The sequence below is a fragment of the Barbus barbus genome, assembly GCF_936440315.1.
Source record: "Barbus barbus genome assembly, chromosome: 4".
Classification (NCBI taxonomy): domain Eukaryota; kingdom Metazoa; phylum Chordata; class Actinopteri; order Cypriniformes; family Cyprinidae; genus Barbus; species Barbus barbus.
Window position 1 is genome coordinate 33,589,466 of NC_136732.1, and position 123,843 is coordinate 33,713,308.

The following is a 123,843-nucleotide window of genomic DNA, read 5'->3' on the forward strand; positions in this document are numbered from 1 at the left end:
ATATTCTGAAACAGAGCAGTTCTGGGGCACCATTGACTTGTATAGTATTATTTTTCCTACTATGGAAGTCAATGGTGCCCCAAAACAGCCTGGTTACAAACTTTCTTCAAAATATCTTCCTTTGTGTTCGGCAGAACAAAGAAATTCATACAGGTTTGGAACTACTTGAGGTGACAGAACTTTCATTTTTGGGTGAGCGATCCCTTTAATAGTGAAATGCATAAAGGCTATGTCTATCTCTGTATTACATTATATGAAGGTAAAATAATTTTACTGATGCCAAAGTGTGGTTACAGCAGTCTGGGTTTAGTAAAAACAAATCCTAACAGAAACTATTAAAATGAACTAAATACAATATTGTAAGTAGCAAGATAAACAGACCCAGCTTATATTTTTATTTATCTTAAAGGGACAGTTTACCCAAAAAATAATAAATCTGTAATCATTTACTAAACCTCATGTCATTTCAAAACTGTATGAGTTTCATTTTGTGGAACATAACCATATACAATATTTGTTTTTGGAAGTCACAAAAGTGTTTGGTTACCAACATTCTTTGAAATATAGATTTGTAATGAAATAAGGGTTGCGTAAATGAACAGAAATGAACTATCCCTTTAAGAGTTTATTGGGAGATTATATGCAGTAGTTAGATAAATTACAAAGGCAGGATTGCAAACAAACTTTTCATTAAAACAAACAAAAATTTAATTGAGAAAAAGACATCCCTATATCTATATATCTTTAGCATAAAAGTAATCTCTCATAAAGGAAAGATACTTCTAAAAGTAATGTATTACGATACTGTGTTACTCCCTAAAAAGTGACGAATTGGATTACTTAGTTACTTTTTATGGAAAGTAATAAGTTAAATGACTTTTGTGTTACTTTTTCTCACATAGGCTGGGCTTGCTTGTTTATTTCTATTATTAAAAATATCTGTTATATCTGTTTTAAGCTATTGTAAAAGCCTTTTCACACGCCTCAAACACACCTTTCAGCTGTGCTGTCATTCTGGATTGCGTGAAAAATAGCACGCAGGAGAAGAAAGTTCAACACTCTTCAGCAATAAAAACTAATTAAACATACGTTTATCTAATGTAATTTTGCTTAATCCTATCTATCAATCTCAAAGATTTGAAGGATCATTTTTCAGGTTTGCATAAACCAACCAAGACCAGAAAAATATAAACTGTTATTATTTTCCTCAGGGTAGAAGTTCAGGAAGAAAGATATTACTAAGGAAACAGAAGAATCCTCTCTACTGTTTAATTAATGACAGAAAAGACAGATAGTGCCATGGATTTTAATAGAGAGGACAGATTATTAATAGAATTCATATATATACACTACTGCAGTGGTTCTCAAACCTCTCCATGAAGTACCCTCAGCACTGCACAATTTGCATGTCTCCCTATATCTGACACACCCACTTCAGGTCTTGCAGTCTCCACTAATGAGCTGATGAGTTGAATGAGGTGTGACAGATGAGACTGCAAGACCTGAATTGGGTGCGTCTGACAAGGGAGACATACAAAATGTGCAGGGCAGGGGTGATTGCAGGACAGAAAGTATATCTGAAGGTTAAATAAGGATACAGTGGGAAATTGGGAGTTAAAGGGAATTGGTGGGGAAACTGGAGGAGCTGAACACGCAGAGCCAGTGGGTTTTTCCCAAGCTACCTGATGATGGCAGTAATGCACTATTAAGTGTGCTTGCCAATAAAAGAAAAAAGAAGATTGCAGGACAGGTTTGAAAACCAATGCTCTAGGCCAGTGGTTCCCAACCACGTTCTGAGGCTCCCCAACACTGCACATTTTGCATCTCTCCTTTATCTGACACACCCATTTCAGGTCTTGGAGTCTCTACTAATGAGCTGATGATCTGAATCAGGTGTGTTTGATTAAGGAGACATGGGAAACATGCAGTGTTGGGGGGGGGCCTCCAGGATTGTGGTTGGGAACCACTGCTCGAGGCCAGGGGTGTCAAACTCAGTTCCTGGAGGGCCGGAGCCCTTCAGAGTTTAGGTGCAACCCTAATTAAACACACCTGGGGTGCTTAATATCCCTCCTCGCTTCCTCACTCCTCCGTCCTCCATCCTATGACCCGGAAACCGATCGAGCTTAGCCATCTTGAAGGACATCTCAATTCTCTAATTGCACCGTGAGGAGGCGAGGAACGAGGAGTGAGGAGCCTTCCAAAGGAGCTATGAGCGAGGATACACAGGTGTATCCTATGCGGAAGTCTTTTTCATCGAAAAACCTGACGCACGTGTAAATTCTCCTCCCCCTTCTCATCTGTTGTAATAATTTTTAATTTATATTTTACCTTTGCAATTTAAATAAACCATACATGTCATATATTTCAACAGGGCATCTTGCTTTATTAATGTTTATTTTGAAAGTCTTAAAAAACAAACTTTTAACAACATAAGGGCAGATCCATTTTGTGCAGCTGATGACGCTCTAAAGTGATGCTAAAGGGAGCGAGGATATATCATTTCACTTGATTCAATTCCTCCATCCTCGTGTCTTTTATGTGCATCCTTCCCTCGTATCCTGAAGGGGTGGAGCTAAGATGCGAGGAAAGGACGCAAGGAAAGGAAACGAGGATGCACAAATAAGAATTGAGAAGCACCCCTGATCCAGCTAATCACATCCTTCAGGCTTATTTGAAAACTACATGGCTTGTGTGTTGGAACAAATCTCTGCAGGGCTGTGGTCCTCCAGGAACTAAGTATGACATCCCTGCTCTAGGCCAGGGGTAGGCAATGTTGGTCCTGGAGTGCTGCTGTCCTGCAGAGTTTAGCTCCAATCCTAATCAAACACACCTGAACCAGCTAATCAAGGTCTTCAGAATTATTAGGGCTACAAGCAGGTGAGTTGTTTTTTTTTTTTTGTTTTTTTTTTCTTCTTCTTCAGGGTTGGCGCTAAATTCTGCATGACATCGGCACTCCAGGACCGATGTTGCCTATCCCTCCTCTAGGCAGTTCCCAAACCTGTCCTGGAGGCCTCCTGCACCTTTTGTATGTATGTATTTGTAAAATTGGGTGTGTCTAATTAGGGAGAAATACAATATGTGCAGGGCAGGGGGGTCCTCCAGGACTAGTTTGGGAACCACTGCTCTAGGCTATTCCAGATTTTAGGGGCCAATCTGAATGAGCTGAACACGCAGCGCCAGGTGGGACTTTGGGAGATGGGATGGAGCATCATATATGTGTATATGGATGGATGGATGGATCTGTGAGAGAGGCAAGAGGAAAAACTGATTATAAACACATCATGACTGCATAACCACGAAAGTAGGTGGCGATATGCACAAAGAATGCAACATAAGATAGTGTCATGACTATCCCACGAAATTCCCTTCCCATCATGGTCTCCCTGCTCAGACCCCAGCGTGTCCTCCTCACGCCCCTCTCCGCTGCTGACGCGCGGGGCTCACTTCCGGCGACCGCAGTCTGTTGTTGAGTGTACCGTTCTGTCCAGAGTCGGGATGGTACTCATCAAGCAATAGTGAGTGGCTTTTACTGTTTACATTAACTGGCTTCAGTTGCGCTATGTTTACAGTCCGGACTGCCGTATTTCAAGCAATTTTCCATATGGCATAATGTATAGATAATTTAAGCCCGTGATTTGGACGGGCGCTAGCCGCTTAGCCTGCCTGATACAGCATTATAGTGTGTTTAATGGACCGCGTCTCCACCAACGCCGCTATTCATCAACGCATGATAGGATGAGTGTTTAATACGAGTAGCTAATATATTGAGTTCAGACTCCGCTGAGTGTTAAAGTGCCGGTTTATTACAAAATAAAGCGGGGCCAGCTAACGACACGCCCGTTATACAGGCGCGGCGTGATGCAGTGTCCATGATCTGAGAGAAATAATGCTTCAGAGCTGCTTTTAACCTCTGTTTACTTCTCTCTTCAGCCAGGTGCTGTTGCCATGTTCGGTAGAAGAGGTAAGGGTCACTGCTTCTACAGTAACCGGCTGCTGTGTCTTCAGTGCTCAATGGGGGATCTGTGTTCCTGCTTAAGCAAATATTTAGACGGCTATAATGGAGTCAGCAGCACCTCTTCTGCATTACGTTGTTTGTTTCTATTGTGCTGTGGACAGTTGCCATTATTTATGTAACGCTCCCTTGCCCCTCTCTCAGTACCAGGTTGGCCAACTGTACTCGGTTGCAGAGGCCAGTAAGAACAACACAGGGGGAGGAGAAGGCATCGAGGTCCTCCGAAATGAACCTTACGAGAAAGATGGAGAGAAGGGCCAGTACACCCACAAGATCTACCACATACACAGGTGAGAGCATGTGTAAGTAAGACTGTGATGGCAGAACTGTTGTAGGAATGTCTGGCAGTGACCTCTACGGTTTAAGTTACACTTACTATTCTATTGAAAAATACACTACTGTTAAAGGGGTAGTTCACCCAAAAATGAAAATTGTTTATCAACTTACCCCAAGGACATGCAAGATGTAGGTGACTGTTTCTTCAGTAGAACACAAAGATTTTTAACTCCAACCGTTGCAGTCTGTCAGTCAATGGGACTCACAGCTTTGAGAGAAAAAAAAACCTACACCGATAAAACCAAATTAAACCCTGCGGCTCGTGACGATACATTGAGGTCTGAAGACACAAAACAATCGGTCTGTGCAAGAAACTGAACAGTATTTATATCGCTTTTTTACCTCTGATCCGCCTCACGGTCTAACTATCCTGAGCGCGTTCACACAACAGCTGGTGTGTGACAACAACTTTCTTTACGGCGGATCACAGACTTGTGTACATTACCTCAACCTATCTCTCAAATGGACCAATGAGACGATCTACAATCTCAATTAGGAGTGTCAATGGTCCATTTGAGGGATAGGTGGTGGAACAACGATATAAATGTTCAGTTTCTTGCATAGACCGATTGTTTCGTGTCTTTAGACCTCAATGTATCGTCACGAGCCGCAGGGTTTAATTTGGTTGTGGTTTTTTTTTTTCTCTCAAAGCCGTGAGTCCCACTGACTGTTTGACAGCAACTGTTTGATTTTTTTTTTTTAAAGCCGCGAGTCCCACTGACTGCCATTTTATATGACAGACACACAGCAACTGTTTGAGTTAAATCTTCGTTTGTGTTTTACTGGAGAAAGTCACCTACATCTTGCATGCCCTTGGGGTAAGTTGATAAACACAATTTTCATTTTTGGGTGAACTATCCCTTTAACTTGGTTATTTATTAGTTTTTTTTTTTTAAAGAGAAAGTTTAGGTTTTCATTGAATAGTTCAGATGTATCAGTAAAGACTTCTACATTGTTACAAAATGATCCATTTCAAATAAATGCAAGGCTTAAATGCAGGGCTCCGGCACCGTGCTGTATCTCTGGTGTGCAGCGTTTAGCGGAATTTTTGAAAAGGTGCTGATCTCTTAACGGTGACGTTAACTTACCGGTAATTTACCAGTAAAGACTGTATGTGTGCAAGGCGCTAAACTCTTCCCCTGCATATGCTGTGAATTTGAATTGCTCAACGTTCATCTGGAAAAACGGTGTGCATTCTCACTAGATTTGTAACGTAAACAATTTATAAACCTTTGCCAACACCGAATACATCAACCTATCCTATTTCTAAATATGCCATTTATTGTACATCGCGATTTAAAAATAAACGCTTCTGAGTTTGCATGTGGCCAAATATTACAGTAATGGATTTAAACATCGTTTATTCACGCTGTAAAGTGAAACGTCACCAGGCCGTTGGCGCCCTCTGCATGTATTTGTTATAATACATAATGTACTTTAGTTATGGTCATAATGTATAGGCATATTACATTATGTATTTTAAGTGTTCGATTTAAAACCATGCTTTTGACATTTTCATTTGATATTATTATTTCATCAGTTTATATACAAATAATCATATTAAAGCTTGGTTTTCCCTTGGGCCTGTTTGTTACTAAAAAAAAAAATCTGATTACTCCGTTGTCAAAATAATCAGCAGATTACTCGATTACCAAAATAATTAGTTACAGCCCTAGATTAAAATATTTCAAAATGCAGCTGCGTTGTTTTACTTTTTGTAATTGAAAGACCAATATTTTGTCATTGAAAATTTCTTAAAAATAGTATTAAATTGTCTCGTTCTAGTGAAACAAGTATCTGTATTTAGTCATCTCGTGAGCTTAAGTGTATTGTCACACCCCTAGTGTTGATAAGTGGTGATACAGCTCATAATTTTTCAAGTGTATAATATAGCTTTCATTCTTGAGGTCAACCATGTATTCATGAAAAAAATCAGTTTGAGTAAGCAAAGCAATAACTTTGCTATAGTATCCTTTCAAACGTTAAAGTTTCCACATGCAGTCAGGTTTAGGATTTTTTTATTTATTTTGGCTTTAACCCCTGTAATGCTGTTTTTTTTTTTTTTTTTTTTTTTTTTTTTATAATATATATATATATATATAAAAAATACAATGATTGCGCGACAATTCATCTTTGCCATAACAGGAATAAATTGTTTTAAAATATATTCTAATAGAGAATTTATCATTAGTATTATAATACTTATTTCACAATATTCCAGTTTTTGAAAAAATAAATGCAGCCTTGGTGCACGAGACTACTTTCAAAAATATAGAATAATCTTTTGAGCAGTCGTGTATAGGTAAGACTGGAGCAAGTTCCACACTTTACACTGGCTTGGCTTAAAACATAGTTGAACATTGCCTGGCTAAAAAAAATAAAACAATTTGACAAACATGGGACATGTCACATTACATGGGTTAAGTTCTGTGAAATATAAGCAACAAAACCGTTATGAAACGGCAAAGAAATGGTAACATACAAAATTATTAGTACATAAATTGTAATAAAACCATAATTATAACAAAAATGTGTCCCTACCCATATGTATAAAATACTCTCATCCTAAGAACCTTTTTTTTTTTTTCTTTTTTCATTATGTAGTTGACCCCAATTTTTTATTTTCCAAACAAATTATGTTTGAAGTTCAAGTATTCTCATTAATGGCATTGTTTAAGCTAATATACAAAACCACTGTTAGAGAAGACAAGCATTTGTGTAATTGTTCTGAGTCTTATAATTAATGACATGCAGCCCTTGTGTTGACTTCTGTTTTACAACTCTTCACCAGTAATGTTATGAATATTAATTGTCTTTTACAGCAAGGTTCCTGGTTTTATTCAGATGTTTGCTCCTGAAGGAGCCCTGGTTTTTCATGAGAAGGCCTGGAACGCCTACCCATATTGTCGCACTAGTTAGTAAATACTAATTATTATGTGCATGTGTGAGTAAATGATTATATGAATGAATGTATAATTCTACCCTTTTCTTTTGCATTTAATGCGTTGTTTAATTGCTGATCTATACAAAAATCCCTTTTCTCATCGTCAATATCGTTGTTCTCTTCATTCCCACAACTGAATCGATCATGGAACACCGCAGTTGTTACAGTAAGTGTGTTTTTGAAGACTACTCACAGGTTGTATTTGCTGAATCAGTTTAGTCCGCATGTCTCACTGTTTTGATCTAAACGCTGTATTAAAAATGTATTCAGTTTGTAAAGCTCTCCTTGTGCTTTTTGCTTTTCAGAATGAATACATGAAGGATGATTTTTTCATTAAGATTGAAACTTGGCATAAACCAGACACGGGGACAACTGAGAATGTGAGTGTTAATACAGTTCATCAGCACCTTTTACATGATGCCAAATAACTTTCAACCGGAGTGTCTTCCTATTTATTTATTTTTTTAGTCTGCGTGTAGCATAAATGCAATAGTTAATAAAAGGCATTAGAATCTGCTGTTTTTAATTAAGATGGATGGTTGATGAATGAACTTGTGCCTTAGATTTGAAGTAACATTGTAATTTTGATAAGACTTTCCTGTATTATGGACTTCACGATCTTTAATTACCAAGTTTACCCATTGTCCCTATGATTACTGGCTTTATTCACAGTTGATGCTAGAAAAGAGTCTGACTTGCCTTGTTTGTTCATACAAACGTTATTTGATCCTGTTGTATGAAAACGGCGATTTGAGCGTAAATCCCACTGAAACGGTCTTTATTTTAATGCTCTATTTTTCCTCTCATGCAGCCTCATTGTCTTCCCCCTGAGGAGTGGGAGGATATGGAGATTGTGCCGATCGATATAGCTGATCGCTCTCAGGTGGATGATGTGGTGAGTTGAATTAGAAAAGTTCATTTCTGTGAAACTGTAGATCCAGAATTTGTTTTAGTGCTGAAGACGCTCTTCAGTCTTAATCTTATTCTACTTCATGTTGAGTTCATTAAAATCCTGCAGATTTAAATTAAATCACAAACGCAGATTCGTCTATTGACCTACTGTTTTGCTTTATTTCTTCTCTTCCTTCCTCATCCACTCCCATTCATCCCTCCATCTGTTTCATTCGTCTGTCAGGACTATAAACCAGAAGAGGACCCTGCTATCTACCACTCGGAGAAAACTGGCAGAGGACCTCTAGGACCTGAATGGAAGGTACACATATTCACATGTATGCATTTTAAAACCCAACAGGTCTTTTGTTAGACCTTAGCGAGCTGCCTTGATGAATGCTACTTATATAGGAAACGCGGTTCCATAGGTTTGGTCACATTTTGGTGAATTTTTGCAAGGAGTAAGCTCCTTTGCCCATCGTCAATAGTGTAGTGAGTGACCTATGATGCACAGCACACACAGAATTCACTTTCACACCAAATCCACGTGGGGAAATCTCTTGCCTCATGCAAAATTCCAGATCGTGTGGATTTCTATTGAAATATCTGGATTTTTGTCTGTGAAAAATTCAATGAACAACCGTAAACTGTGACTGCTGCACCTTAAGGCAGCATCCTACAAATTTGTTAATGGGTGAAGATCCTTTATGCCTGATTTGGTTAGATTTTTGTTCATCAAAGGTAATTTTATTTTTTTTCTGTCTTATTTTTTTTTTTTTTACTTAATTCTCGACTTAAATATATCTGTGGTGGCTAACATGGTAGTATTACAGTAAACTTTTTATTGATAGTTTTAAAGACTGAAAGATTATTTGAATCAACATTTCTCTTGCCTGGCATGGCTAATGTTGTCATTCAGTCTTTTATGCACAGTTTCTGTTCACATTGATTTGTATTGAACTATCCAAATGAGTGATCATCTACAAAATCTTTTCCTCTGTCTCTTCCAGAAAGAGCTTCATAATGGTAACTGTCCCTACATGACAGCGTACAAGCTGGTGACGGTTCATTTTCGCTGGTGGGGTCTGCAGGGACGTGTGGAGAACTTCATTCATAAGGTGATCCATCAGCACCGAAGATTTCAATATGGCACCAGCACAGAAAGGCTCCTCTTTCTCTTTTATACTGTACTAGTTGACTTTCACCAACAGCTCATCGGAGTCAGAGAAATGTTTCTATCACGCGTCCCTGTAGATACTGACGGATTAAAAAAAAAGAGGACCAAGTATTATCGGCATAAACCACTAAAAAAGGGGAATATCCATCCCTGAACTGCTAAATTTTTACATCAGAAACAAATGCTATCATATTGGCATTGGATTACATAAAGACTATGCAACAGAGACATGTTCTTATTACAGATTCAAAGTCCTGTCTTCAAGCAGTGTCATCAAAAATGATCATCTAGTACTTTTTACAAACTGCTGGAACTACAGGGTCATAAATATAATATCTGGTTTTGTTGGATGCCTGGGCACTGTTGAATGACAGCAAATGAGGAAACGGACACTGCCACAAAAGAGGGCTTTATCAGCAGACCTCAATTTGCTCAATACCTCCTATGGAACTAAAGCCAATAATTCATTTCTATATTAATAACAAACAAAATGGAATGTGTATACTGTGAAGTATGAACAAACTACATGAAACCAGAAACCCTGTGAGAAACCTTTTTACTCCGTTAACACTTATGAAGAAATGTGAAACCAAATATAATTTATAGTTTTTAGCAAAAATAGATTAATCGTTAGCAAGGTAGTTTTAGATGTGGGGGAGGATTAAGGGGTATAAAATAGTCATGCAGGCATTAATGTCCTTTTTATATGTACTAATAAACAAGCAATAAGCTGGTAACTAACAAGCAACTGATTAATATTGCGAATTGGTCCCTAAACTAAAGTTTACCCAAATTGTCTCATCATGAAAATAGCCCCAGAAGCTGGTGTAGTGTTAGAAATCAAACAAGCAATGCTGTACTATTTTGAGAACTTTTGATTTGACCGCTCTCGTCAGGTCTTTATTCATGCTGTTGTACTAATGTCAACCCCCATCTCTCTCTCTCTCTCTGTGTTTGAGTAGCAGGAGAAAAGGCTTTTCACTAATTTCCATCGGCAGCTCTTTTGTTGGCTGGACCGCTGGGTGGACCTCACTATGGATGACATTCGTAGGATGGAGGAAGAAACACAGAGGGAGCTGGACCAGGTGTGTGTTTCTGCAGAAACCATGCAATGCAGTTCTTCCCACATCAGCAGAATGACTGCAGGAAATTCTAAACGGAGAAGATTAATGGAGATTATTTGTACCTGCAATTACAGTCTTACCTGTTTTGTGACGACAGCTAGATTTGGGTAGTTTTGATGTTTTTGAAAAGTCACCTGTGTGCTCACCAAGGCTGCATTTATTCGATCAAAAATACAGTAATTTCTTCTTTTCTCTATTTATACTGAATGTAGTTTTTATTTAAATTTTTTTTCCTAGCTTGCTTTATAACACTTTACGATGTTTCCTCATTTAACTTTAGGTAACTACATTAGAAGTACTTCTAATTGTTAGTTCATGTTATCTAAGCTACTTAATATCAACGTTTACTAATAAATTCAAATTAAAAGTTAAAATGAACTGACGAGGTTATTTTTATTAGCTAATGTTAATCAAAGATTAATAAATACTTTAACAAATTTACTGCTCCTTGTTAATTTTAGTTAATGCATTAACGAACACTGACTAATGAAATCTTACTGTAAAGTGTTACTGAAACTTGTTAAAAACAGATGTGCTGATATTTTTGTGGAAAATCACGATACATTTTTTCTTTGAATAGAAAAGAACGTTAAAATAGAAATTTGTGACAGTAAATGTCTTTACTGTCAATTTTGATTCAATGTGTCCTCATTGAATAAGTGTTTAAAAAAAAAAAAAAAAATCTTTGCACAAACGTAATGGTAGTTGCATGCGACTGATTATTAAATCTGTTTTCATTTTCAGATGCGTAGCCAAGGGTCTGTGCGAGGGATGAAGGCAGGCGAGGACTAGGGAGAGCCAAAAAAGAAACACCATAGGGGCTACTTTTTTTATTTTACCACCTCCAGTCCTCATGGCCAATCACAATGTGCCACATCAAGCCTTTCTTCCAAACAGGAAACTGTCATCCCTTACCCAGGACATGTCCATTACCATGAGTGTGAATGTGTTTAAGCGAATGTGCACAGTATGCATGTGTATCCGTGGTTTGTGCAGTCTGACTTTAAACCTCATCATTTGCTGCCAAATTCGTTTGGATTCACTTAAGCGATGTTAAGTGATACCGGCATTTCTTTTTATATAATTATTATAACTGTTTAATGGTTTTTGGTTCATTTTGCAACCATCAGCTTTTTACTGAGTACGCCAGTGAAGTAACGAATCCCAAGCCCGTTCCACAAAGTCTGAGGAAACATTTCACTACATGTATTTTGACCATAAATAAATGACTAAGTAATTTACTTCTTAATTCTGTTAAATTTGTCATGTTCAGGAAGTATCGGTGGAACTTGTATATGCCTCAAGAGGTAGGATCACTGATGTCAGAATAAAGAGTAATTGAGATTAAAGGGAAACGGAAGGCTTGTTAAACTCATGCGGTTTGAAGCATAACGGTTTTCTGGTTTTAGTTACGTGGTCTTTTGGTTTTGGTTCTGCACTGATTGCAGTGTGATGTCATTGAGAGCAGTGGATGGATATGGTTTCATTTTTAAACTGAGTGTAAGAGCCTTGAAACCCCTCCCACTTTTGACTGACATGCCACAGGCCACGCCCCTCTGTTCAGTTGAGGATGGTCTGAATTTTTGGAGAATGAAGTACAATTTACAATACTGTAACAAATAAAAGAAAACATCATTGACTACCATGACCTGTTTGCATCGGTTTCTTCTGCACCGTTTGTGGTTTATATTGAGCTTTTGGTCTTTTTAAATTGCAAGCTATGTTTCTATAGAGTAATAAGCATGATTTAACTATAAATAATGAATCATTACTTGATTGAAATTATTTTTATTCATCTCTTTTGCCTGTAACGAAACTGAAAATAAAGCATGTTGCCATTTATGCGAGTTTAGATAAATCCTCAATCTGGTTATGGCACCTTTTATAGAGGTCTGGGTAGAGAACGAGTTGAGGAATCAAAACGGAAGCGGTCCGATATTTAGCGTTAATGTTATTAATGGATGGGACGTTGATGCAATTCAGGCTAGGGAAAAATTGGTAATAAGTAGTGAGAGAATTTGTCATTTTATGTATTTTATATTCAGTAAGAGTGGAGAGATGCCCCCCACTTTTTTTGAAACAAAGAAACAAAACTATATCAAATTGTGACACTAAAGTCTTCCCTCACGCACAAGAAAAGGGGTTCTTCAGTGGTTCTTTAGGCTGGTTGAGGTGCTATATACAGGTGCATATAAAAAAATTTGAATATCATAAACTGCTTTTTTTTTTCTAACTTATTTCAAAAAGTGAAACTTTCATATATATTTTAGATTCTTTACATGTAAAGACATTTCAAAAGTTTTTGTTTTAATTTTGGTGATTAGTTTACAGCTCATGAAAGTCAAAAATAAGTATCTCAAAATATTAGAATATTTACTAAGATCAATCAAAAAAAGGATTTGCAAAACAGAAAAGTTCAAGTTCTTTACAGTAGGTTCATTTATGCACTCAATACTTGGTCAGGGCTCCTTTAGCACAAACTCCAGCATCAGTGAGGAATGGCATGGAAGCGATCAGCCTGTGGCTCTGCTGAGGCACTATTGAGCCTTTAGATCGTCTGGATTGTTAGATCGACTGGTTCTCATCTTTCTCTTGAAAATATCCCATAGATTACATATGGGGTTCAGGTCAGGCATGTTGGCTGGCCAATCAAGCACAGTAATATCATGGTCAGTAAAGCACTTAGAAGTGGTTTTGGCAGTGTGGACAGGTGCTAAAGTCCTGCTGGAAAAGCAAATCAGCTTCTCCATAAAGCTTGACAGCAGATGCAAGGATAAAGTGCTCCAAAATCTCCTGGTAGACGGCTGCATTGACTCTGGACTTGATAAAACACAATGGACCAATAGCAGCAGACGTCACAGCAGCCCAAATCATCACTGACTGTGGAAACTTCACACTGGACTTCAAGCAGCTTGGATTCTGTGCCTCTCCACTCTTCCTCCAGACTCCAGACATTGATTTCCAAATTAAATACAAAATTTTAATTTATCTGAAAAGAGGACTTTGGACCACTGAGCAACAGTCCAGTTCTTTTTCTCTTTAGCCCAGGTAAGACGCTTCTGACGTTGTCTCTGTTTCAGAAGTGGCTTGGTAGCCCTTTTCCTGAAGACGTCTGAGCTGGTGACTCTTGATGCACTGACTCCAGCTTCAGTCCACTCCTTGTGAAGCTCTAAGTGTTTGAATCAGCTTTGCTTGACATTATTCTCAAGCTTGCGGTCATTCCTGTTGCTTGTGCACCTTTTCCAACCCAATTTCTTCCTTCCAGTCAACTTTGCATTTAATATGCTTTGATACAGCACTCCTTGAACAGCCACACCTTTCAGTAATGACCCTCTGTGACTTGCCCTCTCTGTGGAGGGTGTCAATGATTGGCTTCTGGACCATTGCCAAGTCAGCAGTGTTCCCCATTATTGTGGTTTCAAAGAACAAGACATACCCAGAATTTATACTGAAGGGATGGTCATTTAATGAAACTCAAATATAAATATTCTAATATATTGAGATATTGGATTTTGACTTTCTTGAGCTGTAAGCTCTAATCATCAAAATTAAAACAAAAAAAAACTTTTGAAATGTCTTACTTTACATGCTATGAATGTAAAATATATATGAAAGTTTCACTTTTTGAAATAAGTTACAAAAAATGCAGTTTTTCACGATATTCAAATTTTTGGAGATGCAGCTGCCATACAAAGAAACCGTGAAGCCGCTGTATCCACCTTTTTCTTGCTGTTAGAGTGGGAGTGGCCATTTGTAAATTCTATGGGTCTAGTCTCCGGTCTGATCTACGTCCAGCTATTTTTAGATGTACAAAACAGTTTGTTTTGCTGCTTGATATTGATAATTGGTGTGTCTTTCTTACCATATTATTTTAATGTATTATACTATTTATGAACACACTGGTTTGTAACGTTAGTGCAAACAGCTTTACCATTTACTGCATGTTGTTATTCTTCTCGTTATTTACCCCGGAAGTCTCACCCATAGGCTTACTTCCACGTTGAAGAAAAAGGTGGATAGTTCTTTAAAGGTTCTCTAACTCTCTCTTAGTTTAATTGGATATAGAATTAAAAATGACTTTAAAATACAGGGTATTTTCTGAAGATAGGATGGTTCTCAACCTTTTTGCCCCTAAGGTCCCCGTATAAGGAAATATTCCAGCGCCCCAGCCCATGCAAGATTTTTTGACCTCAGAAAAGTATAAGTGATTCAAAACAGCTTTTGCCATAAACCTTTTTCACATTTTCGTGTTTCTCAGCAGCGGAAGTCGTCATTTGGGTAAACTTAGACAACAGTGAGTAGGAGAGTACCACAAAAATATTTTTTGCATTTCCATTTCCTTAAATAGCAAAATCTCCACGATAGTGTTTTCAGGACTTTCAATCAAAGGAAAATAATTGAGAGAGACTGATAACGGCAGTCAAAAGAGAGAATGCCAAATTGACCATTTTTACGTAGAGAGGGCATAAAACTGCACACTCACTTGCAAATAAGCTTCTTTATTTTACCAAGGTTTTTGCAGAATCGTTGGTAAAATAAAGAAGCTTATTTGTAAGTGAGTGTGTGGTTGTATTGTATGTCCTCTCTACTCAATTTTGGTGTCTAGTGTTAACTAGTTTTATTTTAATTTTTTTGTAATTTGATGCAATGGTGATACACAAAGTATAGTGTTATAAATGTACATAAAAAAAAAAAAAAAAACTTTCGAGGATTTACAATGCTGATGACCATTGAAACACGTCATCACAGTTTTGTGGAAAGGGTCCATTGTCGTAAATTCCCATTCACAGCAAACATATGAGAGTGGAGTTATATATCTGAAATCTAAGAAGAAGAATGAGGTTCCTCTTATGGTTCTGCATAACACCTTCAAAGATATGTGCTATATAGCATAGCACTTAAAATTCCCCATGCAGTGTACCACTTTTAGTGCTATTTTGCACCATTTTTGTTTAGAGGTGAACAGGTGAAGAGACTGAGCAGAACAAAAAACCTGTTATATCATAATTTTAAGCAGTTTAAGAACAGAAAACACCCTGCTTTAAATACTGGATTAAATGCACACAATGAGTGGAAGACAGAAGGAGAGTGGGATGGATAAATGTGAGATTATGTAGCGTCAGAGGAAAAAATGCCTATATAGTGGGATTAAATAATAAAAATAAATAAATAAGAAAACCGGTCAGCATTATGTAATGTCTTTATGGATTCCCCAGACATGCTCTGACTCCATGTCTGCTCCAGCCAGGGCGACCTAATGTTTATCATCTGTTATCATAGGACCCACTTTTCATAGGACCCACAATTTTTAGACATATTTGAAATGGCTTACATGTAGCGATTTACTCTGAAATCATACATGCTATTGTTTTAAGTCCTGGTGTTTCCTAAGTATTTTGGACTATGCAATGATAAAAATATTTGGGGTTTGGCTTCCTTTATTTTACTTGATTTGATAGGAAATACTAATAAGGATGAAATGTTATATTTGTATGAATAATCCTTTAATATGGTCTAAAAAAGGTTGACAATAGTTTAGATTTAATGACGGCAAATGCCAAGTTTATCAAGAATAAGAATGACTTGCCTGAATAAACACCTAATTTGCTGTATCTTAATAGTTAGTATAAGTTTAGGTGGGGCAGGATTTAAGAATCTAAAATATGGTCATGCAGAATAAGGCATTAATATGTGGTTTATAATTACTACTAAATAACCAATATAATTTGCATACTAGTTAATAGTGAGAATTGGTCCTTAAAATAAAGTGTTACCTTTTTTTAAACAACTGACCTGAGACACAATTTTCTCTGTAGACCACACACACACACACACACACACACACAAAATATATTAAATATAAAACAAAGTTAAAACTAAAAAGTAGAATGAGTTCCAAAAGTCTACTAGTTAAAATTTTATTTGCAATTTTTTAATTGTATGCATTATTTTGCAATTTAATAGATTTATTTACTACATAGACAGATGTATTATGCTTATGCTTATGCTTATGCTTATGCTTATTTGATTAGTGACCTAGAAATAGTGCAGAATATTTCTAATTTATTTTATTTCAGATGATAACATCAAGGCTATAATCTTTATGCCTCCATGGATACCACACCCATACATAATCCTAAATACCTTATTCATAAACATTTAAATAATCACATCAGAGCAAATAAGCCTTCTAAGCTATATGATTTACTAGGAACCCTGGAACAAATGCACTGGTTATGATGTAATGTTGTCTAAGTCTGTGCATGTGTTTGCATTTCTCCCAGTTGCACTTCAAGAGAAACAGATCGGTGACAGACCGGATATTATTAATGGTTTAGCAAGGTCTTTCAGCACATCTGGCACAGAGGTTTATCTGCCAGCCTAAATCAGGAACAATAGATGATTTTAATTACAGGTCAGAAGATATTTGTTGTTTGCTGTATTTAAAGATGTTGCAAGGTTTTGGATATAGACAAGGTATACTAAGCATGCTGACTGCACAGAGGTTCATCACGGAGCAGATGTTTTAACAGCAGCACAGGCTTAGCAGATCAGCTAGAGAAGCGTGAGCTGAGCAGATTTGTCGTGGAGTTCGTGGAAATACGTGATCAGCTGACGAGGTTAAAGGGATTAGTGGACTGCAGGATTTGATTATATTTATTATTGTATTTTGTTTGCCAGTGGTCTCTACTTCAATGCATATTTTCAGGCCATAGTGCAATGCACAAACCCCAATGATCTGTGTCAGTGTTGAGATTATTGGTCTAATGCAGAATGTTCTTTTGTGTAGCTGTTCACTTAAACAGATATTTCACTTTTTATTTTGAACTTTACACTTTGTATCAAAATGATGGATCATCTCTCACAGGTCATTATTCTCATAAGATATTTTGTGTCTGTGTTCCACATAAGAAAAAAACTAAGTTTTGGGGTAAATTATCTTTAAATAATAAAAAAGTATATTCAAATAAAATTATTTATTCTACTCGTTTATTTGTATAGCACTTTATTATATATTGTGACGAGTGTCCCGAGCACTCATCAGCGTTGCCCTGGAGAAGGAAACGAAACACCTGCACTCGCTCATCACGGCTGGATCGGCCACACCTGTGAGCTCTCCTTGTCGCGTGATTCTTCCACCCTGTCACTATATATATATATATATATATATATATATATATATATATACACACACACACACACATACATACATACACACACTCACTCACTGGCCACTTTATTAAGTACACCTTGCTTAGTATCGGGTTGGACCCCCTTTTGCCTTCAGAACTGCCTTAATTCTTCATGGCATAGATTCAACAAGGTGTTGGAAACATTCCTCAGAGATTTTGGTCCATATTGACATGATAGCATCACGCAGTTGCTGCAGATTTGTCGTCTGCACATCCATGATGCGAATCTCCCGTTCCACCACATCCCAAAGGTGCTCTGTTGGATTGAGATCTGGTGACTGTGGAGGCCATTTGAGTAAAGTGAACTCATTGTCATGTTCAAGAAACCAGTCTGAGATGATTTGAACTTTGTGACATGGTGCATTATCCTGCTGGAAGTAGCCATCAGAAGATGGGTACACTGTAATCATAAAGGGATGGACATGGTCAGCAACAATACTCAGGTAGGCTGTGGCGTTTAAACGATGCTCAATTGGTACTAAGGGGCCCAAAGTGTGCCAAGAAAATATCTCCCACACCATTACACCACCACCACCAGCCTGAACTGTTGAGACAAGGCAGGATGGATCCATGCTTTCATGTTCTTTATGCCAAATTCTGACTCTACCATCTGAACGTTGCAGCAGAAATCGAGACTCATCAGACCAGGCAACGTTTTTACAATCTTCTATTGTCCAATTTTGGTGAGCCTGTGCGAATTGTAGCCTCCATTTCCTGTTCTTAGCTGACAGGAGCGGCACCCGGTGTGGTCTTCTGCTGCTGTAGCCCATCTGCTTGTGCGTTCAGAGATGGTATTCTGCATACCTTGGTTGTAACGAGTGGTTATTTGAGTTACTGTTGCCTTTCTATCATCTCAAACCAGTCTGCCCATTCTCCTCTGACCTCTGACATCAACAAGGCATTTTCGCCCACACAACTGGATATTTTCTCTTTTTTGGACCATTCTCTGTAAACCCTAGAGATGGTTGTGTGTGAAAATCCCAGTAGATCAGCAGTTTTTGAAATACTCAGACCAGCCCGTCTGGCACCAACAACCATTCCACGTTCAAAGTCACTTAAATCCCCTTTCTTCCCCTTTCTGATGCTCGGTTTGAACTTCAGCAAGTCGTCTTCACCACATCTAGATGCCTAAATACATTGAGTTGCTGCCATGTGATTGGCTGATTAGCAATTTGTGTTGCCAAGCAATTGAACAGGTGTACCTAATAAAGTGGCCGGTGAGTGTATATATATATATATGTATACACACATACACACACTATATTACAATTCTTGACAACCACCCTGTAATTAAATATTTCTGAAAATAGTTCATAGTAGAATTACTGATACTATTTTTTCTTTGTTTTATTTTTGGTTTTCGTTTATTTTAAGGTCCAGTTCTGCTATTAACAAACCATTAACTATACTTTTGCCTCAAAAAAACAATTTGCTGCTTATGAAAAGTTAATCAGGTAGTTGTTAAGTTTATGTGTTGGGTAGGAATAGGGATGTAGAATATGGTCATGCAGAATATGTGCTTTAAAAGTACTAATAAACAGCCAATATGTTAATAATAGGCATGATAATAAGCAACTAGTTAATAAGAATTGGTGCCTAAACTAAAGTGTTTCCTTTTTTTTTTGTATTACTCTTATTTGTAAGTAGCTTTGGTAAAAAGTTGCCACTAAATGAATTCATGTAAATGTTGATTGAACTTGCATGGGGAAATGACAGGCAGATTATTGCAGACTATTTCTTTCATAATATGTACTCATGTAATGCGCTTTCTATTTAAAATGTTTATATGTGAGTATGTACAGACACACACTAATGCGCTATAGCAATTAGAGAGAGGATAGACTGTGGCCCCGTCCCCTGATGACATTTGTCATTTTCACTGATGAGCTTAACTAAAGCATAGATGATCAAATTACAGCAATATCAGGTCATACACACACTAATGCAAAATTAATGACAGTCCGAGAGAGTTTTTAACTTGGTTTTATGCCAAAAGTTCAAGAATGCATGTTCAATTCTGAACATATATATCAGACATACACTGAAATATTGTTACATAATACTGACATATGACAAAATGATCATTTACAGAGTTTAAGGAGGATTCAGCATTTGAGGTCATGTAACAGTAAAGCAAAACAAAGTGGCACTCAAAGAGCAAGATAAAAAAACACAAACAAAATGGTATAAAATAATGTTCCCATATGCATAGTACTGTCACCGGTGATTGTGTTGGCTGTCTTCTTTGGAGTGATTTTCAGGCCTTCTTCAATATCTCGGGTGTTTCCTCAATTTTTAGACATCATTCTGACAAACTCTAAAAGAGAGAGATAAAAAAAAAAAGACCAAAGTTGATATACGGTGATATTATGTCTAAATATCCAGTCTATTAGATGTTAGCAACAGTGACTGCCTAAAATGCATTATTGATATCTTTTCATTCTCCAACGGCAAGCATCATGTTTACATTTTAGATGAATTATTATTAATGTTATTTTATGTGGCCTTTATTCATTTGGGCAATCCAATGAGATTAAAATCTCTTTTCCAAGAGAGACCCTGCCAAAATATTAATCTAAAAAATGGTTTCTGATATGTGGAAATGTGTGCATTTTGGTAAAACATTTCATATGAAAAAAAATCACTTGTTTTCAGAGAATATATCTTGAATTGAGTAAATTATTGTTATGCCATTAGCAAATATGTTATTTCTTTTTTTAAGAATTATTCTGTCAAAAATAAACAATACTAATATGGTTTAAAAAAATACACTTCATTAAAAATGCTTAATATCTTATGTAATTTTGCATATATTAAAATGTATTTAAATTCTAAACAATTAAAAAAAAATAAAAAATACTGAGTGGCAAATTTAAAACACATGTACTTTTTCTAGTGTCAGGGTTCAGAATGAGCACGTTCTCGACCTCTCAGTGTGATTCCTGTGAGACACACGAGAGCATGTGCTCATGACACGTTTGAGCTAAACTGGTCTCTATACACAGCCATGACCCGCTGTTTCATCTGCCCCAACTCTGAATGAAGCAGCGCAGGTGTAGGATCCCTTACAGTCTTGTTTGTTTAATTACTAAAACACCTCCGCTGCTCCAACATTAATATGTTGAACGTTCAGTTTCGGTAATTACTGAATGAGGTCAGTCTAGCAGGATGATGTCTAAAGGTCCCTGTGCATTTCCACATTTGGAAAGACACTTTAGATCTGTTTTTATTACAGATGTGTGGCAGTGCTGTACTAGAACAGATTGGGAACCAAACAGTTGCCAGTAGCCATTGACTTCCACAGTAGAGAGAAAAATGTGAAGTCAATGACTTCCTGTCGTCTTCTGTGTTCAGCAAAAGAGAGACACTCATACAGGTTTGGAACAAAATGAGGGTGAGTAAATGATGACGACAAAAGTATGCCGTCTACATTATTTGATTAAATATGAATATATTTTACCTTCAAAATCAACGGTCCCGTCTCCATTGTTGTCTGCTTCTCGGACCACGGATTCTATTTCCTTCCTGTTCGTATTTTCACCAAGCAGTTTTAGCATTGCATGCTTCAGTTCTTCGATGGTGATAGTGCCGTCACCATCCATATCAAACTACAGAAAATTACATTCAAAGATTACACAAAGCTATGCTTTTATTTGAAAAATGTTTTTGAAATGGAAAGAAAATGGCATATTTTCTTACCTCTCTAAATGCATCTTTTAACTCTTTTAGTCCGATCATTCCAGCTGTTTCTGCCAGAAGCTTCGGGGCCATGAGGTCAACAAAATCCTGGAAATCTACACTTCCTCCAACTGAAAAAGAGGCAGATAGAGAATAAAGATTTGGGAAAAAGATCCACGTGATCAACAGATGACAAATAAATAAATGAAACCTCCATGGATTAAGCCATTTCAGCCAGACTGATGAACAGACATTAGCACAAAGTACATTGACCGGAGCAACAAATCACAAAATAGCTGCTAGCGCATATGTGAGAGAGACATAAGATGTCTTACGGTTCATGTTGATGTTCTGGCTAAGTTCAAGCAGTTCCATCTCAGTGGGCATGTAGCCCATGGTCCTCATCAGGTTGCCCAGATCTTTACAGCTGATCAGACCATCCTTATCCTTATCAAACTCAGCGAACGCTTCTCGCAGCTCTGCAACACGCACAAGAACATTCAATTACTAGGTCTCTAAATGACAAACTGTTCAAATACATTGAAAATCTGGGATTTAAAAAACAAAATTGATCCTAAAATTGATCCTAATTTTCATTAAAAAAAAATTCAAGCTAAGAAAAGTGATGCCATACACTGATAATCTTTTAGATTCTTCACTATATCTAGATCACTAATCAAATAAGTAAGTCTGGGACTTTGGATCATTCTCAAATCAAGCTGGTGGAGTTCATGCAGCTCGAGTTGATTTGTTTTTAATTAGCTTTTCACTTTATGTAATTTTTGTCAACAAATGTTATATTAAATGTAAAAAGATGATAAAATAGAAACAGTTTCAGTGGGACTCTCAGATCCTGATGGTTGATTTCAGTGAATTGCATTGGCAGCTGGCATCTTATTCTGTAAGGTTAATCTGGTTATATAAATGAACCAAAAAAGTGTAGGTGAATATTTGCATAATAAATAATCATTTCATTTACAATAAATGATCAGTTACTCAGTTAAAACTAAATATCATATATATTTTACTTGTTGATTTTAAATACAGTACTGTAATTTAATTTGTACATTTATTTCAGACACAGTAAAACAAACAGCTTACCTTCTATCTCCTCATCAGCGAGCGAACGCTCCTGTAAAACAGCAACAGGTAGGGTTCCTTTGTATATGTGCATCGGTTTTACATCCCCCCCCCCCCCCCCCTCGTATTTAGTAGAACTGAGCATAACCTTTATTTAATGTCTATGTAAGCAACAATCTGTGGTCGATATCTTTTCAAATCATTCTCTCAGATAAATATAATTTTATTTTCTGCAGTTGCTCATTAATCCCTTATATCCACTAGCATAAAGAGAGATCATTATTTATCAGGTATTTATAACTCTAGATGAGTATGAGCTGATTGTTTTTGGATGAGTTCAGCAATAGTTTAGTATATAAAAAACCCAATGCTTAGATTAGTGAGGAACTTAAAAATGTAAATTGTGTTATTTTGTAATGTAGCGGTGTTATCGGTATCAGCCAATACCAGACAGGACAAAAATCAATAAAAGACTAGATAAAATCCAACAGACTTACAGTTTTTTTAGCTCCTCTCAGGAAAATGCACGCCGGCCCCAGACTCATATCTGACAGCTTTTTCTCTGTGTCTTCTGTGTTTCTCTAAAAATGTCCAAATATTTAATATGTGACAAAAATGAACATTACTTCAACTAAACTCTGCAACTACTGAATATAGCAGCAAATTTTCTCAACATGCCATCAAAGACATTTCAGTTGTTTTTGATTTATTATGAATATGGTTTATAATCCAGTATATTCTTCTGAGACCTAATAAATATAAAAAATGACACTTGAAAAAGAATACATTCAAAATAATATTTAAAAATATTTTAATATTAGTTAAACATATTTTAATAAAAAAGCTGGTAACACTTTACAAAAAGGTCAAATTTGTTAACATTAATGTATAACAAATACAACTTTTGATTTTAAAAATGTATTAGTTAATGGTGAAATTAAGACGTTAACATAATAAATCTTGTAGAATTACTGTTCATTTTTAATTTATGTTAACAAATGTCACTAACCGAATTAATTAAACTCTATAGTAAGATAATACTACAGTAAGCCTGTGCCTAAATATTTATACTATAAACTTATACAGTTGTGTAAGAAGAAACCCAATTCTTATTTTGCAGTTCAGAGCACTGTAACTGAAATCTCTAAGACAAATATTCCCTCACCTGCTCTCAGATCCTCTGTCCACAGGCAGGAGTGGAGGAAGGGCACTTTTATTCTGCTTTATGGTGCTTATGTCAGCCAACACTTCTTTCCTCCTGATCTTCGATTCAGAGCAAGAACTATCCTTTCTCACTGTCAGTCACCAGCTCCTGAATGATTAAACGATACAGAGGGAGGGAGCGAGTCAGAGAATAAACGCATGAGTGTGTAAGAGACAGTGGGAGAGCAAGAGTGAGAGAGACATACAGTCAGAGAGATCAAATCCAGCTTCTTAAACAGAACCAGACAAAACAAGTTTCTGTGGCTGCAAATGACTGACCTGCTTTTTATTATTCTATTTAGATGTTTCCCCTTAATCTGCATGTTACAGATGTATGATAAAAAAACAAACAAACATCTGCACTAATTTATAATTCATTATAATGCACATATATCAAGATGTAGTGCATCAAAATTCTTCAAAAATAATAATAAATAATCATTTATTTTTGCCAAAAACACCAAACAAGGTTATCTTAAATGTGACCCTGGTCCACAAAACCAGTCTTAAGTCGCTGGGCAACTTGTAGCAATAGCCAAAAATACATTGTATGGCTCAAAATGATTGATTTTTCTTTTATGCCAAAAATCATTAGGACATTAAGTAAAGATCATGTGCCATGAAGATAATTTGTAAATATTCTACTGTAAACATATCAAAACATTTTGATTAGTAATATGCACTGCTAAGAACTTCATTTGGACAACTTTAAAGGTGATTTGCTCAATATTTAGATTTTTGTGCACCCTCAGATTCCAGATTTTCAAACAGTTGTATCTCGGCCAAATATTATCCTATCACAACAAACCATACATCAATTGGAAAGCTTATTCATTCAGCTTTCATGTGATGTAGAAATCTCCATTTAGAAAAATTGACCCCTATGACTGGTTTTGTGGTCCAGGGTCACAAATGCTCTTCAATGCTGCCGTGTCTGTCTTTACTGCAGATGTAAATGTATCATAAGCCACATGTGTATGTGTTTTATATAAGGACTGAATATAATGACGTATTACACCGTCATCATGTCATACATGCATACATAACTTGTTTGTTACGTAAACTCCCAATGCACAACATTTTCTTGAATCCTGAAATGTGTTTGCATAAGAGTAGCCCAGTAATCCCAGAGCTCTCTGCGCTCACCACCATTCTGTTAAGATTACTGCTCAACAGAGATAGTGGGGGTAAACTGGTTTGATCAGAAAAGAGGATTAGAATAGAGGAATAGAAAAAAAGTCAAATGATCATATGACAGAATGAGGCATAATGAAAACAAGGAGCAAAAGGAATGAGGTTTGGAGAGGATGTGGAAGAATGATGTCATTCTAGGTGCCTCTGAAACAGCTTGAAGACAGATGTGAAATGCAATAGAAAAACCGAAATATCAAGTTACCAAGGAGACTGATGGGGAAAGTGTGATCACAATGTTTTGACATCTTCAAAATTATTTGTTACAGTCTGTTTTCTGTTGAATCAAACTCATTAAGCAGGACAAAAATAATAAAAATAGATTATGGATTGGCGTAAGAGAGGACTGTGTGTGTGTGTGTGTGTGTTTGTATACACACGGTGAAGATCAAAATTAGACAACATTTCAAGGTCATTGCTTAGTCCTATTTGAAGATATTTAAACAGGAGCAGAAGGGCATTTTTTTAAGCACATTTCATAAATGAATTGCATTCTGAAGCACAGAATAAAAAAATTAAATGAGATAATTGAAAAATAACTTTCCTTAATTATATGACAAACTCTATTTAACTGGCATAATTTCTCTACTTGCTCTAAGGTGACTGAAACCCTGCGACAGGAGGCGGTCCAGATGAAGGCCAAAGGGATGAAGCTTTCATTCATCGCAAGAGAAGTTGGTCGTTCAAAATCTGGGATTTCTAGAATATTGTAGCATTACAATGACACCAGTTGAAGTCCCCCAAAAGACTGGTCGTCCACGTATAGTATAACAAATGCATGAGAGGACAGGTTAATGCGGAGACCCTCACTGGGGAATGGGTTCAACACTGCAGCTGGAATTGCTTGCCAGTTCAGTGCTGAAAGATGTATAGATTTGTCTCAGGACATTTAAGACAATTTGGATTGAACGTAATGACCAAGCCTCTCATCAGCAGAAATAATCAAAAGGCTTGGCTCACCTTTGATGAGGAGCATGTTGTGTAGAGAGAGGAGAACTGCTCCAAAGTTCACTTTAGTGATGAGAGCAAGTTTTATTTATTTAGGTCTGATGGGAAACATTATATTCATCATTATTACTGAGGAAAGACTGAACCCCGAGAGCGTAAAGAAGCCAGTGAAAGGTAGAGGAGGAAGTGTCATGGTTTGGGAGATGTTTTCTGCAACAGGAGTTGGGCGTCTTATACTGATACAAGGCAGAGTGAATGCCGATGTCTATCAGAATCTCCTTCAGAACATGCAATTCCTTCCCTGCAAGCGTCTCCCAATCAGCCTGCTATTTTCATGCAGGACAATGATCCCATCATGCTGCAAAACAGGTAAAAGTAGTTCCTTGAATGGCCGGGCCAGAGTCCTGATCTAAACCCAACTGAAAATCTCTGGAAAATCCTTGGTGACAAAGTTACGACTAAGACTACAGTTACTGAATTATGGAAGAGAGAGGAAGAAGAGTGGATCAAGATCACACCAGAGCAGTGTGAGAAACTAATGATATCCTGTGGCCGTGGATGTGCTGAAGTCATTCAAAATGAGGGCCTCTACACTGCCTACTAATTTCTGACAACTGCAACCTTCCAAAAATGTAATTGTAATCCTCTTTCACATGGAAGAGCGTGGTTACTGTTCAGTTCTCTAATTTTGATCACTGCGTTTTCCACAAAATGAAGGTTTTTATTGAAATGCCTCGTTTAACAGTGGCATACCTACAGTTAATATTCCTTCAAATTTTGAGTGATGAAGATTAACAATATTTATAGATAGTTTTCTCCACTGTATATTTTACCTCAGATATTAGAGGCTGAGGCTCAGTCAGAGCTGCATTTTTGATACTGCTTTTATGCAGAATGTGTGTGTGTTTGACAGCTATAATCGCTGTTTAATCTTGTTGTGTGTGTGTCCAGTGCGTTGAAGCACATTGCCATATTACCTGGTGGGATTATAATCTGTCAAAACATATTTACCACTTTTTAATATGGAAAAAAGCTTTCCCTAGTAAAAAAAAAATCTATTTACTGACATATTGATTGAGACTTCCTGTTATAAAAATTATAATTAAACTTTATTTGGAGTACTACTTGTGCACAATGCACATTTGCTAATATTGTCTTAATATTCTTAATATATCTTCAGCACCACTACCTCACAATTAAAGTGCATTAAGCACAAAATTAGTTGTTCCAATTTAGCAGGCTTTTAATTATACCAGTTTAATATATTAAAAGTAAGCAGGGTATTTTTTATTAAGTACATAAATATGTAAATGTTTTTGTAGTATACTTAACATGAAAAAAATGTATTTCAAATGCATTTCAGTTTATTTATTTTTCACTAGGGTTATCTAAAACTATATGTACACTCACCTAAAGGATTATTAGGAACACCTGTTCAATTTCTCATTAATGCAATTATCTAATCAACCAATCACATGGCAGTTGCTTCAATGCATTTAGGGGTGTGGTCCTGGTCAAGACAATTTCCTGAACTCCAAACTGAGTGTCAGAATGGGAAAGAAAGGCAATTTTGGCAACCAAAAGGCAACCATTTCTAGGGTTTACAAAGAATGGTGTGAAAAGGGAAAAACATCCAGTATGCGGCAGTCCTGTGGGCGAAAATGCCTTGTTGATGCTAGAGGTCAGAGGAGAATGGGCCGACTGATTCAAGCTGATAGAAGAGCAACTTTGACTGAAATAACCACTCGTTACAACCGAGGTATGCAGCAAAGCATTTGTGAAGCCACAACACGCACAACCTTGAGGCGGATGGGCTACAACAGCAGAAGACCCCACCGGGTACCACTCATCTCCACTACAAATAGGAAAAAGAGGCTACAATTTGCACGAGCTCACCAAAATTGGACGGTTGAAGACTGGAAAAATGTTGCCTGGTCTGATGAGTCTCGATTTCTGTTGAGACATTCAGATGGTAGAGTCAGAATTTGGCGTAAACAGAATGAGAACATGGATCCATCATGCCTTGTTACCACTGTGCAGGCTGGTGGTGGTGGTGTAATGGTGTGGGGGATGTTTTCTTGGCACACTTTAGGCCCCTTAGTGCCAATTGGGCATCGTTTAAATGCCACGGCCTACCTGAGCATTGTTTCTGACCATGTCCATCCCTTTATGACCACCATGTACCCATCCTCTGATGGCTACTTCCAGCAGGATAATGCACCATGTCACAAAGCTCGAATCATTTCAAATTGGTTTCTTGAACATGACAATGAGTTCACTGTACTAAAATGGCCCCCACAGTCACCAGATTGCAACCCAATAGAGCATCTTTGGGATGTGGTGGAACGGGAGCTTCGTGCCCTGGATGTGCATCCCACAAATCTCCATCAACTGCAAGATGCTATCCTATCAATATGGGCCAACATTTCTAAAGAATGCTTTCAGCACCTTGTTGAATCAATGCCACGTAGAATTAAGGCAGTTCTGAAGGCGAAAGGGGGTCAAACACAGTATTAGTATGGTGTTCCTAATAATCCTTTAGGCGAGTGTATATAATGTGTGTGTGTGTGTATGAAAATATATATATATATATATATATATATATATATATATATATATATATATATAAACATTGCTCTACATTCAGAATTATGCCAGTATCATGTAATTCTGCTGTATTAAGTGAAGTGAAGTGAAGTGACATTCAGCCAAGTATGGTGACCCATACTCGGAATTCGTGCTCTGCATTTAACCCATCCAACGTACACACACAGCAGTGAACACACACACACCGTGAACATACACCCGGAGCAGTGGGCAGCCATTTTATGCTGCAGCGCCCGGGGAGCAGTTGGGGGTTCGGTGCCTTGCTCAAGGGCACCTCAGTCATGGTATTGAGGGTGGAGAGAGCGCTGGACATTCACTCCCCCCACCTACAATTCCTGCCGGCCCGAGACTCGAACCCGCAACCTTCGGATTACAAGTCCGACTCTCTAACCATTAGGCCACGACTTCCCCAGTAATAAACACATATAATACAATAAGCCAGTAATAAACACATTTTTTCTAAGAACATTATTCTAGCTGTGTCTCTTTCTGTCTGTCTCTTTATCTTATACTGTCTCTCATGCATTTTTGATTGTACACAGGCCCCTGAACCCTTTTGTGATATTCTATCCTTTTTATTTTCTGTTCTGCTCTCACAGGGTTCAATGCAGTAAGATAAAGTTGCTGTCAAAGGAGCCCTCCAACACCCCAGGTGTCTGTTTGGGTGCTGAGTGAGTGTATCGGTCCCGCTGTAAGTGTGTGATGGTGAGTGGAATCTGATACTTCCTCCCCCTTCAATGCCATCAGGAACTAGAGAGATTAAATTTAACAAAACCTTTTATTTTTTAATTTAACTCCGCTGAATACATACTTGATTTGCAGGACAGTCATCAAGTGCATTGGTGGCAACACAATCAAAATTCACAACGCATGCAAGTAATCTGGTCACATACAGTATGCTGTCTTCAGTGTGTGCTTCACAGGTTTGAAAATAAATCACCATCTGATGAAATAAAATATATCGCATAATCACGTGTACAGTATTTACGGAGAACCATGTATCACAGTATACATCAGAGAGGTAAGGAGGAGAAATCAGGCACAAAAACGATAGAACAGGAGCGCGGGATTATCAAGACAGGCACAAGTCAAATGTAGATATGAAGTTCAAAAATTGTTCGCGTGTTGTCACAGTATCTGTGTGCTCAGGGCTCAACATAGTCGATATGTCGTCTGATCTGTATGATAAATTTGCAGAACTGCAGTTCTGACTGAAATAATTTGTTTGAAACATTTAGAAATGTTTCGGTCAAACAGAGTCAGACATAAAATTATGTAGTAATTAAATGATAAATATCCTCAGTATGAACTTTTAACTAAACCAAAAGATGTTTTGCAAACTTTAAAACAACATTTTCTGCATTTTAATATGACATGAAGTGGGTCTGACGAGTGCATCCTGGGAAATACAGCTAGAATCACTGCTCAGGGGCAAAGATGTAGTCTAGAGCCTGTCTCTCTGCTGCAGCCACGTTAGGATGCCACAGGTCCGCACTGAAGATAACTCTGGGACCCTCTTCTGCTCCCCCTAGAGGACAAATATAAAGATGTTGGTTACATTGAAGACCTCTGTAGTATCTCAATTGTTTCTCCTAGACTTTAAATATAGGAAAAAATTGAGATCTCTGCCCATATTTCTTTGTCTCAATTTCTACTGGAGTAATCTCAATTTTGTGTCCTACAGAGTATCAGAAGAGTCTACACTCTTTAAAAAAATAAAATAAATAAAGGTTCCAAGAGGTTTTATAGTGATTCCATAAAGAATCATTTGGGTTTCCAAAGAACATTTCAGTTCTTAAAAGAACGTTTTGTTGAATGGAAAGTTTTCATGGATGTTAAAGGTTCTTCATGGAACCATGCCAATAATGAACCTTTAATTTTTTACTAAGATTATACCGTCACAGTCTCAACAATGTCTCAAAATCCAATGGAAATATAAAGCTCTTGATATGAATGCAGACATTTCCCATGTAATTCTAAAATATATATATTACAAATATATTATAGAATCAATAACAATTTGTGTTGATTTTATTTAAAGGGATTTACATAATATATATTATATAAAACCGGATTAGTTGAGTGTTTCATGAAATATCTGATTTTAAAAGAAACATCTCTGACCTAGTTGACACAAATATGAAACACAGCTACAGAAGCATCATACTTCTTCAAAATGATCCATGTTCTCCATCAGATTTTCATGTAACACTCAACTAATCCGGTTTTACACTTACATAGGCCAGGGCTGCCAGTGGTGCCCCCTCAGAAACAAATGTGTGGCACACTTGCTTAACTGAGAACTCCATTTAGCAAGTAAGAATATCATCTTTTTTCATCTTCAGATTGCCTGTCATATTTACTGTTGTAGTTTAGTGAGCTGATATCGATCTGTAAGTGATCTTGTTAGCTTCAGTCATTCAGCATATTATGATTAATGAGGTTTGTACAATGTAGTTCTCTGACCATTATGTGAGATGGTATGCAGGAAGGAGTCATCCACAAGGAGGCAGTGTCCCTCTGACCAACACTGAGGCTCTCCACCCACCACCAGCTCACACTGAGCAGGCGTCTGAAGACCTGACACACAGAAACAGAGTCATTTCACACTCACATAAAAATGGCATTATGTTGGTATCTTATCCCCCCCCCCCCAATGTTGGTGAACACAACATTGCAGCATTTGTAACATTAATACAGATTTTCTGGCCTTATTTCTTTTACATTGAAATTACATTGGGAAGTCGTGGCCTAATGGTTAGAGAATCAGACTTTATTTTCAGATATTCAGATCAATTATATATTCCCAAAAATCCTTCAATGCAGGACAATTCCAAAGCATATGAAGTAAATTGCCTTCAGATGTTTTACACCTTTGACATTTGGAAGGTGTTTAACATGTGGAGTTTTTGAGGAGTGTAATATGTGACCCTGGACCACAAAACCAGTCTTAAGTGTCATGTTTTCAAAATGTAATAAGCTTTCCATTGATGTATGGTTTGTTAGGGTAGGACAATAATTGGCCGAGATACTATTTGAAAATCTGGAATCTGAGGGTGCAAAAAAATCTATATATTGAGAAAATCGCCTTTAAAGTTATCCAAATGAAGTTCTTAGCGATGCATATTACTAATCGAAAATGAAGTTTTTATACATTTACAGTAAGAAATTTACAAAATATCTTCATGTAACATGATCTTTACTTAATGTCCCAATGATTTTTGGCATAAAAGAAAAATGACCCATACAATGTATTTTTGGCTATTGCTAAAAATATACCCCAGCGACTTAAGACTGGTTTTGTGGTCCAGGGTCACATATGTCTGATGCAGAATATTAAATTGGATTTGTCTATGTTTGGTGGATATTAAAGTAGTCTGCATTCTTTCCATGATACACTCCCACTCTACCGGATCATATGTGTTGTCAAGATCTCCCTCCCATCTCTGCTTCAAGACTACATTGTAAAATGGCTTAAAATAGTTTGATAATGTACTATAGAAGCAATACAGCTTGGAGAGGACACAATCTTGTTAAATATAACATTTTGAAATGGCGATAATGTTAGAATTTTAGGAAATGTCTTAGGGGTGATCTCTTTGACCCAATGTATGACTTGCATTTTAAAATAAATAAAAAAAAAAATTCCTGACCCTAACAGTAGTTCTGTGTAGAAGAGTTTTCTGTGTTTCAGTGATGTGACTTACCCAGATGGCAGCGCAGACGTGTGTTTGTAGGGCCATAGGCCCCTCCCAGTGTGGCCCCAGGACCCAGGAGCCAGAAGCCAGCAGATCCCAGAGAGTTACTGCTGATGAAGGTTCTGAGAGAGAGGAGGGTTCGGTATGTACACGGACACGCACGGCAGTTGCTGGCCACACACACTCCAGCATTATAGAGCGGGAACACTGTCTGGCCCTGAGAGATCAACACATGAGCTCATCATCATACATGCATAACACACAGCACATTTTCTCTCGATTCTCAAGCTTAGCGCTGAGGTTGTGTGTCTATGTCCTGCATTTTTGTAGCCTGATTATTATGAGAGAATGATGAATTGAATCCAAACAGATCCCTAACAGCAGTGCAGTACAGATATTGATTGGAAGATATTAAGAGAGGGCAAGAAGGACAGCCAGAGAATGAAAGAGTCTTGGTGAATCTGTGTGCTGGATGAAGTAAAGTGATGCAGAACACAAGTGATTTAGTACAGTTTAACTGAAAATAAAATCATATTAAATCATTATTTACTCTCTCGTGTTTTTAACCCAAATGCTGTTATTTTTTCTATGAAACACATTTTCACTGCAGCTGTAGAGAATATTTTCAAGGAATTACAACCCTGTCTATCTATCGGTCCGTCCGTCTGTCTATCTATCTATCTAATCTGTCAACTGTGATTGCATAGTTTGTGAATATTGATACAAATCAAATAAATAGACTTTACTTTGATTTTTACAGTTGTCTCTTTGAGCCATTGAAATTCCTGAAATAGCTTAGTATGTTTAGTCACCTTAGGTCCTTGGTAGCTCCACCCTAACTTTGTATCCATCCCCCTCTGGTAGACAGCTTGGAACTCAGCAAGGATTATGGGATAGCTGGCCTCCAGAACCTCAATGTCATGACGATGAGCATCCCTGGGAAAGAAAGGTATGCTGGGAACATCTGGGAGGTGGAAGAGATGAGGCTTTTGAATAGATGGCCGATCGTTGATCCTGGTCTAGACAGAAGCAAGGAAGATGTTGAGGGACAAACAGTGACATAAATGTTGAGATACAACACAAATATTAAGGAAAGTGCCTGAGGTTATCCTACTTTTCCCATCTCTGACCTGATTGCGCAGGCCCTTGTGAATTCGCCCCATGCCAGCCCAACTGTAGCGCTTGGCATACTCTTGTAGTGCCCTATACAACTTCCTGCTTTCCGCTGCAGCCTCGGTGGGGAACGGGGCATGGCTCAACACCGGTGTCAAGTAGCTCTCTGTGCCCTCCTCTTCCTCCACTGTCTCCATGGTGATAGCGGCAGATGCTTTAGGTGCAGAGTGTCTGGGGTCAACTGGGGAACGGCTGGATGACCGAGAGAATGAGGATCGGCCGGAGCCACTTTTCAGCATGCCAGAATGGGATGGTGGGTCAGAACCCATGCGGTAGCAGTACCAGAGGAAGAGGAGGAGGACGGTCCAGAGCAGCCCACTGAGGGGAGGACCACCCAGCAATGCACATGGGGGAAGCGGCACCAAGTCCAGAGACCAGGGCATAATGCTGAGAGAGTGAGCTTACAGAGAAAGAAAGAAAGAAAGATTCAATAATCATGGCCTTAATGAACTTCTTAAGTGCATGTTACAAGAGACTTTCTTCAGTGTGTAAAATCAATACACTTTGACTTATTTCTCTTCCTTCATGTTTAATAGCTGAATAATTAATATGCAGCTGACCACAGATAATGAATATTAATCAATCCGAGGATACCAAGAGCTTCACTCGATGAAATATCTCTCGCTTCATTGCATAATGATTCCTGCTGCAGTCAGTTTGTGTGGTCGGTTTCATTCTCAGACAGCACTCAATGTTGCTGAAACATTGCACACGGATGTCGGAGAGAGCGTGACGACGGAAAGAACCGATTTTTACCGAACGTTGCAAGTTACCATTCGGACACTTCCAGCGCGATTTTCTTAAATTTTAGGGTGTTCTGTATATGTGTGTTCTCTTACCACTTCTCCACGTCTTACTCAGTCTCTCTTTCCCCAGTCGTTCTCACCACGTCCCTTCCTCTGTTTATCTGCAGCCCTGAAAATACAGTAGATTCCGCATTCATTGCTTCCGTAAGGCTGGAAGAACGACTCCTCCTTCTTTACGGAACAGAACGAAGATGTTTTTTATTACCTTTGTCCATGTACTGACGCATCTGAATCAACCAGGCCCTTGTTGCTGGGTTGTTAAGCCCTATTTGAGAATTGTATCACCCCGTCTTATTGTTAGCCGAGAGCCGAAGGGGCAAGTTTCAGCACCGAGACGCTGGACAGCTCCTATGCAGAGCGCCGTCTACGTCTCGCGCTACTGCAGTTCAACCAATGTGTGGCGCACGTGAGGTGGACAGAAAAAAGAAACACTCAAACACCAGCCTTTAGTGGAGGGAAGTCTGACCCATTTGATGAATCAGTTCTTTCGAACAGTTGGTTTTGATGAACTAGTTCTAAGAACGATTCAGTGATTCTTTCATCTCATCACGTGGTCACGACATCACGGCGTGAAATGTTTATGAAATGTTATATCATGTATAATGTTTGTTATATACATGTAACTTGTTCTTGTTAATAAAAAAAACAAACAAAAAAAAATAATTGCCTATGATGGATAAAAAAAAAAAAAATTAAAAATAAAACGTTACAGTAGACAAAATTCCTGTTGAGTTGGTCGGTTTTCACAGACAAGCCCTGCTAGCATGGAAATTGGTGTATAAACACACTTTTTTACCCCACAACTACTTCATATGGAATAACAAGGACATATTATTTAAAAACAAATCTTTATTCTATTATACTTGGTTAAATTAAGGTATTCTTTTAATAAGAGACAGTAAGTTGATTCCCATGGGTAGCTATTTGTTGTCATATACTGAATTTCTCCAAAAATTCTAATTACCAATTAAACCAAGAGAATTTGCTATTGTTCTTGACACAATTCTGAAGACTATACTTTTAAAAATCTGTATTTGAGAAGAAACCAGCATGGATAATCCTTGTGGAAATATTTTCATTTAAAATGTTGATGTTTTAAACAACAGTGAAGCAATGAGATTATAAGGAATGCTCTTAGTTCTGTGTCCTTACCTGCAGCAAGATTTTTTATTACCAAATAAGATTCTTCTTTATTTGGTAATACCTCTTGGGTTAAAGCATGGAAACTGCCAAATAAGTTTTGTATCAATAACAAAATCAAGGAAGTGTCTTACAAAATCTACTTCATAGAATTTATGCTGCTAAGCAAGTTTTGGAAAGATTTAAATTTAATATTTCATATACCTGTGAATTTTGCAGTCAAGAAAAATAAACAATTTTGCATCTTTTTTATTGTATTTACTCAAGATTATTTTGCAAGGATTTGGAATTCTATTTTAATAGAAAAATAGAGTTTATGATAGATTTTTGATCATTTGATATGCTTTTTCATACAGAAAACAAAAAATTTATTGTAAAGAACAGCATATTTGTTTATTTTAGGAAAATACCATATACATAAGAAGAAGTGGGCTCAATGTAAACCACATTTTTCACATTTAAATGACTTTAAACTATATGTAAATATCTTGGAACAAACCATGTAATGGTTTGAAAGTTTGAAACATACTCTGAAAGTATTGAAATTTATGTATTTTGTCCTTTATTTTTTCTCTTTTCTTTTTTTCTCTGGCAGTTAATGTTAATATGCATGTCCATGTCATGTGAATATGTAATAGGCCTGCCTCTTGTTCTTGTGGCATTGATTTAATAAAGCATTAAAATAAATAAAACGTTACAGTCAAGTCGTGCCCATATTGTTGTATATTATGTGTTTTCTTTTTTAGTTTGCGGCCACGGGTTAACTCATAAAATCATAATTTATAATCCAAATGTAACTTAAAAGTACATAATAGTCTACACAAAAAAATCTGTTAGCCTCAAAAGACTTTGTAAAAACGAAGATAACAAATGTGTTACTCACCTGTTTTGTGAATCGATTCACTAAAAGATCCGATTCAATCTCCTGTTAGCCTGCGGACGGCCAAAAACAAACGAATAGAATAAAAAGAAGAAGAGATGCTAAATGATTGTTTCTGTGGATCTAAATGGTTATTTTCTAATCAGGATGTGAGAATGAGATACACATACTTAGCCAAAGTCGATCAAATGATTACTTAAAATCTGTTTGTTGTGGTATTTGTTAGTGAGTCTGTTGACTCGAGAAGTGCTCGGACAGGCTGAGTCGGTTCATTAAAAAGATTCGGCTAACAAAAAAGATTCGGACATCGCTCATTGACAGTCAACACGCCAACCGTATGGAAGGAACTGTCATCTATGCCTGCTAAACGCTCACCTGCTACCTTCCACAGGCCTAAACGGACACAAATAAACGAATGAAAAAATACAACAAAGAACGGACGCAAACTGATTTTTTCCTTGGAACGAAAACGTCATTGTCTTCTCCGTGGGTTCGAATGGAACACTGGTATTTGACAAGAACTGGGCCCGGAGCGTTCCAATGATTATTTAGAATCCGTTTGACGCGCAGCGCCAGTTGTGGTATTTTGGAGGGGGTGGAGGAGCGAGAGACGCAGCAGCGAGAGCGGTGCTAGAGAAACACACACACACGAAATACTCAAAGAATCACCAGGTCAAGGAAAAAAACCTAGAGGATTCAATTTGACGAATAGAAAAGAGAAACTGCGTATTGCGGGTGCGTATATGTCCTGTTTCCCTCTGATAGACAGTGGTGTTTTGGCGAGCTTGTTACCTTGCGCGACATCCACCTGCGTAAAGATGCAACGGATGCGTTCATGAAATCAGTGTAAACCATTCATGTTAATCCAATATTGCTTTACTTCAGAAAGAAATGCAGGTTTATTCAGGCTAGACGCCTTGCTAATGCGTTTTAGGGGGGAAATGGGCGTCTTGCGTCATAGGCAGGGATAAGAGGAGATGTTTTTGAAGCAGATGAGGAGAAGAGCGTCTGAATAAATTATCTGCCCGCAGTGTCAGCAACATCGTCTGCCCGCATGTCCTGTCGTGGTTACCATTAGTGTGTGCATTATAAATTAATGTCGAGCCTCAATATGTTTTCATCTTCCTCTTATTCATTTGTATTATCAACCCTGTTTTTTTATTTTTTTTATTATTTTTTTTTTAATCAGCATCGGCGTGTGCGGTAAATACTAAATGAGTCTTGTGGTGGTGATTGGGCCACTAGCATCCCGGACCTGCTCTCTTCTACCTGTCTCTCCTGTTAGCGGTGACATCATTGATCACTGAACGTGGGCACGCCAGGGGCCCATATGTCTCGTGCGCTGTCAGGCCTCGAGGGCCACGGCAGGTCCATAAGATCTGATATACAACAAAAGACCCAATGACTTTAGAGAATATTTTACGAGATGACGCATTTCTGTTTATTTTCCTTTTACACTTCTGAATTACGAAACTGCAATATTTTTAGCCGCTTATCATCAGTAGTAATTGTTTTAAATTGCAGTGATAAAAACCTAATTCACCAAACTAACTCATATGTGACCCTGGACCACAAAATAGCATGGGTATATTTGTAGCAATAGCCAACCATTGTATGGGTCAAAAGTATCAAATCTTCTCTTATTCCAAAAATCACTAGGATATTAAATAAAGATCATGTTCCATGAAGAAATGTTGGAAATGTCCTACTGTAAATATATCAAAACTTCATTTTTGATTTGTAACATGCATTGCAGACAAACCATACATCAATGGAAAGCTTATTTATTCAGTTTTCAGATGATATATGAATCTCAGTTTAAAAAAATGGACCCTTATCACTGGTTTTGTGGTCTAGGGTAATTTTTAACTAACACTTTAGCTTTAAAGACTTGTATTTTACTATTTGTTGAAATATAAGTTTAGGTGGGTTATAAACAAAGTGCTCCATGCTTTAAAACAATAGCTAATAAGCTGCGTAAACCATGATTTTTGTACTTAACAGTGTGTTTTAGGTATCGGAGAGGGACGTTCTCATTCTAGAGAGCTTTCGATTGGACAGAATTTGCCAGTATCTGATGACTTACACTGATATTGAAAAGTTGAAATGTTTTTGAAAGTCTCTTACGCTTATCAAAGCTGCATTATTACTGTAAAACCTGTGATAATGTGACACATTACTACAATAAAAAACAAATACTGTTATATAGTTGAATACATTGTAAAATGGAATTTATTCCTGTGATGCCAAAGCTGAATTTTCATTACTCCAGTCTTCAATGTCACATGATCCTTTAATCACTCAATATGCTGATTTGATGACATTTTAAGTGTTATTTGATGAATAGAAAGTTCAAAAACACAGACCTTGATTGAAATAGAAATCTTTTGTAAAATGATAAGTTATCAATATTTTTGATACATTTTCACAATACATCAAAGACTAGTTTTATAATGTATATTATGGATCTATATCAATAGTTTGGAGTATACATTTGTCACAAAAACCATCGTTTTTATTTCATGGATTCTTTAAGATCATAAGCTTTGACTTACTATCTCCCTTAACATTAATCTTTCTCTTATTATCCTTCTTTCCATCTTACTACTTCTTTTTTCTCTCTTGTTTGCATGCACCCAGGCAGTCCTCTCATATTTAAAAATGGTGTCCACAGTTTTTGCTGTGACACTGTCTGTCACACTGCTGCACCTGGCTTCAGGTAACGTGCACAAACTTGTGTGAGTGTGCTTTTGTATGTTTAACTATTGACGCGAGGTGAATGCACATAATATATGTAGATCATTTTACACCTAACCTATTTAGCTGAAAGAAATTAAGTTTGACTGTTCCATGGTCTTTTTAGGTGCATCTTTAGGGACGTCAGATCCTGAGGCTCTTCCCACCGTGACCTCCAGTCCCCGGCCCTTGGGAGAAATCATCCATGCTGCGCTTCTGAGTAAGGAGTACCTGGGCCACACCCCTGGTAGCAAAGGTCAGTCCTTTATAACGAGAACACTTCAAACTGCATACTTTTAATACTAAACCAGTTCTATGTCACCACTATTTACCATGATCTAAATCTGTGATTTAACTCACAGGTACAACTACTAACCCGACCCAGGCCATACCGTCCATCAGAGAATCAGATCCCGCCTCCACCGTGATGTCACCAGGAATCCTCACCACCGCAGTGACCTCATCGGCTGCACCTCAAGCAGGCCAATCAGGTTTTGGGAGTGCCGTGACATCACCACCAGCTGAGGAAGAGACCACAACCACTCTAATCACTACAACAACAATAACAACAGTGCACACACCAGGTATCATAGCCAACAAAAACACATAACAGTTGGAGACGGTTGAATAATTTCCAACATGAAGCTCTAAACGCAACAGATGTCCCTCAGTGGGTCTCCGACCAGTAAAATAATTTCTAAATAATATTTTATGGTCGCCAGGACACATTTCCTAATACTAAGGCCACTTTTTCTGAACTCTTCACACTCCTAACCAACTGTCAGCTTGGTCAGCTTGGTATAGCAGTAAATTTTACATTCAAAATGCACCAAAACCATCAAAACTCTTCACACTGTACATGTTCATACTGTACTATTCATACTGTACAAGTGTCACTAATAAAACAATAACCTAAAAACTCCAATAACCGGAATTTTCTTATGTAAATGTTTTTACAAAACAAGAATGACAGCTCTGTTTTTAGAATTCACTGCAGTATGTTACATGGCCATGTTTACAATACAGTACAAACATTTTCCTGTTGTCTCCTTTTGTACTCTATAGATGGTAATGCAACTGAAAGACTAACACTTGCTAGGCGTTCAGCTATATATAAAATAGTTTTATAGTACTTAATCTTAAAGATATATAGAGTATAAAGTATTATGTTGAAAAGTTTTGAAAACATGCTAATTGTAAACAAACAAATTGGCCTGTAGGTTCATATAATTTTGCTTATGTCTGTGTGATAAAATAATTCATGTAATTTGAAAGGTGTAGTAATTGAATGTATTATGCAATGGAAAATGGATTGGCTCACAGTTTGGACCTATCTCTCTCTCTCTCTCTCTCTATATATATATATAATTTTTAAGTTGTCTTTAACACTTTTAAATTGTCTTTCCAGTTCAGTGCAATGCTAGTCTGGCAGGAATAGAGGGAATAGTCGAGTCCCCTGATCCACTCTCCTCCTCATCTCCCTTTTCCCCACTGGAGTGCACCTACAGCATCACCGTTTATCTTGGATATGGTGTTGAAATACAGGTGTGATGACATCACCGTTACCATGATTTCCATTATAACCTCAAATAGCCTCTCTCTACGTCACCATGGTTACTGGCTATTAACATAGCTAATGCATCTTGTTGGCATTTGCATGGGCGATGTCACTCTAATGAGCTTTGAAATTTTTGCCCTTGATACAATCTCGGACAATAACTACTGTTATGGTAACACCTGTCTGTTTTAAAGGTGAAGAAACTAAACTTGTCCAAGGAGGAGTCACTTACCATTCTGGAGCTGGGTGGGACAGCGCCTGAGCTTTTGGCCAATGAGACACTTATGAGCGAAGGTCAGGTGATTCGAAGCTCAACCAACCAAGTGCAGATCCACTATAAAAGCCTGAAGCAAGCCAATCATGGTGTTTTCAGCTTTCACTATCAAGGTATTTTGCTTGTAACAATGATTGAGACTACTGGTCAAAACATATGGGGTTGTACGAATTTTTTATTTATTTAAAAAAAATCTCTTATGCTCACCAAATGGCTGCATTTATTTATTATTATTTACTTGATAAAAAATACATCAAAGCAGTAACGTTGTGAAATATTATTGCAATTTACAATAACTGTGTTCTGTTTTAATATAATTTAAATTAAATTTATTCCTGTGATGGCAAAGCTGAATATTCAGTAGTCTTCAGTGTGACATGATCCTTCTGAACTTCTAATTTGCTGAATTTGTTGCTCAATACATGTTTCTTATTATTATGTCGATGTCGAAAACTATTGCTTAAAGGTATCAGCTGTTTATCTTCACAGACATTGTGTGTTTTAACATGAACTTTGTTTACAGTTTAAGCGTAATAAGACATGAAAGTATTGTTTAGTACTCACATGCCATGTGACAGCCACTTTCTGTGCGTGTACTCCTGATGTGTGCGCTCAGAAAACCGTATATCAGAAACTTAAACTGATATGGCTTTAAAACACATGATTTCAGCCCAATAGACATGATAATCAAAAACAAACAGATGTTTTTTAGCAGAGTATCTGAGGTACGAGCTGTGAAGGCACAGTCTCATTCTGGAAAAGGGGGCAGGGAGCAGCAGCTCATTTGCATTTAAAGAGACATGCACGAAAACAATGCGTTTCTGCTTCCACTCAAAATAGGCATTTTGAAAATGATGTAATACATGATCTGGGTATTTTGAGCTGAAACTTCACAGACATATTCTGGGGACACCTGAGACTTACATTACATCTTGTAAAAAGAGGCATAATAGGTGCCCTTTAATATTGTTTTTACTTTTTTTCCCCCAGGATTCTTTGATGAATAGAAAATTTGAAAGAACAGTATTTATTTGGATTAGAAATCTTTTAACATTATAACACTTTTGATCAAGTGAATGCACCTTTTCTGAATAAAAGTATTAATTTGTTGATTTAATAATTTACTGACCTTAAAACATTTGATCTGCACTGTAAGCGAAATGTAATTTGTGTGTTTTCTTGTTCTTTTAAAAACCCATCCCAGCATTCCTCCTGTCCTGCTCGTTTCCTCTCTCCCCTGAGAGTGGTGGAGTGACTGTCACTGATATTCATCCTGGAGGACAGGCTCACTTTCATTGTGATCCTGGATTTGAGGTCAGAGGTCATGAGGTTGCAACCTGTTTGAATTCCACCCGACCCAAATGGAGCACCCCAGAACCCCAGTGTGTTGGTGGGTTACATTTTTCGTTCAGTTATTTTGTTGTTTTTCAGTATGTACAGTTGCTTGAAGACATTTCTGTTTATTGCCATGTGAATAAGCATTCTCATGTGTTTTTTGTATATTAAAGCTGTATCTTGTGGAGGGTGGATTAGAAATGCTACTGTTGGACGCATCCTGTCCCCAACCCTCTCCTCTGCAAGTAACCATAGCAGCGGTAGCAACCTGAGCTGCCATTGGCTGCTGGAAGCCAAGGAAGGCCACAGGCTCCACCTCCATTTTGAGAGGGTGGCTCTTGATGAAGACAATGACAAGTGAGAGTTCATGTTTTCATTGATCCTGTGTGTTAAGTTACTTAATTTCTATCTTAGTTCTGATTATTCATTTTTGTACTTATTTTTAATTTTTGTCTCTACTCATGTAGTTGCAATACAATATATATTTAGAAAATGTACAAGCTATATAGAAGGTTTTTGTTGATGAATGAACACCAAATGAGATCTTCTTCTTCTTCCAGTACAACCTACCATGATCCCAGTCCTTCCTGGCTTATTCCTTTCTTTTATTGTCACACTTTTCTTAATGTTCTTTTTTGTTCCCTCATCCCTGTCCTAGGCTGATTGTGCGCAGTGGTAATAGCTCTACAGCGCCGCTCCTCTTCGACTCGGATCTGGATGACATTCCAGAACGAGGCTTTGTGAGCGAGGGAATGTCTCTGTATGTGGAGCTCACGGCTGATTCCTCCTCCATCCCACTGCTGCTGGCTCTCCGCTATGAAGGTAAGACAACATGTTTCACACATTCAACAAAATATATTTTGTTACTCTAAACCAGGGATCCTCAAATCTGGCCCACGAGATCCACTTTCTTGCGGAGTTTAGCTCTAACCCTAATCAAACACACCTGAGCATGCCAATCAATGTCTTCAGGATCATTAGAAAATCACAGGTAGGTGAGTTTGATCAGGGTTGGAGCTAAACTCTGCAGCGCATTGGCTCTCCAGGGCAAGATTTGAGGAACCCTGCTCTAAACCATATACCACTATAAATATTGTAATTATTTTTATATTTTATAACACAAACACTAATATGTTAAATGAATTCAGAATACTTTTACTTAATATCTAATATATAAACATCCTTCCTCTTCCTCTTTCAGCCTTTGATGGGGAACACTGTTACGAACCTTACCTGCCTCATGGGAATTTCAGCAGCAGCGACATCACCTTCCCACTGGGTACTGTAGTAACCCTCTCATGCTCTCCTGGTTTCGTCATGGAGCAAGGCTCAGGAGTTATGGAGTGTGTTGACCCCAATGACCCTCACTGGAATGAGAGTGAACCTGTCTGCAGAGGTATGACATCACATATTTACAGTATTTTGTACACTACCATTCATGAATTTGGGGTTAGTAAGATTTTATATATTTTTATTTAAGAAATGAATACTTCTATCCATCAAGGACACATTAAATTAATTAAACTGTAAAGACTTTTACATTTACAAAAATATTTCAAATGAATGCTGTACATCATCGAAGAATGCTGAAAAATGTATCAGTTTCCATAAAACATTATACAGCACGACTGTTTTCAACATTGGTAGTAATAAGAAATATTTGTTCAGTCTCAAATCATCATATTAGACTGATTTCTTAAGGATCACGTGACACTGAAGACTGAAGTAATGATGCTGAAAATACTTTGCCATCACAGGACAAAATTACATTTTAAAAATATATTAAAATAGAAAGCAATTGTTTAAAACGTAATGTTATCTCACAATATTACTGTTTTAACTGAATTAGTAATTAAATAAATGCAGCCTTGGAGGACAAAACATTGAAAAATCTTACCGACTTCAAATGTCTGAATGGTGGTGTTATGTTATTCATTCACAAACTGCACAACTGTCTACTGATCTTTATTAGAACTGTCATTTTACTCCATTAATTTAGTGCAAATTATAAAGAAAATAATGTGGTTCAAAGTTGATTAAAAAAATCTTTCATTAAGTAAATTTCACTCACAACAGTTTTAAATTGTACCTAATAGGGTTTCAAGGAACTTACTCCTAGAATCATTCTGGCCTAATAATGTAAAAGCTGCTTTAATATGATTCCTCCTCTCAGCTTTGTGTGGAGGGGAGCTCACGGACCCGGTGGGAACTGTGTTGTCACCTGACTGGCCACAGAGCTACTCGAAGGGGCAGGACTGTGTGTGGCAAATACATGTCAGCGAGGACAAGCGCATCGAACTGGATGTACAAATGTAAGTATATCTATTTGATTGTAACAGTTTGTGTCCAATTCTGGTTTTGGTTTAATTCCATTTTTGAAATCTATTTTCCTATCTTTTGTTTGCAGTTTGAACATCCGTCATAACGACATCCTCACAATATTTGATGGCCATGATCTGACGTCAAACGTGATTGGACAGTACCTGGGCTCAAGAGAAAGGTTCAGGGTTGTATCAGGAGGTTCAGAGGTCACCATTCAGTTTCAGAGCGATGCTGATGACTCCTCATTTATACTGAGCCAAGGCTTCCTCATACACTACAGAGGTACATGCCAAAGGGGTTGTCCTTTTTCTGTATCTTTTGTGCTGTAGCTAACAGTGATGCCACTTCCTTTCATTCCTTGCAGAGGTGGAACCAAATGACACATGTCCTGCCCTTCCGCAAATTGAATTTGGCTGGAGTAGCTCCTCCCACCCGTCTCTGGTGAGAGGCAGTGTGTTAACCTATCAATGTCAGCCTGGCTATGACATTGTTGGCTCTGACATTATCACCTGCCAGTGGGATCTGTCCTGGAGCAACAACCCACCCACCTGTGTGAAAAGTGAGCCGAGTTATGTTTATCTTTGGAGCACATTGATGTATTTAACGATTCACTTTGATTAGTAGACTCATCGTTTACCGGTTTGAGTATTTGATTAATACTGTACACACTCTCTTTTTCCTCCTGGCTTTGATGTCCCTCTAGTCCAGCAGTGCCCTGATCCAGGAGAAGTGGTCAATGGAGCACGCTCAGTACATCCGGAGTCCGGTTTTGCTGTGGGAACGGTGGTACGCTTCACATGTAACCAGGGTTATCAGCTGGAAGGCCCAAACCAGATCTCCTGCCATGGCAGAGACACCGGCATGCCCAAATGGAGCGACCGTAGCCCAAAGTGTGTCTGTGAGTACATGTTATTTTTGTGCACATGTTGAGGTATGTGAAGGAATTGTGTCTGGTGGGAGAAAAGTAAAAAAAAAATGTATTCTGTATGGATTTAATTCAGAATTAATATTAATAATTAGGGCTGTCAAAATTAATGCATTCATGCATATTTTTAAATACAACTACAATAATTGAAATTAAAAAATGATTAATGATTTTAATCAACTGACAATCTTAATGAGTTCTTAAATAGTGTTAAATTACTAATTCAAGATTTTTTAAATTAATACTTTTATTAAGCAGGTATGCATTAAACTGATCAAAAGTGTCAGTAAAGACATTTACAATGTACAACAAAAAAAATTTGATTTAGATAAATGCTGTAAAAATTCACAAAAATATTAATCAGCACAACTGTTTTCAACACTGATAATAATAAGAAATGTTTCTTGAGCAGTTTCTTGAGCATGTGACACTGAAGACTGGAGTAATGATGCTGAAAATTCAGCTTTGCCTCACAGAAATAAATTGTAACTGTAAAATGTATTAACAAGCTATTTTAAATTGTAATATTTCATAAAATAACTATATTGTAGATCAAAAAATGCAGGCTTGGTAAACTAGAGAGACTTCAAAAACTTAAACTGTTACTAACACCAAACTTGTGAATGCTAGGGATAAAACATTACAGATACAGCTAAATATTTTGTCCCAAGTACCAGATTTCAGTCTAATGTACTAACCTATATACCACCAATCAACCATATTGCCCTCTATTTTTCTGCTAAACAGTAAAATATGATCCATGCCCAAACCCTGGCGTGCCTGATAATGGCTATCAGACTCTGTACAAGCACAGTTACCAGGCAGGTGAGACGCTGCGCTTCTTCTGCTATGAGGGCTATGAGCTCATTGGGGAAGTCATCATCAACTGCGTCCCAGGACACCCCTCTCAGTGGAACAGCCCACCACCCTTCTGTAAAGGTATGTGATTGTAAACTAGTCTAATACATAGAGTTGGCATTTCTATCTGAAGAGTTTGAAAACGTCATGTTTCATTTATTTGCAGTGGCCTATGAAGGGCTACTGGATGATCATAAATTGGAGGGTAAAGTTGGTTATCATTGCTAAGTACTATTCATATTGGTTTGATAATTTGGCCCACTATGTCACATAATGATGTCCGTGTTATTAACTTCCACTCGTTGCAGTTTCTCAAGCATTAGAGGCCTCTCATCAAATGCTGAGTGAGAACATTGCATTGGCCATTATCCTGCCAATCATTCTGGTCATCCTTCTGATTGGTGGAATCTACATGTACTATACCAAGTAAGTTTGGCATGCTTGTGTTTTTAATGCTTTTGTTTTGTGTTAAAGTTAACATGAAATCAAAATTGGCCCTGTTATTATAAAATATGTACTTTACAATGTGAATGTTCCTGATCTTATTTTGTATAATTTACTATTGTACATTATTTGTACATTGTTGGTGGCGCTTGGGCTGGAAATTTGAAATGAAATAAATAAATAAATAACATTCTACCATTTCCTAACCCATTTATTTCCCTATGGATAAAATCAAACCTTTCTTGCATTTGACACTGGAATTTACTAAAGCAGAATGGCTTTCGAGCGCTATTTCTTGTTGACTTTAAAATCTAGCTATTTTCCCTGATTATTGTCAACTTTCTTCACAGCTGTTCCTTATTTAGCTCTTCTGCACTTACACCTCTCTCATCGTCTCTTCCTGTCTTTCTCAGTGTGTGTAGGTGGCAGTGGAAACCGTTGTTCTGGAAGTCTCTTTCTCACACACACTCCTACAGTCCAATTACGGTGGAGTCTGACTTTAACAACCCTCTCTATGAGGCAGGGGTAAGATGCTTACAACCTAGTGGAATTTGTACTTATAAACTGTTAGGATGTGTAACAGAACACCAAGAAATCAAAGGCATTGATTTTCTCTTTAGGGAATCATAGTCTGTTTGCTATCTTCGATCTTGCAGATCTTCCAGCACAGCATTCCCTCTTATTTTATGTATAGAAATATATAGATGCACTACCATTCAAATGCTTGGGTTTAATGTTTTTGAAAGAAGTCTCTTCTGCTCACAAAGGCTGCAGTTATTTGATCAAAAATACAGTAAAATCAGAAATATTGCAAAACTTTTATTACAATTTTAAACATTTATTTTTCATTGTAATATATTTTCCAAAGCATCATTACTCCAGTCTTCAGTGTCCCATGAACCTTCAGAAATCATTCTGATATGCTGATTTGTTGCTCAAGAAACATTTATTATTATTATCAGTGTTGAAAACAGTTGTGCAGCTTCATTTTTTGTCAAAATCCTGCTTTTTTCAGGATTATTTGATGAATAGAAAGCTTAGTCATAAATGTTTTTACTGTCGCTTTTAATCAGTTGAATGCATCTTTGCTAAAAGTATAAATTTCTGTTTTTTGAAGCAATAAAATCATATACTGACCCCTGACTTCTAAACGGTAGTGCAGATGCTTCTGCATCATCATATATATATATATATATAAAAAAGGTGTTTTCTAACTTTTTTTGTTGTATTTAATTTCAATTTATCTGTATCATATTATATTAATTATAATTTTCAAAAAACTAGACAATACTGCTTAGCTTTAGATGATGATTTTCTATTGTATTTTCTAGTGAAGTTTGTTTCCCTCTCTCATTGTAGGACACACGAGAGTATGAGGTGTCCATCTGAGACAGGAGTCTTCAGATGAATCCAAATTTTGGGTGACTGAAAAGGAGAAGAAAAGGAAGGATACTGTTATTTCTCTCTCTCTCCCTCTCTCTCTCTCTCTCTCTCTCTCTCTGTCTGTCTCTCTGCAAGACATTCATTCGTTTTATTCAATTAATTACAACACATTAATCCCACTGTACACAGTCTCTCTCTCCTCCCTCTCGGTCGATTAACTGATGTGTGCATGTGAGTTTATGCAGGTGCCTGTGTAGTTTGTTAGCGTGTGTTTACATGTGTGTGTATGTTATTGGCTGTATATGTAGATCAGAGTAATGAAATACTGAAAGTAACAACAAAATAGCTGTAAGTATATGTGGTGAGTATGATTTCCACAGTCAGGCATGTTTTATAACAGAAGGTTTGGTGCCTTAAGGACTGTAAAGTGAAGGAGTGAAAGAAAGAACAAGAAATTGAACGGGGGAGAGAGAAAGAGAGAGACTTTGACAAAGAGAAGTACACATACTTCTATAATCTGAAAAATGAAAACTATACTCTCATATTCCCATGTTTGTATACAGACACATGGCCACACATTCACACATACATATACATGATGACAAGAACATATTGAATGTAAATATTTTGATTGAATATTGAGTATACAAGCGGATTCAGTGCCAAAATACATCCCATAATGTGACGTCACTTCATGTTTCACTGGTTGCCATAGTATTTCTCACATTATTATGTAATAATGAGGACAATGCCAGCATTTCATATTGTTCTTTGCTGTTTCTTAAGAATCTATTTCTGCTTGATGTTGAATGACCATGTTTCAGAGGAGCAGAATGTCCTCTCGCTTACGGCTCGCAACGATTGTATATTTTACTGCTTCAGCTTAGGATTCATGATCAATTATACTTACTGTCATTGTTATCAGAGTTGATGTTGTTGCATATGCACTATGTTGAGGAAAATATATACAGAAAAAAAAACTGCTTGCTGTGATGCAGTAATCGAACTGAAATGCTTTTTATAAATTTGATTTTTTTATTTTTATTTCTCTCATGGTTTCTTGTTAATATGCAGTGAGTTTCGTCTTTTCCACTGTGCCATAACCAGAATGTTGTGGAGGGCTTTGTTGCATTATAGTATTACTTGATTGTTATTTATTTATCAACATTATATACTTGTCATGAAGACATTTATTTGCTGAGATTTAAGATTAAATAAAAGTCTCTGTTGGATGGTGAATGTGTCTTTTATAAATTACATTTTTATGGATAATACATACTGGTATTTCTTGCTATTAGCAAAATAGCAGATAGATAGATAGATAGATAGATATACACAAGCTATAAACATACACGTGCTTGTGTGTATATAACAAAGACAGAAAAAAAAAAGTTTTAAAATTTAAAATAAATTTTGTGTTCCAGAAGAAAACACTGACCTAATAAAACTGACCTTTACTATTGGCTGAATTCAGGCGGTGGGCGGGACTAACTCTCTTGACTGACGTTGAAGTGGGCCAATCAGTCAACGAAAGACACTCCTCGCGAGGGGAAGCAGCCATTGTCAACCCACAACAAGCAAGAAAGAGGAAGAAGACAGTCGTGCTGCAAGACAACAGAGGAAATTATGATTTGGTGAAAAATCATGGCAGGCTTAGTGTTATAGATGTAACTGTCCGTCGCGAATACTTTATATTTTGTGCACCTTATCGCGGGGACCCAGCTCGGTGAGTGTTTGCTCGTTGACAGCCATATAACGTTACTAATGTTATCAAGAGCTAGCGCATGGGCTAATAAGCTTATCAGTATAAGACACAGACATCACATTCACTACACGCGTTATGTGGATGTGTTTCCCTTTAACCGTCAGTTGTCAAGTTATTAAATGGCCAGTGAATGATGGGAAATAATGTTTGGTGTGGTCTAGACGAGGATTAGCATCAGCTGGAGTTAAGATCTTACTGAATGTGTTGACCTAATTCTGTCCATTTCCTCTGATATCAGTACAGAAACACATCTGTGGCTTCCCCAGTGGAGTGGACAGATATCCACAAGCCTCTAAAGTGGAGTTATATTTCCCATATGTTTGTTTTTAGGGATACCCCAGTGAGATCTTTGGATTATCTAGTATGGCGGATGATAAAAGCATTGCTCTGTGTGTCATATATTATGTTTCTGACTTGCTGAATGTTGTCTTTGTGTTTTCGGATATCGTTGCAGTGCTTGTCACAATTTGATGGTTGGTGTGCATAAATAATGGCGTACTGCCACCTCGTTCGCACATATCTCTGAAGATGCCACAACATTTATTGGTTTATTGTGCTCTCATAAAATGTTATGTCTTCTGTACATATGTGAAATCCTGTGAGTAATCACTAGACATCGCTCTGATGTCCTGCTGGCTAAATGTCCTTATAAAGGAATAGTTCAGAGTCAGACAGAAAAGAATGTTTTGATATCATTTACATAATTTACTATTTTTCAAACATGTTAGTAAGTAGAACACAAAAGACGAGTTTTTGCAAATATTTTAAGACTGTCTTTTTCATATGAGGACTGGGGGTGTCAGACTACCAAAATGATAAAAAAACATTGTTAAAAGTATCCATGTGACTTGTGTGCTGTCTTTTGAAAACATGATCATTTTAAAATCATATAAACAGATGCTCTTCACTGGAAATGTTGCCCTTCAGTAGGAAGCTGTTTTAGTTGAACTTAAAAACTGGATTAGTTCAATTAAATTAATATATGAAGCATTTAGACCAGTTTTATTAACAGGATCAACTGATTTACTTAAAAGATCCGACTCGAGGCCTGAAGGAACAATTTTGTTCACAAATTGGGCATCGCTGCTACTGTCATGATCTCTCATGAACACACAAGAGAGAGCTTTTTTATTTGTATTTATTTGATCTCACACAAAGCTACTGTTTGACTATATATGAATATATAGGAATATAATGCTGTGGATCATTTTTTGGGATCCTTTTTTGCGTTTTTTTGTAATTTAGGTGCTTGACAGCTCCAGTCCATTTAAATTGCATGAATGAAAACAAGTAGAAACTCCCTTTTTGTGTTCCACGGAAGAAAGAAAATGATGCAGATTTGGAACGACATGAGAGTGAGGAAACATTTACGATGTGTTCAAGTTTGGATGAGCTATTCCTTAACCACCGCATTTCAGAATAACTCAGTACTGCTCATAACATCTCATAAAAATCAGACTGTAATTCTGTCTGCTCTGTATTTGTGTGCTTTATATCTTTAGGCAGCAAATAAGCAGTATTTGGTTTCTACTCCCCTGATGTCTGCCGAGGCATCTGGCTCATCTGGCGGGAATGTGGTGACTGTGTCCGGTTCTGCTGCATCATCCTCCAGCTATGCTGGGGAAGAAAAGGCTGGCAGGAGCCTGGCGGGGAGTAAGTATGTGAAGCTCAACGTGGGGGGAACTCTTCACTACACCACAGTCCAGACACTCACCAAGGAGGACAGTCTGCTCAGGAGTATTTGTGACGGGAGCACAGAGGTCACCATAGACTCCGAGGGTAAGAAAAAGCAGGAGAATGTGTTGTTATAGACTACAAAAGTTTGGGGTTGGTAAGATCTGATCTCACCATTATCGAGTAATTGCATGAAGAAACTGAAAAAAACTGTGAATAATGTCTCCAAGACACTTGACTTGAAGAAATCTTCCTACAAAGTTACCTGAAAAACTATGCACCCGTGTCCCTACATAAGACAAAAGCTGTTTGTTGCCCCTGTTGCCAAGCATTATTCTACAATAACAGATGTAGAAACTAGATCAGAGATGTATATTTAAATGTGTGTTCACTTGCTTTTTAAGGCTGGGTGGTACTGGACAGATGTGGGAGACACTTTTCCCTGGTGCTGAACTTCCTGCGGGACGGGACAGTTCCTTTGCCAGAGAACACGCGGGAGCTAGAGGAGGTGTTGAAGGAAGCGCAGTACTACAGGCTGCAGGGTCTTGTGCAGCACTGCCTCACCGCATTACAGGTTAGAGGATGCACTGGAGCGTGTTTCTGGACCGTCAATGTTGGTCCAAAGTAGCACGTGTCTATAGAAAAGCGGAATGCTTCTTTGAGCTAAGGAAGGTGTTTGACAGCTGTTTGAATGTTGGTCTGTCACTTACTAATGGCTTGCTTGATGTCGATGCAGAAACGCAGGGATGTCTGCAGGGGATGTCACATACCTATGATCACTTCAGCCAAAGAGGAACAGAGGATGATAGTATTGTATATTTTTGTTTACTCACTATAACATTATCTTATTCAAAATGATAAAACATGCTTAAAAATGTAATTCATGCACTGTTCTATGCAAACATGTACTAGTCTATGCAAAAGTGTGATATCCTACTGTACTGGATGTCTGAATACTGATAAATGGTCTTAGAGTGCCATCTATTGGTCATACTGAGTATAGATGTTTTATAGGCCGTATACACCGGTCAAGGAGTACAGTAAACTTAGGATAACCTGGGGAACTTTGGGTGATTTCCAGAATATGAGGAATATGACAAATACATGTAACCAACTGTGATGTATGTTGTCTGGGATCACTGCCAACCAATGGGAGGAGAAGAAGAACTTTTACTTTTTAAAAATGACGAATACAGACGAATGCCACCATTAAAAAATAGACAAGGTGAACAAGTAATTAAATGTGGTAAATCAAACAGACATAGACAATGAGAATAACAGGAACTACCAAATATGGGCAATAAGAAACATATATATACTCTGTACCAACACTCACAGAATCAGAATCAGTCAATGGGACAGCTGCTTCTCGACTTTATTGTCTTGTTATAATAAAGTCTTTTCTTTCACATTTGAAACTCTGCTGTTTTTGAGCCTTTCTAATTGCATGACTGAGATCCAGACCATCGACGAGAGCACGATTTTCCACAACATAAAAGTGGCACCCCAGATGGGACTGGATTGAGGCTCCGGCGTCTTGAAGGGCCGTTGCAGGCGAGGGACCTGGGTTAACACGCAAACAATCCGAAATTACGAGGCCTCAAGGTAAGCAAGTTTTGCTTATATATTTGGATATAAGGAGATTGTTTGCTGGTTGACTAAGGGTTGAGCCTGTGGCGGTGTTTTGGGACAGGGCCTCACCAGCTAACGGACGTAAAATTATTTAAATGTAAAAATGCATATGGATTGATGAGTTTCAAGTGTTAAAGGATATGCCCATTAGTTAAAAGAGCACAGATGGTGCCAAAATAAAGTAGTAGTGAAAAAGCCTAGTGAAGAAGGGCTAGAAGTGTGAGCGTCTAGTTAAGAGGGACGCTGAATGCCGGCAAACGCCTAAGTGAGAGGCGTGGATCTGCGGTTACCGGCCCTGGGACAGAGGGTGACTGCTCGGGCAGATCGTTTCGAAACGAAACCGTTAGTCTTTGTTCGTTATATGTTATATGTTATATGTAAGTGTTGGTACACTTGAGTAATATATGTTTGTCTAAAAGTAAAAGTGCACGGTTATTTGATAAAACTGCAGAAGAAAATCACGTTAAGATTTGAAAAAGATCATATTGTATTGAATGGAATATTTTAACGGATTATTGAAAATTGAAAGAACTAGAAACACCCCAAAAAATTGGTTGTGTCGTTTGTTTGGGCATTCTCCACAGTGTCGACGCTGTGATCCAAATTGTGAAACTAAATTGTTGATAAAAAGAAAAGAATTGAAAAAGGCAATCTGAGCGCCTGTTTTCCCATTGTTGCGCCAGGGAGAGAAGAGGGGACCCGCGAGGGTGGGGGCTGAGGCTTTCTGTGTGTGTGTGTGAAGTGCTCGAGCAGTGTGTGTGTGTGTGTGTGCGAAAAGGAAGGAGAGGGAGAGAGAGATTCTGTTATTCTGAGTTTGCCCATACGGAGACATGAAGCGGACAGAAAAAATAAAACACATCGATTTGAATGACCCTGACACTGAACAAGAAAATCAGTTTCAGGCAGTATTGGTACAGACACAAGGTATTCGCAATCATTTTTGGTTGGAATCCAGCTTTATTGATCTCTATGGGCATGAACAGAAATTGACAGAATACAAGAAAAATATCTTTTTCAGAAAATTGATTAAGATTACAAATTTGGGAGAAAAATCAGCTGAATGGCCAGGAATAAATTGGCAAGATGTGGTAATGAAACATATAACGATTCGGCGATTGAAATACAATTTGTTTAGACTTTGGGATGCAGCTCTTCCTTGGATGGGAGCTGAGTCAAATGCAATTGACATCCCAGTTGAACCAGTTGTAGCACCGTATATTAAAAATAATTGGGCACCCTGGCCAGTGCTCGAAAAAGGAGCTACAATTCTAGATAACATCCATCTCAGAGTGGAAGCTGAGACGAGAGAAGTGATTTGGACGTCCAGAGTGTTGTTTGAGTCACCAGAGATAGGAAGTGCGCAGCCTCTCTTTGTGACTGGCAGAACTCTGAGGCGCCTACTAGTGACGATTGAGCAGAAGTTACAGCCTCAGTTCATACGTCACGTGAGGGTGGAGATTCACGGAGATCAGGAAAGATCGGATTCATCTCAGTGCAAATTGCTAAAAACAATACTCAATTAAATTAGAAAAAGATAAGAAAAAGGAAGGATGGCAGAGGGGGAAATAAAGGGAAAAAAGAAAAGGGGAAAAAGAGGTAGAAAAATTTTAACAATGCCGGAAAGAAGCTTATTGATTGACTATATGGAACCTCTGTATCCGATGTGGTGCACAAGAAATGAATTGAATATCAATATAATTAGGATAAAAGAATTTTGTATAGAATTAATGCCATCTCTTAATTACTCAATTTGGACAGGAGGATTGACAGCAACAGGTCGCAAATTTCATGAGAGGAGACTGTGGAGTTTTGAAGCTTTCAGCTTGGGGGAACACATCATTTGGACAAAAGCTAATCTTCGGATAAAAGAAACAAAGGGCTTTGGGTTACCTTTTAAGTTATTAACCAGAAAACACATTGTGATTATTCTAAAATATTTGAGATACACTAACCAGATTTCTTAAAAAAGGTGATAAAGTCCTCAGCCCAGTACAAGTCCAGGTGTAATCAGGGGTCGGATACTTTTAGTGATCCTCGTCTGATGAGCTTGGTGAAGAATTAGCTATTAAGTTTTAAACCACTGGGATTATAGAGGTAAAATCACCTAATAAACAGAGAAATAATTAGATAAAAACTATTTGCTAAATAAATTGATAGGGAAAAATTTTATAATGTCTAGTCCAGTAGAATTATTGGCCTCTGAAAATCCAGCATGTAAAGAAAATATAGGGGGACTCTCGAAAAAATGGGCAAAAAGAACAAAGAAATTGGCCACCAAGTGGCCGGTAGAGGGAACATTTAATGTGGCTATGTGTAGAGAGATGGAAGTACTGATTAAAAATCACAAGACCAATGACAAATCTAGAAAACGAAATGACAAGAGGGAACAAGAATTAGGGGTGTTGAATTTATTCAAGCAATATGGGATTAAATTATGGAAATTGGAAAGGGGAAACAAAACGGGTGAAGTAAAAGAAGAAAGACCACCTCCATATGCTCCTTGCTGTGACCAGGCCGTCAATCAGATGCCAATCATACAGGGAAAAATAGATATAAAAGGACCCATAGAATTTGAGGGGTATGTACATGAAACAAGCTCAGACGAAGAGATAGAAGCGCAGAGCTGCCCAGAATCATTGTCATTAGAAAGTAGGGAGAAAGAATATGCTTGCAGGGTCGTGAAGGAGGGGCTGGAGCCACAGGAGGAAAGGCTGGAGCTACAGGAGGAGGGGCAGTGGACATCTACACCAGCACCACAGCCGAGAGAGAGAGAGAAAGCAGCAATCTACAAAGAAGAGCCAAGAATTGAAGGAAGGGGGGCTGGAGCCCACAAGAAGAAAAATAAATCAGGAGCACCTCCCACACGTCATGAGCTTGAATCAATGTTAAAGGAGATGGAAGAGCGTTATAAGCGCGAAACAGCAGCAGGTGGCGGCAGTGAGAGAAGTGAGGGGAGTGAGTCAGAAAGATCATCTGAGGAAGGAGCGCCCTCTGCTGACTCAATACAGGAAGAACTGGCTGAGATGGAGGAAAGATGCAACAGGACAAGAGAGAAAATCAAGCAAGCTATTAACATGACAAGAGAAGAATATGAGCAGGTAGAGAGATCATTACAACAAGAAGCAAATGAATTATTGCATCTTCAGTCAAAGCAGCCTCATTCAAGTCTGCGTTACCCAGTTCAGCGAAAACAGTACAAACAAGTTGAAGGGATACTGACCTTACAGGACATAGAGCCACTGAAAGATCAGCATCAAGTGCAAAGGCAAAGAAATGAAGACAGATCAGCACGGACGATGAGATCTCCAACAAGAACAACAGAAGAAGCCAAGGATGGTGAATCAAGACATCAGTGCCCAATTCTCATCAAGCAAGGGCATGCTCAATATATACCTTGGGCAAGTCAAGATTTGGACTCACTAGTATCCCGTCTCCCAGATATTCATGAAGGAGCTGGAAAATGGATCAAAACAGTGGAAGAAGAAACAACTGGAAAGCTGTTGGCACTTGGTGACATCAAAGCATTGCTTGTAAAGTGCCTAGGAGCCTCCAAGATGAATGACATCCTAAAGCAGTCTGGCCTTCTGCATGCAGTGGACAGACCTGAAGCAGATGGAACCTCCTTTGACAAACATCGACGTGATATTTGGAGGGTGCTGAGAGCTGAGTACCCAATGCAAACTGACCCAAGCTGCCTGAAGGGAGAGCCAATGGGAGAAATAGAAAATCCTACCACCTACATACAGAAACAACTGAGACGATGGAAAGAAGAACTGGAAAGAGATCCTGAACAAGACAGAGTACTGACAGCACTCTTCAGGACTGCAATTGTGGAAGCCATGCCTGCATCAGTAAAACTGAAGCTGGAAGATGTGGTAGGTCTGAATTCAAAGTCACACAAAGAATTCAGAGACCATGTGGTTCATGCTGTGGAACAATACAGAAAGCAAGAACTGAAGATGAAAAATCAAGAAAAAGAACTACAAAGAAAGCTGACCCAAATGCAACTTGAAGAGCTCCTGAACAAAAAGAAAAGGATCCTCGCAGTGCAAAAGGAAGACTCCTCAGCTGTTATGGCACCTGTCAACACTTCAGTGCCAGTTAATCCACCAGCACCAATGAATGTGGCTGCACCAGCAAATCAGATTGTGACAACACAGGCGCCATCTGCTGGACCAAGCAATGTACCACAAGGACAGCAACCAGTGGTAATATATCTCAAGCCAGAGCAAGCGAACAACAGGAATTGGAACAGACCACAACAAGGAGGGCGTGGTAGAGGCAGATTCAACAACAATCAACAGAGACCAGGAATATGCTGGGGATGCAATCAGCCTGGACATCTTAAGAGAGACTGTCCCTCCAATCCTTGGATGCAAGACCAACTGATGACAACAGGGGTTGGTTATGAACAACAACCAATACAGACCCGAGCTCAAGGACCTGTCAACCCGTGGCGTGGTCCTAATCAAGGTTACTAGGGCTGCCCAGAGAATCCTGAGGGGAGGAACCAACTTCCAATGATATCTTCGGATGCCGATCAAGAACCAATGTTGCGAGTTAATATTGAAGGAAAACCAATAACTCTTATGCTTGATACAGGGGCATCGTACTCGTGCTTGAATCCAAGATATGCCTCGCACCTCCCCATGTCTGGAAAATATATAAAGACAGTAGGATTCTCGGGAGTGACTCAGCTACTTCCTATGACGACCCCTGTAAGCATAAGCTTAGAAGACACAGAAATAAGATTACCAATTTTAGTTTCAGAACATACACCTGTCAACCTGTTAGGGAGGGATGCTATATGTAAATTGAAAATGCAAATATGGTGTACTCCAGATGGAATTTATATAAATGATAGAGCAGTGAGACAAATGAATTTGACAGACGTACAACAAACACAAGAGCCATGTGCTAATATGTATTGGTTAGGGGATTTGTATGAAGACGTAGAAAAAACACTTAGCAAATGGGGAAGATACATAAGAGAACAACTTTGTGAACCAAGTCTACCAAAAACTGAATTTCATTGTACTATGAAGTATGATGAAAGCAAAAACCCAGAATTTGAAAAAAGGTGGCTAAAAGACACAAAGGAACTAACTATCCCCATGATGTCACAATATATAGTGATAGGACCAAAAGGTGCAGCTCTGCAGGTAGATAGAGAAGAATTCATTGATGAGTGGTTTGATGTGCCTAACTCAGTTCCCCATGTTACTCTGTATGTAAATAAAGACTGTGTTTCCAAAGACTTAGGCCCCATGATGAAAAAAGCAGAAAAAAGTAAGTGGGAAGTTACAGAAAATCCTCTAATATTTCAATCAACAGATGACCAGTATCTTAAGATTTTATGTGCAACTCCAATGATGGGAGTTCCTAGAATGATTGTAAATACAAAAAGCAAACCAAAAGTTGAGGAACATCAAACAAAACAGACTGAATTAATAAGAGAAATGGAGAGGCAAGTGCCATCAGAATTATGGTCACAACATGAAACTGATGTAGGGCTAGTAAAGTCAGCTAACCCGGTTAGAATAATACTTAGACCTGGAGCTACAGTACCTAGGAAAAAACAATACCCCTTGAAACCAGAAGCTGTAGAAGGAATAAAAAAGACAATTGAGGGGTTAATGACAGCAGGAGTGCTAATTGAAATCAATAGTCCTAGCAACACTCCAATATTGCCAGTAGCTAAAGCAGATAAATCCAAATGGCGTCTGGTGCATGACCTGAGAGCAGTAAATGAGATTGTGGAGGACTGGCCTGCGGAGGTTCCAAATCCGCATACGCTGCTAACCAATGTTCCATCTACTGCTAATTATTACACTGTGATTGATCTGTGTTCTGCCTTTTTCAGTGTTCCCCTGTCAGAGGAAAGCAGACCATTGTTTGCGTTCACCTATCAAGGTAAAAAATTAAGTTATACTCGAATGCCCCAGGGCTTCAAGCACTCGCCCCACATTTTTAATCAGGTATTAAAAACAGATCTAGAGGACCTCAGGTTAGATAGTACCCTAATACAGTATGTAGATGATTTGCTTCTTGCTTCTGCAACTCTGGAACAGTGTCATCAGGACTCAATTAAAGTGCTTACTAAATTAGCAGAGGGGGGACATAAGGTTTCCAAAGACAAGCTCCAATATTGCCTGCCACAGGTTGAGTACTTAGGACGAACAATATCACATGGGATGAAAGCAATATCACCCAGTCAATTAGAGGGCATTAGCAAAGCACCCCAACCTCAAACAGTAGGGCAGATGATGACTTTTCTAGGAATGACAGGTTTTAGTTCAGATTGGATTGAAGACTATGCCATTAAAACAGCCCCGTTAAGAGCCTTAATGAAACAAGTGGGTCATCAAAATCTTAGGGCACCACTGACATGGACAACAGATGCATTAATAGCATTTGAATCATTAAAAAGAGAATTGCAGTCTGCACCTGCATTAGCAACACCAGCATATGACCAAGTATTTCATTTGTATGTTGCAAATAGAAAAGATGGCTATGCATCTGCAGTACTTATGCAAGAGACTTGTAGTGGAAGGAAAAAACAACCAATCGCCTACTACAGCACAAAATTAGACAGTGTGGCTGAAGGATACCCGCCATGCTATCAACAAGGATTAGCAGCAGTGTACTTTGCATATGAAAAAGCCTCTACAATAACTATGGGTTATCCAGTCATAATATATGCACATCATAAGATAGTGGAGTTGTGGGAACAGGGTAAATTCGTTCTTACCCCTTCTAGGTGTCTGGCATATTCAACATTATTGACCTTTCCAGATATAACGATAAGGAGATGCACAATAGTCAATCCAGCCAATCACATACCTTTGCAAGATGAGGGAATACCTCACGAATGTGTAGCTGACTCCTTAGCATTCACCAGATTAAGACCAGATTTAGAATCAACACCCATCTCTGAGGCACAGGTTGATTACTTTGTAGATGGATCATGCTTCAGAGACCATTTGGGTAATCACGCAGGATTTGCAATTGTTAGATGTGACAGTGATGACTTTATTCCAGTGGTGGTGCAGCATTGTGAACAGCCATGCTCAGCACAACTGGCAGAGTTGAAAGCTCTTACTGAAGCCTGTAAATTAGCTAAAGGCATATCAGCAAATATTTATACTGATTCTGCGTATGCTCATGGTGTATGTCATCTTTTTGGAGCAGTTTGGAAGCAAAGGGGATTTAAGAAAAGTGATGGTACACCAGTACAACATGGTGATCAGATAATTGATCTAATAACAGCTATGATGCATCCAAAGAGATTGGCCATCGTTAAATGCCAAGCACACAAGAAGGGTAATGACTTTGTGATTAGGGGCAATAATGAAGCAGATAAATATGCTAGACAAGCATCTGGCTGCACTACAGCAATAATGGCTCCGTCCATTCTAATTCAACCTCAGCCTCAATTAGCAGATGTAGCACGGATGCAGCAACAAGCTACCCCATATGAACTCAGTGTATGGCAACAGAGAGGAGCGACAAGAGACGCAAATGGGCTTTGGCGGTCACATGAAGGACAAATGATAGCTCCCACACCATTGCTTACAATCCTGATCTCTGACGCGCATGGTTTCGACCATTGCGCGAGGGGGGAAGTGATTAGAAAGGTAAAACGCCAAGGATTTTGGTCACCTTATTTACAAGCAATGGTGGACGAGTATCTGTCTGAGTGTGACGTCTGTGCCCAAAATAATGTAAGAAAGGGAACAACCGCACCCGTAGGTCATATTCCTGTCCCAGAAGGGCCATTCAAACATTTGGTAATGGACTATGCAGATATGATAAGAACTGTCAGAGGTAAAAGATATTTACTGGTTATAATTGACAGATTTAGTAGATGGGTGGAAGCTGTTCCATCAGCAGACCAAGGGGCTCAAACAGTGATTAAATTTTTGACCAGAGAAGTAATTCCCAGATTTGGAATACCATCCCAAATTAGTTCAGACAATGGGTCAGCATTCATTCAAAGAACAGTAAAGGCAGTAATACAACAGTTAAGGGTAAAGCAACGTCTAGGTTGTGTCTATAGACCTCAGTCCCAAGGGATCGTGGAGAGAGTTAACGGGACTCTCAAGGCGAAATTGAACAAAATTTGCGCCGATACAAAATTAAATTGGGTAGATGCACTGCCCCTGGCGTTGATGAGTTATCGTATGCAAACAAATAGGATAACAAACTTGACCCCACATGAAATGCTGACAGGTAGACCAATGCCAGTCCCATATTTGAGAGGTCCATATGAAGGACCGCCCCTTGAACAGTTGCAAATGGAGTTAAAAGCATATATGAAACAGCTGACGAAAATTCATGAAGCCATCCATACACAAGAACAGAATAGAGGTCCAAGAGAGGAAGAGGAAACACCTAGTGTTATACAACCTGGAGATCAGGTATATTTGAGGGTCTTTAGAAGGAAATGGAATGAGCCAAGAAGGGAAGGGCCATACACTGTAGAAAGAGCCACCCCAACAGCAGTACAGGTGCAAGGTAGCACAACTTGGTACCATTTAAATCATTGTACCAGAGTACCCAGATTGAGACCCAGAAGACGAGAAGAACAGATAGTAGAGCTCCCTTCAAGGGAGCACAGTCCAGAGAGAGGTGGGGAAGAAAATGAGCAAGTAGGGCCCCCTCCAAGAGAGCAGAGTCCTGAAAGTGACGGGGAGGGGGAAGAAAGTAATACTGATGAACCTCATTTCAGGGAAACAGAGCGCGCAGAAGCCGCAGCACTGACTGAAGATGGGGTGCAGCCTCCGGAAGTGGAACATGAAAGTCAGGGTGAAACTGATCGTGATCTTGGTGATGATATATCTGCTGCAGAGATTGCCCAAGACGCGGGGCAATCCACAAGACCATTCGAACCACAGCCATCAACTAGTGTTCAACCCAGATATCAACCTGATGAATTCCTCACGCTTGATCCAAACACCATTGCTGAATTATTCTCTTAAAATGACTGATCAGAAACCAGGTATTTATGCAAACGGACATGTTAGAAAGGGGTCAGTAAGTAGGGCTAACGATAATGAAAACAATGCTAAAACATCAGTTTTAAAGAAAGAAGGACTGCTAGGTGCAGCCCATGACAATGAGTGGTTCAAATGGGCAGAATACACTGCAAAAGTAGCAGGAATGGATAGTTGTGTGTTTTGTTCTCCATCCCCTCTCGAAAAATTAACAGTAGTGCCCAGTCCCTATGATTTCATCCAATGTGGTAAACATTATGCTCAATATTGTAAAGACACTAAAGCTAAAGGGATACGTTTTATAAATGCCACATATTGTCCAGCAGAATGCTTACTTATGCTAGGAAACAAGGGCTACTATAGAGATTTTGGCAAAATAAGAATAGGAAAAGAGTGTAATCAGATGAATATTAGAGTTGCTCGAAATAAAAGAGAGATCCCATCAGCCTATGATGTTGACTACACATTAGATTATGAATGCTTCAACAGAACCAACGGAAAACAAGATGTGGGTGAATTTGGGGGCAACTGTGCGGTAATTTGGCATATGGATGTATTCATGTTTCGAAATCCACATGTAGCTAAGTTTCATAGTCTAATGTATGCTACCGCAACTATAAAAACAAATATGACAATTGTGAGATTAATAGACAAATGTGCAGAAGCTACAATTCACTTTCCTTTTATTTATTATCTAATGGATCAAACAGAAGCAGTGGCAGATTATTATTGGATGTGTGGAGGAAAAAGAGTGCGAACCACACTCCCAAAAGATTGGAAAGGTATTTGCACCAGAGTAAGATTGATGCAAGGAATAACAATAATAGAGGGAAACATAGATAGTGTAAAGAACCCCAAATCACAAGTAAGCAGAGCAAAGAGAGCGTATGCTCCAGACCCGAAGGTGTACTTAGATGCAATTGGCCAACCTAGAGGAATACCAGATAAATTTAAAGCAAGAAATGAGGTAAAGTCTGGCTTTGAGTCTCTACTTGTATGGATAGCCACCAACAAAAACACTGAATGGATTAATTACATTTACTATAATCAGCAGAGGTTCATTAATTACACCAATGATGCCTTAAGTGCTCTTGGAGAACAATTAGATGCAACAAGCAAAATGACATGGCAAAATAGACAAGCTTTGAATTGGCTGTTGGCGGAGAAAGGAGGAGTTTGTGTAATGTTTGGTTCTGACTGTTGTACCTATATCCCAAATAATACAGCGCCAGATGGATCGTTCACCCAAGCGATGGATAAACTGAAAAATCTGAGGGAAGAAGTGACCTTGAATGCTGGAACAGATCTGCAGATTGGAGACTGGTTAAATTCAATTTTTGGGTCTTGGAAAGGGTGGTTGATTAAGGTGGGAATTGTAATAGCTATTGCTATTGTTGTGTTTTTTGCACTGTTTTGTTGTGTTATACCTTTCATCAGATCCATGTTAGCCAGTGCTGCAGCCAAACAGATGCTAAGCATATCAGTAAGACCAACCGGAGTTGACATTGGATATGCTCACGGATACACTGTGGGCCCTGGACTGGACGAACTAGACGACTTTGACCTAGAAGAGACTATTCTGTGAAACCTTTCCTGAAAGAACAACGGAGTGGTAGGGAAGGGGTGCCTTTTAATTTTTTATACTTCTTTATTTTCACTTTTGTAGATATATTAGAGGTGTGGGATAGTGTAGGGAGAGAGATAGGGGTACTATGTATTTTCCTTTGGCATATGCCCCTTCCTGAAGTCATTTACTCCTTATATCATTTATATTTACTCCTTATATCATTTATATTGAAATTATTTACTAATCATGTATAATGTGAATACTGAAAGAAAAAGGGAACGATAAGGGTCTGAAGCAGGTCATTGTCCATGTTATGAGGCATTGCAACCAGAAAAAGGGAATGAAACAGAAGGATTAATTGAGATCTGAAAGGTGATTGAGGGTCTGACCCAAGTCAGGAGTGCAATAACAGTGTTTATTCATTTAGCCCAGCCTTCAGAGATCAATATGTATTTTTTCTATACTTATTTTTTATGCTATTACACTAACATTCCATTAGTTACTATAACAATGATTGCTGTATACACTGGAACATGCTGTCAGAAAGGAAGAAGGAAGGATCGACGAGCACCTCAGTGCTTGGCAACATGAGTAGATTCAACTGGGGTTTAAAAACCCACCATCTACTCCAACACCAGATAGGGCTAGAGGAAGCTCCTCTGGCAACGAAGGATAACAAAACCAGATAGCGCTCTAGGCTACCGGAAATGCCTAGAGTTCCTCTGGCTGCGTGGGACAAACCAGTGTTTTAAATCTATTTTCTAGAAGTGTTTATTAATCACTCATATATTCTACATAACCATGACAACCATGGGCAAGGCTTGAACATTTTGTGCACATGCTTACACACACATTAATGATTGAATTATTAATCCCGAAAAGTATGGTTGGATAGGAAGACAGATTCTTTTACTCTCCTCTAGTCAAAGGAGAGGAGAGATGTTTGGGTCTGGCTTCCTCTGGAGTGCGGTATCATGAAGAAACAATCTGACAAGAGGTTATGAGAGGCCGCACGCTGGCTGAAAGAGGGTATAAACTGAGGGGTGGACTCATGGAACTGCACTCTAGGTAATGAACATGATTGTGAGACTTAGTAAAGTCTCAAAGAGAGGAATATATTGTATATTTTTGTTTACTCACTATAACATTATCTTATTCAAAATGATAAAACATGCTTAAAAATGTAATTCATGCACTGTTCTATGCAAACATGTACTAGTCTATGCAAAAGTGTGATATCCTACTGTACTGGATGTCTGAATACTGATAAATGGTCTTAGAGTGCCATCTATTGGTCATACTGAGTATAGATGTTTTATAGGCCGTATACACCGGTCAAGGAGTACAGTAAACTTAGGATAACCTGGGGAACTTTGGGTGATTTCCAGAATATGAGGAATATGACAAATACATGTAACCAACTGTGATGTATGTTGTCTGGGATCACTGCCAACCAATGGGAGGAGAAGAAGAACTTTTACTTTTTAAAAATGACGAATACAGACGAATGCCACCATTAAAAAATAGACAAGGTGAACAAGTAATTAAATGTGGTAAATCAAACAGACATAGACAATGAGAATAACAGGAACTACCAAATATGGGCAATAAGAAACATATATATACTCTGTACCAACACTCACAGAATCAGAATCAGTCAATGGGACAGCTGCTTCTCGACTTTATTGTCTTGTTATAATAAAGTCTTTTCTTTCACATTTGAAACTCTGCTGTTTTTGAGCCTTTCTAATTGCATGACTGAGATCCAGACCATCGACGAGAGCACGATTTTCCACAACAATAGCCACCTGTAGGAAGGTGAGATAACACAGCAGAATATTTACTTCCCAGTTCCCACTTAGACCAAAACAACACAAGAAAAATTATATCTGTTTAGACTGCAATACACCAATTTTGCCCAGATTCAAAGTCTGGTGGAGTTAGCACTTGTTGCCAGAGCCAGTCTTTATTCCATCCAGTCAGAGGATATCAAACATGCTTTCTATTTGGGCTGATTTTAGAATGCATGTTGTTGTAATTTTTTCATGCATCTCCTAGCAATGTGGCACAAGTTTCTGTTTGACTTTGTGTCAGAACAACATGAAAATGTGGTAGTGTGTGATTCTAAGTCATTTTAAAGGGATACTCCTCCCCAAAATGAACATTTTGTCATTAATCACTTACCCCCATGTCGTTCCAAACCCGTAAAAGCTTTTTTCGTCATCGGAACACAATTTAAGATATTTTGGATGAAAGGCTTGTGACTGTCCCATTGACTGCATAGTAAATTGCACTGTCAAGGTCCATAAAAGTATGTAAAGCATCGTCAGAATAGTCCATCTGCTATCAGTGGTTCTATCTGAATTTTATGAAGCGACGAGAACGCTTTTTCTGCGCAAAGAAAACAAAAAAAACATTTTATTCAACAATTCATCTCCTCTGTGTCATTTTCATCCAAAATATCTTACATTTTGTTCAGAGGCAACATGGGGGTAAGTGATTAATGACACAATTTTAATTTTGGGGTGGAGTTTCCCTTTAAGTCATTTAGTATATAATGTCTAGTTTTTCTCTGTAACCATTTACAGAGTTGCCAAGTATATGATGCCTATTGTTTTTTTAAAGTCTGTTTAGATTTTAAAACAAGACACTACAGGCAAAACTAGTGCTAGTTTTTTAATTTTGTGATTTTTGGGCTTTTTCGCTATATGTTCTCTTTCAGAATATCAAAATTACACATTCAGTTTATTTTGTTAGACTTTATCTATTTGCATCTGTAGATTTTATATGTGTATATATACTGCTTTATATGGGCATACAGTATGGAGCTCTGAGAAAAATGACATTGATATTAATAATGGTAATGAGATTTTTGTTCTGTTAGGTTCATAAATACTGTTTTCCTCATTACAGCCAGTGGTGAAACTGCAGAATAACAGAGGGAACAATAAATACTCCTATACCAGGTACATTCAGCCTCGCTTCTTCAGCTTTTTTTTTTTATATAAAGTTTACCACCTTTTCTAAGTTTACCACCTTCGCATTTCAGAAAGCATATTAATCATAATGTGACTTATTCAAATACTTATTCATTCTGAATCCAAATTAATAATTGCAGTCATACACACACAAGATATGTGTCTCAATGACCCCTTGTAATTATGCCTGGTTATTATAGGAAGCAGTAAGAAAATGATTTTGAGACATTTAAATGTTCCTATATGTCAAACAGTAGAGCTTAGCACTAACAACACCAAGGTCATGGGTTCAATTTTCTGGGAATGCATGAATAAAAAATAAAAAAAAGTATGTCAAATATGTAAATGTAAATGGGAGGTGCTGTTTTTCAATAAAAATGTACCCTGTTTCCTCAGCAACTCTGATGATAACCTTCTGAAGAACATTGAGCTGTTCGATAAGCTGGGGCTGCGCTTTAATGGCAGAGTGCTGTTCATTAAAGACGTGTTGGGAGATGAGATATGCTGCTGGTCTTTTTACGGCGAGGGACGCAAGATTGCCGAAGTCTGCTGCACTTCTATTGTTTATGCCACTGAGAAGAAACAGACCAAAGTGAGCAAAATGGACTTGAACTCTCTCGTCTGTGTGTATAAATGTTTGTTTTCTAAATTCATTTTTTTCATCTTTTCACATAGGTTGAGTTCCCAGAAGCTCGTATCTTTGAGGAGACACTCAACATTTTGATCTATGAAAATGGGCGAGGCTCGGGTTCGGGAGGCATGGCCTTGCTGGAGTCAGGGGGCGTCTCGTCGACAGGTGTGGGCCAGTTAGAGGAGGAAGGGGCAAGTGCGGGAGGCGGGGATAGGCGGGTGAGGCGTATCCATGTGCGGAGGCATATTATGCATGATGAGAGGGGTCACGGACAGCAGACTGTCTACAAAGACTGAATCAGAACGATACAAAGACATTATACTACCAATATGCATGTGAACAATGGAAAAGTTGGTTGAGGAAAGAAAGACAACTTTGGTATGTTTAATACTGCACTGAAATGGGAGGGGTGAGGGGGTAATCATGGACTAGTTTAGAAATAATACTGAAGTTGCCACAGTGTGGTACACTTATTTTTTTCTGTAAGATACATTTACATGACCTTTTTTTCATTTTTTGTTCAATTTAATTTATTATTCAGTTAATTTATTGTCCAGAATTTTCACTTTTTCAAGATTCAATGTGAAATAAGTTGTATTTTGTTTTGATTTGTTTGTATGGGCCGTGTGAAAGTTTATCTCGTGGTGATTAATGGTAAACTGTGTATGTATGCTGACTTGAGAGGTACATGGTGGAGGTGTCATGTTGTCTAGGACTGTCAGATCTTCTGGGAAACTGACCAAATGTGCAAAGCTTGTTGTTGCAGCCATAGATAGCAGGGGGTCCAGTTTTAAACATCCTTTTTGTAACATAAAAGGAAACATAAGTAAATAATTTTACACAACTGTGCCTCATGATTAGTGTTTAACATTTTCAATGAGCGTGTTAATATTCATAAAGCTAATATTGTTTTGGTTTAAAAAGAAAAAGATTGCCATAGTTTCTAGCATGATGTAACAATACATTCTAAAACAAAAGAATGGATTAGACTTCTTGCCACACTCGCAGTAAAAAAAAAAAAAATTATTTCAGGATCATTTCTAGACTAAGATTGCTCCTTTGAATCACAATAGTAGTTACCACTATAGTACAAACCCCTTCACAAAATGATTTGTTTTATTGACAAATGAAAGCCATAAATGTATGCACTCACTGACCAAAAAACACCCCTTAATTCTGCCAATTAAACCAGTATATGTGGAATGCCGTCCAGATATTGTTTTGGAATTTTAATCAACTGGAATTAATATTCCATTAACATTTTCAATAAATATGCTTTTTGGTAAAACCCTTGTTAAGCTGTTTTAATTTGTCTTCAAAATAGCAAATCAAACCTATTCCAAAGCAAGGGAATAAATCATAAAAATACAGTAGGTTATAACAGAGTTTCGAAATGACATTCATACCAGACGAAGGATGAAAATGGTGAATATGCAGAGTAAATATCTTTACAAAAATGGACCATATAAAGTAGCTGTTTAAGACCAGGGTCCACAAAACCAGTCATAAGGGTCAATTTTTTTAAATAGAGAATTATACATCATCTGAATCTGAAATAAGCTTTGCATTGATGTATGGTTTGTTAGGATAGGACAATATTTGGCTGAGATACAACTATCTGGAATCTGAGGGTGCAAAAAAATCTAAATATTGAGAAAATCGCCTTTAAAGTTGTCCAAATGAAGTCCTTAGCAGTGCATATTACTGATCAAAAATTAAGTTTTGATATATTTGCAGTAGGAAATTTACAAAATATCTTTATGCAACACAATCTTTACTTAATATCCTAATGATTTTTGGCATAAAAGAAAGATCGATGATTTTGATCCATAATGTATTGTTGGGTATTTGCTGCAAATATACCCCAGCGACTTATGACTGCTTTTGTGGTCCAGGGTCACATTTATAAGTGAATTAAATAAAGAAAAAACTCTAGAGCAAAGTCTGTTTAAATAATCGGACACGAAGCAACGTTCTGACCAACGTTACGTTGTTACGTCTATTACGTGATCACGTCTAGCGGAAATTGTGCGCAATGACGTAAAGTAACGTAGCCGTGCACAGCAAAGCGCGCCAAGGTAGGGCGGCGCACGCAGTACGCAGAGGAGTAAAAATTGGCGCAAATGTGTAAAAAAAAAACATGGCCAAAGAAGAGGACGCGATCCGAAAGTTCGTTGTGAGAGAACTGCACAAGTGTTCGGACCTCAGGTAAACCGCGAGTTGAAGGAAATGTCGAAAATGCTCTCAAAACGAATGTTTTCACCATTTAGTTACATAATAAAGAGCGCTATATGTTAGGAAGGCAGGGCTGAATCGAAGTCGTTTCTGGAGAAATTTGATAACGCATGTTAGGTCTCACATCGGCTCCTGAATAGCTAGTGTGTGACACGAAGGAAAAAAGAAACACATATAAGATTTTTTTGCATGAAGACGGTCACATCGCATAAGAAGTGCTTTAATTTGCAGGTATCGTAAAGAAATACGCTCAAGGGATACTACAATGATGTGTGACGCATCTTACGTAAAAGAGCTTGAAGGAAATACTGTAGTACAGTAAGTTAGTAGCTCGAGCGGTTTTACAGACAGACCGCGCAAACATGTGCATCACATCACTCGGGTTACTGTAAAGTGAAAGTGTGCTTTGTAACGGTTTGCTGTGTCCACAATATGTGAAGTGTTTTGTTTTATATTGGTCAATCAGAATGAGATGCAGTTATTTACATGTTTCATTTGCTGTTACTCTGCTATCTTTCAGTACACTGACTTTAGGCATTCTGCGGAGGAGATACCTGGAAAAGGTGGGGAGAGAGTCGCTCAGCATCAAGGACAGACAGCTGATGAAGAAAATTGTCGAGGAGGAACTTTTGAAGATGCAGGTGAAGAAGAGATATTGAAGTCTTGTGATGCATCTGTCAAAAAACAATCTTTTGCTAAGCTTCGCCCTTTTGTTATTGGTGCAATAATCTCTTTGATATAAATCTCTTGAGAATAAATTGATTAACAATTAGTCGGATGTATTTACAGGGTGAGGTTTCATTCTATATGTTCCTAAACCCCAAGTTAAAATTATTTTTTGCGTATTTGCGGTGTAAGTACCACTGATTGGATGAACGCATATCTAGCATTGTGCATCCTTAGTAGACTTTATCAAGTTTGTCGGGAATTAACTTTTTTTGGATTATAGAGGTAAGAATCAAAACAAGCTGCTCTTCAGTCACGTTTGCACACTGCCTCCGAAACTTTCGTCCGTCAAAAATAAATCGGATCAGGTTAGATTTTCTGTGTTTTCGCATTTGTAGCATGCATTTTGATAGGAAAGGATGGGGAATACGGAAAAACGCATGCGAAAATTTCAGACTCCGTGTGCAATGACCTTAAGAAGCCCTGATGGGTCATGGGTATTGTTGATAAGGGCAGTTGCAGATGGAAAGAAACTGTTTTTGTGGCGTGCTTCAAAAAAGTTTGTGTCCAGTTTGTTCCACAATCTTAACCGCCCGCTTCAGGGTCCTGGAAGTGTACAGGTCCTGAAGAGATGGAAGGTTGCATCCGATTACCTTCTCAACAGAGCAGTCGGCCTTTATCCTTGGCAGAGGCAGCAGCATACCTGATGGTGATGGAGGTGGTGAGAAATGGACTCAATGATGGAAGTGTAGAAGTGAACCATCATTGTCATTGGCAGGTTAAACTTCTTCAGCTGCCTCCGGAAGTACATCCTCTGTTGTACTTTTTTAATCAGAGAGCTGATGTTGAACTCCCACTTGAGGTCCTGGGTGATGATGGTGCCCAGGAAGCGGACAGAGTCCACAGTTTCTACTGAGGAGTTACACGGGATAATGGGAGCAAGTGGGGCTGGGTTCTTCCTGAAGTCATTCACCATCTCCACTGTTTTCACAGCGTTGAGCTCCAGATTGTTCTGATTCACCAGATCAATTCACCAGGTCAATCTCCCACCTGTAGGCAGACTCATCCCTGTCAGAGATGAGCCCAATAAGGCTGGTATCATCCGCAAAATTCAGTAGTTTGACAGACTCGTGACTGGAGGTGCAGCTGTTGGTGTATAGAGAGAAGAGGAGAGGAGAAAGAACACAGTCTTGAGGAGAGCCAGCACTAATGGTTTGGGGGTCAGCAACATGTTTTCCCATTCTCACATGCTGCTTCCTGTCAGACAGGAAGTCTATGATCCACCTACAGATGGAATCGGGCACATTCAGCTGGGAGAGCTTGTCCTGTAGCAGAGCTGGCATGATTGTATTGAACGCCGAGCTGAAGTCCACAAACACGATCCTGGCGTAGGTTCCTGAGGAGTCCAGGTGCTGGAGGATAAAGTGGAGGGCCATGTTAACTGCGTCATCTACAGACCTGTTGGCTCTGTAGGCAAACTGCAGGGGGTCCAGGAGAGGGTCTGTGATGGATTTGAGGTGGGACAATACAAGGTGCTCGAAGGACTTAATTACTACAAATGTCAGGGTGACAGGTCTGTAGTCATTTAGACCTGTGATCCTGGGTTTTTTGGGGACGGGGATGATGGTGGAGGTCTTGAAGCAGCCTGGCACATGGCATATCTAAAGATATCTGTAAACACTGGAGACAGCTGGTCAGCACAGTACTTCAGGGCGGATGGAGAAACAGAGTCTGGTCCAGCTGATTTACAAGGGTTTTGTCTCTTGAAGACTCTGTTAATATCTCTCCTGGATGGTGAGGGACCGTCCTGTGATGGGGCTGGAGGGGGGAGGGGGCCGTTCAGGTGTGGAGCTGTAAAGAGGCCTCAGCTCCTGCTGTGGAGAAGCTGATGAGCTGATGTTAAAGCTCAAGCTGAAGGCTGGTGTCACGAGGTATGGTATCAGGACTCTGCCATTGTCTTTCAAAGCGACAGTAAAACTCATTCAGGTCGTTAGCAGAGTGGGGGTCTTTAGGTTTACAGTTTGTGATCTGTCCGAGTCATTTCTAGACAGAAGTGGAGTCATTAACTGACAATTGCTGTTGTAGTTTCTTCACACCAATTTGGAGTTTTCTGTCGCCATTTGTCATTTTCCTCTTATGAATTATGAGGCACATGACTGGGTGTCTATTATGTATCTAGCCATAACATTCTAACACTGCATTGTTTCACACTGGGCAAGTTTGGCACAGCAATGTGGGGGTTAAAGGCCCCGATATACTTCAATCGAAATCGAAGAACGAACTGATATGACGTTGTTACGAACAAAATCAGAGTTTGTTTTGAGTTTGTTTTGGCAGCTCGAAACAGCACACCAAAGCAAACTTTCTGGGGGAGTTTGTTCTGGCTCCTGAACACCTTTGAGCTGGTCCTTGGCGATTACGCAATCAGTGGGTCTGTTCTGGAGCTCCACCTTCTTCGTTTCTCATTTAACACAGGTCAGGCAGGAGAACAACATCTCCAAGTCACTAGCAACATAAATACACTGTGTCGAAGAACTGCCACAAATATATCCGCACCAGTACAATCGCTCGCGGAGAGATTTTAAAGGTTCAGAGAAAGCATTTAATTCCTAGAGAGAATTGCAATGAAGCTTGGTATCGACGACCCGGAATTATGCAAAAACCGACATTGAGAAACATCAGATGCAATTTTTCCAAAGCCATGAAAATAATTAAATGAAAGAGTAAAGATATAAGGTAGCAAGTACCAAATACATGTTTCAAATAAGGGCCTGTTTACACCTGGTCATTTCATGCGTTTTCTCTGATTGGATATCTATCTGATTTGTTAAAACATTTCCATTTACACTTGGCCACATAAATGTGTCAAAAGACCGCAATAGGAGAGCGCGCGGCACCAGCACTGGAAAAATAAGTTTGATTTACTACTTTTAATGAAGATGATTGTGTCATCACAGTTTGCACGTCGGCTTGCTGAATAGATGCTCAGCTACTCGTCCGCGGTGATGTGTGTTGCATTAGCGCACTCATATCTGACTATAATCAGGGTTCCTACGGGGTTTGGAAAAGTATGGAATTTGATTTTAAATATATTCCAGGTCTGGAAAAGTATGGAAAAAAAAGCAGAGTATGGAAAAATGTGTTTCCATACTTTTGCCCCTATTTAGTTTTTTATAATAGAAAATTCAGAATTGAATGAAAATAAATGTATTGTACAAGAAGTGAGGTTTCGTGGCAGCTGTTTAGTGATTCTTTAGTGATCGCCAAATATGACTGAATGAATTCAAGGTGCACTTTTTCATTATGCAAAATGCAGGTTAGAAGCATTTTGGGTTTCTTCACACTATATTCTTAGCACCGTATTTCATAACTCAAGGACCTTAAGTATGCACAATAAACCATTAAATTTAGCATATAGGACAATGCACACTGAGCCACCTGTTGTGCCATCAGCCCATTTCTCAGTGTGGTTTCTTGGCCGCCACGGAGTATGCATTAAAGAGACCTAAGGCCTTGAAATATGACATACTGCCCCAATGAAAGACAAATCTTAAACTTTTTTTTTTGTTTGTTTATAGACCATTGAACTTGGCAAATGTTATGCCATCAGACCATTTCGTGTCATAGTTTCTTCATCACCATAGAGCATGCATTAAATTGGACATTAAGCCTTGATATTAGAGGTACTACCATAAGAAAAGCTCAATTTTGACCTGGTAGATCTCTTGTTAATTCATGTGCATACATGCTATCTTTTTATTCATAGTAAGATGGCAGTGATACACAAAGGAAGTAGCTTATATAAAACTAGAATAGTTTCTCGAAGGCACAAAAAAAGTTTATTGTGTGCATGTAAAAGTTTGTATTTTTTATTTATTTTTTTAATTTTTATATTAGGGACTCTGTATGTTGTCACTTCGAGAAAATCAATAAAAAAAAAAACCCCTGAGAAAATAAAAATATTTACAGATGACTGTACTATATACCAAATATAAAGCTGAAAATAATGATCTATGAACCATTTATGCTAAATATGGTCTAAAAATCTACCTAGAGGTTTTGAAATTTTAGTCTGGAAGAGTATGGAATTTTTCAATGGAAAATGTGTAGGAACCCTGTAAAAGATCATATAGCCTATAACATGCTCTCACGCGTTTATTGTTTTAATATTTTGAGAGGAGTAAAATTTACATATGTGGTTTCAGCAACCAGATGCATTTACACTTGTCCTGGAATGGGGCCCAGACCACCTCCTGAAGTGGTTTGAACGATCGGATTTATATCCGTCTCGAATGCATTTCAGAGGGCGTTTACACCTGGTCTTTTCACTATCGGATAGCTATCCGATCAGACAAAATGCACGAAGTGACCAGGTGTAAACAGCCCCTAAATGTTACACCATACTGCTGCTGTTGTTCTTTAAATAAGCAAATTTAAAAGGTATATAATAAATGAAATGCCAAAAGAACATACAATAATAAACCTTTGTTTTTATCAAATTGACAACACACAAAATATAAAAACGTGTAATTTATCCAGTTTTATTAAAAGACCTAGATACATCATCGTTGCTTCGTTGTTGTGTTTAGGGCAGACGTGTGAGCGTCGCGACCGGGTGTGTCTCACTCGTCCTTAAAAGTGAATCGGTGGGCTCTTTGATCGCTCACTGGTGGCTGGCTGCTGGCTGCTGGCTGCAGTACAGGTTTAAAAAACCCCGCCCTCTCCATGTAAACGAATGGGACTTCAGTCAAAATAAAAAAAATAAATGACACTTTCAATACAATTTTCTGAAATATAGTTTTGGTCATTTAAAGTAGTTATCACGCTGATATATGTTCAATTGTTCGTTTTTGTGATAAGTTTGATTTTAGCTAGTAATTTGATGCTATAAAAAATTACTATAAAAATTTGATGCGTGTCGTTATGGTTGATTGGATCTGCAGGAGTTTGATTCCGCGCCTCCACCTCACGACACTACTGCACAGACTCTGGCTCCAAATGACGTCATTTACTCAAGATGGCAGCGAACTTCTTTCGAACTTCTTTTTGCCCCCAAACGAAGAATGAAAACAAACTTCGTTTGAAGTATATCGGGGCCTTAACACTGCAAAAGTAGTCCATTAGAGATGTGTAGGTGATGAGCAGGGTTTCATCAACTGGGCTAAAAAGCAGTGCTAACCCTAGATTCTAAAAAATATGAAAAGATTCTAAACGTGTGAACTCCTTTTATCTGGGGTTAAAAGTGGGGTTTAGAATGGCAGTAACTCAGGGTTAAGTGCAGTGTGAAAATTAAAGAAATTAAGCACTTTTACAGTTGAGGTTTTTATTTTTAGTGTTTTTTTGTTTAGTTTTTTTTTTTGTGAAATTGTTCTCATAAAATGGTTAGAATGGAAGTCGTTAAAAATATTACTAAATGGACTGGGATGATTTGTAACATTGCAAAGAATTTTATCAGCAGTTTTTCTTTAACATATTGTTATACATAACATGGTTATGCAAACTTATTTTGGTACCATGAACATCTCTACTATAATCTAAATCAGGGGTGTCAAACTCAGCCCTGCAGAGTTTAGTTCCAACCCTGCTCCAACACACAAACCATGTAGTTTTCAAATAAGCCTGAAGGACTTGATTAGCTGGATTAATTAGGGTTGCATCTAAACTCTGCAGGGCTCCGGCCCTCCAGGAACTGAGTTTGACACCCCTGATCTAAATGAATGCACATAATAAACATTAAGTTATGGACAGTTACTTTTCTTGTGGCAATCAAATGATGCTTTTGCATTTATTTGGGAATGAGGACGGAAACACTTTAATGATTTCTGTTTGAAATGTTCCAAACATAAAAAAAGAAAAGCGCAAAGGCTTGTCTAATAATATGGTGAAGAATAATGTGATTTGTCAGTAATATTTTAAAGTCAAGGCTTGGCAAACTGACAACCTTCTTCAATTTCCAGGACAGCAGTGATGATGAGCCTCTTATTAAGAGTGTGAATCCTTTAAAGAGCCAGAGCAAAAGGAAAAGGGTGGATGAAGATGATGGGGATGAAGAGAATAAAATGGTGGGAAAGGCAAAAAGATCACGGCTGGAGGAGTCTTCCCCAGGTAACTGTAGTATTTGTTGAGTTAGTCCTTGTTTTTTCTCATTGGATGTTGCATGAGTAATTTGTATAATCTCTGTTGTACAGATTCCCCTGACTCTGGAATAGAGAAAGCTATGAACGAGGGAGAACAAAAAGAGGATGAAGCTGGAAGTGATAAAGACACGGGGGATGACAGTGAGGAGGAGCAAGAGGAAAAGAACATTAAGAAAAAAACACAGAATAAGAGACAGAGCAAACAAAGCAAACAGAAAGGGGACAGTGAGAAGAAAAATAAATTGAAGAAGAAAGGGAAGGTGAATGAAAGTGACGAAGATGAGGAGTTGGAGGATTCTGATGAGGAGGAGGCAAGGCAAAAACAACCATCGAAAGAAAAGAAAAAGGATTCAGACAGTGAGGAGGAAATCAGTGATAAACCGGCTTCGAGTGATTCTGAGGATGAAAAAGTGAAGACGCAGAGTAAAAGAAAAGATATCAGACAAAAGAAGTCGGTCGAGAGGGATATTGTGAAAGAAGTGGAGAGAGAGGTTTTTGGGAGCAGCTCTGAGAGTGAAGAGGAGAATAACGAGAGCGCTAAAACAAAAAACAGGAGCAGCTCTGAAAATGACAGCAGTGGAGACAGTGAAGAGGAAAAAGATCAAAAAGAGGATACTGCTAATTTATCCTCCAAAGAGATGGAGAAAAATGGTAAGAATTCCTCAGAAGTCAAAGCCGGTGTATGCTTAAACCTTTTTCCTTACATTGTTCATCTCTTTTTCTTGACAGAAGAGAAAATGCAGGACGATCAGAAGGAGGCAGCAGAGGACTCTGACTCCTCGTCTCTTCCCTCACTGGAAGATGAGGACGAACAAGAGAAGGACAAGAAGGAGGGAAAGAAAAGCACGACAAAGAAAAAGCGCAGTGAGGAGAGGGAGAACACAACCAGAGGAAAGGCAAGATGAATTTGAGAACAGCTCATATCACAAAAATTACTTTTTTTTTTTTTTTTTTTTTTTTTCTTTCACTAATCTGTTTTAATATTTAAGTAATGTCAATAAGCAAGAGTGCGTTATTCAACCTTACATTACCCATCAGAAGTTTGGGGTCAGGAAGTTGTTACATTTAAAATGTTACGAAAGATTTCTATTTCGAATAAATACTGTAAAAGACTGCTGAAAATTCAGCTTTGCATCACAGGAATATATAACATTTTAAAATAGAAAACAATTATTTTTAATTATAATAATGTTTCACAATGTTTCTGATCAAATAAATGCAGCCTGGGTGAGCCTAACAGACTTGTTGACCCTCAAACTTTTGAGATTAGTTTAGGTTTGGGGTAAAAATGACAAGATATTTAAATATTTGAAATGTCACGTTTGACACATTTCACAATATTCTATTCTTGGCCTTTCTATGTTAAGGATTTAGTGCCTCTACAGACATGGCAATGACTTGTAGCTCTGTTATTTGCGGTCATTAACTGTGAGGCAAGTGCCGTAGCTAACTAAAAATGTCAAATTTTAATTGAAAAAATACCAGACATAAAAAAAATAATATATAAAGCTATAAATTTTACCAACACATATGTGTGATGAGTTTGTGTGTGCGATATTTTGTGGATAATTAAAAGCTACTTCTGTATTTAATGTATTTCGTAAAAAACAGAATTGCTCAGATTGAGAATTTCAGTTTGATTCTCACATAAGTGGACGACATGCTTCCCATTCCCTTTATTAAACCCAAATTTTTCATTTTAATCATATGTAGGCCCTATTGATTATCTAACAATAATTTTTGACCATTAGGATGAAGAAAATAAGGCAGTGTCCAGGCTGAAGCGCTACATCGCTCTCTGTGGTGTGAGACGGAACTACAAGAAGCTGTTTGATGGCTGCCGATCAGTAAAGGCAAAGGTGACTGTGCTGAAAAAAGAGCTGGAGGAGCTGGGTGTGGAAGGTTAGTGTGCATGAGTGAACAGAAGGGGAAACATGCATACAGTTGCTGAATCACCTCAAATCATATGCAAATTTGCATTCTTTTAGTGTTTTTAATCATGTGAGTGGAGTAACTAAGTTACCTTTCAGTGCACTTTCTACTATTGTAAAATATGTTCCTGCACATAACTGAAAGAAAAAAAACAACTAATATCAAATGAATGTCAGTGTAATGCACTTTAGAATACACGGTTTGTTTTCCTTTGTACACTGAGAGATTTTTATTTTGCATATGTTATAAAGAATGTCCATACAAGCACACTCTTATTACCTATGACGTGTCTGTCCCAGGTCAGCCCTCCATAGAGAAGTGTAAAAAAGCTCGACTAAAGAGAGAAGAAGCACAGGAACTGGCTGAGCTGGATGTCAGCAACATCATCGCCACTCAGGGTAATGACCCTTAAAATTGTATCTACTGTTGGAAACTCAGAAGCTGAGGCCAGGAGACTCTTGGGTATCTTCATCAGGCTTCTTATTGAGAACGCACTGTGTGGCGCTGCAGTCATCAAAAGTCTAGCTAAGGCGTGATACATTATAGTTTATATACATTTTAGGGGACAGTGCTTAGAAATGGAGACAAAGCACCTGGGTGACGACCTTAAAGCATGCAAATGAAGATCTATATCTATCTATCTGGCTCATTTGACTTACAATAAGAGAACAGGAACTGGCAGGAACATCTTGCTACAAACTTTGCTTAACAGAAATCATTCATCTGATGTCATCATCTTTACCATAAATGCAGTGCATTTCACCTTAATTTTTCAGGTGATTGTATGTCAGGATATAGGGTCTGTAGATCTAAGACAGATTCTTACATTTGTAATCCCACACTACTGTAGATACATTTTAACTCAAGGGCAGATGATTTCCACTCACATGAATACATGGAAATGAGAGAGATTTAAAAATGTGATTTACTTTGTTTGGGCCTAAACCTTATGAAATTAAACTTTGTTCATCAGGACGTCCCAAAAGAAGAGCAGCTGCCGCAGTATGGCCCCCTGCAACAAATGTCTCTCCTCCTCCCTCTGCCTATAAACGTGTTGTGGACTCGGACTCTGATAGTGGAGAGAGCCACACAAACACAGGGCGCAAGAGGGGAGCAGCCTGGGCCAACCTGCAGGGAATCATCAGTGATGATGGAGAGAGTGACTAGGTGGCAAGTGCCTTTCCCTACAATCGGTTTCATCATTATACAGTGCATTCCTAAAGTTCACCCACTGTCTAATTCAGTATGGAAAAGCTAAACCTGTTCTAATGAATCAATTGGTACATTAGCAAGAATTTTATGTGTACATCCTGTCATTGTAGGATGAGTTTGGATTTCTTTATAGCAAGTTTGTTCTCTCTATTTGTGTGTTTTACAATTGTTAGTTTGTACTTTATATTTAAGTGTCTTAAATGTGTAGAGTAAGGTTCATGTAGCTTTGGAAATAAAATAACGTTTATTGAATTTGTTTTACATTCTCACTTCCTTGTCCAAAAATGCACTTTGACTTGATGTAAATGGCTGTAGTATGTTGATTTTACAATGTAGACAGAGTGTATTCTCAAAACTAGCTTTTACTTTTTTAATTTTGTTGCAGCATAGTAAATGGTTAATGCATGTTTTCAAGGAAAACATCTGATTACATTGCAGAGAACAGCTTGGTTCTGTAAGCTCTGATTATAGAAATTCAGACCTTGTGATGAAGCTAGTTATATTATGAAAACTAAATCTCCTTTAATAGAGTGAATGCAGTGGTGGTCAGCTAGAGTATGGTGATAAACAGACAGGGTAAGGCGACTGCCATATGGAAACGCTAAATGTACATCAGCAACAGCTTTAGCTTTTAAAAATGTCAGTGTCCCAAATCTATAAAACAAAGTTTGTAGCAAATAAAATTAAACAAAATTATTTTTACATTTTTTTTTCCCCTTTATGCTGTTTTTTTTTTTTTGATCGTGTACATTTACACTCACTTGAATACTTTACAATAAAGGTGTACAGTTATTAAAAAATATTCACGAAGTCAGAGCCGCGGCCAGTGGTCAATGCTCATGATGTATGCGGGTAACATGAGCTCGATTTCTGGCTTGTGAGGTCCTTTTCTGGTTCCATCCCCAACTCTTCTACCCTGTTATTCCTGTCTCTATCTAATAAAGCCAAAAAAGCCATAAAAGTAAACTTTAAAAAGCTTTTACAAAAATCATTGTTAGATGATTTCCTTGTCTCCTCCCTGTTCTATTAAAGGATTAGTTCACTTCCAGAATAAAAAGCTGAAAGTTTACTCATCCCCATGTCATCCAAGATGTTAATGTCTTTCTTTTTTCAGTCGAAAATAAGTTTTGTTTTTTAGGAAAACATTCGATGAGTTTTCTCCATATAGTGGACTTCAATGGGTTGAAGGTCCAAATTGCAGTTTCTATGCAGCTTCTAAAGGCTCTACATGATCCCAGCTGAAGAATAAGGGTCTTATCTAATGAAACGATCAGTCATTTTCTAAGAACAAAATTAAAATGTATATACTTTATCCACAGATGCTCATCTTGAACTAGCTTGACCTCACGTTACGTAATCACTTTGGAAAGGTCACGTGTGACGTAGGCAGAAGTACCAAGCCAGTGTTTACAAAGCGAACGTGCAAAGAAAGTCAAAATGGCCTTTACAAAAAAGGTAAAACGAAGTCTGACCATTTTGAAGTTGGACGTGCACCGAAGATATTGAGCCAATCAATGTATCTAAAACCGTGATCTCAAATTCCAAATCACACCTGCTTGGAAGTTTCTAGTGATCCTGAAGAGCTTGATTAGCTGGATCAGGTGTGTTTGATTAGGGTTGGAGCTAAACTGTGCAGAGCTGTGGCCCTCCAGGAATTGAGATTGAGACCAATGATCTAAACCAGGGGTAGGCAATGTCGGTTCTGGGGTGCCGCTGTCCTGCAGAGTTTAGCTCCAACCTTAATCAAACACCTGAACAAGCTAATCAAGGTCTTCAGGATCACAGGCTAGGCTACAGGTAGGTGAGGTTTTTCTTTTCAGGGTTGGAGCTTAACTCTGCAGGACATTGGCACTCCAGGGCCGACGTTGCCTATCCCTGATCTAAACCAATATATAGTTGAAAAAAAACCCAATGTATTCTTGAACGAACCAATATATCAGGGGTCATCAAACTTGATCCTGGAGGGCCGGTGTCCTGCAGAGTTTTGTTCCAGCTTGCCTCAACACCTGCCTGTATACCTAGTAAGACCTTGATTAGCAGCTTTTCAGGTGTTTTTGATTAGGGTTGGAGCTAAACTCTGCAAGACACCGGCCCTCCAGGACCGAACTTGGTGACCTCTGCAATATATATTTGAGCCAATCAAAATGTATAAATCAATATATAGTGAGCGAACTGATGTCTAAACCAATATATAGGCCTAGTTAATGAAACCAATCTATAATTAAACAAAGCAATGTATGCTTGATCAGACCAATACATACTTGAGCCAACCAATGCACCATAGTTGAGGAAACCGCTGTTTACTTGAAAACAGTGTATAAAGAAGCAAACCCATGTGTGCTAGATTAAATCAATGTATCTAAACAAGCATATCTGGCTATGCCAATGTATTAGAAACCAGTGCATTGTCATTAAACCATACTTTCAACCAGTGAACCAATCCATATTCACGCAATACATACAGTGGGGGAAAAAAAAATTTGATCCCCTGCTGATTTTGTACGTTTGCCCACTGACAAAGAAATGATCAGTTTATAATTTTAATGGTAGGTGTATTTGAACAGTGAGAGACAGAATAACAAAAAGAATTACAAACAAATCCAGAAAAACGCATTTCAAAAAAGTTTGATTTGCTTTTTAATGAGTGAAATAAGTATCGCAAAACATGACTTAGTACTTGGTGGCAAAAATCTTGTTGGCAATCACAGAGGTCAGATGTTTCTTGTTCTTGTTCAGGTTTGCACACATCTCAGGAGGGATTTTGTCCCACTCCTCTTTGAAGATCCTCTCTAAGTCATTAAGGTTTCAAGGCTGACGTTTGGCAATTCGAACCTTCAGCTCCCATAACAGATGTTCTGTGGGATTAAGGTGTGGAGGCTGGCTAGGCCACTCCAGGACCTTAATGTGCTTCTTCTTGAGCCACTCCTTTGTTGCCTCGGCCGTGTGTTTTGGGTTATTGTCATACTGGAATACCCATCCACGACCCATTTTCAATGCCCTGGACCTGACGGTACATGGCCCCGTCCATCGTCCCTTTGATGCGGTGCAGTTGTCCTGTCCCCTTAGCAAAAAAACACCCCCAAAGCATAATGTTTCCACCTCCATGTTTGACGGTGGGGATGGTGTTCTTGGGGTCATAGGCAGCATTCCTCCTCTTCCAAACACGGCGAGTTGAGTTGATGCCAAAGAGCTGGATTTTGGTCTCATCTGACCACAACACTTTCACCCAGTTCTCCTCTGAATCATTGGCAAACTTCAAACGGGCCTGTACATGTGCTTTCTTGAGCAGGGGGACCTTGCAGGGGCTGCAGGATTTCAGTCCTTCATGGCGTAGTGTTACCAATTGTTTTCTTGTTAACTATGGTCCCAGCTGCCTTGAGATCATTGACAAGATCCTCCCGTGTAGTTCTGGGCTGATTCCTCACCGTTCTCATGATCATTGAAACTCCACGAGGTGAGATCTTGAATGGAGCCCCACTCTGAGGGAGATTGACAGTTATTTTGTGTTTCTTCCATTTGCGAATAATCGCACCAAGTGTTGTCACCTTCTCACCAAGCTGCATGGCGATGGTCTTGTGTAGGTCTACAATCTTGTCCCTGACATCCTTGGACAGCTCTTTGGTCTTGGCCATGGTGGAGAGTTTGGAATCTGATTGATCGATTGCTTCTGTGGACAGGAGTCTTTTATATACAGGTTACAAACTGAGATTAGAAGCACTCCCTTTAAGAGAGTGCTCCTAATCTCAGCTCCTTACCTGTATAAAAGACACTTGGGAGCCAGAAATCTTAATGATTGATAGGGGATCAAATACTTATTTCACTCATTAAAATGCAAATCAAAATATAACTTTTTTGAAATGTGTTTTTCTGGATTTTGTTGTTATTGTCTCTCACTGTTTAAATAAAACTACCATTAAAATTACAGACTGATCATTTCTTTGTCAGTGGGCAAACGTACAAAATCAGCAGGGGATCAAATATTTTTTTTCCCCCACTGTATGTATTATTTCCTGAACGGCTTCCCATAGACTATACTATAGGCAGCAAATGCCTTGTATTGTACAATGGATTCACAAATAACTTAACTTGTCAAAACAGTTTTTTGAAGCACTGAAACTTTTCTCTCAAATGCGTGGTAAAGATGTTAATTGCATGATGCTTTTCAACATGGTACATTATGCAATCTAGTGGTCAAAACTATGCCTACCTATGAAACTTGAAACAGATAGTGAGGCGAGCGAGGCTTCAGACATCACAGATCACCTGCGTTTGCAAACATGAATCAAGTTCCGATACAGTACTTCGGTGTTTATAGGCTATAGTTTTCTGGGACAAGCTTCGGAGCTTCAAATATCAAACATACAGTAATTTACTATCCCCTTTCATGTTTTTTATAATTGTTAGTTTGAACTTTGAAGTAAGTGTCTCAATACAGTGAGGTTTATGCACTTTATAATAAAATTAAATGATGAAATAATTTTAATTAAATTGAATGGAATATGTTTTACATTCTCCTTCCTTCTTTTTTTTGTCTTTTATGTCTGGATTGGTATAAATTATTTCAGTAATGTCCTTTGACTGATATAATAGGCTGTATGTTCGTTGTATTTAGTATAGGGAGTATGTAGATTTTGCAAGGTAGACGAAGCAAATTCCTAAAACTAATTCTTACATTATTGTATTCATGTCGAGTCAGTGAAAAGAAAATGATTGGTATTGGGAGTTTCAACAGAAAAAAAAGATCTGAGTACTTTGCATAAAACAGCTTATTTATAACCAATTACAAAAATTCAGACCTTAAGATATACATGTACATTTATGCATTTAGCAGACGCTTTTATCCAAAGCGACTTACATTGCATTCAAGTTACAGTTTATCAGCTCTTGCTTTCCCTGGGAATCGAACCCATGACCTTGGCGTTGCTAGCGCCATGCTCTACTATTTGAGCTACAGGAAAGATATCTTATAATGATGTAATGATGCCTCCATAGGCATCGTTACATTCAATGTTGTCCACAACAGGGGCCTCCAGTTCCTGCAGTATGTCAGGAAAATTGAATTCTATCACACAAAATAAAGAAACAGATCAGTAGAAACATCATAAAAGTCATGTTGTTCCAGAGTTTTAGAACCTTGATTGGGTGTAATTTTGAAGTAACGTTTCTCACCTTCGTTTAGGCCCCATCCAGTGACCCAACTGTCTGTACCAGCAACAAATACACTACCAGCAGCAGCCAGACAGACTGGCTTAATATAATCAGAGAAAGTCACAGAAGAAGAGAGCTGGAGCAGTGCTAGACTGCTGTCAAGACTGTTATATTTAGGATGTTTGATGACTTTAATCACTGTCCTGAAAATCTCGTGGGTTTGAGCCATTTTGGTTCAGACGCCCCAAGTAGATCTGAATGTCAGACACCCTGGTGCTGTAAATAAAAGTCCGTTTTAATTTCACTATTATGAATCCACATCAACTATGTATACACTGTATGATACTTGGATACTAAATAACACAATTAAAATATATGATCATTTTAAACTTGGCCACTTCGTACTGTAGGACACAGCCAACTGAAGTCAAAACCCATTCTTTATTGATTAGCGTCCCGCTGCAGATGTAGACTCCAGCAGACAGACTGTAAATGCCAAAAGCCTGCCATCGCATTCTGCCCTCTAAAAATCTTGATGTTGAGGTGGGATTGACCACATACTGATGAGAGAAAAGATCAAATGTGAGAATTCTCTGTTTACTCAAAAACTACAACACATCCAAAACCAAAACTCTGCATGACTGAATGTGATTTTGGATTGCAACAACTTACCATCTAATTGAACCAGGCAGCCTATTAGGAGAAAGCAAATAAATAATTAGACTCATACATTTTCAGCTCAATCAAAATTATGTTAAGAAGTATGGCTCCAGCCACACAAAAAACTGTAAAACTTAATTCTTCTGTTCTGGTGTGTGCTGTAACTGCTGTTTCTTCTGCTCTCAAGTCTAATGATCTGTTAAGTACTCCTACTTTCATCAGGAGCTTTCTTGCCTCCACCCCACCTGATGTTCTCACACTCCAGGCAGCTGTTGGTATTTAAAGTGATAACTGAATCACACTAGGGCCCGGTTTCACAGACAGGGCTTAGACTAAGCCAGGATTAGGCCATAGTTCAATTAGGACATTTAAGTAATTTTTATAAACATGCTTAGAAAAAAACATTACTGGGGCGCATCTTGAGACAAAAGAAAGTCACTGATATATTTTAAGACCAGTCAGTGCAAGTTTATTTCATTTGAAACAGCTAAGATTTACATTTACATGGATGCAATTAAAGCGATACAAGAATACGGAACTTGGACAACCGATCAATATGACAGACAGACAAAGACTAGACAAAAGTTAGTGGATTTAAAGTTTACACTCACAACCTCTCCAGCTATTAAAGTTTGAACGTGTCCATATTCATAAAATACAAGAACAAGTTTCTATGTACATTATAGACTACTTAAATCCATTTGTGCATAAATTGTTGCATTCAAATAAATGGGACAGTTTATGTAATGGTTTAGTTTTTGTTTTTTTCCCTCACAGAAACTCGTTCTGCTTGTGTTTCATGAATAATGTGTGTATTTTGACACGTTGACATGTGATGAATGATCTTATTGCTTTGCCAAACCACACATGTGGGAAATTAATGCTTTTTGTCAGGTTTGCATATAGGAATTAATTTAATAATGAATGGAATGATGTTTGAATAACTTCCTTGTATTGCTGCTTTCTGCTTGTGTGATATGTGCACTTGTATGTTTATAAAAAAACAATACCATAATACAGGGTAAATATCAAGATAATACACCAGTGTGCTTATCAGGCCGTCACAAATTAAGAAAAAAACAACAACTGCATAACAAAAAATACCAACATCAATAATAACGATCACACTGTTGTGTCCCTTGAATTAGAGTTTAACAGCCTTGTAGCCAAAGTAACAAAAGATTTTATAACGGTTACATCTAGACATTGGAGAACGAAAATGGGAGTAATTAAAATTCTCGCTGAAGCACATGAGAAGGGTCCTGAGTCATATTCATTGCCTGTTTAAGAATAACCTTATCAAAGATAGACTGAAAATTGGGGTAAACCCCCAGACCAACCACTTTCATAGCAGTACACACCAAATCGTTCAACTGAGATCTAAGAGTAACTTTCAAATTACCAAACCAGGCCGCTATACCATATAGTAAGATTCAATACAGGCATGATAAAACAACAACTTGACCCTTTGAGCCACCCCAAATAATCTGAGCCTCCTTAAAAAGTACATCTTTTGTTGCACCCTTCTACACAGGTTATCCACGTGCACCTCCCATGAAAGTCTATTATCAATAATTAAACCTAAATATTTGTATGAAGCAACCTGTCTAACAGGCTCATTGTTAATTATGATAGGTGAGTGATTCCCTACTGATCTATAACCAAAGATCATTTCCTCTGTTTTACTAACATTTATTACAAGACTATGTTCTTTACCCCATAAGACAAATTCAGCAATCTCTGTAGTGTAACACTGAAAGCCCTCATTCTTATACAATCGACCAAGAATGGCAGTGTCATCTGAAAATATAACGACAATATTCTCCGGATGGTGACTCCTATATTCATTTGTGTACAATGTAAATAAGAGCGGTGAACAAACACACCCTTGGGGAACACCAATACTAATAGGTCGACATTCGGAGAAAGACTGCGTGATTTGAAATTGTTGAGTCCTATCCGTAAGAAATGCATGGAAACATTTAATGCTATATGGATTAACAGCCATACTATTTAGTTTGGAGAGCATAAGGTGTGGCTGCACGGTATTAAAAGCAGAGCTCAGATCGAGAAAAAGCAACCTGGCATAAGCCTTTGGATCCTCCAGATTTTAAAACATGATGCACCACAGTAAGGATCGCATCATCAGTGCCCCTGTTGATTTGATAAGCGAACTGATAAGGATCAAGATGGTCCTTAACCTCTTCCTTAAGCCTCCACACCATAATCCTCTCCAAACACTTCATCACAATACAAGGCAACTGGGCGATAATCGTTGTGCTCCTGAGGACTAGGTCTCATTGGAATTGGTATAATAATAGATTTTTTCCAAATAGCTGGTATACTATGTAGATCAATAGATCTCTGAAAAATATCCACCGATGCTGGGGTTAGTTCCTCTGCAAACGTTTTTAAAATAGAAGCATCCGGCCCAGTTGCCTTTTTAATATCAAGACCTTTAAAAACCTTAACAATATCAGTCAAAGTCATTTGAGGTTTTGATACAGAATCATCAATCCGAATAGCCCCCAATACATCACTACAATCATAAGAATCCACATTGAACATACAGTAAATTATTGAACTCATTTACCATTTTTTGCTCACTGACAGCATGCATGCTTATCCTTTTAGGAGTCATATTATTTATACACCTTACCTTAGACCACAACATTTATTGAACTCAGATCACTATCAATTAAATCTCTATAATTCTTACGAGTTTCTCTGAATTTATAATTAAGCTTATAAATCAAAATATAATTGAATAAAGTGTATGCATTGTATTTGTATTGAATCCCATCAATTGCAGTTCACCAGTCTCAAATATCACAGCCAGGATGTGAGTGATAAACAGAAACATTTATTTCCGGGATGCTTTGCATTCTAGATTATTTTGTGCCTCTGATTTTGGCCAAGCATCAAATCCATACATACACCAATATTTTTTGAGACACATATTGTTAATTACTGCAAACTAAAACTGCTTAAAAATGCTGAACTAAATATAATGTTTGTTTTATTTTATTATGATTCCAGAATCTAACTCTTAAACAATTTTAAAGTTTATGTTAAAGAAAATATTTTAAAAAGATTTATTAAAATTTTTTTTTTGTATTCCAGTGCTGTTTGGTGTGAAATTCTAAAGACATACATTCTGAATGATATTTTTGTATGGCTGCTATTCTAATATTTTGTATAGCTACTATTGTAATATTCACAACAACAACAATAGTAATAATAATAATAATAATTTTGATAAAATTGCTGTAAAACATCATGATACAACTTGGTTTTGTGATACATTTACTCTTGTGCCGATCTGTAAAGGTGAAAAAAGCTGGAAAAAAAATAGAGAAACTGGTTGTGGAAAGTTATGTGGAGAATATGGGTGACGTCTCGTGAACTTCGATGAATCACCATAATGCTATGACACACATGCTAGGTTACATTGCTTCAGTGGTTTTGGTTACCAAGTTAACAAGTTGACAAATATTCAAGTTCAAGTCATCCCATTATATATAAAAACAAACATTGAAATTAGATGCCATGCCACACAGTACCACATTGCTCACAAAAGACAGAAATGCACTTTGTATCTGTAGAATAATATAGAATATAAAAATTTTTTATATATAAAAATAATTTTTGTGCACTATGGGATTGAAATGTTCTCAACAAGAGTGTTTTTGTGTTCTATTGCTTTTTTTTTTTTAATCATCAACAGGATCAGCATATTACAATCTGTACTTTTTTCGCTTGACTTTTTTATTATTATTAATCACTTACAATGGATATTAGTGCTTTGAAGTACCCAAAATAACCACTAGGTGTCACTATGTAATTGTTTTGACAAAATAAATAATAGGTGGAGCCCTAATGTCTCAACAATGGTGTTTAAAAGTACTCTATGAAGGAACAGTAAATTTTTTATGACAGATTTTATAAAAAATAATAGGAAAAAATAAAGGGTCTCAATTAAATATGTGCAGTTTCACATGTTTAGTGCCAATTGTCACATGACCAGAGCAGTTTACTTCCTGAGAAGATGATGGCTGCGTCAAGCTCCAAAAGAAAAGGCTAGTAATATATGTCAACATAAAGATTTTTGGCACACAATATGTTTAGGGTGTCTAGTATTGATATATGAATTCTCAAATATTTAGTTTTGTTGAGTGTGGACACAGAATGAGTAAACATCTTGATGGTCAAACTTCAAATGTAAGAAATAAGTTACAATATTGATGTTGTAATACTGGTAGCACTAATATAAAAAATGTATGATATATGTTTAAAAAAAAGTAACAATTTTGAAATATGTTGGTGGTTTTTTGTCTTTTATCTCAGTAGGCTATTCCCATCAATGTTGTTTCATGCATAATAGTAACCATAGAATGTGATCAAACTGTTTAAAATAGCTGGGCTAAGATATATAATAATTTTTATGAATGCAGAAATATTTTAATTCAGTACAAACATTATCCCACCGGTCACAATTATGACCGACCATAAAACACAATTTTCCACAGACTTTTCAAAAAAACAAAAAATAAATCCCCCAAAATTATTTTTGATTATTTCAAAGGGTTACTAATGACACATCATTTGGATATTTTCATGTTGGATTAAATGGGTTAACTGTATCACAATGAAGCAAAGTAATAGCAAACAAATTAAAACACATGCCTGTCATCACTGATGTTTTTGATTCAGGGCTGTTGGGAGCCCACACAATTAGGCATTGTACAGCACACTTCTGAGGTAAAGCGTGAGTGAGTAAAGGGAGTGCACTGGTGTATGTTCATTGTTTAAAAAAATAATAAAAATAGTCAAAGCACAGATGAGTAAGCTGCTCTCTGGTGTTCATGATTTAAACGAATATTTCACCTATAAATATAAATATGTTGCAAATTTTCTCAGGTTATCTAAGATGTAAACAAGTTTGTTTCTTCATCAGAACAGATATCACAGGATTATCAGTGAATGGGTGCCGTCAGAATCCAAACATCTGATAAAAACATCACAATAATCCACAAGAAATCCACACGACTCCATTCTGTCAGTTACCATCTTGTGAAGTGAAAAGCTGGATGTGTGTAAGAAACAAATTTATCAACATGTTTCTAACTTCAAGCCATTGCCTGAAAGCCAATTTTCAGCAAATCTTCAATTTCCGGGTGAAATATTCCTTTGAATTCACGCATAACAGAAGAAACCCATTAAAATATTTTATGATAGGAGAATCAGTCTGTAATTGGAATAATGAAGTAGAAATAGTTCAGAATCTGAAAATGTTTTTCTTCATTTTCCATCTTTTTATTTCCAGGTTTAAATTTGATCTTAAATCCCTGATTGTCAAACTTTTGGGTCATTGTATAGGGGCCAGTAAACGAACCAGTGAGTGCTTTGTGGCAAGCAGCGGCAAACTTTTGGAGGCATGCGTGAGAGTTTAATGAAAGTGCTGCATATTCCCTTCAGTGTGCTCCCACTCTCCTGTTCTCTCACTCATTTCAATGCTCCTCTCCCACAACGATCACACCCACCCCACAGTAACACCTCAAACACTGTAATTAATCAAGACGCGTGCCGTAATCAGGAGGAAGAGCGGCTATTTTTAAAAGCCCTGTGGGGGCATTGAGAAAAACAAGACAGATTCGTTTATTATGAGTGCATTTGGCTCTGAGATATCAAGTAAAACATTTAGCTCAATGTCTTCCATCTGAGCTGCTTATGTCTTTGCACCTACTCTATTAAATCTGTTCAATTCTGGATGAGAAAAAAAATCAATGACAGGTGGTGATAAGAGGAATTTAGAAACATGAGCCTTCCGAGAGTCTTTTTTTTCTCTCTTTGTCTGGCTCTTTATCTCATTTCATGATATCTCCATAGAGACAATCCCAATCCCAATCAAGTGCCTCAAGACTTAAAGCAGCGTTTTGCATATAGTTGTTTTTAACCTGCAATTGTTACCTTAAAGAGATATTTTTTGATCCCCTGATCCCTTTTGTAGGCTATTGTACGTTTTGTTTCCATTTTATAAATACAAAAATAATAGATCTACAGTATTTAAAGTTTGAGTGTTTGATTTCAGTTGAATTTTCAATGAAGTTTCAATGCTCTCAGCAGCCATCAACTCTTGTTGTAAAACACATTCGGGTCAGCACAATCTATGGTATTTACTGTAATCTAGGGTGTAATTTCTTTCACCCTGCATAGTTTAAACACATTTTTGCCAAACAATACTTTTGCAAATGCAACTTTTGACATCCATAGCAAAAGATATGGTCAGTATAGCTTTTCTTTTATTTGTGTAGCCTACTTTTCATTTTATTTTTAATTTAGATTTTAATATTTTTATGTGCTTTTGTCATTTTTACTGTTTTGAATTGAATTTATGTTTTATTTCAGTTTGAGTTTTAGTAATAATATTTAGTGCTTTAACTGAAGTTAGCTGCCAAGGCAGCATTTCTAATTTTCATTTCTAAGATTTTTAAGTTTTTCATCTAATCACAAAAAAATGTTAATAAAATGATTTTGGTGCATGCATTTCCTTTTTTTGCAGTTTGTCAGTTGACTATGATCCTGTCTGAACAGACTGTGACTCATTTTTGGATCACGACCCACCAGTCGATTGCCTTAAGGTACCTCATCCTCCTTGCACAAATGTATCAATGATTTATTGATATTAAGACATTAAGAAGTAATGCATCATTTAGTAAGTGCCAGGCGTCCCAGCAGGATTTCGTGTGAGAGACTGATGGCATCTTTAATCACTATAAGACCATGTTAGTATTTAGTGTCAGTCTGTTTAACTCAACACTGACTGTGTATTATGATAGATCAATGCAAGTCAGTAACAGCGAATGATGTGGCATTAAACATTAAATGTTATTTACAGTCTTGTTTATAAAGCTTTAAATGAACTTATTAAATGGATGTCATTGCTCCTTTCCCTATTAATATATTTAAAATAAATACCATAATAGCTCATTATTCACTCGCTCGCTGCTCAGATCAGTGCTGAGGTCTAAGCAGGTTTATGTATTATAATAGAAGATTACTAGCCATCATCCACTTAGTGTCAGTGACTTTTTGACACTGACATCTCTCTCTTACACACACACACCCTGCGGCATGTGCCCAACTATATGGCCATTATCTCTTTTGGTTGCTATGGTAACCCTAACCTGAGATTGCAGGCTTTAGGTGGTGACGACACTGTGTGTGTGTGTGTGTGTGTGTGCTTATATGTTGGCTTTGGAATATTGAGTTCATTTGCAGTTGCTATTTTGAAAAAGTAATGATGTCACTTGTGTGCCTTCAAACTGAGACAACCCATACACTTTGCATGCATAAACATAAAAAATACACACACATAATCCACTATCATAATATCAGTTTCGTCCACTACAGACTGCCGTTAGTGCCGTTTTCACACAAACACACGCTTGTTAAAGCAGTCAGTTGTGGCTGACATTGATGTCTATGTTCTCTTCTCTTCTTTGTAAAGTCCAGAACTGAAAATACATACTTTTTCTTTTGCAGACATGGTCAATCTTGATTTATTAGGAATAACAAGCACTTAATTCATCCATGACTTTCATACTTTCACCTCCGTTTGAGCATCGTGCTCCAAGCTGGCAAGCTACTGTAAATCTGCTTATGTTTTTTGGCTGGTTGTCTTACATTTAGTTCCGCTGAACTGATGTTGGCCTCCATATTTTCTTCTTCACTTTTGCTTCCTAAGACATTAAGTGAAGGAGAAAACCGATTTAAATTGCCTCCAGGAACTGGAACTCCTCATGAATTAGTTTATTTTTTTAAGCTCACTGTCTTTCATTGTCTGCTTAGAGAGATTTTGCTGTGCCTGACAGAGAGTATTCAGAGTACTCAAATGATGGAGTCACTGTCTGTGACTGGTTTTCAGAGGTTCAGTCTTGGATGGACTGAAAGTGACCTTTATGGTCTTGGATATGCCTACAGTTCCCTTATGTAACGGAGCCGACGAGACCCAAGGACCGAGACACGGAACACAATAAGTTCATTGGTGGTTTCCCTGGTGACAACCGAACGGGCAGATAATTCAGTGATTGAAGCTGGATGGACAAACTGTTCATAATTGGGTCCTGTGACTGTAACTGGACAAACAGAAAGTTCATAATTAAAAGCATTGGTAGTCTCTGGGCTCATGACAGGCGGGTTAAGGGGTTCAAAGGCGGGTTTCTGGGTTGTGACAGACAGGGCAACAAACTCGGAATTGGCCTCATTGAGAGTGGTTGGACAGACAGACAGTTTAATATTAAACTCATGGACTGGAACAGGACATACAGATAACTCAGAATTAAACATACTTGGGGGTAGTGGTCCGGCAGACAGATCAAAACCAGGTGCATTGACTGAAACTGGACTGGTGGTTCTTTCAATGAGGAAAACAATGGCAAACAATTCACAGTCAGGCTGATTCATAGAAACATAGAAAATTCAGGAGTAAAGTCAGAATTAACTGGAAGGGGACAGACAGACTGTTCACTAGTGGTCCCTTTGGCAATGACAGGGTTAATAGGACGGATATGGGGTGCATTTATATTTTCTGAGCTCAAGACAGACAGTTCAGGTTTACATTCCTTGACAGAGACATGCAAGACAGACAGTTCAATATCAGCCAACATGGCTGATTCAGCACAGGACAAGAGTTCAGAGATGGCCTCCTCGGCCGGTTCAGAACAGGACAAAGGTTCATAAGTGGCCTCTGTAGCCACGACAGGACAGGACGAGAATTCCAGGACAGCCCTTTTGGCTGCGACAGGACAGGCAAAAATCTCACAGGTGGCCTCCTCGGCCGTGACAGGACAGGACGAGAGTTCAGGGACAGCCCTCTTGGCTGCGACAGGACAGGTAAAGAATACACAGACGGCCTCCTTAACCGTGACAGGACGAGGCGAGGATTCACAGACGGCCTCCTTAGCTGTGACAGGACAGGACGAGAGTTCAGGGACAGCCCTTTTGGCTGCGACAGGACAGGTAAAGAATACACAGACGGCCTCCTTAACCGTGACAGGACGAGACGAGGATTCGCAGACGGCCTCCTTAGCCGTGACAGGACAGGACGAGAGTTCAGGGACAGCCCTTTTGGCTGCGACAGGACAGATAAAGAATACACAGACGGCCTCCTTAGCCGTGACAGGACGAGACGAGGATTCGCAGACGGCCTCCTTAGCTGTGACAGGACAGGACGAGAGTTCAGGGACAGCCCTTTTGGCTGCGACAGGACAGACAGAGTTGGTGAGTGGATACCACTGACACCTCCGAAGGTTCTGCAGCGGTTGCCGCCACCTCTGGGGGTTCTACAGTGGTAACCGTCTCTTTGACTGCAATATGACAGGCTGAGAGTACATTGCTGGGCGCCACCACCATAAAAGAAGCTGAAGCGAGCACCGCCGCTTCGGGAGGTTCTGCGGCATGTGCCGCCACCTCTGGAGAAGCTGCAGCAGGTGCCATTGCCTGGGGCAGTTCTGATGTGGTGTACACAGCCCAAACGCATCATAAAGCGATCCCCATCATGGGAAGCGCTTCGGACAGGGGAATTAGTGCAGGAACAGGAGGGGTAAAGTGAGCTGGTTTGGGGATAACAGCTGCACGTGCAGACACCAGTGGTGCATCCCTCACACTGGATACCAGGATACTGAAGGACTGACCTTGAATACGTGAGGAGACTCTGGGTGGTCAGCGGAGACGTGAGGAGACTCTGGGTGGTCAGCGGAGACGTGAGGAGACTCTGGGTGGTCAGCGGAGACGTGAGGAGACTCTGGGTGGTCAGCGGAGACGTGAGGAGACTTTGACTCTTGAAGATCAACTGTGACCTGACTTGATTCATGAAGATCAACAGTGACTTGACTTGACTAGTGCGCTCTGGTGTCGCCACCATTTCACGAGCGGGTTGAATCACCGGAGTAGCGATCAGTACACTTGAATGTCCCAGAGCTTGCGACTTACTGAGTTCAGCAGCCGCCATTACAGGCACAGACACGGTGTTATTTTCCTCCTCCGCGACACCCACAGTAAATGAAGAGCCAACACACAGAGCATAGTCCAAAAACTGACTTCGTGAAGAGCGTGGACCCTCACAGATAAGCTTTGACTTTAGTGGCTGATTAATGCGGTCACAAAAAAAAAATCGATTAAGACATCATCCGGGAAATCAGAATAATTAGCAACGTCTAGATATTCTTGAATGAAGTCCTCAAGTGATCGCGTACCCTGCTTGAGGGCTAATAATAGTCTTGCAGTGTACATACCTGGCCAGTATTGTTCATGAAAGCCACTGGATCCTTGGGTGGCCGAGTATTCTGTAACGGAGCTGACAAGACGAGATCCATTTGCAAGCTTTTGTTAATAAACAGTCAAATAACAGGCAGGGTCAAAACACCAGCAAACGAGTATGGCACGGACAAGACACAAGAGTAATTCTAGGGCATGCGTGGGTCCTCGATCGGCGAACAATAACCAGAGGGCTTGAGAAGAGGGGTAGTTCAATAACCTGAGCAATAATCCAAACGAAGTAAACACAGAGTCCGAAATGGTGAGACAAGGGTAAATCCACGATACAAGGGCGGGAAACAGGAACCGAGATTATAAACAAAACAAACTAAACTTAAACTTAGAAAACACAGAATGGCTCGGTAAGGCATCTAACACTAGGAGAGTATTAAACGCAGAACAATACTCGGCAAAGACAGAGAGGAAGTTCAAGGCTTATAAAACGTGTGTAATCAGTGCAATCAGCTGTGTGATCAGAGCAATGTGAGATTGGTGACAGCTGTGTGTCGTCAGTGCAATGGATGATGGGAATTGTAGTTCGTGGGTGAAGTGCAACAGTAGTGTGGTGCAAAAGTCAATGTGATGGAGGAGTGACCTCTGATGTTGAGTAAAGGGAAGTCCACAGACCAGATTCGTGACACTTTACAGCACATGCTGGAAGCTTTATTATATGTTATGTTGTTCTGCTGGATCACTGACACAATACGGCTCAAGTACATAATATGGCTCAAATACTTTGAATTCTTGAGGTTAAGCATGTCCAGGGTTACTTAGCAGCAATGATGAACTGATGAAGGGCATTTGGCTTGTCTAAAATTGCCCCACTATCTTCAAGGAACCTATTAGTCCTGATTCTTTGAGGGCTCAAATTAGAGGAGTAAAACCCTCTTCTGTAGCCTGTTAGCCATGTTAAATGTCTTTGACTGTTCAATAGCATGAAGAGCTCTTGATTCACATTATATAATCTGTGAATGCTTTTTTTATTCTTGCATACTTTTTTCAGTCGAAGGGCCCTGGAATCCCGTTAAAGCAATTTTCCAATCCATACAAGAGAATGCGCGTCTTACAAATCACTTTTAAAACATTGCAGCTCTTTTTACATAAAATTGATGTATAGCGGCTTGATGCATTGAAAAATACTCAGCTAGAAAGTAGAGTTTGGTTATTAGATCAAATGCAACTTGCTGGTCAAATGCTTTGATGCTGAAGAAACAGAATGACTCAGTGCTTGGAATTGAATTAGATGTCTTGGATACAGAGTCAATTTGGTTTCATTAATGGAGGTTGGAAGGGTTTTCAGAGTGTCTGTAGGGCAAGACACCAAAGCCATCTCCAATCATCCTCTCAGATCATACAAATTAATGTACTCTGATTGAATTCTTCTCTCTTTTACATAACAGTATACAGTATTGCAGCAAAACAGCATGAATAAAGAGACATTGCAAAGGAGAGGGAAAAAAAGGTAAATTTAACTGTACATTTTTTTGCTGTTTTATAAACTCTTGTGTTTATATATACATTTTACTTTATTTTTAGATAGATATATTACAAAAAATATATTTTTATTTTAGTATAAATGTTCAATAACTTTTTGTAGCCAAGACCTTAAGATACATGCCAGTGAAAAGTGCCACTGTTGAAAAGTTAGGGGTCAGTATTTATTTTTTGTTTAAAAGAAATTACAACTTTTTTTCAGCAAGGAAGCATTCAGTTGATCAAATGTGATCATAAAGATATTTTCAAACTTATAAAAGATTTCTATTTCATATAAATGCTGTTCTTTTGAACTTTCAGTTCATGAGAGAATCTTGAAAAAACTGTAAAACGGTTTCCACACTTTTCAATGTCAAGTATGTTAATAATACATGTTTCTTGAGCAGCAAATCATCATATTAGAGTGATTTCTGAAGGATCATGTGACACTGAAGACTGGGGTAATGATGCTGAAAATTCAGCTTAGCCATCACAGGAATAAAGTACAATTTAATAAGTATTCAAATAGAAAACACAATATTACAATATTAATACAATATTAGTGTTTTGCAGTATTTTTGATCAGATAAATGCAGGTGAGCATAAGAGACTTCTTTGAAAACATCAAATAATCTTACCTTATCTTATTGACCCCAAATTTTGAACAGTAGTATTCACTAGAGTAAATAGTGTGACAAATACACCAGTCTCTCCTACTGTATTATAAAGTAATCGTTCAAGCTTTTTCTGGCTGAGACACATACCTGTATCAGACAGAACAGCTCCTATCATGAGATTCTCTGATGAAGGATAGAGGTTGGGAGAAATAATAAGAGAAAAAAAGGTAGACCGATGGGGCCTGATTAGATCAATGCTAAAGAAACCGCAGATACCACTGGACCCAGTCACTTTATCACCCCATCCCTTCTGTGTCTCTCTATTTTTTCTCTGCCCCTCTCTGGCCTGTTGCTTAGTTACTGCCTAGTGTGCTGGAATTGTGTTTAAGAGAGAGGTAGAGGGGTAAGCCACAGTGCACAGGCATGATCTGCACCATTGTGTGCGCACAGATGTTTGCGTTTCAGTTCTCCTGACAATACTTCCTCAATAATCTCCATTACTCACCTGTGACTCCACTTTCATTCATGCACTTTGTGTTTAGAAAGAAATGCCTAATAGATCGCCGGAGCTCCAGACCCGATCAGGGGGTCAGCACGGGCTAATAACACATAATGCATGTTTGGATTGAGCTCTGCAGGGAGAACTGATCTTTGACCACATGAAGTGAGTGTGTGCGATGTGTTCTCCCAGAAGAGGGCTGATAGGAGACAAAAAAGAAGCAGGAACAGTTAATGCAGAAGGTAGAGGGCTGGTGTTAGTGTGTGTGTGTGTGTGTGTGTGTGTGCAGAGCAAGTCTGAACTCTGCAGTAAAAGGTCTCCTCACAGAGTGAGTCTGTCTTAATTAAAGCATCATTATCTGCTGATACACGCTGCATTGCTAAACTAGACTAAATAATGCATACATTTATAAAATAGCTAAAATATTAAGGAATTATATTGCAAGGCAGGCAAATTAAAATAATTTGTACATATTCTATAAAACTTGTTTGTGAGTGTCTACATACACTGTAAAAAACAAAAATTGTTCCAAAAAGTTGTTATTGTTCCTTAAAATAATTTGTTACCTCACTGACTTAAAATGTTTAGTTTGGTCAACTTGAAATTTTAAGTTACTCAATGTTAATTTAAGGGACAACTGGAATATTTTAATTGTATAAACTAAAAATTTTAAGTCAACGGGGTAACAAATTATTTTCAGTTGAAACAACTTTTTTTTATTTTTTTTTTTTACTTTTGCAAATAATGTTTTACACAAACAACTTATATATTATATTGAAAAACTTTGTGCATATGCTGGAAATTAGCCCAAGAAATGCAATCTCTCATCCACATAGTGTTAGTTAGCTACATTTCATTTAATACCAAGTCTTTTCAAGCGACTGAGTAGTCGGAAAAGGGAGTGAAGCCTACTTGGTTGCTAGGGGACGTCTTTGCATAAATTTTGTTGCTAGGCTGCCAATTCCCTCAGTTAAGTGGAAACATCTCCCCACTTTTCTGACCGTTCACCCTGCAACCCTCTCTGTCTCTATCCATGCGTCTCATTCCTTTCCTATGTCTGTTTTCCATCCAAAATAACCAACCATCTGTCACTATGCATAAAGGTTGCCTGTTGCTATGGAGTGTGAAGGTCCATCATTATCTAAATATGTGAAATCCAGTATCCAGTATATATGCTGGACTCATAGCAGTGTTACATTAGTCTGTGTCTCAGGATGATTATCAGGAATAATTGTGCCTAGTGAACTGCAAGAGAAAGCACAAAGGAAGTTAGTAATGTGTGAAGTCCAGTGAAACCGTGTGGGAGATATGCAGCATGTACATTTACGCTCTGAAGCTTCTTTCATATTAATCCATGCAGTAAATGATGAAAAGCACAAGACGAGCACACAGAAAACATGGCACTGCAGTCTTATTCATAGCCGCAACTGGGCTAATTGCATTCTAAACAATAATATAATTTGACCACATCTGGATTAAAGTCTGTAAGTGACCTTTGCGCAAATTAATTAATCACTTTTGTTAAACCAGCAAATCATTATTTTTACAGCAGGCTGCCTGACAGGTAGAAAACAGACATTTGCTTGAAAGAAGACTAATCCTATAATCCTGTTATTATATTTCAGTGCCTCAATTAATTAAAATAGGCTTTTTCTCTCTTTTTCAGAATCAGAATGAGCTTTACTGCCAGGTATGTTTGCACATACGAAGAATTTGTTTTAGTGACAGTAGCTCCACAGTGCGACAGAATGACAGCGACAGGACACAGATAATAAAAAAATAATGTACAAATATAAAAAATGGGCAATATGCAAAATAGCACAAACACAATATACAAAATAGACAATTAGGTATGTACAGGTATGTTAGGTGCAAATTTGAAATGTAATAAATATGTGTGTTAAAGAAACAATAAAAAGTATGATAGTGTTGTGTGTTTCATGTTTATTGTTAAGAGTTCAAGTGTTCATGAGATGGATTGCCTGAGGGAAGAAACTGTTCCTGTGTCTGGTCGTTCTGGTGCTCAGAGCTCTGTAGCGTCGACCAGACGGTAACAGTTCAAAGAGGGAGTGTGCTGGATGTGAGGGGTCCAGAGTGATTTTACCAGCCCTTTTGCTCACTCTGGATGAGTGCAGTTCTTGGAGAGTGGGGAGGGTTGTATCAATGATTCGCTCAGCAGTCCGGACTACCCTCCGTAGTCTTCTGAGGTCAGATTTGGTAGCTGAGCTGAACCAGACAGTTATTGAAGTGCAGAGGACAGATTCAATGATGGCAGAGTAGAACTGTTTCAGCAGCTCCTGTGGCAGGTTTAACTTCCTCAGCTGGCGAAGGAAGTACAACCTCTGCAGGGCCTTTTTGACAATAGAGTCAATGTGATTGTCCCACTTCAGGTCCTGAGAGATGGTGGTGCCCAGGAATCTGAATGACTCCACTGCAGTTACAGTGCTGTTCACAGTGAGTGTGGGGAGAGCAGGGGGGTTTCTCCTGAAGTCCACGATCATCTCCACAGTTTTGAACGTGTTGAGCTCCAGGTTGTTAAGACTGCACCAGACAGCCAGCTCCTTAACCTCCTGTCTGTAAGCAGACTCGTCACCGTCCTGAATGAGGCTGATGACTGTGGTTTTGGCAAAGAAAGTGAAGAATCAATAGTGTGTGCAGAACGGTTTGACTTTCACAGAAAAGTTTGCTCTGGTTTTATTGACACTTTCTTCATTTCTTAATTTATCCCCGTCTCTTCTCTCCCACGGTTTTCTCTGTCAGTGTGACATTTGCCAGCCACCGCACACACACGCCCGCGTGCTCTCAACAAACTCGCCTGGCAGCATCTCATGCGCTGTCCTCACTTTTTCAAATTATTGTCACATTTTCACTGGAGAATACTGTACTCCGTGTAAATCAATGTTTGTTTCATAATTTATATATATATATATATTTGGAGCTGCACTGGCCTTGTCTCTTTGGAAACCAGATGTCAGTTTAATCTTCTCGGACCCTAATTATGTTCAAATAGCCACATATATATTTTTATATTTAATCCTACCATGCTTTATTTCTATTCTAAATGCATCCTCAAAAAAAAACAAACAAACAAAAAAACTTGTCTACACAGTAAAAATCAATCAGTGTTGTTCAGTGCTGTGCTGGACCTCACTTACATTAACTGTATGGTCAAAATAATACTGAAGCATTCTTCAAAATATTTAGTTTTCTGCAGAAAAAGAAAGTCATACAGATTTTGAATGGCATAAGGGTGAGTAAATAATTTAGTTTGGGTGAACTAACCCTTTAAGATGTACATGCAATGCTGATACATACATTTCTGGTTTGATTTGACAGTTACTAAATAGCTTTTGATGGTGTAAAGTTAATATGAAATAAATATTAAGTAAATATATTGTGCAATGTTTCATTATATTTTGATTAAACCAGCTAATATAGATATGAAGCTATTTTAGGTGACAAAGCTAAATATTCTTACAGTGACAGCATACTTCTTTTGCATAAATTGAGACCCACCATCTATCACAATGAAAATCATTTTAAACGAAGTGTATGTCTTGTATAAGACATTTAACTCAATGATATTGACTCTTTTTGCTATTATTACCGCTGTATTATTAGCATTATTTTGGTAGCTTTATGAGTACTTTAACCACTGTATCACATTTACTACATGAATTTCTAAGACATCTAAATTATCAACACGATCAAAACTGCTAAAAACCTGTTGTATATAATCTCCTACATGCCTTCTGTCATCTGATCAAGTTTATACTTTTTGAACAAATAAAAGGCCTTGCTGTGGTACACGTGTTTTTGCTGTGAATTATTTTTCTGATTTTAAAATCATGTTAAAATATGAGTATCAAAATCTCTCAATTATCATCGTGTTGCAATTATTGCCCCCCACAATAAAAACTACAGAGCTTTATTCATAAAAGTAAGCATTCAAATATAATCTTAAAACAAATTATTGGGAGATATAGAGGATATCTGATATTTTCATACATTTTTTTGTAAGTAGTAAAGTAGTAAAGTAAACCCATACTCGAAATTGGTGCTCTGCGTTTAACCCATCCAAGTGCACACACACAGCAGTGAGTAGTGAACAAATGCACACACGCACACGCACGCACGCACACACACACACACACACACACACACACACACACACACACACACACACACACACACACCACCGTGAATACACACCCGGAGCTGCAGCGCCCGGGGTTCGGTGCCTTGCTCAAGGGCACCTCAGTCGTGGTATTGAGGGTGGAGAGGGCGCTGGACATTCACTCCCCCCACCTACAATTCCTGCCGGCCGGGGGCTCGAACTCGCAACCTTTCGATTACGAGTCCGACTCTCTAACCATTAGGCCACGACTTCCCCCAGTATAGTCTGGGGGAAGTCTATACTGCTACAAAAAGCGATGTCCATTGGAAAAAATGCTGGGTCTGAATAGATCAAGGTGAGTTTGAAAGTCTTCCAAAAGCACTTCACTGTAAAAATCACAGATTTTTATAACAGTATAGTCTGCTATGTTATAAATATCAGAATTGTATCTATATAAATATCATCATATTGCATAAGTTTGCTTAGTGTGGGCCTCTGAATATACTCATGCTATATGAGCCATAAAAGCTGTATGCATTAAGTAGGCCTATATACTCACCAAAAAAAAAAAAAGATTTTAAAATGTTTTGTCTAAAGGTTTAACAAACTGTTCCTTTAAAATAATCTGTAACACTTTACAGTAAGTTGTCATTTGTTAACATTATTAATGTATGTACAAACAATGAACAATGCATTTATTACACTATTTATTAATCTTTGTTAATGTTAGTGAATGAAAATACAGTCGTTCATTGCTTATTCATGTTAGTTCACAGTGCATTAACTAATGTTACCAAACAGAACTTGTGATTTTAATAATGCATTATTGTTCATTTTTAGTTAATTTTTACTAATGTTGTTAACTAGCCTTATTGTTAAGTTTTACCAAACAAATCTTACTATTATTTCAAATGCCATGCTTCAGTTCCAAAGTTTTTTTGCACTTGGCTTCACTTCAGAAATGCTACAAAAAGCGATGTCCATTGGAAAAAACGCTGGGTCTGAATAGGTCAAGGTGAGTTTGAAAGTCTTCCATAAGCACTTCACTGTAAAAATCACAGAGTTGCGTCCAGCTCAAGGCGTGGGCTTCTGGTGATTTGGGTTGACATTTTTGACCACTGGATCAAATCCCATTGATGAGAACATCCTCTCGAGCTCTGCTGACAGAGAACGGTCTCCCTGGCGACATGCAGGCTGATGGGGCGCGCTCTCTCTCCCGGCCCCCACCTCCTTCACATGCGCGCAGCTCTCAGCTGAGCTGCATTTGCTTTGGAAGTGCCTTGAGCGCTGACCGTGCTTATAAAGACTTCTTATTGACTGAGAACGCAACAGAATCAAGCGCTATTTTATTTGTGTAGACTGATGGTATGAACAGCACATGATTTTAGGAGATACTTTTATTAGTTTCCCTCCACGTGAAACTTGACTCAACAGGCAGTTGCAGAAAGTGAGTTGATGCCACAAGAGACTCGACTGTCGTCAGCTCCAGCGCTCCGCGTCTCCGCTCAGGATGAACGGAACGTTTTTTAACCACACGGTGTTTACGCACGGCGGTTTGCTCAACCGCAGTCAAGAACTGGCGGGGACACTAGTTGATTGCTGCACGGGGAACGGGAGCGAGGTGACCGCAAACGACGGCGGCGGGTCTTTAGTTCTCGCTCAGGACGAGCGCAAGCTGTTCGTTACGCGCGTGGTGCAGATCGCGGTGCTGTGCGTTCTTTCGCTCACGGTGATGTTCGGGATCTTCTTTCTCGGTTGCAACCTCATGATCAAGTCCGAAAGTATGATCAACTTCCTGGTCAAGGACCGGAGACCATCCAAAGACGTGGAGGCGGTGATGATCGGACTGAGTTAGCCGCGGCCGGGTGTCACCTGTAACCGGCTGCAGGTCCGAGTGACACCTCAGATTGGGAGCCACTGAGATATGCAACTTTCATTTTCACTCCCTTTGTGTTCTGAAAAGAAAAGGCGGTGTGGACGGACTGAAGCAAAGATGACATAGCTGCACGTTTACGAAATGAGAATGTATTCATGTTTACGTAGTTTTTGTATTTGAGGTCATTTTTGCTTGTGATTTTTTTTACAGTGAAGTGTTTACACTTAAAAAAATCAAAGTATGTATTTATTGCGTTATGTTTGTTAAAGTTATTATACGCTACTTTACAAATTACTATGCGAAATTAACCATGGTTTTATTGTAGTTAAAGTGTAGTAACCGTGTTTTTTTAGCGTATTGATTACCATTTTGTATAACCACAGTTGTACTACAAATACCATGGATAAACTATGGTTAGTGCAGCAAAACCATGGTTAATTTTGTGGTTACGCATGGTTTAATTACAGTAACCATGTTTTTTTTTTTGTTTGGATTTATAACCATGGTTAGCCTAATTTTCTTAAAGGTTAAGGGGGAGGGGGTTGCGAAATGCAAATTGTGGCCTATTTTCTGCAACTATTCTAAAATGGTTATCTAAAATACTTTTCACATTTTTAATAACAAAGTGATAAACGACAACTTATGCTTTTTCGACGGACCCGCGCACAAAATTGGTCTTAATGGAAAGCGCGTGAGCAACATGTCATGGTGAAATGTAGCAACATTAAAATAAACGCTTTATCTTTTATTATTAGCCTACTGAAAACCCTGTTGAAACCTATGCATGCTTGCATGAAACAAAGAAAATTTACTAAGACCCTGCCAGTCTTTTGTTTTGACTCCCTTTTGGTGGAGGGGGGGTCGAGCCTTATTATTACTCTGATTTCCTCAAACCCACCATCCTGGTTACAATCACTTCCAAAAGCATGTTGTTTTGTGAACGGTGACTTTTGCACCTTGAATCGCAGGTGTTTTGAATTTAAAGATGTCAAAATGTATTTTTCCTTCAAGTTTAACTTGTGGCCGAGAGCACGTGAGGGGGGGAGATGTTCATCTGGTGGGGCACTGGCACGTTTTCAAACAGCGGCTGACGTCTCTCCCTCTGCATGCGCGGTGCTCGGTGTGTCAGGCACTTTCTAAATAAAGACCTCAATGCTGCATGGACTATTTTGTAAACTGTATTGACTTGCAAACTTGAAGTTGTGCAGCATGCTTTGAATAAAATTGTTAAAACATTGCATTGCATTTGTTTATCTTTAAAGGTCAGACGTTCAGTTCAGAACGAAAATAGGTGGCCAATTCTGGCAATTTTTAAAACATTCCATAAAAAGGTTGCATACATAGGCCTCTATAATATATTATGGTATGACATAGGCTATTATGGTTAAATGTGTATCTTGCATATTTGCGTCTACATGCATCACCTTCAGTAAGTTTTTGTTTTTCAGTGATGCACTGCTTTCTGTGGGAATCCTTTTTTCTCTTCATTTGTAATTATGGATTGAACAGTCGGGCATTAAATAACTATGATTAAAAAAAAGTAGCATGAAAAATAAGTTTAAATTTAAGAAGTCAGAGGGGAAAAAATTAATATTTTTTAGGATTTCATAAAATTTTCCTTTTCATTCAATTTTCCTGAGGTTGAAGCAAAGCATAGGTTATGTGTAACTGATGAGTCTGGTTGCATTACAATATACATACAAAATGTAGGTATTTAATACATTAAATTACAGCAAAAGACCTTCACTTGAGTGAGTTGTGGAGGATGCAACTTCGTTTAGACAGTCAAAAGTAATAATTATGTGGTGCCTAATTTTTCCTTTTGACTCTCTCTAAAGCAAATAAGGCTTACTCACTCGGCTTTGATGAGAAAAATGAGAAAAAAATATTCTTTGATCATAACTTATTTAAAACAATAATAATCGTGCTGCATGCAAAATGCATCTCACCATCTAAGACTTGCTGTTTCTTAACGCCTTTCAAAAGAGATGTAAACAAGTCAAACTAAAGTCACTATATAAATATAATCACATTTTTGTGTAGTGATCATATTACACATTTCCTTTTTAAAGATCTTCACATAACGATTGATACACAACGTAACACATTGTAAATATAAAGCAGTATCTATAACTGTTTAACAAGGAAAGGTGAAGGATGGAAAACAGGAAGGGGGAAATGTGAGAAAGGCATATAGAATTATATTTCTGTAGAGGATGTCTGAGTATGGTCTCAGACTTCTGTCTCCTGCTCAGCTCTGAGATGTGATTTTTACTGCCCTCTTATCCTTTCCTCCATTTCAACTTCTTTTAATGGACTGTAAAAATGGAGATAAGTAGAAAGATGAAAAGAGGGAGATTCACAGAGCTAACCTGTTTCATAAAATATTAAATTGTACAAGCAGTGAATCAGCTTTGCAATAGCATGTTTTATTGGACATGCTATGAGTTAAAATTATTCAAGGACTTGATTTTCAATCAAATTTTCATCTCATGCAGGAGTAAAATGTACACAATTGCTGCAGTAAGCATATGTTATGGAGGTGAATGTTTGAAATGCTTTTGTATTAATATGACCACTAGATGGTGCCAAACACCTGATTCAACTTTAATATTAATGTAAGCTTTATAAATGGTTGAATAAATAAAACAAACAAATGGAATACACAGGGAAAAATAAACTATATGGCCTTAATAATAGTAAATGCCCAACATTTAATAGGCTGTTTTGCTAAAAATGATGATTTGTTCTGATGATTCTCTGTAAGATAGTGACTTGTGTGAAAACAGTGGAAGTCGTTGAATAAAAGAACTTCTTGAATTCCATACTGCGCCTTTATCTGTATGTGCACGTGAAATATAGGGTCCCCAAGCTGTCATTCAGAGTTCATTTGTTGAGTCTTAACTTGCCTGTGGTTACACATTTCCTTGTGTCTTGATGAAACAGATTGTGTTTGCGAAATGCTGAAACACATTAGGTCATCTGTCCTTATATTTCTCGGAACGGCAGTTTCCACTCCCAGTTTGTACATCAGAGAATCAGAGTGGTAACACAGCTGCTAAGGCAGGGGGCCTGCAGTAGTTTGGATCTATTAAAATGGGACTGAATTTGATAGAAGTTTGGGTGCCAGTTTTACTTCTAGTTTCCATAGCAACAGGTAAGTTTGCCTTTTGTTATTGTTTGTTTAGTTAATGACTCAAAAATGAGAAGAATGTGTGTGTGTGTGTGTGTGTGTGTGTGTGCTGCTGCTGTAATTTTTTTTTTATTATTTCCTTAATTTGATTACTCTGTAGCTTGTTTCAACACACTTGAGAGGCTGTAAAAATAGAACCTTAAAGAAATTTAGGTGTACTTAACTACTATGTACTTACATTTAAATTAATAATTTGATACAATGCACTTATTGTGTACTTACATTGTACTTATATTTAGAAAAATCTGTTGACCTATCCCTTACACTTACCCATACCACCAACCCTGTCTCAAACCTCCAACCTCAATAGCAGAAGGAGTGTTTTGCGATACAATATGATTACAATAAGTACATTGTATTTATATATTTGATGTAAGTACATAGTAGTTAAAGCCACTTAATATAAAGTGGGACCGACATTTCTAGAGTTGAAAGAAACCACTTCTGAATTTAACGATGGTCTTGTTTCTAGGCTCTAACATTTGCACTTCCAGAGGAGTGAGTACCTGTAAAGAATGTTTGTCGATACATCCGACCTGTGCCTGGTGCTCTCAGGAGGTAAAAAAACTAAATTCCATCCACAGACTAAACACTCCTGCACAGATGAACAAATGGCTGCGTGAAATGCTTCCCTCTGATTGTTATCAATGTATGTGTATCTGTCAGATCTTTGGAAAGGGAGGCTCGAGTTTGTCCCGTTGTGATCTCAGAGACAGTCTCATTCAGTCTGGTTGTGGCGTGAAGTTTATTGAGTTTCCAGTAAGCAGCATGAGGATACTAGAGGACATACCCTTGAGCGACAAGGCAGGGGGTTCAGATGATATCACTCAGATCCAACCACAAAAAATCCACCTGACCCTCAGGCCAGGTATGCTATTACAACTAAACAAACCATTATATTTCACAAACTATATTTACCAGTGCAATCCAATTACAAATTTCTCATTGCACAGTTTTGGAAAAAAAATCCTTTTCTTTTCTTTTTAAATCTGAAATGTAAGTGTTAAGTGTTGCTTGAGCTAGTAAAAATGCCTTGGGGTCTCTCTGACAGATCTTAATCTATAAAAATCCCAAAAGCTGAGTTTTGTCTTAACATTTAGAAAGTTCTAACCCTTTCATCTGTCCCATTTCTCTTCAAGACGATTCAAAGAAATTCACTGTCACTGTGAAGCAAGTAGCTGATTACCCAGTGGACCTGTACTACCTGATGGACATGACCAATACCATGAAGGACGACCTGCAGAAGCTTTATTCACTGGGCAATGGTTTGGCCAGTGCTTTACGGGTCGTCACCAGTAATCTGCGCATGGGATTTGGAGCTTTTGTAGACAAACCCCTCTCACCTTACATGTACATTTACCCTGAAGAAGTCATCCAGAATCCTTGTTATAAGTAAGCCCTAATTCATTTCACATTAGAAAAGCACATGACAAAGAGTGAGTGACTAAGTTTAGTGGTTTCTGTCTCCCTGCTGTGTTCTGACTGCTGTAGGTTTCCTGAACCCTGCCCACCGCAGTTCGGTTATCGTAACGTGCTGTCTCTGACGGAACAGGTAGAGCGCTTCACAGAGGAAGTGAAGAAGCAGAAAGTGTCCAGAAACATAGATGCCCCTGAGGGTGGATTTGATGCTATCATGCAAGCAGTTGTATGCAAGGTTAAACAAAATTCACAGACGAAGAGAAACACACAAACAATCTGAGTAAAGCTGTTCTGTTAATAGTCCCAAATCCTGAAGAGAATTAGAATTTTGAGCTAAATTTACAATATTTATTGGGGGGGGGGAAGTCATATGACATTAACCTTAGGATATTCCAGAGAGAACATTCGCCTTTTGGGTTGGTTCTATTTACCTTTGTGTATGACCTCCTTTCTCTTTCTTCCAGGACAAAATTGGATGGAGGCCTGATGCATCTCATCTGCTGATCTTCACAAGTGATGACAGAAGTCATTTGGCTTTGGATGCCAGGCTGGCTGGAATCATCCAGCCCCATGATGGAGAGTGCCATATCAACCACAACAATGAATATGACAAGTCCACTATACTGGTCAGCCAAACATATACTGGGCAAATCTCTCTCTCTTAAGCAGCACTGTTGTTTTCACCATAGCTAATAATAGGAAATGTTTCTGGAGAAGCAAATTAACATATTATAATTATTTCTGAAGGATAATGTGACAGATTTACCATCACAGGAATACATTTTAAATTTTAAAATATATTCAACTAGAAATGTATTATTTTAAGTTGCGATAATATTTCACAAAATAATGTTTTACTGTATTTTTTTAAATCATAAATGCAGCCTTGGCGAGCATTCTTTTAAAACATTAAAAAAACAAAGAGAGAGCGAGAGAGATGGCTAATTTGGCAATACATTGATTTTTAAATGTATTTTTAGGACTATCCTTCACTTGGTATGATCACGGACAAATTATCTGAGAATAACATCAACCTCATCTTTGCTGTAACCAATTCTATGGTGCAACTATATCGTGTGAGTTTCTATATTATTGTCAAACACATATGTACAATATGTCTCTGTCTGTAACATGCAGACATTCATATATGTTTATGGGGTGTTGTCATGTTTTCTGTATTCTTACAGAACTACAGCGAGCTGATTCCTGGCTCTGCGGTCGGAACGCTCTCTAGAGACTCTGGAAATGTTGTGCAACTCATTCTGGATGCATATGCGGTAAATCACTTTGCCAGGAATTAATACAGCCTCTGAGTTGTAAGAACTTGTTGGTTAGGAGGACTGCCTTTTGCTTTTTTAATTTTTGATGTTTTACCATTTCAGTTCAGTAGGGCTTAAACTCAAATAAAGAGAGAATTCAGAGAGGCTGACCTTTGATTTCTGCGCTATTTGTTTTTGTAGAAGATCAGGTCTAAGGTTGAGCTGGAGCTGCTGGGTGTGCCAGATGAGTTATCTCTGTTCATCAACGCAACATGTCTGGGTGGAGAGGTCATTGCTGGTGTCAAGTCCTGCTCTGGACTCAAAATTGGAGATATGGTCAGCACCTGGTGCATACACTAGAAAAATACATTTTTACTTATTGTTCAGTTTACTCAATTAAAATAAGCTACGGCTACACAATTGCTGAACATTTTATCACAATTTTATTGTGTTCAATCTACTTAGATAAAACTTGTAGATGTAAAGCTTACTGAATTAATTTGTGTTGGGATTATTGTTTTTGTTGCACTAATAATTTTTCTTGCACTGGATTTTAGTTCACTGCATGCATTGCATAGGACTGAAATGATAGTGTTAATGCTGTAATTAAGTGTTATTTTTCTGCATTTTTTTTTTTAGCAAAGACCTTTTATGTTTAGTTATGTTGGATATTTAAAAGAGTTTGTGTTGAAGATTTTGTGGTTAACATTATGCTGAAGCGTAGAGCTTGTTTTACAGGGAATACATTTACATTTGGAAGATGCTTTTATTCAAAGTTATGTACAGAGGTGGCCAAAATTGTTAGAACACCTGACAGATCTGAAAATATGGATCTTTTTTGCCTCTAAAACATGATTTCATTTCATAATGTTCATGAAACATGCAGATGGTTGCTTTGAGCACAACAAATATCAGATGAAGTGATTCATACTGTTTTTATTCACTTTTAACTTTAATATTTGGTATGTCCACCTCTTGCAGCAATTACAGCAGCGCATCTCTCTGGCATAGTGCCAATATATTTCCTAAGAACGTCAACACTACTGTGATCCCATGCCTTCTGCAACTCAAGCCAAAGGCTTTTCTTTGAATGTACAATAGATCTGTCCAGTTTATTTTCCAACTCACTCGATGGGGTTGAGGTCCAGACTTTGAGGGGGCCAATCCATAATTTTCAGTGATCCAGCAGATTTCATTCTGTCGCAGTTAGTTCCGGCAATAGTTCGTTTTATGGATATTCTAATGGCTAATTCAACAAAAACAACTGAGACCTCTTAAATACGCCAAGTGTTCTAGTAATTTTGGCCTTCACTGTACATTGCATTCCTTCTATACATTTTATCAGATTGTGTATTCTCTGGGAATCGAACCCATTACCTTTTTGTTTTAATCTTTTTGTTACATTACTCTACCATAGGTTTCATTTAGCATTGAGGCAAAACTTCACAGCTGCCCCAAAGAGAAGAGCCGGACCTTCATGGTGAAGCCAATGGGCTTTAAAGACACCCTCCAAGTGACTGTGGACTTTGCTTGTGAATGTAAATGTCAGCAGTCCTCTGTGCCCGCCAGCCCGTCCTGTCACCACGGGAACGGTACCCTGGAGTGTGGCGTGTGCCTGTGCGACCCGGGCCGACTGGGCTCTCGCTGTGAGTGCTCCGAGGGTGAATATAAACCCACCCAACAAGACAGATGCAGCCCCGACCCAGCAGCGCCGGTTTGTAGTGGGCACGGAGACTGTGTGTGTGGCCAGTGTGCCTGTCGCTCCAGTAATTTTGGGAAGGTTTGGGGCCCGTACTGTGAATGTGATGACTTCAGCTGTCTCCGTTCCAAAGGACAAATATGTTCAGGTGAGGTTAGACATGCCTTGACTCATTGTATTAGAAAAAACAGTGCTACAGTAGATGTTGCGTTGTTTGTTTGTGAGGATTACACACAGATTTTTGTTCTTGCCTCATAACATGGACAGTGTTTCACCTTATTAGGCAGTTTGATCCAAAAAGCAGTCTGACTCAGATGTGCTTAATTTATTAGATGATCTTCAGACAGTTTTACATGTCTGTGCACATTACCTGCTTAGTCTGAAGCCTGAGTCCGGTTGCTCACGTCTTCTTCTCTCTTCAGTTTAACAGCAAGACGAATGCGTAAAATTATATATTAGTTTGAAAAGTGAGATTTCAGTAGAATACGGGATAGGTATTGCTGTTTAACTGCCTTGTGAAAGTTGTTTTCTTACACAATATCTTATTGTCTTAGAATTAGTGGGTGGGTGTTTCAACTAAGAATCAGAGTCAGCAAGTATAGCCCCTGGGTGTAAATAACATAAAACATACGTACAGTAAAACACACACACACAATGTAGAAAAAAACTTTGAAATCCTCTGGTTATGCTGTATTCTGTGTTTTGAAATGAATGTGTTTGCTTGGGAAATGTTGATGTTTGAGTTGAATTCTTTGTTGCTTTAGTAACAAACATTAAATGTGTTGTATTTCATCAGTTGTTTTTCATAATTCATCAGAATTGACACACTAATGAAAAATTGTAAAGTATGTATTTTCATTCACTACTGTTGAAAAATTTCATGAGCACCATATTTTCCCATAGGTCATTAACAGCTATACATTTGTTTGATGTCTACGTCAGGTAATGGTGAGTGCAACTGTGGGACCTGTCACTGTAGCCCCGGATGGTCCGGCGAGAGCTGTGACTGTTTAACCCGCACAGACACCTGCATGGGGAGCGGAGGAATGCTGTGTAGTGGCCGTGGCCACTGTGTGTGTGGCGTCTGTGAGTGCACACAGCTAGGAGCCTATGGATCAACCTGTGAGAAGTGTCCCACCTGCCCAGATGCCTGCACCATCAAAAAGTGAGTGTGTGTTTTTCTGTGTTGGTGAGAATGAAAGATCTATAGTGAGAAGGAATAAGTATGTTTAGGGTCTTTTTCATATCTTAAGTGTTTAAAGTGGATTTATGTGTGTTTCTGCAGGGAGTGTGTGGAGTGTAAACATTATAAGAGAGGGGATCTGTATGAGAAGAACTGCAATCACGTCTGCAGGGATGAGATTGTGCTGGTGGATGAGCTGGGTAATCTCTACCTCCGACCAATCCATAATACATACCTCCCGTCTGCAGTAACCTATATAAATCCTTTTTAGGGTATACAGTAGCGTTTAAATTTTTTGGGTGGTAATTCTTTTTTATGTTTTCAAAAGGTATCTCCTATGCATTTATTTGATCAAAAATACAGTTAAAACAGTAATGCTGTGAATTTACTTGTATTTGAATAGGTTTTTAATTGTAATTTATTCCTGTGGTGCATGGTAAAGCTGAATTTTCAGCATTATTACTCCAGTCTTCAGTGTCACATGATCCTTCAGACGCTCAAGAAATGTTTCTTATTATTATCGATGCTGAAAACAGTTATGATGAAATGTTTTAAGGATTACTTGATGACTAGAAAGCTTAAAAGAACAGCATTTATTTGATATATAATCTTTTGTATCATTATTAGTGTCACTATTAACACATAAAACATAAATCCAACCCCACACTTTAGAATGGATGTGTATATTTCTAATCTATACAATCTGTACAAATCTTCTAAATGCTGAATAATACATCTCCAGGCCACAGACACATCTTAAATCTAATCTACAGTACATATTTGCAGTATATCCATTATTTACCAAAGCTTCCTTTATTTATGAATATACAATATATGTGACTATAGTTCTTCATGCAGCATATTGTGTTGAGTTGTTGTTCTTGCTGAGTTAATTATCATCTGTTCTCTCCAGTCTTTCATGAGAAGAACTCAGTGAACTGCAGCTATAAGGATGAGGACGACTGTGTTCAGAACTTCCAGTATTATGAGGACGCCAGTGGAAAATCCTTCCTCTATCTTGTTAAAAAACCAGGTGAGAGGAGAGATGTGGCACAGAGACAATGTGTGACATGTAGCTGTCAAACATGGCTCGTGCTGATAAACTCTCTGTGTCTGTGTGAGAGACGGGTAGATACTGGCTGTACTTCTGTTACAGCTAGTTGATACTGAAGTTCAAGTTCATTTTATTTGTATAGCACATTTACAACAGTCACCAGGCTGACCAAAGTGCTTTACAGATTATACCACATACACAAAAAACAGACCCGACAAAAATTTAATACAACCCATTTAAAAAATGGAAAATGGCCATATCACAGTAGTCAATACACTAAGGAAAACAAATACGTTTTTAGCAGGGACTTAAAAACAGACAGCGAAGGGGCCATTCTAATCTCTAGAGGCAGGGCATTCCAAAGTCAGGGCCCTGCCACTGCAAATGCACGCTCACCTCTGCGCTTAAGCCTAACGTGAGGGACTACCAACAAAGCCTGGTCACAGGATCACAGGCTTCTGGACGGAGTGTAGAGATGAAGAAGATCAGAGAGGTAGACAGGGGTTAGGTTGTGTATGGATTTATATACAAAGAGGAGAATTTTAAAGTCTATTCTCTGGCAAACCGGAAATCAGTATAAGGATTTAAGAACTGTGGTGATGTGTTCATGTTTACGACACTTTAAAAGAAGTCTGGCCGCAGCATTTTGAACAAGATGAAGGTGTGCAATTTGACACTTAGATATACTGCAGTATAAAGAATTGAAGTAATCTAGACGAGACGTAACAAAAGCATGTACAGCCATTTCTAGAGTTTTAGGAGTGAGAAAATATTTAATTTTGGACAGTAAGCGAAGCTGATAAAAACTGGATCCGATAACAGAAGAGATATGTTTATCAAATTTTAAATGCTGGTCAACAAGAACTCCTAGGTTCCGAACCCGTGAGGATCTAAAAACGGATAAACTTTCTAACTCAGGGCTTATACACTGAGAGTTCTCATTGGAACCGAAAACAATTACCTCAGTCTTGTCTTCATTTAGGAAGAGGAAATGTTGGGCTAGCCATAATTTAACCTCCTCTAGACATTGCAGAAGAGAAGTAATCACATTTTTTCTTTTAATTGGTAAATATATCTGAGTATCATCTGCGTAGAAATGAAAAGACACGCCATGTTTACGCAGAATAGAGCCCAGAGGTAGCATGTAGAGAGAAAATAGAGAGGGAGCTAAAATAGAGCCTTGTGGAAGGCCACAGGTCAGAGGTGCAGGGGAAGAGGTAAAATTACCCAGCTTCACTAAAAAAACTTTTCAGTCAGACAGGTATGACTGAAACCATTTCAGGACGTTAGCTTTTAGACCTACCCAAGACTCCAATCTAGATAATAGTGAGGAGTGGTCTACGGTATCAAAAGCGGCCGATAAATCTAGAAGAATAAGAACCACAGAGTTTCCGGAATCAGTGGAGAGGTAAATATCATTTAACACTCTCAACAGGGCAGGCTCAGTTCTGTGAGCAGACTTAAAACCAGATTGAAAAACCTCATAAATACAATTACTTGACAGAAAACATTGAAGTTTCCGCACAATTTTCTCCAAAACTTTTGAAATAAAAGGTAAAACAGAAATTGGCTGAAAATGTTTTAGGACAGAGGAATCCAGTGAAGGCTTCTTGAGCAGAGGAGTGACCGTAGCCACTTTAAGACTGGCAGGAACAGAGCCAGTTTGGAGACACTTATTGATAAGAGACACCAAACCTGGCCCAATTGAATTGATAATTAATTTAAAAAATCTCGGGTGAATGATATCGCTAGAACAGGATGAAGGTTTAAGCTTGCCAATCACCTCCTTCAATTCCTGGAGATTGATAGGTTCAAAAGCATCGAAAACGGCAGAGGCAGATGACATGATTGGAGAGACAGTTAAAGTTAAGACGCTAAGTCTTAAGTTAGTAATTTTGTCACTGAAATATCTCAAGAAGCTTTCACAGAGAGCAACAGCGGCAACAGGCAAAGTGTTAACGGAAGGATTAGTAACAGATTGAATAATTGAAAACAAAACTTTAGGTTTAGAGGGATTAGTTTCAATTAAATTAGAAAAATATGCAGCTTTCGCAGACTTAGCTGCAGTCTGGTAAGATGTAAGAGAGTCTCTGAACATTTGAAGAGAGATATGCAGCCTGTCCTTTTTCCATTTTCGTTCTGCCCTTCTACAATTTTGTTTTAGGAGACGGGTGTCAGAGTTATGCCACAGTTCAGATTTTGGTTTGTGCTTATGAGGTTTAAGGGGAGCAGTTGCATTTGCTACCTTGAGCCAGGCAGAATTCATGAGGCTAAGATGTTGATCAGCATCCAAGTCAGATAATGATTGATCCAAGTGCAACTGTGAGCAGCATTCAGCGAAGCACAAGTTGAAATTTGTGCTAAACTGAGGAGAGTAGAACCGAGACATGAATTACAGGTGTAGTAGAAAAATGAGAGAGATCGGGAAGATTCAGTGAAAATAGTATGGGCTTATGGTCCGAGATCATAAAATCTGAGAGCACAATATCTGTCACATCAAGCCCATATGACAGTACAAGATCCAACGTATGGCCCTGAATATGAGTAGAGTCACTGATCCACTGAGCTAGATTAAAAGCGTCAATAAGATTAAGAAAGTCATGTGATAGGGGGTTTGACGGACAGCAGACATGGATATTTAAAATGCTATACTGAAGAGATCAATTCAAATGGAAACTGAATGGAGAAAATGAACTTTTTTTTAAGAATCAATCTTTTGTCATTGCTGATTTATGTTCAGAGTGTCCTAAGGGTCCTGATGTCTTGGTGGTCACTCTTTCGGTCGCCGGTGCGATCCTGCTGCTGGGACTGGCTGCGATCTTGGTGTGGAAGCTTCTGATCACCATTCATGACCGTCATGAATTTGCCAAGTTTGAGGAAGAGAGAGCCAGGGCTAAGTGGGAAGCGGTAAGACTCACATTCAGACTATTTGTGTGGTGCTTAACCAACTACATCCTGTTAAGTCTTATCAGCATTTTAATATTAGTCTTACTTCCTCTCAAACTGTTCAGCATGCACAGTCTAACCAACTTAATCTAAGTGTTAATATAAGCAAAATGACTCATAGAATCACAGAGGTCCTATGTGGTATGATTTTGATCAGCATTCAGGATAGATAACATCATTCAACACAATCTCGACACCGAGTGGTCAAAGTGGGATTTACAGATGTGCTGGTGTTTTTATTACTAATATACACTCATCGGCCACTTTATTAGGTACACCTGTTCAATTGCTTGGCAACACAAATTGCTAATCAGCCAATCACATGGCAGCAGCTCAATGCATTTAGGCATCTAGATGTGGTGAAGACGACTTGCTGAAGTTCAAACCGAGCATCAGAATGGGGAAGAAAGGGGATTTAAGTGACTTCGAACGTGGAATGGTTGTTGGTGCCAGACGGGCTGGTCTGAGTATTTCAAAAACTGCTGATCTACTGCGATTTTCACACACAACCATCTCTAGGGTTTACAGAGAATGGTCCGAAAAAGAGAAAATATCCAGTGAGCGGCAGTTGTGTGGACGAGAATGCCTTGTTGATGTCAGAGGTCAGAGGAGAATGGGCAGACTGGTTAGAGATGATAGAAAGGCAACAGTAACTCAAATAACCACTCGTTACAACCAAGGTATGCAGAATACCATCTCTGAACGCACAACACATCGAACCCTGAAGCAGATGGGCTACAGCAGCAGAAGACCACACCGGGTGCCGCTCCTGTCAACTAAGAACAGGAAATGGAGGCTACAATTCGCACAGGCTCACCAAAATTGGACAATAGAAGATTGGAAAAACGTTGCCTGGTCTGATGAGTCTCTATTTCTGCTGCAACGTTCAGATGGTAGAGTCAGAATTTGGCGTAAAGAACATGAAAGCATGGATCCATCCTGCCTTGTCTCAACGGTTCAGGCTGGTGGTGGTGGTGTAATGGTGTGGGAGATATTTTCTTGGCACACTTTGGGCCCCTTAGTACCAATTGAGCATCGTTTAAACGCCACAGCCTACCTGAGTATTGCTGCTGACCATGTCCATCCCTTTATGACTACAGTGTACCCATCTTCTGATGGCTACTTCCAGCAGGATAATGCACCATGTCACAAAGCTCAAATCATCTCAGGTTTCTTGAACATGACAATGAGTTCACTTTACTCAAATGGCCTCCACAGTCATCAGATCTCAATCCAATAGAGCACATTTGGGATGTGGTGGAACGGGAGATTCGCATCATGGATGTGCAGCCGACAAATCTGCAGCAACTGCGTGATGCTATCATGTCAATGTGGACCAAAATCTCTGAGGAATGTTTCCAACACCTTGTTGAATCTATGCCATGAAGAATTAAGCCAGCTCTGAAGGCAAAAGGGGGTCCAACCCGATACTAAGCAAGGTGTACTTAATAAAGTGGCCGGTGAGTGTATATGAGGTTTGCAGCACTGGTCATTAATGAAAATCTCCCTCGTCTTTTAGGCTAATAATCCGCTCTACAAAGGAGCCACCAGCACCTTCCAAAACGTAGCATATCGTGGCAGTTAAGAATGACACCACCTCTGCTTCTGTCAAGCACAACTACTGATCATCTCAACAGCAAACGACTCAGCCAATCACAGCTGGGTTCACCCAGGCATATGACTATATAGAACTGTGGTGAATAATGCAAAATATTTTTAGAAATATTATTAGATAATAAAAAACACACTACTGTGTGTTTCAGATGTGAACACACATCTTAATATATTGGGGCCAGTATGTGTGTTTTTTTAAAAGAAATTAATACTCTTGTATACTTTTATTTTAAATATTAAAATGACAGAATGTTCCTTATTTTTGGAGGCAGACTTGGTAAGCATAAGCATAAGAGACTTCTTTCAAAAATATAAAAAATCTTTCTGACCCACAACTTTCAGTAGCCCCTCACTGAACAAAGATCCAGGGGGCGGGGTTGGATCCACATCTAGGGGGTGGAGATTGGTAGGTTTAGGGGTGGAGATGGGTGGGTTTAGGGATCAGGGGGTGGAGACGGGTAGGTTTAGGTCTATGTAAGGTGGGAGGAGTTGGATCTGGATCCAGACTCATCCCCTCGATCTTGTGTTCTGCTTTTGAACAGCAGTTTAGATTTTGGCCAATGAAACCTATTTTTACCTGATATTTCTCTATTTTTGTAATGTAAATATTGTAATAATAAGAATATTCTTTAATCTTGTAAAATGAGAAATGCAGAGCAGGATTAATAGGAGTGACAATTATAGTTACAGTGTATATGTTCAATAAGACTTCAGTTACAATTTTTAATAACTAATTGTTTTAATAAGTAAATTTTTCCACTTACAGCACTGTTATTTTTACATTTTCATTTTCCTGATGATAGAACTATTTAACAACAACAACAACAACAACAACAATAAATGTTCTTTTATATGTGTGACACATAATTTTAGTTTTTTATTCATTATGAAACTTGACAATGCTGTTGTGGGACTGGTGTGACTTTAAAATGGTTCTGTTCTTACTGTACATTCCTTTGCACTTCTGGTATTCACTTGCTGTATTTTAAAGTATTTTTAAACTTGCATTCTTGTGTTATCATTTTATTTAAGGTGATGTGTGGGAATTTTTCCTGTGTTAAAATTCTTTCTTGTATCTGCTCATTACTATACAGAGACAAAAATGTCATATCACTCACTGTGGCTATTAAAACATTCCTCTGTTTGGCTAAGCATCCCAAACAAAACCAGGGATCTGACTGTCTGTTTGCCAGTGGCAGACTGGGATTGTTTTAGGGAAACCCTTCTGAAAACCATAATTATTATTGCTATTCCATTTGGTGGCACTATTGGTGGAGAAAGTCACCTGTAATGAAACCTTGACATAAATCTAATGTTTACAATTCTACAGTAATTTTCTGAGAGAAAGTGTCTTCTTTAAAGAAGGATTTCTATGTTTGATCCAGACTAGTTTCTAAAAGTAATTAAAGCTCTTGGTGGTGTGTGTGTTGTGTTGAAATATTTTAAATGATCATAAGGGGTGTGGCCAAAACAACAACAACAAAAAACCTTATCTGCAACAATGGGACTGTTTTGCTATTTCCTGTTCTCTGTCTGCAACGCGAAAAGAACAAGTGGAGGAACATACCACTAAATAAAGTCCTACAAATCAGATATTACCTTTCCCAATGACAATTTTCGAATAAATCCCGTTTCTTTGAGTCATAAAGAAACAGGTATGTGAAATTCTGGAATGCATGCGACTCATCAGATATCTCTTTGTAGAAATAGGGACAGAATCTACTTCCAGTTTGTTTATCTGTCTAACTTTTGCACTTGCCAGAAGATTGAGTGACTGTGAAGGTTGTCTGTTGATCCATCTGACCTGTGCCTGGTCCTTTCAGGAGGTAATAAACACAAACAAACACGCCTGTGAGTGACTCACAGGAAATATGCTTGTGTAAGACACTGCTGTGGTTGGACATCAAATTTGCTTCAGACGTAAATGTATTAATAAGCTTATTTGTGTGTGTGTCTGTCAGATCTTCAGCCCATCTGCCTCTGACTAGCAAATGCATGGTTCACAGCTCTGACATATACTGAAGGCTTCAGGAGGAAGTTAGATTTGTTTGCATGCCTCTGTTAGGTTAGTGTGAAGGAAGTACGGAAGCGGAGTCATAAATGTCTTGTCTTGGTTGTGACTTGGCCACATAATGGAATGCAATCGTGTAAATAGACCAAATTATATATAATTCTAAGCATCTACCTCTAACTTAGATGTTACATATGTTTCTAGTCTATTTTGGTAGTGCTATTACGAAATATCTGCTCTCTCTGCATGGATGTAACAGCCATTATAACAGCCAAAAACCATAAAGCCTAAATAATAATGATGGGTAAATTTTTAACTACTCTTTGATAATTAAAAAGTGTCTCTTTGGAGTTTACAGAGGATCTTCTAGATGGGAGCAACCGTGCATGAGGCAACAATAGCACACTTTATCTGTGACTCGTACAAACAGGTGGTGAGAAAAAACATTTCAAAACTAAAACACAAATTACATCTTGTGCAACTCAAACCAGCAGCTCCTAATTACAGGGAAGCTGGTTTCTTTGAGAATCCACAACTGTTCCTACACTCAGCTGTTGTTCATCTGTGAGAGTCTGGTCATAACTGGATGTCAAAACACCAGCCAGTGAATCCTCTGCAGTGAATGGATGCCATCAGAACGAGAGTTCAATCACATAAAAACATAATAATCCAAAAGACTCCAGTCCACCAGTTAATGTCTAGTGAAGTGAAAAAGCTGCTCTACCCTGAATGTTTTTATTGATAATCCTTTCCCTACACTGTAAAAGAATCAGATGAGTGGAAGGAAGTGGGTGAGAGAGAATCCGGTGATCCGGTGGCATGAAGTTGTCAGATATTATTTAGAGATACTCTGCTCATAATCCCTCATTGTCATATACGATCCCAACCTGTCATTCCTGGTCTATTTTTTGTCCTATGGGTCCTGATGTCATGGTGGTCTCTCTATGACTGGTGCTGTCCTGTTGCTGGGGCTGCTTTCACTCATGTGGAAACTGTTCGTGACTGCTGTGAATATGCCAAGTTTGAAGAGGAGAAGTGGGGACTGTCATATCCCAGTCAGGCACAGATAATGATCATATCAACTGCGTTCCATGTCTCTATCAATCGAAAGTGGGTTCCTTAATGCATAAACTGTCAAAGCCCATAGAGCAAAGATTTTTTAAACACAAATTGTTCTAATTGGAAAGCTCTTCGACTTGGCATGAATATTTATTTAGTCATTTAGCAGATACTTTTATCCAAAGCGACTTCCAAATGAGGACATGAGAAGCAATCAAAACCAACAAAAGAGCGACAACATGCAAGTGCTATTACAAGTCTCAGTTAGCCTAACGCAGTACAGATAAATATTATTATTTTTTATTTATTTTTAATAAAAAGACATAGATAAAATAAAATTGGAATAGAGAGTGCTAGAGTTAGAGGGTCAAATAAAGATGGAACAGATGAGTTTTTAGCCGTTTCTTGAAGATGGGTAAGGATTCGGCTGCTCGGATTGAATTGGGCAGGTCATTCCACCAGATGGGAACAGTTAATGAAAAAGTCTGTGAAAGTGTTTTTGTGTGTCTTTGGGACGGTACAATAATGCGTCGTTCACTTGAAGAACGCAAGCTTCTAGAGGGCATATAAGTCTGAATTAATGAATTTAGGTAAAGGGGTGCAGAGCCAGAGGTGGTTCTGTAGGCAAACATTAATGCCTTGAATTTAATGCGAGCAGCTATTGGTAGCCAGTGCAAATTGATGAACAGAGGTGTGACGTGCGTTCTTTTCGGCTCATTAAAGATTAATCTTGCTGCAGCATTTTGGATTAATTGTAGAGGTTTACTAGAATTGGCTGGAAGACCTGCCAAGAGAGCATTGCAATAGTCAAGTCTGGACAGAACAAGAGCCTGAACAAGGAGTTGTGTTGCATGTTCCGAGAGAAAGGGACTGATCTTCTTAATATTGTATAATGCAAATCTGCAGGACCGGGCAGTTTTAGCAATGTGGTCTGAGAAATTCAGCTTATCATCAATCACAACTCCAAGGTTTCTGGCTGTTTTTGAAGGAGTTATGGTAGATGAGCCTAACTGGAAGGTGAGATTGTGATGAAGCGATGGGTTTGCTGAAACCACAAGCAGTTCTGTCTTAGCTAGGTTGAGTTGAAGCTGATGGTCCATCATCCAGCAAGAAATGTCTGTTAGACACGCTGAATATGAAGAATGAGCGCCTTGTAATACATGAAGTGTCAGCACGAAGTGTTGTAAACACTTTTTATTGCATGCAGGCTTAGTTTGACACATTCTTGCATATACACTGCAGCTGCCTCTGAAACTTTTGTTGCCATAGATACAAGACATGCACTTGCTTGTGGAGTTTCGCTGAACTCTTCTGGAACTGTTGTTTCCATGGCAGCAGGAGGTTCTCTGGTGCTGTGTTGCTGTCTTAAAATGTATTAATAGCTCTGTTGGGAGTATATACTGTATACATGTGTGTGTGTGTGTGTGTGTGTGTGATGCCACCTAGGAAACCGCAACACATGGTGGCAGCATTTGATATCTTGATGTTCATTTTCTGTGAATTAATAGCATTTAATTCTGTAAATTGTCATATGGATCATTCCTGTTGAGCTCTGTTATTTTATTTCTATAAAAGTATATAGGCCTACCAAACTTTCAGAAATACATTCTGGTCAAACTCAGGCACTTATAAGTTTTCTTAGTTATAGTTTGATGATATGCACATTAGAAAATAAAAAGATACCCAACATGAAATGTAAACATCACAAAATTATATAAATATATATATATATATATATATATATATATATATATATATATATATATATATATATATATATAATAGGTATCACAATCCACAATCTACTGTTCTCAGAAGACTTCATGAACAAAAGTACAGAGGCTACACCAGAAGATGCCTAAAACATTCTGGGACAAGGTTTTATAGACTGATTTTATGGACCAAAGTGATGGAAAGGCTAAAGTTTGGAGAAAGAAAGGATCTGCTCATGATCCCAAACATACAAGCTCATCTGAAACACAGTGTACACAGGTGTACATTATAGTACACATTACACAAGTAATGTAATGGCTTGGGCTTTCATCGCTTCTTCTGGGACAGGCTCATTAATCTTCATTAATGATGTAACACATGATGGCAGCAGCAAAATTAACTCAGAAGTCTACAGAAATATTTTGTCTGACAATTTACAGAAAGATGCAACCAAACTGACTGGGAGATCCTTCATCATGCAGCAAGATAATGACCCAAAACATAGTGCCAAAACAACAAAGGGGTTCATCAGGGGCAAGAAGTGGAAGGTTTTAGACTGGCCAAGTCAATCTCCACACTTAAACCCTGTAGAGTATGCATTTTACCTGCTAAAGAAGAGACTGAAGGGAGTAACCCCCCAAAACT

At 38.4% G+C, this 123,843-nt stretch overlaps 9 protein-coding genes across 10 annotated transcripts; 7 read left to right on the forward strand and 2 right to left on the reverse strand.

Annotated features, from left to right (window-relative positions):
• Positions 1-3,458: 3,458 nt before the first annotated feature.
• On the forward strand, positions 3,459-12,130 carry LOC306865659 (phosphatidylinositol transfer protein beta isoform-like). The gene is made up of 11 exons (XM_079410395.1): positions 3,459-3,515; positions 3,931-3,961; positions 4,157-4,302; positions 7,171-7,262; positions 7,451-7,458; positions 7,598-7,672; positions 8,104-8,187; positions 8,428-8,505; positions 9,194-9,301; positions 10,323-10,445; positions 11,229-12,130. The coding sequence occupies exons 1-11, from the start codon at positions 3,496-3,498 to the stop codon at positions 11,274-11,276; spliced, it is 813 nt and encodes a 270-aa protein (XP_079266521.1). The 5' UTR covers positions 3,459-3,495; the 3' UTR covers positions 11,277-12,130.
• A 7,514-nt stretch (positions 12,131-19,644) lies between these two features.
• cabp5b (calcium binding protein 5b) lies at positions 19,645-23,764 on the reverse strand. Its single transcript, XM_079409973.1, has 7 exons — positions 23,601-23,764; positions 22,933-23,016; positions 22,457-22,487; positions 21,691-21,834; positions 21,377-21,486; positions 21,138-21,285; positions 19,645-19,994 (listed from the first exon to the last, which is right to left on the reverse strand). Exons 2-7 carry the CDS (start codon positions 22,978-22,980, stop codon positions 19,966-19,968), a joined length of 510 nt encoding a protein of 169 aa, XP_079266099.1. The 5' UTR covers positions 22,981-23,016; positions 23,601-23,764; the 3' UTR covers positions 19,645-19,965.
• Positions 23,765-29,145: 5,381 nt separating this feature from the next.
• LOC306861557 (aspartate beta-hydroxylase domain-containing protein 2-like) lies at positions 29,146-34,442 on the reverse strand. The gene is made up of 7 exons (XM_079403898.1): positions 34,267-34,442; positions 34,095-34,170; positions 33,213-33,655; positions 32,895-33,101; positions 32,092-32,299; positions 30,851-30,964; positions 29,146-29,912 (listed from the first exon to the last, which is right to left on the reverse strand). Exons 3-7 carry the CDS (start codon positions 33,636-33,638, stop codon positions 29,803-29,805), a joined length of 1,065 nt encoding a protein of 354 aa, XP_079260024.1. The 5' UTR covers positions 33,639-33,655; positions 34,095-34,170; positions 34,267-34,442; the 3' UTR covers positions 29,146-29,802.
• A 1,952-nt stretch (positions 34,443-36,394) lies between these two features.
• On the forward strand, positions 36,395-49,153 carry LOC306861563 (seizure protein 6 homolog). The gene is made up of 19 exons (XM_079403913.1): positions 36,395-36,816; positions 38,722-38,800; positions 38,945-39,073; positions 39,180-39,401; positions 40,226-40,362; positions 40,570-40,762; positions 41,854-42,039; positions 42,158-42,341; positions 42,643-42,806; positions 43,186-43,380; positions 44,158-44,296; positions 44,392-44,588; positions 44,671-44,865; positions 45,010-45,204; positions 45,979-46,170; positions 46,256-46,294; positions 46,398-46,515; positions 46,947-47,058; positions 47,893-49,153. The coding sequence occupies exons 2-19, from the start codon at positions 38,743-38,745 to the stop codon at positions 47,920-47,922; spliced, it is 2,685 nt and encodes an 894-aa protein (XP_079260039.1). The 5' UTR covers positions 36,395-36,816; positions 38,722-38,742; the 3' UTR covers positions 47,923-49,153.
• Positions 49,154-49,482: 329 nt separating this feature from the next.
• On the forward strand, positions 49,483-68,443 carry LOC306868753 (BTB/POZ domain-containing adapter for CUL3-mediated RhoA degradation protein 1-like). Of its 2 annotated transcripts, XM_079415082.1 has the most exons (8): positions 49,483-49,642; positions 51,184-51,460; positions 51,760-51,929; positions 52,092-52,160; positions 65,351-65,368; positions 66,464-66,516; positions 66,925-67,120; positions 67,204-68,443. In XM_079415082.1, exons 2-8 carry the CDS (start codon positions 51,220-51,222, stop codon positions 67,453-67,455), a joined length of 999 nt encoding a protein of 332 aa, XP_079271208.1. In that variant the 5' UTR covers positions 49,483-49,642; positions 51,184-51,219; the 3' UTR covers positions 67,456-68,443. The 2 variants fall into 2 exon arrangements, with proteins under 2 accessions (XP_079271208.1, XP_079271209.1); XM_079415083.1 differs by lacking the exon at positions 65,351-65,368 and having other exon boundaries at positions 52,092-52,178.
• LOC306861320 (uncharacterized protein) lies at positions 52,203-57,468 on the forward strand (the record flags this gene model as incomplete). Its single annotated transcript, XM_079403524.1, has 2 exons — positions 52,203-52,960; positions 54,746-57,468. The coding sequence occupies exon 2, from the start codon at positions 55,159-55,161 to the stop codon at positions 57,466-57,468; it is 2,310 nt and encodes a 769-aa protein (XP_079259650.1). The 5' UTR covers positions 52,203-52,960; positions 54,746-55,158.
• A 750-nt stretch (positions 68,444-69,193) lies between the features above and the next one.
• Positions 69,194-80,145, forward strand: LOC306868752 (uncharacterized protein). The gene is made up of 8 exons (XM_079415081.1): positions 69,194-69,367; positions 69,915-70,035; positions 76,018-76,165; positions 76,249-76,848; positions 76,927-77,093; positions 77,949-78,099; positions 78,429-78,527; positions 79,103-80,145. Exons 1-8 carry the CDS (start codon positions 69,300-69,302, stop codon positions 79,294-79,296), a joined length of 1,548 nt encoding a protein of 515 aa, XP_079271207.1. The 5' UTR covers positions 69,194-69,299; the 3' UTR covers positions 79,297-80,145.
• A 23,537-nt stretch (positions 80,146-103,682) lies between these two features.
• On the forward strand, positions 103,683-104,027 carry rprml (reprimo-like; the record flags this gene model as incomplete). The annotated part of the gene is made up of 1 exon (XM_079414719.1): positions 103,683-104,027. One exon carries the CDS (start codon positions 103,683-103,685, stop codon positions 104,025-104,027), a length of 345 nt encoding a protein of 114 aa, XP_079270845.1.
• Positions 104,028-107,062: 3,035 nt separating this feature from the next.
• Positions 107,063-119,573, forward strand: itgb3a (integrin beta 3a). The gene is made up of 15 exons (XM_079415077.1): positions 107,063-107,205; positions 107,714-107,799; positions 107,908-108,109; positions 108,381-108,633; positions 108,733-108,895; positions 109,125-109,286; positions 109,641-109,736; positions 109,848-109,937; positions 110,121-110,255; positions 111,337-111,766; positions 112,561-112,783; positions 112,904-113,001; positions 113,715-113,834; positions 116,596-116,762; positions 118,321-119,573. The coding sequence occupies exons 1-15, from the start codon at positions 107,145-107,147 to the stop codon at positions 118,384-118,386; spliced, it is 2,352 nt and encodes a 783-aa protein (XP_079271203.1). The 5' UTR covers positions 107,063-107,144; the 3' UTR covers positions 118,387-119,573.
• Positions 119,574-123,843: the final 4,270 nt, after the last annotated feature.

What these genes read in the sequence shown, in the direction of transcription:
- itgb3a (XM_079415077.1), top strand. Translation starts at nt 107,145, where the DNA reads ATGGGACTGAATTTGATAGAAGTTTGGGTGCCAGTTTTACTTCTAGTT. An exon ending in ATCCAGAATCCTTGTTATAA is followed by an intron (nt 108,634 to 108,732) that starts GTAAGCCCTAAT and finishes TGACTGCTGTAG; the next exon opens with GTTTCCTGAACCCTGCCCAC. An exon ending in ATGACAAGTCCACTATACTG is followed by an intron (nt 109,287 to 109,640) that starts GTCAGCCAAACA and finishes ATGTATTTTTAG; the next exon opens with GACTATCCTTCACTTGGTAT.
- LOC306861557 (XM_079403898.1), bottom strand. Translation starts at nt 33,638, where the DNA reads ATGCCCTGGTCTCTGGACTTGGTGCCGCTTCCCCCATGTGCATTGCTG. An exon ending in GGAGCTACCAAGGACCTAAG is followed by an intron (nt 32,300 to 32,894) that starts GTGACTAAACAT and finishes TTGATCTCTCAG; the next exon opens with GGCCAGACAGTGTTCCCGCT. An exon ending in GCATACCATCTCACATAATG is followed by an intron (nt 29,913 to 30,850) that starts GTCAGAGAACTA and finishes TTTGTCCTCTAG; the next exon opens with GGGGAGCAGAAGAGGGTCCC.
- LOC306865659 (XM_079410395.1), top strand. Translation starts at nt 3,496, where the DNA reads ATGGTACTCATCAAGCAATA. An exon ending in ATGGTACTCATCAAGCAATA is followed by an intron (nt 3,516 to 3,930) that starts GTGAGTGGCTTT and finishes TTCTCTCTTCAG; the next exon opens with CCAGGTGCTGTTGCCATGTT. An exon ending in AAGATCTACCACATACACAG is followed by an intron (nt 4,303 to 7,170) that starts GTGAGAGCATGT and finishes TGTCTTTTACAG; the next exon opens with CAAGGTTCCTGGTTTTATTC.
- cabp5b (XM_079409973.1), bottom strand. Translation starts at nt 22,980, where the DNA reads ATGAGTCTGGGGCCGGCGTGCATTTTCCTGAGAGGAGCTAAAAAAACT. An exon ending in CCAGAACATCAACATGAACC is followed by an intron (nt 21,487 to 21,690) that starts GTAAGACATCTT and finishes CCTCTTTTTCAG; the next exon opens with TTGGAGGAAGTGTAGATTTC. An exon ending in TAAAAGATGCATTTAGAGAG is followed by an intron (nt 21,286 to 21,376) that starts GTAAGAAAATAT and finishes AATTTTCTGTAG; the next exon opens with TTTGATATGGATGGTGACGG.
- LOC306868752 (XM_079415081.1), top strand. Translation starts at nt 69,300, where the DNA reads ATGGCCAAAGAAGAGGACGCGATCCGAAAGTTCGTTGTGAGAGAACTG. An exon ending in CAAAGAGATGGAGAAAAATG is followed by an intron (nt 76,849 to 76,926) that starts GTAAGAATTCCT and finishes TTTTCTTGACAG; the next exon opens with AAGAGAAAATGCAGGACGAT. An exon ending in AGAACACAACCAGAGGAAAG is followed by an intron (nt 77,094 to 77,948) that starts GCAAGATGAATT and finishes TTTGACCATTAG; the next exon opens with GATGAAGAAAATAAGGCAGT.
- LOC306868753 (XM_079415083.1), top strand. Translation starts at nt 51,220, where the DNA reads ATGTCTGCCGAGGCATCTGGCTCATCTGGCGGGAATGTGGTGACTGTG. An exon ending in GGTCACCATAGACTCCGAGG is followed by an intron (nt 51,461 to 51,759) that starts GTAAGAAAAAGC and finishes TTGCTTTTTAAG; the next exon opens with GCTGGGTGGTACTGGACAGA. An exon ending in CTGAGAAGAAACAGACCAAA is followed by an intron (nt 67,121 to 67,203) that starts GTGAGCAAAATG and finishes CTTTTCACATAG; the next exon opens with GTTGAGTTCCCAGAAGCTCG.
- LOC306861563 (XM_079403913.1), top strand. Translation starts at nt 38,743, where the DNA reads ATGGTGTCCACAGTTTTTGCTGTGACACTGTCTGTCACACTGCTGCAC. An exon ending in CTTGATGAAGACAATGACAA is followed by an intron (nt 42,342 to 42,642) that starts GTGAGAGTTCAT and finishes TCCCTGTCCTAG; the next exon opens with GCTGATTGTGCGCAGTGGTA. An exon ending in CCCACCACCCTTCTGTAAAG is followed by an intron (nt 46,171 to 46,255) that starts GTATGTGATTGT and finishes ATTTATTTGCAG; the next exon opens with TGGCCTATGAAGGGCTACTG.